We start from the raw sequence: 144,179 nt of genomic DNA on the forward strand, positions 1-144,179 counted from the left end.
AGGAGATGTGAGGATATACAGAGTATCGACCAATGCTAATATTGCAGATCCCTTGACCAAGGCTTTGGCATAGAGGAAGCATGATGGTCATACTAGGTCATTGGGTATTAGATATTTCAGTGATTGACACTAGTGCTAGTGGGAGATTGTTAGTATTAGTTCTAGTACCAATTATGAGATAATTATAAAGGGCTCATTTTGTATCATATTTTATTATTAATAAAATATGATACAAAAGGAACCCTTTACAATCATCTCATAATTGATACTAGGGCTAATACTAACAGTTAGGTCATTCAACACCACTATCAAGTCAAACCTCCCACAGAATCATCTTGATGATCCCCAACCAAGTGTCCTTGTCCTACAGAGTTGCGAGGTTAGTCCATAGACTTGAAAGCAGTGAAGGTGACTTGTTGATCTCGAGAACCACCTCTGGGAGGTTAGGACACTCGATGGACTCCCAAGGAAAACCACCATTATGAGGGTCTATCAATATAATCTCAGGAGGAGACATAGAGGAGACTCTGACCAGGCAAGAAAAGCTCACAATCAATAATTGGAAAGCTATGGAGTTGGAACTAGATGTGAGCAGGTGGAGGACCCAACTATCAGTTTTGGACCTAGAGACTTGAGGGGAGTGGTCATCTCTCATGATGATGCATTGGTGATCCAAGCCACCATAGCTAATTATGATACACTAGGATGATCAAAGTTGGAAAAAGGTTACTGTGCTCGCCCCCTTATTGAGGAGAAGTGTTGTCTTAGGGCCAACACGGAAGGGGTAAATCATAGGTGGATACTAGCTCTTGGAATAGTAACTACACCAGGATGGTCAAAGTCGTTGGAGTAGATCAAGCTGCCACCTTCTTTAGTAGAGGAGCCCCTATGGAGAATTCAGACTATAATTTTCATGGTGGTTGAGGCCTCCTCTTCTAATAATGTCATTCTTGAGAGACTACAATGAGCTCATTCGAGGAGGTAGCATCTACATACCATCAAAATGTTAGTTTTCTAGTAGGATGTCAGATATGCAAAGTCCATGGGAATCAGAACTCCATGAGAAAAATATTATGTTGAGATGGTATGAATTGACTTAAAGAGATCTTGATTGGAGAGCATGTTGTACAAAGCCGCAAGTGCACCACTACATTGTCAAGTAATAAAAATATCAATCTCATAGGGAATGTTGATTAAACACTAGTTGATTTTGCACGGTGAATTATCTAGATGTTTAAAAGTTAGTAGAGAGCTTGTAAGCTAGAGATTGAGAGAGAGAGAGCTAGAGAGAGGAAAGAGAGCAAGAGAGAGAGAGAGGAAAGAGAGGAGCTGGTTTGGGGGAAGTGATTCTAGAAGTTCGATTTCTTTATGATGCTAGTTAATGTCCCTATGTATTGTCATTTTCTTACCTCTATGCCTACACTTTATACGATTTCTAACTAAAGTTTGGCCCAATCTTATGAAGATTTCACCAGAGGGTTGACCTAAGTTCTAACGTCATTAAATAAAGAAGTAACTCTAGAAAATCTGGTTAAAAGATTATCCTAAGGCTCCCTGGGTATATAATTCTAGAGTTATCCAATTTACTTCCTAATGATAGATTAATGCAACTATATAGAAGAGGTAACCTAGAAAGTCTGGTTCAAGGGTTACCCTCTAGATTATACAAATCACTTCCTAATATTAATTTGGGAAAAATCCTCTAAACTCTAAGTAGATATTCCTTTGTAGAGAATTAGTCTTCTAGCAAGAGGATCGTTCTAGAAAGTCCGCTTAAAGGTACCCCCTATCACATGACTTCGTGGTCATACAATCTAGAACTTCTCCTCTACAAGGTGATCAATCCACCACAATCCATATGCATACAATATATACACATTTCGTCAAATATGTACAAGGCAAAACACACATAGAACATAGCATAAACACTTCTTTGAAAATGACATATGCATAATTCATACATCAACATCACATCATAAATATTCCATAAATCTTCAGAATCGGAGAATATATTCTATTTCAAAGGATTTACAAATCAAAGACATGAAATAAATGTTGGATCGCGACGGTCGGCTAGAAGGGGGGTTGAATAGCCTGCAAAAATAAAAACACAACCCTTCTCGAATTTTCTTAAACTAACACCTGCAATATATATTAACTAAACAGAATAGAAAGAAGAGGCAAGAAGATTTTTACTTATTTACAATCGAGGAGGTTGTTAATAGCGGTGCCTCACAAGACATCTATTATTCCTCTCCTCTCTTACTTGGTGTGGCCGGCCCTCTTCCATTGCTCTTCCTCTTCTCTTCTTCTTTGGTAGTCGGCGGCATCTAGTCTCTAGGAGATTTTTGGTGGCCAGATTTTGCTTGGAGAAGAAGAAGAGATAGGAGGCATTGTTTCTTAGCATCCCTTGGAGCTTGGTTGGTGGCCGAAGTTCTTCATCTCAAGGAGATTGTTGGTGGCCGAAACTTGCAAGGAGAAGGAGGCTTGGGTGGATTCTCATCTCGGTAGATCGTCGCCCACACGACGTCCGAGATAAGAAGAGGAATACGATAGAAGATCGTGAGGTCTATAAGCTACAAAGAAAGGTATAACTAGTTGTCTTGTTCCGCATCATACTAGTTTTCTTTGTATGGATTTTGAAATACCAAACACAAGAGGCTAACGATTCTAGGTTTCGAATTTATGATTCGTTTTTGTGTTTCTTTTGTTTTTCGATCTTATGATTCTATTGGTATTAATGGTTAAACCTAGGGTTACTATAAGGAGATTAAATATTGAATTTCGTTGAAAGGCTTTGTCTAGGAAGTGGTGGATGATCTCATACCCAAGAAGGTCTAGTGCCTCGTCATGTTTTACCTGGAAGCCGATCTCTTAAATAAATATTTAATCGAATTTGTAACATGGGTGGATCTGGATTAATAATATTAAGCATCGTTTGCGATCCAAGTCTAAACCTCTAAGAACAGATAAGTTGAATTTGGAATCAATAATGTTAAGTTCTGTTTGCGATTCCAAATTTAATTTCTAAAGAACACAATAGTTTGTTAGGAATGGTTCAGGACTTGTATAAAATTTTTGTACAGGGGAACCAGTATGATATTCCGAGTAGCAACCAACAAAGGATAACTACCCTAAACTGAAGAATGAGAAAGACAAGGGTAAAAGACCAACAAGAACAAAGTACAAGAACTTGAAGGCAACATGGGACGAATCATTGTCATCAGAATCAGAACTAAAAGAATATGTCAGACTAGCCCTAATGACAGACCACCAGAGGGACATTAAAAGTTCCTTAGAGATGAGCATTGATGAAGGGGAAGGATCTTCAGAGGAAAACAACTATAAAGGGGGAGGAACAAATCACAAGTTAAGTGAGGTACGCACACTATCTCCTAAAAAGTCTTTCGAATTCATTAAGATGCTTTCTAAAAATATGCTAAAATTAGAAAATGAAAATGCTAAACATAAATTAAACTTAACAAATTCATGCCCCTTAGTTATGTATGATAATTTGAAAATAGAAAATAAAAACCTAAAAACAAAAATAAAGAAAATGAAAAATGGCCATGCATGTTCAAACAATTTTCAAAAATCAAGATTTAGAAATTAAGGTAAAATAAACTAGTATATTAGAAATCACCAAGGATAGATCAGGAAAATCTTTAGGAATTATGTACCACCGAAATATTTAGTGAATGTAGTAGGAATGAACCTATAATCGATTCTAAAATCCTATTTAGATTAAATTTCTCAATTTTAATTTATTAGGATAGAAATTATTTTAAATTGACAAATAATTTTTGAGAAATTTTCTAGTACTCTTTTCCCAAAACTTGTATAATAATAAAACATTATACTTTTGGTTAAAATAAAAAAAAATTCTGATTATATTTATTTGCTCAAAATTTTATCTGTACAAAATGGAAGTATTATCTACTAACAAAAAAATTTTCAAAAAAAATTTCGTTAAGTTATTTTCTATGATTTTTTTTAATGAAAGTCATATTTTGAAAACTAAAAATATTTTGCAGACTTAATTTTAAAAACTTTTATTTTTCCATGATAAAACATGATGTTCTCTATCATAATGAAAATTTTGATATTTTTTTAATATTATCTGAATTATTACGAATTCTTTTCTAAAAAGTTAATTTTTAACATTAAAAATAAAAAAAAAATAGAAATTTGGAAACTCTTTTTTTAGCATTAAAAAATATATTTTACATATTCAGAAAAATTAGAAGAATTTTTAGAGTTGAAAACATATTTTTCAAGATTTATTTTCAAAAATTAGATTATTCTACTGAAGTAAATCAGTTCTATTCTATTAAATAATGTTTTACTACGAAAATTTTTCTAATGATATAGATTATTCTGGTTAAGTTTGACAAAACTTTTCAACATTTTTTTAAATCAAAAAGTAATTTTTTTAATTATTTTTGTCAAAATAGAAGATTAATTAGTAAAAATAAAATTTTTTTAAAATTATTTCTGAAAAATATTAGCCTACTAGTAACTCTTGTTATATAGCCCTAGAAAAATATTTTAAATTTTTTAGCTATTTATTTTATTTTTTAATTTTTTTGATTTGATCAAAGAGGGAGAAAAAGGTATAAGCTAAGGGGGAGTTGGGATAATTGACAATTTATTTTTCTATTTACTAAATAAATAGTGTTGATTGCATAATTAGTGTTTATTTACAATTCTCATCCACTTAATTATAATATTGCATTTTGTTTTATCCTTAACTTTAACTCAGGTTGTGCACATCAAAAAGAAGGAGACTATAAGTACCCGAGGTAGTTTTGATGGGGTCAACTGAGTTAAGTTAGGTCTTGTTTGTGTTTGATTCCTTGTGTCTAAATATGCAAGAACTTAGGAGCACAAGAAGTTGAGCGAAAGACACAGTGAACGAGAAGGATGGCATGAAAAAAGAGTCGATGGACTCGGTGTATCCGAGGGACGAGAAGCTGTGGAAGAGTACACTAGCAGACGAGAAGGATGCACATGGCACTTTCGAGGGACAAGAAGTCAGAGTGGAAGTCTGCTCAAGGAAAAAGTCGAAAGATGGGTTTAGGTGAGTCTAATTTCGGATGGCCGAAATCACCCACATGAAACTGCTGGAGTCTGCCAATAACTAATTGAGGAAGGTGCCTTCAATGGCTTAGAAGACGTCTTTGAATCTTCAAGCATGTTGATGTTGGTTGCTATGCGGAATATCATACCGGTTCCCCTGTACAAAAATTTTGTACAAGTCCTGAACCTTTACTAACAACCTATTGTGTTCTTTAGAAATTAAATTAGGAATCGCAAACGGAACTTAACATTATTGATTCCAAATTTAACTTGTCTGTTCTTAGAGGTTTAGACTTGGATTGTAAACGATACTTAACATTATTGATCCAAATCCACCCATGTTACAAATTTAATTAAATATTAATTTCAGAAATCAGCTTCCAGGTTAAACATGGCGAGGCACTAGGTTTTCTTGGGTATGGGAACATCCACCACTTCCTAGACAAAGCCTTTCAATGAAATCTAATATTTAATTTCCTTATAGTAACCCTAGGTTTAACTAAAAGGAACAATCGAATCACAAATTCGAAAAACAAAAAAAAATATAAACTCGAATCACAAATTCGAAACCTAGAATCATATGCCTCTTGTGTTTGGTATTTCAAAATCCATACAAAGAAAACTAGTATGATGCGGAATAGAATTACTAGTTATACCTTTATTTGTAAGCAACAACCTCTTGATCTTCTACCGTATTCCTCTTCTTATCTCAGACGTTGTGTGGGCAACGATCTACCGAGATGAGAATCCACCAAGCCTCCTTCCTTCTTCCAAGTTTCGGCCAAGCAACCTTGTCCAAGAGACAGCAAGTCTCGGCCACCAACCAAGCTCCCAGGAAAACTAGGAAACAAAGCCTTCTTTCTCTCCTTCTTCACCAAGCAAATTCGGCCACCAAAACAAGCTCCAAGAGGATGATAGGTTCGGCCACTAGAAGAAGAGAGGAAGAGATTATAGGGCCGGCCACCACCAAGGAAGAAAAGAGAGAGGAATCATAGAAGAGATGTTGTAAGGTGAGGCAACTCTACCCTCTCTTTTATATTCCTTGGTCTTGGCAAATAAGGAAAGTTTTATAAATAAAAACTTCCTTATATTCCTTGTCATTGCTTAAGAAGGAAAAATTAATTAAAATCTCCTTATTAAACCTCTAATGGTCGGCCCCTTCAATTGCTCCAAATAAGGCAAGTTTTAAACACAAAATTAAAACTTTATTATTTGTTTCCGGAAATTTTAAAAATAAAATCTCTCTATTAATTTTTTCCTTCATGGTTGGTTATAAAATGAAATTTTATAAATTAAAATCTCTCTATTAAAGTATGTGTATGATTTCCAAAAAGGAAAGTTATCTTTAAAATTAAAATCTTCCTCTCAATCTACAAATAAGGAAAGATATCAAATCTTTTCTTAATCTTTTGTAAAACTATAATAGGAAAGATTTAACTTTAAAACTCTCTTTTAAATCATTAAGATTGTTACAAAAAAAGAAAGTTTTATCAAAAATTAAAATCTTCCTTTTAACTACAAATAAGGAAAATTATCAAACCTTTCACTTAATCTTTTGTAAAAAGGTATAAAAGGAAAGATTTAAATTTTAAACTCTCTTTTAAAACCATGGTATCCACATAAGAAAAGATTTTAAAAATAAAATCCTTTTATTTAATTATGGCCGGACACACCAAGCTTGGGCTCCAAGCTATGACAGGCCACTCTACTTGGCTTAAGCCTTTGGCTTGGCCTGCCCAAGCTTGGGTTCCAAGCTTGCTTAGCCGGCCACCAAAGGGTGGGTAGGAAGTGGGTATTTGGTGGATATAATTCTCTATATATAAGAGGCTATGATAGGGACCGAGAGGAGGAATTGGTTTTGGTCTCTCGATGAAATTAAGCTTCCCGTGTTCGCCCTGAACACCCAACTTAATTTCATCAATAATAATTCATACCACTAAAGAATTATTATTGAACTACCACATCAATCTCAAATTACATTTTAGGCTCCTTCTTATTATGAGTGTGTTAGTTTCCCTGTGTTTAAGATATAGAATGTCCACTAATTAAATCAGTTACTGACAACTCACTTAATTAATATTTAGTTCCAAGAGTAATACCACTCAACTTCATCATAAGTCCACCTGCAGGGTTTACATGACAATCCTTATGAGCTCCTCTTGGGGACATTATCAACCTAGATTACTAGGGCACAGTTTCCTTCTATAATCAACAACACACACTATAAATAATATCATTTCCTAACTTATCGGGCCTCTTGATTTATCGAACTAAATCTCACCCATTGATAAATCAAAGAAATAAATACTAGATATATGTGTTTGTTATTATATCAGGATTAAGAGCACACACTTCCATAATAACAAAGGTCTTGTTCTTTTATTCAGTCAGTATAAAAAGAACTTACCTTAAATGGTCCTGCTCAATACACTCAGAGTATACTAGTGTAATTTTATAGTTAAGATAAACTAATACCAAATTATACTACAACTATTCCAATGGTTTGTTCCTTTCCATCTTAGTCGTGAGCTACTATTTATAATTTATAAGGAACTAATAACATGATCTTCTATGTGTGACACCACACACCATGTTATCTACAATATAAATTAATTGAACAACTACACTTAGCATATAAATGTAGACATTTGACCAATGTGATTCTTTATTTCTAAATAAAATGTTTACAAAAAGCTAGGCTTTTAGTATACACTCTAACAATCTCCCACTTATACTAAAAGACTATGTTGCCATAAACCCTGCCATACATCTGATTCCCAACACTTCAACATGCCCATCAAAAGCTCTTGCCTTAAGGGCCTTAGTGAAAGGATCTCCTAGGTTATCACCTGATGCAATCTAGGCGGCAACAACTTCTCCTCGTTATACGATCTCTCGTGTTGGGTGGTACTTACGCTCTATTGTGTTTACTTACCTTATGGACTTATGGTTTCTTCGAGTTTGCTACTGCACCACTATTATTACAATAAATTATAATAATTTTTGGGCAAACTAGAAATCATGTCTAAGTCCATCATGAAGTTTTTGAGTCATATAACTTCTATGGCTGCCTCAGAGGTTATCATCTGATGCAATCTAGGTGACAATAACTTCTCCTCATTATACGATGTCTTGTATTGGGTGGTACTTGCGCTCTATGTGTTTACTTTCCTTATGAGCTCGTGGTTCCTTCGAGTTTGCTACTGCACCACTTATTGTCACAATACATTGTAACAATTTTGGGCAAACCAGAAATCACATCTAAGTCCATCATGAAGTTTCTGAGCCATACAACTTTTATGGCTGCCTCAGAGGCTGCCACATACTCAACTTCTAAGGTGGAGTCCGAAAAGCATCTATGCTTAACATTCCTTCATTATTATAATTGTTTCTCCTAAAGTAAGCACAAAACCCCGAGGTCGACTTACTATTGTCCCTATCTGATTGGAAGTAAAAATCCGTGTATCCTATAGGGAGCAAACTATCTGCCTTGTAAACTAGCATATAATCTCTAGTTCCTCTAAGGTACTTTAATATATGTTTTACGGCAGTCCAGTGTCCCGGTCCTGGGCTACTTTGATATCTGCTAACCATGCTCACGAAAAAATAGATATCCGGTCTCGTGCACAACATAGCATACATTAGGCTTTCGATAGTCGAAGCATAAGGAACTGTCTGTTGGGTTTTTCGGACCGCCAAAACCGCTTTTCGCATCGCGAAAATCCCGAATCACCCATGCCACTGGATCTCGTGCGAAGGATAGATTTCAAAAATATGAGTACAAGTTTCAAACTATGATCTACAGTAGATCTACAAAGGAAAAACATTTTATACCTTTGAAGCGTGCCCTCGCAAATCCCGCTCGTCCAACGGTACGCTGGATCTCGAAGTTGTCAACGTAGACAACTCTCTAGTGATATCCACACGAACAAGAAGTGTTCTCTAACACTCAAGGATGGAGAAGAGAGCACCACAAGTGTGCTAGCACTCTCTAGGGCTCTCAGGTAGGATTGGAAGAAGAAGAAAGGAAAAGAAGAGAACACACTCCTCTAAAATCTCTATGTGACTTTCACTAACCTTTCTTCTTGGATTAGATTCACTCTCCTTTCTTCTCCCTTGCTTGAAACCCACGACCAAGAGAAGAGAAGGAGCAAGAAGAGAGCTTAGGAGGAGGAAGATCACTTGAATGAGAGTTACACTTGCAAAATAAAACTCTTTTCATCTAATTAAGTGGTTTGTAACCTCCATGGGATACCAAGAGTCACAACTCTTGGTAACTCCCATGAGGTGGCACTTCACTTAAGTAACCATGATGATGTGGAGCATCATCATTGGTCCACTTAATGCCAACTCACCAATGAGGTGGCATAAAGTCAAGTAAAACTTGACTCTTCATCTTCCTCTCAAGTCAAGTCAAACTTGACTTAATCTCTCTCATGGTTGATCTAATCCAACCATTTAATTCAAGCCAATTTAATATAATGAATCTAATTCATTTAATTAAATTGATTCAATGAGTCATAATCTAAATTAGACTCATTGAACACATGAATCAACTTGAGTCCAACTCAATTAGCCCAATTAGGATTACTCTTAATCCAATTTGATTCATCAAATGAATCTAATCCTCTTGGTTCATCATATGAACCTAATCTCCATCCACTTGTTCTTTGTGTGTGACCCAATAGGTTCTTGTAACGTTGGCAATGCCCCTAAACTCATTTAGAAACATAAGTAATGAGCGGTATCTAGCAATACATCATTACTACCCAAGTTACAAGAATGTTGAGATCCAACATCACCTTGTGACTACTAATTGTGACTCCTCACAAAATATGACAAGTGTCCTTCTATCCTAGACATCTAGATTGATCAATATGAGGCATAGACCGTGTCATCCTCTAATCAATCTAAATCTTGAAATCCAAGTAGACACACTAAATCAAATGAGCTCAATATCCTATATTGACTTATTTGGGCATGGTCATGCACTTCGTGGTCTCACTCTATCAAGAATACCGATGTCACTCCCGTCATATAGGAGGGATAGATCCCATCTACATCACTCACATCCCTCCGCATAATTTGTTACATACCCAGTAATCGCCTTTATAGTCCACCCAGTTACGGGTGACGTTTGACGAAACTAAAGTACATAACTCCTTATGTAGGGAACCATGGTGACTTCAGGTCTAAGGACTAGTAGTCATACTAATAGCCACATGAGAAAGTATATGACACTCATATAACTATCCATGATACTTTCTCATGGCGGGTCATTCAATATACATTCTCTAATGCATACCCATGTGTCAACTTGATATCTCTATATCCATGACTTGTGAGATCAAGTCATCGAGTTGACCTACATGCTAGTCTTATTGCATTAACATTGTCCCTGAATGTTAATACTCAACTAGAAATGATTTAGAGTAGTGTTCCCTATATCATCTCACTATCGATTCAACCAATCGATTGATGTAGGTAAGAACCTTCTACTCAAGGACGTTATTATACTTAGTTTATTTGGCACCAATACAAGTAAGTATAATAACCAAAAACTAAATGCCTTTATTTATATAGAATATGATACAACAAGTCCAAAATACAATCATCAAATGATTGGCTCTAGGGCTCTAGCTAACAATCTCCTACTAGCACTAGTGCCAATCAGTGTAGGCTCTAAGCCCCAATGACCTAGTGTGACCATCATGCTTCCTCTGTGCCAAAGCCTTGGTCAAGGGATCTGCGATGTTAGACTCTGTAGGTACTCTGCAAATATTCACATCTCCTCTCTCGATGATATCTCGAATGAGATGGAAGCGCCGTAGTATGTGTTTGGTCCGCTGGTGTGAGCGAGGTTCCTTCGCCTGTGCTATAGCTCCATGTTGTCACAATAGAGCTCAATGGGGTCAGCAATGCTAGGAACCACCCCAAGTTCAGTGATGAACTTGCGGATCCAAACTGCCTCCTTTGCTGCCTCTGATGCAGCAATGTACTCGGCTTCTGTTGTAGAATCAGTTATTGTGTCCTGCTTCGAACTCTTCCAGCTCACAGCACCACCATTAATGCAAAACACGAACCCCGACTGCGATCTATAGTCATCCTGGTCGGTCTGGAAGCTAGCATCACTGTAACCCTTTACAGCTAGCTCATCATTGCCTCCATATTTCAAGAAATATTCTTTAGTCCTTCTTAAGTACTTAAGAATATTCTTGACCGCTATCCAGTGACTTTCACCTGGATCTGACTGGTATCTGCTCGTCATGCTCAAAGCATACGAGCACCTGGATCTGACTGGTATCTGCTCGTCATGCTCAAAGCATACGAGACATCAGGTCGAGTACATAGCATCTCTCCTCTAGAAGAGGGACCTTGAGTCTTCGAAAGACTCACGCCATGTGACATCGGCAGAAATCCCTTTTTGGAGTTTTGCATGGCAAACCGTAGGAGTACCTTGTCAATGTATGTACTCTGACTTAGGCCAAGTAATCTCTTAGATCTATCTCTATAGATCTGTATACCTAGAATGCGGGATGCCTCACCTAAGTCTTTCATTGAGAAGCAACTCCCTAGCCAGGTCTTGACAGACTGAAGCATAGGGATGTCCTTCCCAATGAGTAGTATGTCATCCACATACAATATGAGGAAGACAACTATATCCCCTACAACCTTCTTGTAGACACAAGGCTCATCTTCATTCTTGATTAAACCAAACTGTTTGATTGCATCATCGAATCGAAGATTCCAGCTTCGAGAAGCTTGCTTTAGTCCATAAATGGACCTATGCAGCTTGCATACTCTGCTAGTATGCTGTGGATCTACAAAACCCTCAGGTTGTGTCATGTACACATCCTCGAGCAGGTTTCCATTCAGAAACACGGTTTTGACATCCATCTTCCATATCTCATAGTCATGGTAGGCTGCAATAGCAAGCATGATCCGAATGGACTTAAACATCGCTACTGGAGAAAAGGTTTCATCATAGTCAATACCATGAATCTGCTTGAAACCTTTAGCTACCAAGCGACCCTTATAGATAAGTCCATCCATGTCAGTCTTTCTCTTAAAGACCCACTTACACCCAATGGGTTTTACCCCTTCAGGTGGATCAACCAAAGTCCATACTTGGTTGGTGTACATGGATTCCATTTCGGATCTCATGGCTTTTAGCCATTTCTCAGAATCTGGTCTCATCACAGCTTCCTGATAGGTGGTAGGCTCATCCTCTATGAGCATAACGTCATCATGGTCAGACAAGTGAAATGAGTATCTCTCAAGCTGACGACGTACCCTATCAGATCTGCGAAGAGGTATGTCTACTTGAACTGGTTGTTGTTCCTCAACTCCTTGTGGAACAACATCATCCACAACACTTTGTGGTTCCAGTTCAATTTCCATCGAGGCATCAGTGATATTGTTCGCATCTTGAACTTCTTCAAGATCGAACGCGCTCCCACTAGTCTTTCTAGAAACAAAGTCCCTTTTTAGAAAAACCCCAGTCTTTGCCACAACTATCTTGTGCTGACTGGGAATGTAGAAGTAATATCCCTTAGTTTCCTTGGGATATCCAATAAAGTAGCACTTGTCAGATTTGGGTCCTAATTTGTCTGAGACTTGACGTCTAACATAAGCCTCACAACCCCAAATCCTCATGAAAGACACCTGGGCATCTCTCCCAGTCCATATCCTATATGGTGTCTTTATCACGGCCTTGGATGGAACTCGGTTGAGTATAAAAGCTGTCGTGTCTAGAGCATAGCCCCAAAGGTATGTCAGAAGATCTGTGTGACTCATCATAGATTGTACCATATCTAATAAGGTATGATTCCTCCTTTCGGATACACCATTCCACTGTGGTGTTCCAGGAGGAGTGAGTTGGGATAAAATCCCACACTCAGCTAGGTAGTCACGAAACTTATGGCTAAGGTATTCTCCACCTCGATCTGATCGAAGTATCTTAATACTCTTGCCAAGCTGGTTCTATACTTCATGCTTGAATTCTTTGAACTTTTTAAAGGATTCAGACTTATGTGTCATCAAGTACACATAACCATATCTACTGAAGTCATCAGTAAATGTGATGAAGTACCTATAACTGCCTCTAGCAGCGACATTGAAAGGGCCACATACATCACTATGTATGAGTCCTAACAAATCAGTCGCTCTTTCACTGTGCCCACTAAAGGGAGTCTTGGTCATCTTGCCTCGTAGGCATGACTCGCATATCTCATATGATTCAAAATCAAATGAGTCCAACAAACCATCCTTATGGAGCTGGGATAAGCGCTTGTCATTTATATGACCTAAGCGACAGTGCCAGAGGTAGGTTTGGTTCATGTCATTTGACTTGAACCTCTTGGTATTTATGTTATAGATAGGGCTCTCAAGGTCTAGAATATAGAGTCCGTTTATCAGAGGTGCACTACAATAGAACATATCGTTTAAAAAGACGGAACAACATTTGTTCTTTATTATAAATGAAAATCCTTTCTTGTCCAAACAAGAAACTGAAATTATGTTCTTAGTCAAGGCAGGCACATAACAACAATCATCTAATTCTAGTACAAGCCCAGAAGGCAGAGATAGATAGTAAGTTCCTACAGCAATAGCAGCAACCCGTGCTCCATTGCCTACTCGTAGGTCTACCTCACCCTTTGTCAATGCCCTGCTATTTCTCAGCGCTTGTACATTAGTACAATTGTGCGAAGCATATCCAGTATCTAATACTCACGATGAAGAAATAGAGAGGTTGACTTCTATAACATGTATACCTGAAGTAGAAATCTTATTTCTCTTCTTCGTAAGATCTTCCAGGTATTCTTTGGAGTTCCTCTTCCAGTGCCTAGCTTGTCCTTGATATAGGTGACAAAGATGTTCAACCATATCGTAAGCGCCCATCAACTCATGTTGCTTCTGAAGCTCAGAGTTCATGGTCACGAGCATAAGACAGGACACATCTAATGCGTCATCTTGATGCTTCTTGTAAGCATCTCGGTCTACTCGCGTGGCAGTGGCAAGAGGAGCCTCCGGAATGGGCTGCTCCAGAACGTACAGTTTACGTTCTTGGGTGAGAACTATTCTCAGGTTCCTGTACCAGTCCAGGAAATTTGCTCCGTTGAGCTTGTCCTTCTTAAGGACAGAACGCAGAGAGAAGTTGTTCGTGTTCGACGTCATGGTAATCTACAACAGAAATAAATGCAGAAATAAGTATCATATTCTTAATCATTTAATTAGGCCTTTAACTAAATGATGCTCCCACTGAATTCTATAATTCATGTGGGACAAGATCCACATCATACTAACCCTTGAGTTAGCTTTGGCTAATACGCCCAAGACTTAGTATGATCGATAGGTAATAATTACCAATTACATCTCTATGCAACTCTTGTTTATAGGATCAAAATCCGCATTTATATTAAAACTCGAGTTAGCTTTGGCTAATACGCCCAAGAGTTAATATAAACGTGATTTTGACCTATCTACCAACCATTGGATAATGCCTATACTTAAACTCGATCCAATTGAGTTAACTAGTTACTCAATCTAATTGAGTTGTACTCACCCATGCGTTGATAGGCGGGACCAAGATTGTCCCTCCGTACCCTACCAAGATAGTATGTGTTGCTCTACTTTGGCAGATTCAACAACAACATGCGATCGAGGTAGTGGTAGGTATCACAGCATGGTAGGCATTACGAGTTGACACGTTTTAGATCTAATCTAAACGATGATGCGTATCATATACTCGATAGATCTAATCTAATCAAAGGGTGCATCATGTGAACGACTTAGATCTAATCTAATCGTTAGGCACTAATTAATTACTTAATTAACTAGCATGCATCACATACACACAAAAGCAATTAATTAAATAATTTTGTGATTATGTCATAGTCCTACTACGATCTTCTCAAGCCAATGAGAAGATCAGATGGTCAACCTAAGGTCAACAGCTTCTCAAGCTCCTTCCTTTGACCACCTCGTGTTGCTCGCGCCCTCCTCGTAACTCCGTCTCGAGTGGACCTTCCACAGCTCCAATTTTGTACATTACAATTTTGAAACTCGAGTTACATTCGAGTCTAAATCTAATTTACAACCAGAATATAAAAGAAAGGCACGACGCGCAGGTCGCGAATAAAATAAAATAAAATAAAATATAACACGCACATCACATCACGGCACGCAGGCCGTATTATGAATTACAACACAAATTATCCAATCAAATTGGGTCTTTGGGCCATGACTATCACAAAAATAATATATAATTCAAAATTATATATTTCTATAATTTTCTGTAATTTTTTTTTATAATTTTTACGAGTACAATTTCCCGGCGGTTCCGTTTAGCGGTTTTCGGGCGCAATCGCGGAACGAATCCCCTTGCGGGGCCAGGGGCAGCGCCCCTACCCGCGATCTAACCATCGTGAGGGTTCCATTGCGATCTAACAGTGCCTTAGCCCGCTGTCCCAAAAGGTTTTGGGGTGAAACTTGGCCGTTTTGGAAAAATCTTCCCGGTAGCGGAAGCCTACAAGCGCCGAAACAGTTGTGTTTCGCTTTTACGAGAAAATTACCCTTAAAAACTATAAAAACATGAATTTACAGAAAGTTTACAGATCTATATTTTTCATAAAAATATGAATCTAAACTCGTACTCGCTTCGCACGTGGCTCTGATACCACTGTTGGGTTTTTCGGGCCGCGAAAACCGCTTTTCGCGTCGCGGAAACCCCGAATCACCCATGCCACTGGATCTCGTGCGAAGGATAGATTTCAAAAATACGAGTACGAGTTTCAAACTATGATCTACAGTAGATCTACAAAGGAAAAACATTTTATACCTTTGAAGCGTGCCCTCGCAAATCCCGCTCGTCCAACGGTACGCCGGATCTCGAAGTTGTCAACGTAGACAACTCTCTAGTGATATCCACACAAACAAGAAGTGTTCTCTAACACTCAAGGATGGAGAAGAGAGCACCACAAGTGTGCTAGCACTCTCTAGGGCTCTCGGGTAGGATTGGAAGAAGAAGAAAGGAAAAGAAGAGAACACACTCCTCTAAAATCTCTATGTGACTTTCACTAACCTTTCTTCTTGGATTAGATTCACTCTCCTTTCTTCTCCCTTGCTTGAAACCCACGACCAAGAGAAGAGAAGGAGCAAGAAGAGAGCTTAGGAGGAGGAAGATCACTTGAATGAGAGTTACACTTGCAAAATAAAACTCTTTTCATCTAATTAAGTGGTTTGTAACCTCCATGGGATACCAAGAGTCACAACTCTTGGTAACTCCCATGAGGTGACACTTCACTTAAGTAACCATGATGATGTGGAGCATCATCATTGGTCCACTTAATGCCAACTCACCAATGAGGTGGCATAAAGTCAAGTAAAACTTGACTCTTCATCTTCCTCTCAAGTCAAGTCAAACTTGACTTAATCTCTCTCATGGTTGATCTAATCCAACCATTTAATTCAAGCCAATTTAATATAATGAATATAATTCATTTAATTAAATTGATTCAATGAGTCATAATCTAAATTAGACTCATTGAACACATGAATCAACTTGAGTCTAACTCAATTAGCCCAATTAGGATTACTCTTAATCCAATTTGATTCATCAAATGAATCTAATTCTCTTGGTTCATCATATGAACCTAATCTCCATCCACTTGTTCTTTGTGTGTGACCCAATAGGTTCTTGTAACGTTGGCAATGCCCCTAAACTCATTTAGAAACATAAGTAATGAGCGGTATCTAGCAATACATCATTACTACCCAAGTTACAAGAATGTTGAGATCCAACATCATCTTGTGACTACTAATTGTGACTCCTCACAAAATATGACAAGTGTCCTTCTATCCTAGACATCTAGATTGATCAATATGAGGCATAGACCGTGTCATCCTCTAATCAATCTAAATCTTGAACTCCAAGTAGACACACTAAATCAAATGAGCTCAATATCCTATATTGACTCATTTGGGCATGGCCATGCACTTCGTGGTCTCACTCTATCAAGAATACCGATGTCACTCCCGTCATATAGGAGGGATAGATCCCATCTACATCACTCACATCCCTCCGCATAATTTATTACATACCCAGTAATCGCCTTTATAGTCCACCCAGTTACGGGTGACGTTTGACGAAACTAAAGTACATAACTCCTTATGTAGGGAACCATGGTGACTTCAGGTCTAAGGACTAGTAGTCATACTAATAGCCACATGAGAAAGTATATGACACTCATATAACGATCCATGATACTTTCTCATGGCGGGTCATTCAGTATACATTCTCTAATGCATACCCATGTGTCAACTTGATATCTCTATATCCATGACTTGTGAGATCAAGTCATCGAGTTGACCTACATGCTAGTCTTATTCCATTAACATTGTCCCTGAATGTTAATACTCAACTAGGAATGATTTAGAGTAGTGTTCCCTATATCATCTCACTATCGATTCAACCAATCGATTGATATAGGTAAGAACCTTCTACTCAAGGACGTTATTATACTTAGTTTATTTGGCACCAATACAAGTAAGTATAATAACCAAAAACCAAATGCCTTTATTTATATAGAATATGATACAACAAGTCCAAAATATAATCATCAAATGATTGGCTCTAGGGCTCTAGCTAACACTGTCTTTATCTCCTCTATCTCCTTTGATGTCTTTAGAGACATCTCTTTAGATAAAGCTACTCCATGCCTAAAAGGTAGTAAACCTTTCTTGGAGTCTTGCATGCTAAAACGAGCAAGGATTGTATCGATATATGAAGCTTGGGACAAGCACAGCATCTTTTTCTTGCGATCCCTTATTACTTTGATCCCAAGAATATGTACGCATTCTCCTAAGTCCTTCATATCAAATTGTTTGGACAACCATACCCTTACCTCTGACAACACTTTGATATTATTTCCAACTATCAAAAATGACATCTATGTATAGTACAAGAAATATCACCACGTTTCCATCATACTTCTTGTATACACAAGATTTATCCGGTCATTGAATAAATCCATAAAACTGGATTACAACCGGATGTTCCAAGACCTTGAAGCTTTGCTTCAGTCCATAAATAAATCGATTGAGCTTACATATTAGATGCTCTTTGCCCTTTGCAATGAACCCCTCTGGTTACTTTATATGGATGCTTTCTTCAAGACTTCCATTAAGGAAAGCTGTCTTGACATCCACTTACCAAATCTCATAATCCATATGAGCAGCAATAGATAAGAGTATCCGGATAGACTTAAGCATGGCCACTGGCGAAAAAGTTTCCTCATAATCGATTCCCTCTTTCTGAGTGTACCCTTTCACAACAAGCCTTGCTTTGAAGGTTTCTACCTTCCCATCTGTCCCTCTTTTCCTTTTGTAAATCCACTTACATCCAACGTCTTTTACATCATTTGGTGGTTCTACAAGCTCCCAGACCTTATTAGAATACATAGATTCTATTTCTGAATTCATTGCTCTTTGCCAAGATTCTGCATCTATATCTTGGAGTGCTTCGTCATATGTTCGGGGATCAGGTTCATGTTTATCTGGGACCAAGTCCGACGACTCTCCCAAAAACATGAATCTCTCAGGTTGCCTCACAACCCTCCCACTACGACGAGGCACTGTGTGTGATTGTGTATCATTTATGATACGTGTTGTAGTTTCTTGTGATATTTCATCTTGTACTGTTGGTACTAAAGTAGGCGTCACTACAAGAAAAACCCTCATAAACATCGGTGGAACAACAGCGATTTAAAGCAAAAAATCGATGTCTTTGAGTATTTTACACCGGTTTTTCCAAAAACCAGTGTCTATAAGCGCAGATTTTCGCTCATAGACATCGGTTTTTTAAGCCGATGTCTATGAGCACCTTTTTTCGTTAATAGACACCAATTTTAACAACGATTTTTAAAATCCGGTGTCTATGATAAAATAAAATAATTTATTTTTCCCACCAATACTTAGCCGAAATTTGCAACACTTCACTCTTCCCTCCAAACCAAAACCTATATCGCGTCGTCCACCATATATCGTCGCGACGCCACCACCACTTTCCTCCTCGCCGCAGGCCGTCCAACCATCTCTCTCAGCTTCATCTTCCTCTTCCCCTTCTTAGATCGACGCCTCTTCCTCTCCCGATCAGGATTGACTCACGACGCATCTCCTCCACCTCCTTCCTTTGGGTAAGAAGAGGAACCCTTCTTTGCATTTCGAGAAAGGAGAGGTGACGAGTTACTCTTGTTTTCTAGGGTTTCAGAGTAGTAGTGGCGGAGGGAGGCAAGATGAAGACGACTAGGGGGAAAGGTGATACTAAATTCCACCGATCCGATGAAGATGATCAAATAGTGCCTTTTATTTCTAAATTCTAAGTTTGCAGGAACCTCACCGCTGCCCTCTTTCCTCTCTCCCTCCCCATCAAATTCCAAGTTTTAGATCTTCTTTTTTTCGAGGATCTCGACATCTCGTCACGGAGGAGACCAGAAAAGTAGAGCCCAACGCTGGCAGCGGTGGCGGCGGCGGAGGCAGCAGCCGACGAGGAAGAAGGAGAGCAGATTGTGTTATTCGCTGATGTCGGTGAATAGGGTTTGATTTCTTTATTTGCTCGCTCGCCCGCTCATTATGAGGGTGGGGCATTCGACTTCGTGCCGACCACATTTGGGTCTGGATTTCGACTTCTCGGTTTCCAAGGTGGTGACTTTGTTACCTGATCTCTCATTTTCGTGCCGACCACAAGTTCCCACCTCTCGATCTGTTTCTTCTCTTCTGGAGGTGTCCAGTGTAAGCTCAGGGTTTTTTGTTGTTCAAGATGATGCTTTCTCTAGATTTCAACTGTATTTGTGTGGCTAATCACAGTGATTTTGCAGAGTGAAACAAATCTCGTGTTATAATTCTCTCTTGTGGTTACCAGAAGATTCCTCCTTTCAGCAACAATCATTTATATGAATCCTTCTGGGACTTCATCTAAAGACTTCTTTTTTCTAGTCGATAGGATTTATGTAGCATGAAGTTTGTTGTTCTTTAGAATCATCTCCGCTTCTGTTGGAAGGCAGAAAATTAGTGAGCTGAATCAATGGCAGGTGGTGCACAAGGAGGAAAGGTTGTTGATATCCGCGGAAATGGCTATTGATAATCCCTCTGCAACAATACAAGTTACTAGACCAAGCCAATCGTCCTTTAGCTCTAGTAGTGAAAATATGGCACCTTTGCATGTCTCTGCTGCCAGCGTAAATGGGGATGGTTATGATAGTGATGGATCCTATTTTGCTCCTCCGTGAGTTGATACTTTCCCTTATTTTTTCATACAACACGAGAATCAGAACAAAAACTTAATTCTCTCAATTTTTTTATAGTTTTTTCTTAATAATTTCAGCTCGGACTCCTTGTGTCATCATACCAGCAGCAAAGAAAACTTAACTTAACAACCTTCATGATTCACTTATTGTTTGAAGTTCTGAATGTTTGTTTACAAATTATGGGTGGGAGTGGGCTATACCAATCTATAAGTTTCCTCACCACATTGATACAAAGATTTTTTTTTTCTCCATCTTCTATGAAGAATAATTTGTCCAAGATGAAACAAGTGGTCCAATTAATTTTTTTTAGCTCTTTTCTCATTTAGATTGACTATTTTTGTTGGTCGTAGTATTCTATTGTTGTTATGTGTTTGGTGCTTTATGATTTGTTTGTTTATGATTGTGAACTTGTTTTAATTGATTAAGGGTACAATTGTTATATATAATTATTGATATTAGTAATTCTTAATTTAATATTCTCCTCTATTGTAATATTATTTTAATGGTGATTGTCTGAGCCTTTGGCTAGGTGTTGGGCTGTTGGTCAACCGACTGCTATCTGGAACCATCTTTTAGTACCTTATGTTTCGACATATTGTTTCTATTAGGCATAATGTTAGTACCAAATAAATATTTATGTTATGCTTGTTTATACAAGACGTGCATGCGAGTTCAGCTTTCTTTATGCTTTAAGCTTGATAGCCTATTAGAAAAACTTTTTCTATTATGCTGTTACTTATAAGCAATTCATGTTTACAAAGGTTGCATGATGAAGATTACTTAAATAATTATTTGTATTATATGCAGTACTGGATAAACTTGAATTGGTTTGGACCTTTTGATGTGATTAACAATTCAATTTTAATTATTGTTCCTATTTTCTTGTGTTTGTAAGAATTCTATTATAATGCTTATTCCTATTTTTCTGCATTTGGATCCTCTGTATGAGTATGTTTTCCTTCGTAAATCAATAGTCTTAACTCTTATCAGTTCACTTTTATTAATCTCTTGTTAATTCTTTGGTACTCTTTCATATTATTCCATTTTTTGAGAAGACAATAACAGTTTTGGTTTGTAGAAGAATAGGGCACATTGTTAGCAGATTGTTCTAATACAAGTTGCATAACACCTAGTTTTCTGTAAGTTTTATGCATGTCTCGTCTCAACCTCTTTGCTAACAAGAAATTACTAATAGAATTTTTGTAAGTTTTAGATAGATTACAGAGAGAACTTGAAATACCATACTTGATTACCTTACAAATTTCACTGACATTTTCTCTATATTTTGGTCATTCTCTCAGTATTCCTAATCTAAATCAGGCTGTATTTATATACTTTGCTATTACACTTTACTATCTGTATCAGGATCTTGGTCAATTATCCCGTCAATTTAATGGTTATTAATATTAAGGTAAAGTGTGGTAAAGGATTCTACTTAGGTGAGGAATTGATATGTCTTATCTGTATAAACGGTGGTTTTCTTTTTCAATTTTATTTGTGCAATTATGTGACATTTGTTTTTATTTGACAATTTGTCATAGTATTTGTTCTTAAGTATGTGAAGATCAAATGTTATTTGTTACTTCTTCCATTAATATTCTGATTTTCTTTTGATGCCTTGGAGTTGGATAAATATTATTCCTTTTGCTTTGATGTTTAATTTTTACCAATATTGTAGTTATATCTAAGAGGTCAAGGAATATGCAAGCCAAGGTTCTAGGTGCTCTCTAGCCCTCATTTGCACCTCCTTTGAGTTGGAGCATTAGTTTTTCTGGAAGAATTCATGTTCCTTTTCAATCTCATGTTTAATGAACCTTTCAATAAATTAGTGTTAATGTATTCAGATCACAGAATGTGAATCCACATCTATTGATTATGTGGGAGTTTAATTATTATGCCTCCTCCATGCTGCTTAGATTTATGAGGTTTAAGAATGAAGGAAGAATCTTTCATTTTGTTCTTTTGAAAATTTAGTATGTCAATATAAGTAGAATCTTTTTGAGTTTCTGAGGTTATCTTTTTAAATAAAAATCTTCTCTTCCTATTTCATTTTGTTCTTTTGAAAATTTATTATGTCAATATAAGTAGAATCTTTTTGAGTTTATGAGGTTATCTGTTTAAATAAAAATCTTCTCTTCCTATTAGCTAATTCTGTTGCTTGCTAGTGATTATGCTTATCTACTATTGCTTTACTCTCACATGTGAGAGTCAGTTCTTTTCTTACATGTTTGTTTATATCAGATATTTAAGTTTATTTTATTTATAACAACTACTCTCTTTTTTCCTGTGTTTAGGAAAGTGAAAGTGTGGATGATGGTCTTGATATGGGTGATGATGATGATGTTGAGGAACCTGAAAATGAACCAGAGGCTGTTAGGAAAGAACCAACCATTAAGAAACCTGCTCCTGTTTCAACACCACCCAAAGATGCTAAAAGGCAACTGTCAAAAAGGAGCTTAAGAAAAAGGAAATGGCAAAGCTGGATGCACTTCTACATGAAATGGGCATTGCAAATTTTAATTAGTTTATTTTTGATAGATAGTAAATTTTAATTCACTTGAGTTGCTTCATACATATGAAGCGACTGTTTAATGTGTGTTGAATTTGTTTATCCTTGTTATGCAGATAAGAAGCAATTGGAGCAAAGTAGTGAAGGGGAGAAGAAAGAAAGTGCTGGTGCTCCTTCAGAGAACAGAATCTTAAAGAAGAAGAAATCCAAGAAAGAAAAATCATCAAAGGAACAGGAGGAGCATGATCAGAATCAGGAGAAAGGAGACATTGAAGCTGAAGTGGCAGATGCATCTGCAGTTGACGTAAAGGAAAGGATAAAGAAGGTGGCCTCCATGAGGAAGAAGAAATCAAGCAAAGAGATGGATGCCGAACCGTTGAATAAAAGGGCTTCTTACTTAAGCAGTAGGCTAATTGGTACCTCAACTGGCCAATTGGTGGATACGGACTTGATGTGTATAATATTTATGTGTTGGTTACATGGATATTGACTTGTCTGTATAATATCGGTTTTTCACTGTTTCAGAAATCGAATCTGTGTCATTAAACAATACTGATATTGTTGGGATCTGGCGCGCTAAACACGCGAAAGCGCAGCGGAAACATACTAGATCCTCTTATCCAGCGGATCCATGCGAAGGGAAGAAAATAATTTTCATGACAAATAATCTATGTTAAGCTATATGATAAGATTGTACCTTTGTTGCGTGCCCTTCGTAATCCCGACAGCAAACTTTTCTTTGGATCCAGATCTCAGCGCGTTCAAGTGTCCGCGCCTCTATGGTATCCACACGAACATATCCTTCGTTCGTCCCATGAACGAAGCCTTCGAAGAAGAACCATCTCCTCTCATATCTTCTTGTGCTAGCAAGAAGTATGATTCGGCCATGGAAGAAAATTCGGCCATGGAAGAAGGAGGAGGAAGATCAAGAGACACCCATCTCCTCTCATGAAAAATCTCACCAAAAACCTATTTATATTCATCCAATGAATATGAAGGGTTTTTTTGTCTCTTTGTATTCCTCTTAATGGGTTGGATTATTATATTGGATTAACCATTAATTCAATAACCCAATAAGTATAACCCATTGAGTGTAACCCATCAATCCAATTTATCTAATTCGGATTGAACTCAATCCAATGAGTGGGTTCATTTGAGTCTAACTCAATTAGTAACCAAAAGGCCTAATCATCTCATGATTGGCTCTTAGGGCTAATTACTAATAGATATTACATCGGTTTCCCACCGCTGCTAAAATCAGTGTCAATAACTAATATTACATCGGTTGTATACCGCTGCCAAAACTAGTGTTATTAACATATATTACATCGATTTTACACCGTTGCTGAAACAGTGTCATTAAGTGATACTACACCGGTTATAACCCGGTGTCTAAAATGGCAGACCCTTAACATCGCCTTTATAGACATCGGTCGATTTTCTAATAGACAGCGGTGGAAAATCGATGTCTATGAGGGTTTTTCTTGTAGTGTGTGTTCTCTCGCATTTCTTCTAGAACAATTTCACTCATGAGCTTATGGTTCATTACATAATCTTCCTCTAAAAATCGAGCATTGGTGGTAACAATAATCTTCTGATTTTTAGGATTTTAAAACAAACCACCTTTCGTTCCCTTAGGATATCCTACAAACAGACAAACTTCTGTACGTGATTTCAACTTGTCAATATCTCCCTTCAGTACATGTGCTGGACTACCCCATATCCGAATATGACTCAGACTAGGCTTACGTCCATTCCATAATTCTATGGGAGTAAAGGGTACTGACTTAGAAGGTACCATATTCAGAATGTACACTGCTGTTTTCAGAGCATATCCCCAAAATGAATTTGATAATTCTGAATAACTCATCATTTATCTAACTATTTTCATAAGAGTCTTATACCTTCATTCTGCCACACCATTCTGTTGGGGTGTATAAGGTGCAGTCAGTTGGGATTGAATCCCGACTTCTGATAAGTGACTCCTAAACTCTCCTAAGAGGTACTCGCCACTACGATCTCACCGTAGAGTCTTGATACTTTTACCTTGATGTTTCTCCACTTCAGTCTTGTACTCTTTGAACTTATCAAAGCACTTAGACTTGTGGCGCGTCAAGTAAATGTACCCATATCTCGAATAGTCATCTATAAAAGAGACAAAATATTCGAAACCACCTCTTGCCTGGATAGACATAGGACCACATAAATCAGAATGAACCAGTTCCAACATATCTTTGGCTTGATACCCCTTCGACTTAAAAGACTTCTTGGTTATTTTCCCTTCCAAGTAAGACTCGTAGGTTGGAAAGTTTTCCACTACCAATGAATCCAAAAGTTCATCAGTCATTATCCTTTGAATCCTACTCGAGTTAATATAACCTAGCCTTAGATGTCAAAGATATGATTGGTTCATTTTCTAAGGTTGCTTTCTCTTAATAGAGTTAGAAGATGTGTTATTAATTTCCATTTGTTGCATCGTGGGAGTTATTGGATTATAAATTGTAAACCAATGTACCAGAACAGATAACTTCCCTATTTATCTTGATAACACATTTGCTATCATAAATAGACAGAATATCCATCCTTGTATTATTTAGAAACTGAAATCAAGTTCTTTCTAAAACTTTGTACGTAAAGACAATTTCTTAAAACCAATCTTTTATTCCTATAAACATCTCCCACTGCAACAGTTGCTACTCCTATAGCATTGCCCATGTAAATAATGATTTCTCCTTCATGTAGTTGTCAGGTTTCCTGGAACCCTTGCAAAGATTTGCAGACATGATCAGTGGTTCTCATATCTACATGCCAGGTACCGGTAGATAACACCACTAAACATGTTCCAACTACAAGAGAAAAAGATATACCTATATTGTTCTCTTCCTACGAGGACAGTCCGCCTACAAATGTCCAGACTTCTTGCAAATGAAGCACTTGCCTTTCAGCTTCTTCATTCCTGCTTTTAGTTCAGTACCTAGAGATCATACAGTCTTGCTTGTCATCTCGATTCTAGTGTCCGAAGAGTTCCTTGAGATTGTACATCATGTCATGGTCAGTAGGCATGGTCTGATGCTGATGTTGCAGCACATTTGATATAAAAGCCAAATGTAACTCTGCACCATCTCATCTGCCTTGACCCATTTCTTATAATACTCAATCTCCTCTTCACTAGAATCATTATTAGGCACACTAGGGCAGACCTCTAATAGTACAAACTTATAGCCTTCAGCAGTTAGGACAATGCCCAAGTTTCTTTTCCAATCTATATAGTTTGGACCAATAAGTTTGTTCTCTTTCAGTATAATGGCCAGCGAGTTGAAAGTCATCCTAAGAATCACAAAATAAACTTTGGTCAAGACTCTAAATTTAGAATAATATTGATTTCTCAAACAATATTATTTAAATTTATCAACACCTCAAACACCGTGAATTTTACATGCTACAATAGTGTGGACGTATACAAAATTAAACATTTGTAAGAGGAAGTTTTACCCATTAATTTTATTCTTGTCAACCTAACTTTATGACAAATAAAATTAATAGTTGGTTTTCCTTCGGTCGCACAAATAATAGCAGTGACTCCGATGAGGAGGATACTATTAAATGTGCCTAAGTGTATACCCTTACTTGATACTTAGTCCATTAAGTAGGATTATGCCCTCCAAATGGAGAAGATCACATGCTCCTAAATAATTTCCTATAATCATCCATAAAGGAAGTTTGATCTAGTGATCTGTAAACAAACTCATCCAATGGGGAGGGAGGCACTCAGAGCCAACACGCAAGTATGTCGCATCACCTACAAACCAGTAATGGAGACCGTGGAATTTATTTACTAATCTCTCTCCCACTTAGTTATTTAAAGTGAGGAATTTTAACTATGCAAGCACACATCACAGTAAATAAAAGCAATAAATATGGAAATTAATTTTCCAACTATTATGGCTTTTTCCATCACTGCCCTCCATGCGCTGCCAACCCTAGCTGCTGCCATCTTTAGCCACCGCAATCGGGTCCAGCCGTCGTATCTATCTTGCTTCTTTTTCCGCTACGCCTCTGGTCCACAAATAGTATCATGCCTCGCAAGGATATAATCCGCGACAAAAATAGAATTTTACATATATCGATCCTATATTTCACAAAGGAATGTACATATATTCTAGATCGAAACAGAAATGTAAAATACTAAAACTAATACAGCTCCTGCTGTATTTAATACATACAATCATGCACACACAAAAATGCCCTTGACATGTCCAAGGGTCCAATCACACACAATATATATAAGCCATAATAGTTGGAGCCTGCAACCACAGAAGAATAATAGAAGAGATGTTATAAGGTGAGGCACCTCTTCCCTCTCTTTTATATTCCTTGGTCTTGGCAAATAAGGAAAGTTTTATAAATAAAAACTTCCTTATATTCATTACCATTGTTTAAGAAGGAAAAATTAATTAAAATCTCCTTATTAAACCTCTAATAGTCGGCCCCTTCAATTGCTCCAAATAAGGCAAGTTTTAAACAAAAAATTAAAACTTCCTTATTTGTTTCTAGAAATTTTAAAAATAAAATTTCTCTATTAATTTTTCCCATCATGGTTGTCTTAAAAGGAAATTTTATAAATTAAAATCTCTCTATTAAAACATGTGGATAATTTCCAAAAAGGAAAGTTATATTTAAAATTAAAATCTTCCTCTCAATCTACAAATAAGAAAAGATATCAAATCTTTTCTTAATCTTTTGTAGAAACTATAATAGGACAAATTTAATTTTAAAACTCTCTTTTAAATCATTAAGATGGTTACAAAAAAGGAAAGTTTTATCAAAAATTAAAATCTTCCTTTTAACTACAAATAAGGAAAGTTATCAAACCTTTCACTTAATCTTTTGTAGAAAGGTATAAAAGGAAAGATTTAAATTTTAAACTCTCTTTTAAAATCATGGTATCCATATAAGAAAAGATTTTAAAAATAAAATCATTTTATTTTAATATGGCCGACCACACCAAGCTTGGGCTCCAAGCTATGGTCGGCCACTCTACTTGGCTTAAGCCTTTGGCTTGGCCGGCCACCTAAGGGTGGGTAGGAAGTGGGTATTTGGTGGATATAATTCTCTATATATAAGAGGCTACGATAGGGACCGAGAGGAGGAATTGGTTTTGGTCTCCCGATGAAATTAAGCTTCCCGTGTTCGCCCCGAACACCCAACTTAATTTCATCAATAATAATTCATACCACTAAAGAATTATTATTGAACTACCGCACCAATCCCAAATTACATTTTGGGCTCCTTCTTATTTTGAGTGTGTTAGTCTCCCTGTGTTTAAGATATAGAATGACCACTAATTAAATGAGTTATTGACAACTTACTTAATTAATATCTAGCTCCAAGAGTAGTACCACTCAACTTCATCATCATGTCGGACTAAGTCCACCTACAGGGTTTACATGACAATCCTTATGAGCTCCTCTTGGGGACATTATCAACCTAGATTACTAGGACATAGTTTCCTTCTATAATCAACAACACACACTATAAATAATATCATTTCCCAACTTATCGGGCCTCTTGATTTATCAAACTAAATCTCACCCATTGATAAATCAAAGAAATAAATACTAGATATATGTGTTTGTTATTATATCAGGATTAAGAGCACACACTTCCATAATAACAAAGGTCTTGTTCTTTTATTCAGTCAGTATAAAAAGAACTTACCTTAAATGGTCCTGCTCAATACACTCAGAGTGTACTAGTGTAATTTTATAGTTAAGATAAACTAATACCAAATTACACTACAACTATGCCAATGGTTTGTTCCTTTCCATCTTAGTCGTGAGGTACTGTTTATAATTTATAAGAAACTGATAACATGATCTTCTGTGTGTGACACCACACACCATGTTATCTACAATATAAATTAATTGGACAACTACACTTAGCATATAAATGTAGACATTTGACCAATGTGATTCTTTATTTCTAAATAAAATATTTACAAAAAGCTAGGCTTTTAGTATATACTCTAACAGTTGAAGGAGCCTTCAAATGACCGTTAGCTGAAGAAAAAGTTTTATCTTCGGCGATAAAACTTGTCTCGTTGAAGGTGCCTTGGACCACCTTAAAGGTGCTTTCAAGCTATGGATAACATTTTCCAAGAGCTATAAAATGTTCCCTAGACCTAGAAATTTAATAACAACTGAACTACAACATTGTATTTAATTTCCTAGTGATTTTTGAGCTTAGTAAGTGTGTGAGAGGCTTCTCCGCCTTCAGTAAAAGAGTAACTTCTAGTGAAATATTTTTTAACGCATTGGATTAACAACCACCTAGGTTATAACCAAGTAAACAGTCATCTTACTTTCTTTTGTTATTCAGTTTATTTATGCTTTATTTTAATTGTGTTATTTAACTAAGTTGAAAGAATGAGAAAGGGGTTATTTAAATTTTACAAACAATTCACCCCTTCTTGCCACCTACACGGGACCAACACTCGAGAGGTCATTCATGTTCTTGAAGGCAATGAAGACGTGTTCTAGTTGGAACAACCTTAAGCATTGATCTAACTGAAGAAATTAATGGAGATTTCTAAGTCGAGATCTGACAGTCTTTACTGTCTATACTGATTCATGTATATTCATATATCTCTAACTTTATTTTACAAGACTATTATTGTTATTCTTATTGTGATAACTTTATTTTGTTAAAAAAATAAAGTTTGGGTTACGAACCGCAAGTGTACGGTTACATCATCAATAATAATAAAAGATATCATATCCATAGGGGATGTTGATTAAGCACTAGTCAACTTCACACAATGAATTATCTAGACAAACCTAAGATTGGTGAGAAAGGAGAGTAAGAGAAAGAGAAGAGAAAAGAGAGAGAATGGATCTTAAGAGGGATTGAGCTTAGAGGATGGTGGATGATGGATTCTAGGATTTCAGTTTCTTTGTAATGCTAGGTGATGTTACATAGATTGCTTAGTTCCTATTCTCTATGTTCATGCTCTTGTAGGAAGTTAAATTCATTACCAACTCTCCCCTACAGTGGATAAGCCGGCATGATCTCTTACTCCATGTCCTATGCTATTAAATGGGAATGATTCCTATGTTGTCCTTACATGGGCATGTCTATCACGTGCGTCCCTTGGATAATCAACATAGAAACACACTAACACATGATAACAAAGAAATAGAAATAGTGATTATGTCTGATCCCTTACTTCCTTGTGGAGATTTACTTCTCCTTTCAAGGTGATACCCTAAATCGTCCTTACACGGGCATGTCTGTCACGTACGTCCCTCGGATAATCGATCTAGGGTATCCCCCCTACAGGATTAACAATTCTACACAGCCATTTGATAAAACTTGCAAAAGATATAAACAAAATTCACACACACATTACATCAAACATGAACAAGGCATCAACAAGTCATTGGATAGAAAACATGACAAATCTACATAGTTTTACATCACCATCACATCACAAATACTTCCTATATCCTAGATCTAGAGATCTACTCCACTGATAAGGAAGAACAGGCCCAAAACATAAAGAAAAGCATACTTACAACCCTAGATTTGAGAAGAAGGGGAAGAAGAGATGCTTGCCAATGATTTCAATGTCTTGGGGATGCCTCCTTGCTCCGAAGATGGATGGATCACCAAGTGATGGAGGAGAATGAAGTTCTAGGGTTTCTCCCTAAGGGGAGAACCCTTCCCCAAGGAGAGGGACGAAGTCCCAAATCCAAGATGAGTCAAAGAATGAGGATCTTGACCCTTTTATACCTCCTTCAAACTGCCCAGGAAAACTAGGAAAATAGGGGTCCGGTAAACTGGGTTTATCACCCACTAAACCAGATTTTCTAGTGATTCGCCCTGAACCAAAGTTGTATATCTTGAAATTATCTTCAATCTGATACTTTGATCGAGTCCTGGCTCCAACCGAGCCGAAAGTTATGGCGGTTCAAAGTTTGGTCTGCAGTCTGGGCAGAGGTCCAGTTGAATCCGCGGTTAGGAGGCACGGTCGTGCCATTTACCATGGGCAAATAAGTTTCTTTCTCTATTGGACCTGAAGAAAAGTTATAGATCTTGAAGTCTGCTATGTTTCGGTATAAAGAACAGCCCGAAACTCTAATGAAGTACAAAGTTATGTTCGTTTTACGAACGGTCTGCAATATACCAGAATTCAGCACAGTTCTATTTTTGGCGTGGCACGGCCCGTGTTCTTCATCACACGGTCGTGTGGAATCCACACAGCCTCACACGGCTCCCTCCCGGGTTGAGTCACATGGCCGTGTAGATCACACGGCCATGACCTTCTTCGTCTCTGCCAAGGTCACACTCACACGGCCGTGTGATTTCACACGGCCGTGGCCTTCCTCTGCTTGGAAACTTGGCATGACCATGCCATTTGGCACGACCATGTGCTGCCTAGCCACAGGGAGCTTGGCACGGCCGTGTGAGTCACACGGTCGTGGCCTTCTTCACATCTGATGCTAGCACGGCTGTGCCATTTGTCACGGCCAAAACATACCAATGGCCACACAGCCGTGTGGCATACACTGCCCAGGCTGGATTTCTTCCGGAGTTGCTCCCGTGTGCATTTTTGCTTCATTTTCACTCCAAATAGCATCCTGTCAATCAAAGCAAGCAAAGAGTAGATCTCCGAACAAAATATAATGGAAGTATGACATTACAATGAAATAGGGTGCAATAAACATAGATTATGCTAATGAAATACAAGTAGATGTGCATCAAGACATGCATAAAAGTGTATATAATCTACGCACATCACTCCCCTAGACTTAAACTTTTGCCAACACCCGCAATCTAGATTCATGTGGTTAAAAAGTGCATCATAATCTCTAGCAAGTCAATTTAATCCTATCAAATGATTTCATTAATGAGCACGATACAAAAGTAGTTTGAGTATGACCTAAATAGTAGTCCTCCGTGCTCAGTGCGAAAGTGGCCTAAATTTATCAAGTTTCAATCCCTAAGTCTAGTCAAGTCATCATAAAATTGTGTTCCTTATGCTTCCGGTGATAGCCACTTACCTGCCATACGCAAGATTCGTTCCCCTCAAAAATGCTATGCATCGTCTACACAAGGTCTCAAAGGAATACTCAGTATCAAGAGAAACATAGTATTCATTTCCCCAGTAACCTAACTCGGTCTCAAAGGGGTGAATTACTAGTTTCCACTCACGATAACTATTTTTTATACCTTTTTTCCCTTTGAATGTTTTCAAAGTATCAAACTTAAACAAACTTTCATCATTTTTTCTTGGGATTAATTTTTCCAAATGATCTTACATGATCTGAGTTTATCCAGTAACCAAAATGTAGTTGAGAGGTCACCATAGAAGCACAAGTACTAGTCCAATTCTATGAATCATGACTATTTTAGAGTTATCAACCATCAAAAATAGGCATAGTGTATAGAGATCCTAAAACAAGGTCAATACTTAAACTCTTATAGTAAAAACATTGCTCACTTCATGCTATCATAGATAGAAAAAGATAGATCACTAAACATAATAGCACCATAAGTAACCAATAAACCACATGGAATCTAGAATAAACGTGCTAGTATTTTGCAATAAGGACAAACAAACATGATGTGATGAATGATGCAACTACCAAAAATAAAAAATTTATTATACAAAAACTAAACTAAACCAAATGGATCTAATGCATCCCCCATACTTCAACTTTTCATTGTCCCAATGAAAACTAGAAATGATATATGGAGGAGGTTTTATGGAGTTTAGAGAAGTTACCAAGTGATGAGCTCCAAACGGTTTACATTCATGTTCTTGAAAATACTCCTCTATCCAATGCTCACATTCCTCCACAATTTTGAAATCTACAAAACAATAATAGACAAGAAAAATTAAGTAGAGGGTATGAGTTATTATGAAGAAAGAAATGAAAACAAAAAAGAACTAAAGACATGAATGAAAATAAGGAAAATGAACTTGGGTTGCCTCCCAAGAAGCACTTGTTTAAGGTCATTAGCTCGACCCTTAGTAGGCTCATCGAAATCGTGATCTTGCCGGAGTGAGAAACTTTCGGACTTTTCTTCCAATGGCCCAATTTATTATGAAGAGAGTTGTCATTATAAGAATAATGTAGTGCATCACCGCTCTCTTCATCTTAGTCTCCTTAAAAGTCCATTCCGGCGGTTGGAGACGGTTCAGTGTGAGCATCCAATTATTGGCCTCTTGAAAACCTGCACACCCAAAAGAAAGGCCGACCTCCCACAAGCATGTAATAAAAGAAAGAATTAGAATCATATTAGTATGAATTAAGTATTTATAAAAAATTGAATCACATCCAATAAAATCAATTATAGGTACCTCTATGAAATTTTCTAAAAGATCACTAGAAATACTAACCTTGCATTATTGAGATGTACCTGAAAGTTCTAAATAAGTGGATGTGACTTCTTCATAATTATGTAGTGGCTCTAGCTCTGACTCAAGTGGTGGTGCTTCTGAAAGTAGTGATTCTTGGGACTTTGCTTCCATTGCATAAGTCCCTACACATTTGTCATCAACCAATTCCATTCTTTCAACTTCCATAGTGTCAATTGGTTGTCCGATCAAAGGAGGTGATCCTTAGGACATTTCCTCCATAGTACATGTCCCTACACTTTTATCCACCACATCATCATCATAAATAGTGAAGAATCCACTAACATCAATATCATCAAAAGAAGGATCAACAGCTTTATTAGAAACTTGTAGTAGTAGTCGTAAAGCTAGGATCCCCCGTTGTACCATTATCTCTTCAGAATCTTGTGTTGTGGTCTTCATCTGACTAGGAGTAGGAGTATTTGAGTCTTGGGAGTCCTCCCAGTTAGTCTGCTCATCTGGTAGTGAATGATGTGGCCCATCTAATGACGAATCATCTTGACACTCTGATTGACTCTGATTTACTTGAGAAATATGCTCAACATTTTGTATGCAATTGTAGTCCAAATTCTGATGGTCCATCCTAAATTGATTGTAATGTTGAGGTGGGTCAGAGATCTACTATTGGAATAATGACTGCTCACTCTGCTCTGGAATTAGCTGGGGTAGAAGGTTTTGAATTTGATAATCTTCCCAGTCATAACCATAAGTATCAGGAACTTGCTCATATGTATCTTGATGTTGAGGTTAAACCAAACACTGAAGTTCCAGAGTTATAGCAGTCTTTTGGAAAAAATGGCAAATCGCAGCTCGATGAGATGTGTTACCACACGCTCCACAAAGAAACTCAAATTGATCATCTTCTGAATCATAATATTCATCAATGGAAGATTTTGCGCTCATGGGTATGAAAAATTCTCTTGAAGCCCTGCTTGATATGTTAGTGCTCAAGATATCTAAAAAAAATTATAAGAAAAACTAAAAATGTAGAATTAAAGACAAGAAATAAAATGCATAATGAAAAGCAAGAAGGAAAATAAAAAAAGAAAAAGAAAAATGTCTAGAGTAACTCATATGTTAATCAACTAATGTTAATCGAAAACAGTCTCCGGCAACGGCGCCAAAAACTTGTTACGAACCGCAAATGTACGGTTACGTTGTTAGTAATAATAAAAGATATCGTATCCACAGGGACTATTGATTAAGAACTAGTCAACTTCGCACAACGAATTATCTAGACAAACCTAAGATTGGTGAGAAAAGAGAGTAAGAGAAAGAGAAGAGAAAAGAGAGAGAATGGATCTTAAGAGGGATTGAGCTTAGAGGATGGTGGATGATGAATTCTAGGATTTCAGTTTCTTTGTAATGCTAGGTGATGTTACATAGATTACTTAGTTCCTATCCTCTATGTTCATGCTCTTGTAGGAAGTTAGATTCATTACCGACTCTCCCCTGCAGTGGATAAGCCGGCATGATCTCTTACTCCATGTCCTATGCTATTAAATGGGAATGATTCCTATGTTGTCCTTACATGGGCATGTCTATCACGTGCATCTCTTGGATAATCAACATAGAAACACACTAACACATAATAACAAAGAAATAGAAATAGTGATTATGTCTGATCCCTTACTTCCTTGTGGAGATTTGCTTCTCCTTTCAAGGTGATACCCTAAATCGTCCTTACACGGGCATGTCTGTCACGTACGTCCCTCGGATAATCGATCTAGGGTATCCCCCCCTACGGGATTAACAATTCTACACAGCCATTTGATAAAACTTGCAAAAGATATAAACAAGATTCACACACACATTACATCAAACATGAACAAGGCATTAACAAGTCATTGAATAGAAAAAATGGTAAATCTACATAGTTTTACATCACCATCATCACAAATACTTTCTATATCCTAGATCTAGAGATCTACTCCATTGATAAGGAAGAACATGCCCAAAACATAAAGAAAAGCATACTTACAACCCTAGATTTGAGAAGAAGGGGAAGAAAAGATGCTTGCCAATGATTTCGATGTCTTGGGGATGCCTCCTTGCTCCGAAGATGGATGGATCGCCAAGGGATGGAGGAGAATGAAGCTCTAGGGTTTCCCCCTAAGGAGAGAACCCTTCCCCAAGGAGATGGACGAAGTCCAAAATCCAAGATGAGTCAAAGAATGAGGATCTTGACCCTTTTATACCTCCTCCAAACTGTCCAGGAAAATTAGGAAAATAGGGGTCTGGTAAATCAGGGTTTTCACCCACTAAACCAGATTTGCTAGTGATTCACCCTGAACCAAAGTTGTATCTCTTGAAATTATCTTCAATTTGATACTTGGATCGAGTCCTGGCTCCAACCGAGTCGAAAGTTATGGCGGTTCAAAGTTTGGTCTGCAGTCTAAGCGGAGGTCCAATTGAATCCGCAGTTAGGAGGCACGGCCGTGCCATTTACCACGGGAAAATAAGTTTCTCTCTCTGTTGGACCTGAAGAAAAGTTGTAGATCTTGAAGTCTTCTATGTTTTGGTATAAAGAACAGCCCGAAACTCCAACGGAGCACAAAGTTATGGTCGTTTTACGAACGGTCTGTAATCTACCAGAATTCAGCACAGCTCTGTTTTTAGCGTGGCACGACCCGTGTTCTTCATCACACGACCGTGTGGAATCCACACGGCCTCACATGGCTCCCTCCTGGGTTGAGTCACATGGCCGTGTGGATCACACGTCCATGACCTTCTTCGTCGCCATGGCCTTCCTCTGCTCTGGAAACTTAGCACGGACGTGACATTTGGCACGACCGTGTGCTGCCTGGCCACAGGGAGCTTGGCACGGCCGTGTGAGTCACACGGCCGTGGCCTTCTTCACATCTGATGCTAGCACGGCTGTGCCATTTGGCACGACCAAAACATACCAATCGCCACACGACCGTGTGGCATACACATCCCAGGCTAGATTTCTTCAGGAGTTGCTCCCGTGTGCATTTTTGCTCCATTTTCGCTCTAAATAGTGTCCTGTCAATCAAAACAAGCAAAGAGTATATCTCCGAATAAAATATAATGGAAGTATGACATTACAATGAAATAGGGTACAATAAACATAGATTATACTAATGAAATACAAGTAGATGTGCGTCAAGACATGCATAAAAGTGTATATAATCTACGCACATCACACGACGAGATTGCAATTAAGTCTAAATGGAAACAAAGGTTCAATTGATTGATCAAGAGAATCAGTCTATCGAACAAATATGGAAAGCGTAGATTGGATATGATTAGATCAAATAGTAAAGATAATTTTGGGGTCTTTTTGGCTACATAGTCATTCAATTAATTGAAAAAGTGGATTTAATGGGATTGATCAGAATGGATCAGAGCAAGTAAGGAAAGAGGAGGGACTAGTCACCTGATAAGAGGTTCAGTTGACTAGGAGGTTAAATCGATTGGTAGATTTTCAGTCGATTGGATGTAGCCTATAAAAGAAGCCTCAGGATTTGTGGCTCAGTATCCAATTCTCTTAATGATCTCTCCTTCTCTGTTATTTTTCTTGTGCATGTATTGATACTACTATGCCGAGAGGCTCTCCGACAACCTACGACGAAGCTCTATCTTTAAGTTGTTGGTATACTTTACTTACTTGCATTCACATTAAAAGGGATAATAGCTTGTTATTATCTTTTTCATCTTTTGTACGATTTTCTCCTTCTCCAGAAGCTTTTCGAAGAGGAGAATATTAATGAATTGTCCATTCAAAAATGGTTCAAGGAATCGTGGACTTTAGAATAGCAATCATTGGACTGTGAACCAAATAATCACCCAAGTCTTTATGTCATTTTAGTTTTCCACTGCATATCTTTGTTTGGTTTTCAAAAGAAAAGAAAGATATTCAAAGGAGCGATATTCACCCCCCCCCTACCCCTCTTCTATCGCGCAATCCGATCCTACAACTACTAGATATGATTAGATGAATTTGCTAGGGATTATAATGTATCATTCACACACATGAATTTTGCTTATGGACAAGCAAATATTTAAATCTGGAAGTATTTGATGTGTATAATTCATACATATATTTTTGGTCTTATTTAGCATGCATTTACTACATTACATGAGCATTATTGTGGTAATTTCTAGTATTTTCATCCATTTCATTCATTTTATCATTTTATTATGGATGATTGTAGTTTGTTCTTTACATTGATAGGAAGTGGAAAATTTGACAATTGGAGTAAATTTGGAGATGAAAAACCAAAGGAATACACATTGTAGTAGGATCCACAACTAAATCGTGCTATTGGACATTACCATGGATTATTCGAGAAGAAGAGGTAGCCGAAAAACATCAAATTGGAGCTTCCAGAATGGAAAACGGTCAGGCCGTGGTGGCCAACATGGTCGTGTTCCTTGCTGCCCCTTGATGAAAAGTGATCACAACAAGCTACATGGCTAGGTCGTGCTTCCCCAAATAGCTATGGACCGTGCAGCTAAAATCTCCTATTTTTAGGAAATTTTGTTAGCCCCTATTTATTAGGAAAATATTTTAAACCACCCTACTTTTTAAAGAAAGTATGTTAGGGTTATTCTACTTATAAAACTCTATCAAGGCATGAAAACTATAAAAAGAGGCAAGGAGTGGCAACTATAAGGCATCAAGGGTTCTTAAAAGATATCCAAGTAGAGGGGTCGTGACAGGGGCTACCCTAAGAGGGGAACACATCCACAATGTCAAAGGAGGTACAACACCAACGACTTGTTTCTCTAAGGTGATGGTTTGATTTTTATAATTCTATGATTAGGGAGTAATTCAACATTGATTTGACAATTATAGCATGTTATTATTCTATTCTATTGCATTATGTGTTAATACATGATGTAGTTGTTAGTGTACATAACGTGCTAATATGGCTTAATAGACATTAGCATATATTCTCATATGTTTGCATGATTAGAGTTTTAGAGTGTTTTCTCTAGAAATGACCGGGGGTGAACCTTGATTTTGTATTTTGTATCTAAGCATATGTTGAATCATAGGGTGAGGAGGAAGGACCTAACGATGAATTTCGATCTCAGACATATAATAACTAGACTTGAGGCTTTATTTATAAAAGTAGTCTAAACTCTCTCGAGGGGCATCATTGACTATCATAGAGTGTAAAAGGTCTACCCTGATTTGACCTCACGAAGTAACTATAATGGTATAGGAGATCACGGGGCATCGTAACAAGAGCTTCTATGAGAAAGTGATTGTTCTAAGTATGACTTCTACGAAAGTAAGGGTCATATTTGGGTAGGTACACTGGTGTATTCTCAAAAGGGAGCATCAGATATCTTAGGATAGACCACCTTTATACATGATCAACATTGAGATAAAAGAAGGAATTTCAACTACATTGTCAATGACTATTGCTATGAAACCGAAGTCCTATAATTATTTCAACGAACTAGTTTTCTCCCCATCTTTCAATCGCTTAGATTTCACAGCAACTCTCTCATTTTGATTGTTCTAGAAAACCTCCTTTACTCATAGAATGGTCTCAACTCCATGGTCCCAAAGTATGATATTTTATTATTTGATGACAATCATGCACTTGTGATATTTGCACATCATGGCTTGATGTGGTTGCCTCAGTCTCCTAGAAAAGTGCATCATGCTAACTCTAACGTTAGGAGTCCCAAAGTTGCAAATGTAACAATCACCTAGTAAGTCAGAATACTTCCACTTTGACTAGACTTGGAGGTGAGACTTGTGATGTGACCGAAATGTCAGAGACACATGGCAGATCCAAGACTCGGTCAACACGTAGCCTGGTCAGTTCGGCTTAAGGTAATGCTCGAGTCAAGTCAGCCTAACTCATGATGAGCTCAAGTCAAACCAATCAACTCTTTAGAGTTCAACTCAAGTCAACATGTTATACAACCAAGCTCAAGTCCAACCACACTCCCAAGTTTGGATGCAACACTATGGTTATGATGGCGTGAAGGGTGTTCCCTTTGGCGAAGAGAAAAAAAGTAAATCATTTGAAAATCCTGACCACTCTTCACTCCCTATATGAGGTAATGGTGTCATCATCGAGTGGTGCACTATGAAGTGCTATTTTACTTCTATACTACTTTTTCTAAATTCTTCTTCAGAATTTGACTTGAGCGTCAGAGAGGACTTGGCAAGGTCCACCTTGCCTCTCTTCTAATCTTTTTTCAGTCCCTTAGGTATTCTTTACCAATTCACCATCGTTGGAAATCTTCACCAGAGCCAAACAAATTCTCATTCGGTGCCCCGGAGTCCTTGTGTTGTCGGCCCGATAACCACCAACTCGACAAAAGTCGACTTGACACACATCCGACCTGCTAAACAAACTCAGTTGTGGATATATCGAGGAGTCGGCCCATTCCTTGATTTCAATTGGATCAACTTTCTAAGTTGAACCTATAACTACTCTATGTTTTTACAATTAGCAGCTATTTATGTTCCAATTGTTATGTGAAAATCAAGTTCATTGAGGTGGGCTATCAATTTTCCCCAAAGTAATCATGAAGAGAATAATCTCTGTCGGTTAAATTATTTAATTAACTAGGACACATCTGTTGATCTTATCGCGACAACTTTCTGTCATATTTTATAAACAAGTTGGGGGTTAGGAGATATAATGTCCTTGAAGCCAAGAGAAAACCTAAAGGTTTTATCTCATAAGCACCCACCTCTTCTATTTTCTTGTAACACTTATGAGTCCTCGGAGCTATGGTGTCATGGTGGGATATCCAGATTGTCACCCAAACACCTACGGTTCTATCTCCAACTATGACGTATTTATAAGAATTTTTCCTTCAAATGGGGTGTGCAACTAAAGGATGTTGGGCTCTTGGACTGCCCGCCGCGTGCGCTTTCCGATGTACCCTGATGACCTATGGGATACTTCCGTGGGATTGATCAATCACCTTTAGGAATAGTCAATAAAGCTAACTATGTTTATCAATTGTAACACTTATGATAATCATATTTTCTAAATGTTGGTAACTTTATTATTATAAATCTTGTTTGTGATCTCATTTGTTATAATATACTATTGGTGATGGTTGGAAATATAAATGAAAATAGATGAAAGTTTTTATAAGTTCAAGAGATCTATGTATCTATGATTTGTCAAGTTCAAGAGATCTATGTATTCTTGTATAAGATGCATTCCATGGAAATGGTGTTGAATGAGTATTTTCAAGTTGACACTATTATTGGAAAATTTTGCCATCGGCTTGGAAGTTGCTCAAAAATTGATTGAAGCACAAGAAAGAAGATGAATGTTGATGGAGTCATTTTTAGAATTTACATTGAGAAATACAACAAGAGTTTAGATAAGAGATTATTCTCTCTATCTGTTTCTAAAACTAATGTTGTCGAACACAATCAAAGCTTCAAAAGGAAGAGCATCAAGTACTCCAACAAAGAAGAAAAATTGGGACCCAAAGGAGGTGCCCTTAAAAAAAAATCTCTACAAAATGCTATAATTATGATCAAATGAGTTACAAATCCTCATAATGCAAAAAGCTAAGGAGAAATTGAAAGGATAATCTAGTAGATGAAATATTGAACAAGTTGTCTGATATACACCTATATGTTTTGGTTTTAGAAGTGAATATGATGGATTCAAACTCAAGATGGTGGATTGATATTAGTATCCTAGACATGTGTGCTCCAATGTGAAGTCACGCATAACTTTTAAGAATATAAAAATGGAAAAATGTTGTTCTTGTGAAACTTCAGACATCAAGAGCTAGAGTAAATTAATCCTAAAGATGATCTCGTTCGATAATGTGTTGTATATTATCATGATAATATTAAGAAATTAATGTCTAGTAGTGATTTTTTTTTAAAAAAAAATCTAGGTTTATTAAGTTGAAGAAGGTTTTTCTTAGGACCATGGTAGGGTGGTATTTGACACTTGATAAAGAAAGGTTAATTCTCCGGTGATTATATTTTTATATTAAGTATTTGGATCTTACAATCTGATAATTTTTTGGCAATTAATTGTAATAAAAGGTGATAACTCTCACTCCGGGAACTTCTTCAATACCATCTCATACGATTTAGAAGGAAAGTAAATCACGAGGAACTTCACCTAGCCATTTGCATGGGTCCTACGTAGACTCGGCTTAAGGCATAGGCCTTTAAGGCTTATGCCTAGGGCTCTAATAAAATTGAGGTCCATTAGTATTAAAAAAATTAAATATACTTAATAATTAAAATTTTATTATGCACACATGACAAAACCGTTACATTTCAAATGTGCCTCTTCGATTTCCACGCGTTAACTCAGTTATCAATTCCAATGGAATCATTTATCAATTCCAATAAAACTTTAATTAATGATATATTAATTATAATTATTATATTCATATGCATATCTATCTAAAGCTATTAGTCTTGCACATCCGAATTTCATTTTCTTTTCTTCCCATTCTTCTTCTCATATTTTCACTGATTCTCTCAAATTTCATTCTTTGTATTTTTTTCTCCCTTGTCACCTCGTCGATGATTCTCTCAATCTCAGAAGATGTTCTTTGCCTTCCTCGATCATCCGGTAATATTTTTTCTAATCTTTTCTTCTTTATCAAAATATTCTTTATTGTCTTATATAAATAATAAATTATAGATGGAATGAATCCAAATATCATTGGAAAATAAATCATTAGCAAAAGCAATTGTATGAAATTTTTTTCTCCATATTTTATTTTTCAATGCAAGGAAATTACTAACATTACAAACTTGATTTATGCAATTAAAAAATCATAAAATATGATTCATAAATTTTTAATACTTTTTAACTGTAAAGTTTGATTTATTATATACTTGTTAAATGCAGTTTAGTATATACTATTTAAATTGATCAATGCAAATTAAATTTAATATTTTTTATTTTCTTATTATATTTGTGTCGAAGTTTGAAATATTATCAAATTAAAACTACATTGCATAAATAAGGTTTTATTGTTAACTTAAATCTAAGTAGTTTTATTTTGATAAAATAGTAGGGACTTATATTTTCTTTGTTATTTTTATTTTAATATAAATATGTCTGTAAAAAAAATATGATTATGGATATATGAAACATATGAAAAAAAAAAGAAAAATAAAAGAATTTATCCCGTCTAAAAAATATGCACTTGATAGATTTATTATTAATAATCAAAATCAAAACTCAGAAAATAATACAATTGAAAATTTAAATGAAAATTTCATTAAATTTTCGCCGGAAGATAATACTTGGACAAAAAGAAATCTATCAAGAACTTTCTAATGATCACAAATCAAATTCATCAAATATTAATATTAACAAAGAAAATAATTATAATTCAGAAGAAAAAAAAGATGACTTAATAGATTATGAAGATAATTTTTTAAATGATATTGATGAAATTATTATTCAAAATATATATATATATATGATCCAGCACAATGGAAAAAATATAAATACCAATTTAATAGATTTATTAGTTGAAAAAGATCCAATTAGAAAAATCAATATTTCTTTTTCAAATGATGAAAATTCTATACATTTTTTTTATAATTCATTACATTCGAAAATTTTCAAATGGAGAAAAACACGATAGAAAATGGTTAATATATTCAAAATAATTAGATAAATTATTTTACTTTTGTTGTAAATTATTTAGTCAAAAAACAATTACAATTCAATTAGCAAATGTAGGATGTCGAGATTGGAAAAATCTTAGTGCCAAACTTAAAAGTCACGAAACAAGCAGTAAACATATTATAAATATGAATATTTGGTTTGATATTGAAATGAGATTGGTTACAAATAAAATCATTGATCAAAATTTATTAAGAAAAAATAAATAAGGAAAAAGAACATTGGAATAATGTATGAATAAGAATTATTGCTATAGTTAAAAATATTGCAAAAAATAATTTGATATTACAAATGAGAAAATTTATCAAGATAACAATGGAAATTTTTTAGGTTTAATTGAAATAATTACAAAATTTGATCCTATAATGCAAGAACACCTTATCATTATCTTGGTCATAATACACCAAATGAGTTAATAAATATATTAGGAAAAGAAGTAAACAATATTATAATTAAAAAAAATAAAAGAAGCAAAATACTTTTCATTTATACTTGATTGTACTGCTGATATAAGTCATGAAGAACAAATCTCTCTTATATTAAGATGTGTAGATATTTTAACAAGTCCAATCAAAATAGAAGAATATTTTATAAAATTTTTAAAAGTAGATGATAGAAAAGGTCTTTTTGATACGCTTATTAATAATAAAGAAAATTGAACTAGATGTAAATGACATAAGAGGACAAGGATATGATAATGATGCTAATATGAAAGGTAAACAATAAGACGTACAAAAGAGATTGTTAGATATAAATTTTAGAGCTTTTTATACACCATGTGATTATCATAGTTTTAATTTAGTACTATGTGATATGGCTAATTCTTGTCCTAGTGCTATAACATTTTTTGGTATGATACAACGTATTTACTTATTATTTTTTCTTCTACAAAAAGATGGAAAATTTTACAAGATCATGTTTCTAATTTAACTCTTAAACCATTATCACAAACACGTTGGGATAGCCATCTTGAAAGTGTTAAAGCAATAAAATATCAAGCTCCACAGATAAGAGAAGCTTTATATAAATTTGCAGAAACTAGTGATGATCCTAAAACAAAAAGTGAAGTAAATTCTTTAGCAACATATGAGTTTGAAAATTTTAAATTTTTATTAGATATGGTTATTTGATATGATATATTATTTGCAATTAATACTATTAGTAAATCTTTACAATATAAAGATATGAACATTGCTATTGCATTAGATAAGTTAAAAGGTCTTATTTTTTAAAATAATTATAGAGAAAATATATTTATATCTACTGTGGTTTCTGCTAAAGAGATTGCAAATGAAATGAATATAGAACCAAAATTTCGTGAAAAACTGTAATTAGAAGAAATAAACGATTTTATGAGAATAAAATTAATGGGGTGAAGCTTTCACATGAAGAATCTTTTAAAATTAATTACTTTAATTATATTATCGATTATGTTATTTCTTAACTTCAAAATAGATTTGAACAATTTAAAATATATAAAGATAATTTTAATTTTTTATACTTGATGATAATTTTTTAAAAATAAAATGTTTAAATCTTGAAAAATTTTTAACACATGACATGTTATTTGATATTGAAGGTTTAGATTTATTTTTAGAATTAAAAGTTTTAAAAGAAATAATAAATCCAGAATTAAAAATCGCACTTGAGGTATTGAACCTTATAAAAAAATTAAATTCTTTTCCTAATGCATGGATAAATTATAGAATATTATTAATTATACCTGTTAGTGTAGCTTCAGCTGAAAGAAGTTTTTCAAAATTAAAATTTATAAAATCTTATTTACGATCAGCAATGTAGAAAGATTAAATAATCTAGCAATTTTATCAATTGAAAAAAATTTATTATCAAAACTTGAATATAAAAATTTAATTAATAATTTTACATCTCAAAAATTAGAAAACTAGATTTTATATAAAAATTTATTTTAAAAAAAAAAATTAAAGTCTTAAGTCCGAATGAAAAAGGATGAAAAAAAATTTTATATTTAAAAAAAGATTACTAAGGACTTAAATTTTTTAGCATAAGGTCTCATAGAATCTTGAGACGATCTTGACTCTATAAACTATTACCGTAACATCATTGTAAATATCAACTGTGCTAATTTATAGGATAATTCTTGGATGATTGATGAAGGCTATATGATTGTGGAGGAGAGAGAGATGGAGAAGTATAGAGTAATCTTTAAATTAGAAAATTAGAAAATTTCTACAATTTTATGCATTTAGGAATTCGCAAAAGACAGCAGCAACGACAATCTCCACCGTCTGATTCATTTTCACGTCTCACGAGGTCGTCTGGCGCCGTTCAAAACGCGGAGTATGGGCATAATAAAAGAAAGGCAAAGGCACAAAGCAAAAGAGCAGAGCATGGGAAGATTTGCCGTGCCCAAGGAAAAGTGAACACACCCGCTCGCATCGCAGGCTGTTTCCAGGAAGCAATCCTGAGATGCGGAGGTGGGCGGTGGTGATGGCGGCCGCGGTGGCCGTGACCGGGATACTGATGATCAGCAGCAGCTCGAGTAGGAGTGGGGTTGCAAGCGCAGCAGCTACATGGTGCATAGCTCGGAGCGGGGCGGGGGCGAAGGCACTGCAAACGGCACTGGATTACGCGTGCGGGTCCGGGGTGGCGGACTGCGCGCCGGTGCAGCCCAGCGGGTTGTGTTACCTCCCTAACTCCCTGGCGGCCCATGCCTCCTACGCCTTCAACAGCTATTACCAGCGCTCCAATGCCGCTCCCGGTGCCTGCGACTTTGCCGACACCGCCACAGTGACAGTCACCGACCCCAGTAAGATACTTCTCTCCTCTTCTCTTCTTGTTGTGTCTTGTCGGTGACGCTTCTTGTCGGTTTCCAGTTATTGCTTTTTGTGCTTTTGATTTTTTGGGTTTGTGCCGTTGGATTAAACGGTCGGTCCAAAAATATTGACGAGTGGAATTGCCTTGAGATTGCGTCGCAGCTGGAAAGTCACGCCGACTTTGTTGCTTCCCGTAGTCGGCTGCTGCGACGCACAATGGCTGTGCGTGCGGGGCCGATCTAGAGATAATTTCTGCATAATTTTTTTGCAACATAATAAATATATTTAATAACAAAAAAGCTCAATTGGACAGCATAAAAATGATAAAAATACTAAATTAATAAATTATAAAATTACTATTAGACTATTATTTATTGAAATATTGATTAACACTTGGTACATATTTGGCTCCAGCCTACCGGTTGCAAAGTTAATAAGATGACTTTTGTTTTTTTTTTAATTTTATAAGGAGTTAGTGGATCGATCCACTAACTCCTTTGTGTGTTCTATATATATATATATATATATATATATATATATATATATATATATATATATATATATATATATATATATATATATATATATAAAAGAACAAAGAAAAGGAAGGAAAACTTCTTCTTCATTTTTTGTACACTGGTCGTGGCTTCGTTCACGCCATCGCTGGACTGAGAACAACTGTAACTCCTCTCTCCTCTTTCTGACAGATCTTGGTGAGGACTTCAGCCCACTCCAGCCCTCACCTAGATCTGCCCTTGTGTGCCATATGATAGTTGTCCGTCTAATCTAAGAGTCCCTAATTCACCTACTTGATAAATTCTGATAACTTATGCACACTCAAAATTGGCTTCTAAGATATTCATCCCATTTGAGATTCGAATCTAGGTCCACTTATTGTTCCTGATGCGGTGGAGATGACATGGGTCATGTGGCAAGAGTTGGTCAACATGCCATGTGGCATGCTTCAGGACTTGGTCAACGCAAATATTCTCAGTCTCCAACTAGCCGAACCGATCCGATCCGACCTGTTGATCTGATCTGACCTCTTGACCTCCTGACCTCCTGGCATGTGAAGGGGTACAACGGTTACCAATATGTCGGGTGGATCTGACCTACCGATCCGATCTAACCTGTTGATCCGATCCGACTGTTGATCCGATCTGACCTGTTGATCCGATCTGACCTGCCTATTTGATCTGACCTACCGATCTGATCCAACCTCCTGACCTCCTAGCATGTGAAGGGACATAGCGGTTACCAATATGAAGGGACATAGTAGTTAAAGGGCACCCTTTAAAGAGGTGTGTCCCTTGGGCTTCTCTCCATAAGGTGCGTCTCTTGGACTTTTCTCCCTATATAAGGTAAGCAGTTTCTCCCTATATAAGGTAAGGGGAGGGGATGCTCTAGGGGGTCTACAATCTCATATGCTTCATTATTTTGTCAACTAGCTCTTCTACTTTACTCTGCTTTCTATCTCCTTTCTATTATACTATTTTGGGGATATGACTTAGGCATCGAAGGAACCTAGGTAACTGCTAGTGAGCCCTTTGACATGTGTTATTCTTCGCAGATCGATTACGACATGTCATGAGAAGAAAGCGAGGAAAAGATTTCGACATCATCCTTTGATGTTGGATGAATTTCTGCTACTGACCAGATCATTTCCTAGCTTTACCACTGCACCACACTTGTGGGGACAAATGGCAAAATATAATTGATTAATGTATATGGTGAACGTTGTGTAGGATCAATCTAATGCTAGAAGGAGGTGACTATTTTGTTGTTCTTTTTCTAGAGAGTTAGCTCCGCAACGGAATAATAAAAACAAGAAAAAAACTAAGAACACACATGGGAGAAATTGAATGATAATCTGGTGGATGAAATCTTGAACAAGTTGTCTGATATACACCTATGTGTTGTCGTATTAGAAGTGAATCTGATGGTTTCAAACTCAAGACGGTGGTGGATCGATACTAGTATCCTAGACATGTATGCTCCAATATGGAGTTACTGCATAACTATTAAGAATATAAAAATGGGAAAAAGTTGTTCTTATGAAACTCAACCATTTCAGACATCAAGAGCTAGTGTAAAGTGATCCTAAAGATGACCTCTGAGCTCAATGATGTGTTGTATATTATAATGAGAATATTAAGAAACTGATATCTAGTAGCGAAGTTTTTTTTTTTAATCCAGGTATACAAAGTTGAATAAGGTTTTTCTTACCACTATGGTGGGGTGATATTTGACACTTAAGAGAGAAAGGTAAATTCTTTGGTGATTAATTTTTTTTATATTAGGTATTTGGATCTTACAATATAATAATTCTTTGGTGGTTGATTGCAGCAAAATGTGATAACTCTCATTCCGGAGCTCCTTCAAGACTATCCCATACGATTTTGAAAGAAGATAAATCACGGGACTTTACCCAACACAGTGGCCCTTTACATGGTTCTTGTGATGCATTTCACATACGTTGGGAATCAACTCCATGATTTATTACAATAACATCACTTGCAAGTACCAACTGTGCCAAATAAAAAAGTTTAGGAAGAAGAATTGCACTATGTGGAAGAGAAAAAAACTAGGAAACGTGAACCTCAAAAATTCAATATTTCTCATTCCTAAACAACTAGCATATTTATTTGCTAATAACATAAACCACTAACTCTACTATTTTATTCCCACTAACTCTATTAATGCAAATACATTGAATATATACCACCACTAGTACCATTACTCGTCACATCATGAGTCCACTAACTCAATACGCTACGCTATTCCAATATCACAAAATCAATTTTAATTTTCAACACTCCCTCTTAAACTTGATTTTGCAACTTCAAGCAAACTTTGCATCTTAATAATTTTTTTTTAATTTGAGTGGCTTGGTGAAGATATCAACAACTTGATCTCGAGACTTTGTGTATTCCACTCATACCTCTTTTCTTATGATGTACTCTCTAATAAAGTGATAGCGCGTATCGATGTGTTTGCTTCTATTATGAAAGACTGAATTTTTTGCTAGTGCTATCGCAGACTTGTTATCAAATCGAATCTTGGTTGCCTTTTTCTTGTGCTATTTCAACAAATTTCTGAGCCAAATAGCATGTTAAACACACGAAGTCGCAACCATATACTCCTCTTCACAAGTAGAAAATATGACAACAGGTTGTTTCTTCGACATCCAACTAAAAGTTATATCTCCTATAAAGAACACAAATCCGTACATTTTCAATTATCCGTATCTCCACTCCAATCACTATCGTTATATCCTTCAAGTTTGAAATTGTTAGATGATGAATAAAACAACCCAAAATCTATTATGCTTTTAATATAGTGCAAAATTCTCTTAGCAACTTTAAAATGGTTGGTAGTTGGAGCTTCCATGTAGTGCCTAACAAGTTCAACACCATAAAGAATATCAGGCCTTGTGCATGTCAAGTATCGTAAGCTTCCAACGAAACTCTTGAAAAATGTTGGGTCAACACTTTCTCTTCATCATGCTTTGATAGCTTGATTCCACATTCTATTGGGGTATTTATGGGCTTGCTGTTATCCATCTTGAATTTCTTTAATATCGCTTTCGCATAACCCTCTTGTGGGATGAAGATTCCATCTCCCCTTTGGTTCACTTTGATGCCCAGATAGTAAGTATGCCATGAGCCCATATCAGTCATCGCAACCTCATTCCTCATCGTTTCTTTGAATTCTCCAAACATACTTGGATTGCTTTTGGTGAAGATCAAGTCATCAACCTATAGGCAGACGATTAAAATCTCTCTATTCTTATTCTGAATGTATAATGCATGTTCATAAGGACATTTGATGAAACATTTCTTTTGTAAGTACCTGTCTATTCAGCTAATCCATACCCCTGGTGCTTGCTTTAGCCCGTAGAGAGCCTTTTTCAATTTTATAACTTTGTCTTCTTGACCTTTAAATTCATAACCTAATGGTTACTGAATATAAACTTCTTATTCGAGAATTCCATTTGTTATGCGATAGTCAGAGTGCTATATATTTGGTGAAGAATCAGGTGTATTATGCCAAAACTAAGCACATTGATTTGAGGTTTCACAAGATCAGAGAGTTGATTGCTTCCGGAGAAATTCAACTTGAGAAGATTCACACTGCAGAAAATTCAACTTGAATACTTGAATTTAATCCATATCTCTAGATGTTAGAGGAAGAAAGCTCAGACCCAGAAATCCAGATGGAGCTTTATTCAGATAGTTGTGTTCTTCGAAGGGTGAATATTTTATAAGATGGAGATTGTTGACGGGTGACTCATATTTGGATAAAAGGCCAATGCGATGGATGCTATGGAAGAAAAATCTGTTAAGATTTTTCGTCATAAAATTCTGTTACGATTTTATATAACAGAATTCTGTTACGATTTTTCATAACAGAATTTTGTTGCGAATTTTCATAACAAAATTATGTTACGATTTTATCGGCTCTGGGATTTATGCACTATTTATAAGGATCATTGTAAACCTATTATATAACAACAATCACAAGAATCATTGAATATGATTCTCTTGTGTAGAGAGAATTCTAATAAAGCTTCGGCCGTTTTTGTGGAGTAGGTATATTGCCGAACCACGGTAACTCTTCTTCTTCCTCTTCTTCTTCTTCTTCTTCTTCCTCTTCTTCTTCCTCGTATTTGTTCTCCTTTTGTATGTCTTTGCCTTGTTGCTCCGTGCGATCTCTTTCTCTCTTCCTCTTCTTCTACATTAGAGGTTGAGAGGTGTTGCCCCCCTTCTTTGTACAACACCATCTCTAACCTGCTCCTTTGGCTATTATCGAGTGAAGAGCCTCCTACTTTGATACCGATTTGTAGGATCAATTTGACACTCGAGAGTTACGCAACGTCTGACTTTTTCATCGTTCTTTTTCTATAGAGTTAGTTACGCAATGGAATAATTAAAAAAAAAGTAAGAACACACATCGGATTTAACGTGGTTCAGCAACCTCGGGTCCCTACTCCACCTATATCTCAAATGTGAGCACTAGGCTTTTCTCCTTTCCAGAAATCTTTCGACGATGGAGAAAACTCTTACAAAGATTCAATCAAGAACAATCACAAAGATAATTAAAAGTAAAAGCACATAATAAAGAATACAAACAAAATGACGATCCGGGTTGGAAGCCTTGAATGTCGCAGCACTCTTCCTAGTGCTTCCCAGATCGTATGAGTAGAGCTTTATGGACTTTTTAGAGGAGAGAGCAAGAGTGGATTGATTGCTTTGATGATAGTTGATGTCTAAAGCAAGTGCCTCAACTCCTCTTTTATAGAGCTCGATCGACACTTGTTCGATCAGGAAGTTCTTTTGGGCGTCTAAACCTCCACTAAATCGGTTGCAAACTCGATCCTCTTCAACTGTGGATTAGGATGACTTTTGTGATTTCCGATCGCCTGGAACTTGGTCTGATCGATTGGACAGGGTCTAATCTCCCGAACCGATCTGGGTTGCCTAAATGCGGTCCGATCTTCAAACAAGCTCTGGTCATCCTAGTCTTTGTCTAGTCCAGCTTCCTGCAAGACAATTCATGCAAACACCATGCAAAACATGCCTGGTACTTAATCTACTTGACTTACTATGCTCATTTGCTTGTAGTTCATTTCTCCAAGACTTCTCATCACCTAAGGTTCACTCCCTTGGAGTTTTCTTGTTGCTCAGAGTTCACTCCTGACTTCTTTCTTACTTGGAGTTTACTCCTCCAAGACTTTACCTTTGGCAAGTGTTCAACTCCTTGCTGGCCATGAGCTAAAGTAATCAGTCAGATTAGTCGATTGATAGGTGTCATGTCAATAAAATCGTGTCAACAAATAATTCGTGAAAGAGGCCTTAAAATAGGGTTCAAAGGATATGAGCACAATAACAATAAACAAACAACAATTTGACTTGTTGAGCCTCATTGTCAGAACCCTAACCTTTATTGCTAACCTCATGTACCTATTATGACAATCTTAAATGAAGTTTTTTCCACCTTTGGCACTTTATCGAAAGGAGAAAATATAGAGGATTTTAGGTTTGATACACCTAATGGATTATAGGCTGTGGGGATTGTGGAACCATGTAAATTTCCTAGGACTCTATAGTATTGCATGTGTGTGTTTTATTATTTTTCCATCTTGTTGATTTTTTTTTAGCTTGCTGGGATCGTAGAGAAGAGAATGTTTATTATTTGTAGGCACAATTTCTATTCACTACCTCCCTTTCTATGATCTAATCACATTAACAAGTGGTATTAGAGCACATCACTTGAAATGATTAACCATTGATTGAGCAAGGAGGTGAAGGAGTCTAGAACATCAAAAGGATGGTTGGAGCAAGCATTCATCCACCAAGATTTGAAAGAGAATTTTTTTATGGAAATGTTGGATGGAGATATTTTTTCGTATCAATTTTGATCTTATGCTAATAAGGAAATATGACTTTGAGATGTCCATCGATGTAGACGAAGATTATCTAGAAGATCACAAATGGACTGAGAAATAATGAGAAGAGTACATGGCCAACATTAAAACCAAGTTCCACATCTTGAGTGTCCTACCTGTAGACGTGATTGATCGGATTAGAGCCTACCCAATCCGCCAAAGTTTTGTGGGATAAGTTGGTGGAGCTACACAAAAGTACCTTGGAGGCAAAACTAGCTAAAAAGAGATCTTTTGAGTAGCCAAACCAATAACTTGAAGTTGGAAAAAGGAGAATTAGTTGAAAAGTTGAATGTCACATCGTAGATTCCTATTATATGTTAAAGGACTTTGAGGTAACTACTTTAGATCTCTCTTTTTTTTGCTACTATGGAATTACGCTAGTCTAAACTTCTAGGTTTAGCAACAGAGATGATATTTACGCATAATTTAACCCTGATAAAACATCCATGGTCTCTATCAAAATCTTCTTCCATGGATAACAATGAAGAGACCTTTCTAGTAAAGAAAATGAAAAAGGTGTTTAAATTTTTTAACTTTGATAGCAAAAGGTCAAGAAGTTAAGGAAGAAAAAGGTAAGATGCTTTAATTGTGATAAAGATCTTATGAAGGACAAATGCCCAAAATTGATTAAAAAAAAGGTAAAGAAAAGGTCAAAGTTGAGCAAAAACTCAAGGTGCACAATCTGAAAGCTACCTGGGATGACACTACGTCCGCATCAAAAGCATCAGATGAAGAGATGCATCACAGGCTAGTATTGCCTTTATGGCAATAGACGGCAAATAAATTGACAACGTCAGTTCCTCATTAGATAAAGAAAGTCATGGGAGCCTTAGTGAAGGGGGAACTATTCCCAATGAGTAAGTGAGGTCATGAATCAATCCTCTAAAAAATTATATGATGCAATTACTTTTAACCATATTATTTAGATCATTAAAGTTAGAAATAAATATCTAGATATGAAAGAATTGGGAGCCTCATTAGAAGCTAAGTTATTCATGTCCTAAGGATGATGTTAAGAAAAACAGAGGCTAAGAATGTAAGACTAAGGGATCGGGTAGAAACACGTAAGGTTGTCTCAGAAAAGTTTTTGGTTGCTTCAAACAACTTAAACATGTTAGTAGGTAATCAAAAGGCAAGTTGTAGCAAGGAAGATTTAGAGTATAGCAGACTAATCATAATTTTATTTTTCAAGCTTCTAAGGGATAAAGTACAATTAAGAAGGTTTGGAAGAACTTGATACCTAAGAAATACCTAATCAACTCAATTTAATTTATTTTGGCTGCCAAAATTTGTTCTTAACCTTCAGAAATCCCTAGGATGATTAGCCATTATAAATTGGATTCAAATTTCTATATTGGTTGACCATTGTTGCGTGGCCACATGCCAAATTTTAAAAAATTAATATGATTTTTTGAGTTAATCTCCCATGTAATAAATCTATTCTTAGAATTTTAGACTTTTTTAAATTTTATAAAATTTAAGATAAATTTTTAAGCATTAAGACAAATTATTAATTTCCTTTCATATATACCGACACTGGGCAATAGTCGACTATTGATTGATAGAAGCATCAAATACTATGTTAAACCTAGTTTATTTTGGAACGCCCATTTTTGATGTTGTTAAAGAGGGAACTAAGTTAAGTTAGGTACCTAATTTTCTAAAGAGGGAGATGGATGCAGGTCATAATGTCACGCCCCGGAGGAGTCCCTGTCCGAGAAAAATTTCGGCAGCATCTCCCTGTACGGCGGACAATCTGAAACTTTTCTACATCCTCATATACCTCAGCCACATGCGGCTGGAATAATAACATGTAAATAAACCATCACCACGCAGTTTATATAAATATAAGCAAACTAAGGCAGTAATACCATGACTCAAAATCAACCCTACTCAACTACACTCGTAAAGCTCAAATCCGATGAACTCACCTCTTCTGCCGTTCAGGCAGACATGTAGTAGAATAAATCCAAATCATACCAAAAATCCATCAAACGATAAGAATCCATACAATATCCATAAGTAAAACAATACAAGAACAAAGTCTGATAGAGAAACTAAGATAAAATAACAACTCAAGACCAGCAGAGGACTAGCACTACGTGCAGATGGGGACTAGCGACTGGAACTGCTCCGGACAGCCTCAACCTGAAAATATAACAACAATGGAGGCGGGGTGAGTCCAACACTCAGCAGGTACAACTGATATACAAAGTAAGGAATTAACACCTAGCACTAATCATGCGTACAGTCTCCTGATATAAGAAAGATAAAAATGCATCTGAAGTAAACAGGAGAGAACTGTACTAACCAGGACCTGGGTATAAGGACAAACAGTCCGAGTGATAGGGAAATCCTGTATGCATGTCAAACATAGGTATCCAAATAATATGCAGCATATAAATGCAGCAAACACAAACACAAGCAATAAATGCATTATGCATATGATGCCAATGATGCATCCTGGTCACCCCTGACGCCAGTCGATCATTTCACACAATAGTGAGGCCGAGTGGGTAGGGCTGGGACAACCGTGCACTCTGTCGTCAGTACTCCTGATGAGTGACCGATTGGACGGGATGCTGTCGGAGTACACCTATCCTCCTATCCCAAATCATAAATGGGGGACCCAATGCTCTCAACTCCCGGTACACGATGACGGGGAGGAATCCCTGCCGGATAACACGTTGTGTCACATTACCCATGAGCGGACCAACCGTGCCTAACAGAGTCCCTGCTGCAACACATTCTGCCTGAATTGACCACTAACCCATGAGTGGTGGTGTGTGCAGATCCATGTAACTGGCGATGTGCTCAACAATAATGGAGCGGACTATCGCACAGCATGCAATCATGCAAATGGTGCATGACACTAACCATAAAATATCCTGACCTAATCCATGTGTATATAAAAGTGCACCATAGGTCAACGAATCAAATCAAATCAAAGGTACACAGAAGGTATAAAACCTAGGTCCTGAACATGGTAAAGTATGGTATATCACTACCCCTATAAACATGTATAAGCAGGTAAAGTATACATGAGATGCAAATCAAGCAATCAATCAATCATATAACAGGTATTGGGTAGTGACTAACCGAAACAAATAAGGAACATAATTAATGCAACTTGTTAAATTCACTACTATGTATATCAAATGACATAAGTCAAAAGTACCCGCCTCCGATAAAATGGTCCAAATCTGACTCCGAGATACTCGTCTCGCGTCAAAGTCCTGTGCCACCAATGTAATATATTTTATTTAGCTACAATTCACATAAATAGCTAAATAAAAATCTCTAACCCTAAATTAGGGAAAAACCCAAATCATATGACCATCATCCTGTCTAAACAAATTTGACGATCAATTAGGGTTAGTTACCTAATCCTCAATCCACCCTTTGATTAAAAAATCCAAAACCTAAGTCCAATTACCCATTCATCTAAAACATGATGAATCATATATTCCATTTTAAATTTAATTCAAACATAACCCTAATTCAAATCTACACATGATCATCCTTTATAAAAATGAAATAGCATCTAGACTCACCCAAATCCGGATGGTCTGCCGGTGATCCACAGCAGTAGCCCTGACTGGAGCGAGGTCGGAGCTGTGGATTTCCAAAACAATATACCCTAAAGAACATCGATACATCAACAGCTAAACATTAGATCCAGTTACTAATGCATAACCATTATTCCAACCACTTACCCCCAATCGACCCTTTTCTTCCGGCTGGAACAGAGGAAGAACTCGGCACTACCTGCTCCTATCTGAAACCAAACCCAAACACTCATTTGTAGCCTCACAGCCCATGAAATTGCTGAAAATAAAACTCAGGTGAAGTCACTAACCTGAGTAGCCGGAGATGGGCAGATCGGTTCTAGGGCACAGACGAACTCGACCGCCGGCGCTAGGGCACAGGCGACAACAGTGCTGGTTCAAGTCGAGAGACGGCAGTGGCGCCGAATACAAACTAGGGCAGATGACACGGAGGGAAAAGAGTACTCGGCAATGTGGCTCGGGCTCGAGGAGGAGTCGGCCGGAGAACTAGGGCTGAGGACAACACTGCTCCGGTCCAGATAGGCAGCGGCGTCGGCAGGCTCGGCTAGGGCACGCGGCGGCAAATCGGAAGAAGGACCGAGATCTGGTGTGCGACGGTGGCGAATCGGCCAAGAAGAACACGGCGTCGACACTGTCGTGCGGCGCCGGGTGGCTAGGGCAGAGGTGTCGGTGTGGAGAAGGGCAGCGTCGCTAGAGATGAGGGAAGAAGGAAATCGCCGTGTGTGCAGTTAGGGCACGGCGTCGGGCGGGGGAAGAAGTGCGGCTCGGGTGCGCGAGGGAGAGGGAAAAAGGAACGGCGAAAAACAAGAAAAAGAAAAAGGAAAAAGGAAAAAGGGAAAAGAAATTAAAACTTTTCCTCATTAAACAGGGTAGCCTAAACAGGCTTTTCCGGACCCTGTTTTTATCCCCGTAAACTCGTCCATACGAGCTCCGAAAAATTCCCGAAATTTTTTCAAAAATTCCGGAAAATTCCCTTATTAATATTCGCCTTTTTCCGGTATTTTACATTCTCCTCCACTAATAAAAATTTGGTCCCCAAATTTCGTTATCTACCATCAGCAAGTACTAACAACAGATATAGAGTATAAATGCTGAACGGTAAATTAAATCACATACCTCAAGTGAAAAGATGGGGATATCGAGCTCGGATAGTATCCTCGAGCTCCCAAGTAGCCTTCTCGTCCGAATGATGCTGCCATCCGACTTTAACAAGCTGGATAGTCTTGTTCCGCAACTGACGCTCTTTCCGGTTGAGAATCCGTACCGGAACCTCCTCATATGTAATGTCAGGCTGAACTGGAACTGGAATATCTGCCAGCACATGCGTCGGATCGGGCACGTATCTCCTCAGCATCGATACGTGGAATACATCGTGAACACCTGACAGGGACGGTGGTAGTGCCAGTCGGTAAGCTACCGCTCCGATCCTCTCCAAGATCTCGAAAGGCCAATGTACCGCGGAGCTAGCTTACCTCTGAGGCCAAATCTCTTCACTCCTTTCGTGGGTGAAACTCGCAGAAATACATGGTCGCCAACAGAGAACTCTAGTGGTCTGCGTTTCCGATCAGCATAACTCTTCTGGCGATCCTGCGCCTCTGATATCCTCCGTCTGATAGTACGGACTAACTCTGCATCCTGCTGAACTCTATGAGGTCCCAACAACTGGGCCTCTCCAACCTCATCCCAGAGGACGGGTGTCCGACAAGGTCTACCATACAACGCCTCAAACGGTGCCATCTGGATAGCCGAATGAAAGCTGTTGTTGTAAGCAAACTCTACCAACGACAGATGGTCCTCCCAACTGCCTCCGAAATCCATACGACCTCAGCAGTCCTCTAAAGTCTGAAGGGTCCGCTCGACCGCCCATCTGCTCGCGGATGGAAAGTCAGATCAAACGGAGCTGTGCCCAAGTCGCCGCAAACTCGCGCCAAACGAGACATGAACCGTGGATCTCTATCCGAAATGATACTCAACAGAATACCATGTAGTCTGATAATCTCCCGACAATACAGATCTGTCAATCGATCCAGGGGATCAGTCCTCCGAATTGCTAAAAAGTGCGCGGATTTGGTTAATCGATCAACGATTACCCAAATCGCGTTGTGACCTCGTCGTGTCCTCGGCAACCCTACCACAAAGTCCATAGTAATGTGATCCCACTTTCACTCAGGAATAGGAATCCGCTGAAGTAATCCTGCAGAACTCTGGTGCTCAGCCTTCACCTGCTGACAAACAAGACATCTAGCTACGAAATCCGCGATGTCTTTCTTCATGCCGTTCCACCAATAGGAACGCCTCAAGTCTCGATATATACGGGTCCCGCCTGGATGGATCGCAAATCGAGAACGGTGTGCCTCCTGAAGTAGCTCCTGTAAGACCGGATGAGACTGAGGTACGCATAATCTGCCTCGGAAGTATATAACACCCTCCTCGTCTCGTGTAAACTCGGTCTGCTCGGAAGCTATCTGACTACTAATGAACTGCAAATGCTGATCACCAGCCTGTGCCTCTCGGATCCTCGTCCTGATCGATGACTGAGCAACCATAGTAATAAGAATACCCTGCTCTGTCGGTCCCTGCTCCTCAAGTTCTAACTCAGAGAAACCCTGAATCAAATCCGTGTCTGAAGTCCGGTGGCAAGCCAAAGTCCCTCTGGACTTCCTGCTGAGTGCATCGGCAATCACATTAGCTTTCCCCGGGTGGTAGCTAATGGTACAATCGTAGTCCTTCAGGAACTCCATCCATCTCCTCTGTCGGAGATTAAGCTCCTTCTGGGTAAAAATGTATTTGAGACTCTTATGATCTGTGAGAATCTCAAATGTAATACCATATAAATGATGTCGCCAAAGCTTCAGAGTAAAGATGATGGCAGCTAACTCCAAATCATGAACTGGGTAGTTCTTCTCATGCTCCTTCAACTGTCGAGAAGCATAAGAGACTACTCTGCCGTGCTACATCAGAACAGCACCCAAACCCTGTAGAGAAGCGTCGGTGTAGAGTACAAATCCGTCCTCTCCAGAAGGTAAAACCAAAACTGAAGCCGACACTAATCTCCGCTTCAGCTCCTGAAAGCTGGTCTAAACTTCACGCCTTTCCTGGTAAGGCGTGTCAGCGGCATAGCAATACGTGAGAAACCCTCGACAAAACGTCGGTAATATCCGGCCAATCCCAAAAAACTGCGGATCTCTTGAACTGACTTCGGCTGCTCCCAACTGGTGACAGCCTCGATCTTCCGAAGATCAACTGAAATACCTCTGTTAGAAACCACGTGTCCCAGAAAACTGACCGAGGATAACCAGAATGCACACTTGCTGAACTTCACGTACAGCTGATGCCGTCTAAGAGTCTCCAAGACTATACGAAGATGCTGTGCATGCTCCTCCTTGGAATGCGAGTAGACCAATATGCCATCAATGAAAACGATAACAAACTTATCCAGATACTCCAGAAAAATGCGGTTCATCAAGTCCATAAACACCGCTGGAGCATTGGTAAGCCCAAATGGCATTACCAAAAACTCATAATGACCGTATCTCGTACGGAAAGCTGTCTTCTGGATATCTGAGTCTCTGACCTTCAACTGATGATATCCGGATCGTAGATCAATCTTAGAATACACTGATGTACCTCTGAGCTGATCAAACAAATCTTCGATCCGTGGTAAAGGATATTTATTTCTGACGATAACTGCATTAAACTGTCTATAGTCAATACATAACCTCATAGTGCCGTCCTTTTTCTTGACAAATAATACCGGTGAACCCCATGGGGAAACACTAGGACGAATGAATCCCCTGTCTAAAAGCTCCTAGAGTTGAACCTTCAGCTCGTTCAACTCTTTTGGTGTCATACGATAAGGAGCTTTCAATGCCGGTGCGATCCCCGGAATCAGCTCAATAGCGAACTCCATTTGCCTTCTGGGAGGCAAACCTGGTAGCTCCTCTGGAAATACATCTGTGTACTCCCGGATTATAGGAACGTCGGAGAGCTGCGTACTACTGCTGTCCTCAGTACTAAACAAAGATAACAGAAAACCCTAACAACCATGTGACAGCAGCTTCTAAGCCTGAAGCGCCGAAATAGTCGATATGTCATCATGCCTGATGACAGTGAAATCCCATGAGAGTTGGTTCGGAAGTCAGAATGTGACCACCCTCATCTGGCAATCACCCGTGGCATGATATGCAGATAGCCTATCTATGCTAAGGATAAGATCGAACTTAGCAAACATCACTATCTCTCTAAGATAACACTTTATGATGCTTTATTCTTTTAGTTTTTCTAAAATATCCATTTAGAGTTTATGCAATATGAGTTGCCTGATTCCCTGGTATCAGATTCATAGAATGCATTCCTCCTAAATGACTCAAGTATTCTTATCAGTTTATCATCCATTTGGTGTGATCAAATTTTTATCTTAGGAAGCTTGATACAGCATATTATTCTCCAAGTTTGTTGTAGGCCCATTTTCTATCAATATTACTAAATACTACTAGGAAATTAATTACTCTCTCTTATTTGATAAGTTATTCAGTAGCAATCCTAAGATAGAAATTGCAAGTACATCAGGTTTCAAAATATAAAAATGCTAGATATGGAATCTATAGTTCAATAAGAGTTTCTTTTGATGAAGATGCTATTTATGGAGTAAATCTGGATAGCTATTAATTTGAATGTTTATTATTGTGTGGTTGTAGAGTAGAACTCAAAGACAAACGTCCTGAATTATGTTAAGCTCGAGATTATAATTCTATTTAGTACAAACAAATGAATGGATTACTTTAATATGATGTATAATAACTCCCTTGTAGTTGAAATTATTTTATTGATTTTTTTTTCTTAATACTTCGTACTACTAATTGCAACAAATTCCTTTCACCATAGAATTTTAGTTGCATGTCCAGCTAGGAATTGCCACTAAGAATCTGCTAGTGCGGTCTCTGCAATGACTTCATATCAAGCAGAAGACAACTTGGAGGAAGGCCTCAACCTCCAAGTAAGTAAGCAATTGTGGCCACATCAGACAACATTTCAAATATTTACCAAAGGCTTCATATAGTTTGGTGCCGCATCCAAGTTCAGTGCCTAAACCTTACCCCAAAACTTACTGGGAAAATTCAATTCCCAGTTTACGGCAACACGATCAGTTCAGGAAAGGTTACTCATCCTTGCTTCTAAACCTTTATACTAGTTTTTAAGTGGTGAAATGGCTAGAAAATATGTAGATCAATGTAACGCTGGGACCATTTCTACGATAGTACAATACAAATATTTAATCAGCGGTTTGATCTTAAATCATAGGAGCATAGGAGTTCCTAAGTACCCTTATCCTGGAAATATTTAATCAGACATGCACTGAGCAACAGTGTACATGTCTCAATTTCTTATGAACTACATTACTAAATGGACCTACCTTCACAAGCCAAATGTATCCCAAATTCATCTGAGTTGCATCTATTGTTCAAATGACACAACTAGAACCTTTTAAGATCGTATACCTGTACCTGACTCAAAATATTACTACAAGTGTCAAACTATGAAATTAAACATCATACCTATATGCCGTCTGGAGATGTACCGTCGTTGTCCAGTCCCCAACTTTTGACCTCAAAATTCCGAACGAGAAAACGTCGGAAATCCATATAAATCTGAAACGGAAATCCGAAACACAACTATAACGAAAATCCGAAAATGCCCAGTTTGACTCGTAAACTTGGCTCTGATACCAAATAAATTGTCACGCCCCGGAGGAGTCCCTGTCTGAGAAAATTTCGGCAGCATCTCCCCTGTACGGCGAACAATCTGAAACTTTTCTACATCCTCATATACCTCAGCCACATGCGGCTGGAATAATAACATGTAAATAAACCATCACCACGCAGTTTATATAAATATAAGCAAACCAAGGCAGTAATACCATGACTCAAAATCAACCCTACTCAACTACACTCGTAAAACTCAAATCCTATGAACTCACCTCTTCTGCCGTTCAGGCAGGCATGTAGTAGAATAAATCCAAATCATACCAAAAATCCATCAAACGATAAGAATCCATACAATATCCATAAGTAAAACAATATAAGACTAAAAACAAAGTCTGATAGAGAAACTAAGATAAAATAACAACTCAAGACCAGCAGAGGACTAGCACTACGTGCAGATGGGGACTAGCGACTGGAACTGCTCCGGACAGCCTCAACCTGAAAATATAACAACAATGGAGGCGGGGTGAGTCCAACACTCAGCAGGTACAACTGATATACAAAGTAAGGAATTAACACCTAGCACTAATCATGCGTACAGTCTCCTGATATAAGAAAGATAAAAATGCATCTGAAGTAAACAGGAGAGAACTGTACTAACCAGGACCAGGTGGACAAACCGAGAGTGATGGAAATCCCGTATGATGTCAAACATAGGTATCCAAACAATACGCAACATATAAATGCAAAGAACACAAACATAGCAATAAATGCATCACGATATGATGCCAACGATGATCCCGTCACCCCCGACGCTACCGATCATTTCACACAATAGTGAGGCCGAGTGGGTAGGGCTGTGACAATCGTGCACTCTGAAGTCACTGCTCCTGATGAATGGCTGTCGGAGTACACCTATCCTCCTATCCCAAATCATAAATGGGGGAGCGCAATGCTCTCAACTCCCGGTACACGATGACGGGGAGGAATCCCTGCCGGATAACACGTTGTGTCACATTACCCATGAGCGGACCAACCGTGCCTAACAGAGTCCCTGCTGCAACACACTCTGCCTGAATCGACCACTAACCCATGAGTGGTGGTGTGTGCAGATCCATGTAACTGGCGATGTGCTCAACAATAATGGAGCGGACTATCGCACAGCATGCAATCATACAAATGGTGCATGGCACTAACCATAAAATATCCTGACCTAATCCATGTGTATATAAAAGTGCACCATAGGTCAACGAATCAAATCAAATCAAAGGTACACAGAAGGTATAAAACCTAGGTCCTGAACATGGTAAAGTATGGTATATCACTACCCCTATAAACATGTATAAGCAGGTAAAGTATACATGAGATGCAAATCAAGCAATCAATCAATCATATAACAGGTATTGGGTAGTGACTAACCGAAACAAATAAGGAACATAATTAATGCAACTTGTTAAATTCACTACTATGTATATCAAATGACATAAGTCAAAAGTACCCGCCTCCGATAAAATGGTCCAAATCTGACTCCGAGATACTCGTCTCGCGTCAAAGTCCTGTGCCACCAATGTAATATATTTTATTTAGCTACAATTCACATAAATAGCTAAATAAAAATCTCTAACCCTAAATTAGGGAAAAACCCAAATCATATGACCATCATCCTGTCTAAACAAATTTGACGATCAATTAGGGTTAGTTATCTAATCCTCAATCCACCCTTTGATTAAAAAATCCAAAACCTAAGTCCAATTACCCATTCATCTAAAACATGATGAATCATATATTCCATTTTAAATTTAATTCAAACATAACCCTAATTAAAATCTACACTTGATCATCCTTTATAAAAATGAAATAGCATCTAGACTCACCCAAATCCGGATGGTCTGCCGGTGATCCACAGCAGTAGCCCTGACTGGAGCGAGGTCGGAGCTGTGGATTTCCAAAACAATATACCCTAAAGAACATCGATACATCAACAGCTAAACATTAGATCCAGTTACTAATGCATAACCATTATTCCAACCACTTACCCCCAATCGACCCTTTTCTTCCGGCTGGAATAGAGGAAGAACTCAGCACTACCTGCTCCTATCTGAAACCAAACCCAAACACTCATTTGTAGCCTCACAGCCCATGAAATTGCTGAAAATAAAACTCAGGTGAAGTCACTAACCTGAGTAGCCGGAGATGGGCAGATCGGTTCTAGGGCACAGACGAACTCGACCGCGCGGCGCTACAGTGGCGCCGAATACAAACTAGGGCAGATGACACGGAGGGAAAAGAGTACTCGGCAATGTGGCTCGGGCTCGAGGAGGAGTCGGCCGGAGAACTAGGGCTAAGGACAACACTGCTCCGGTCTAGATAGGCAGCGGCGTCGGCAGGCTCGGCTAGGGCACGCGGCGGCAAATCGGAAGAAGGACCGAGATCTGGTGGCCGACGGTGGCGAATCGGCCAAGAAGAACACGGCGTCGACACTGTCGTGCGGCGCCGGGTGGCTAGGGCAGAGGTGTCGGTGTGGAGAAGGGCAGCGTCGCTAGAGATGAGGGAAGAAGGAAACCGCCGTGTGTGCAGTTAGGGCACGGCGTCGGGCGGGGGAAGAAGTGCGGCTCGGGTGCGCGAGGGAGAGGGAAAAAGGAACGGCGAAAAACAAGAAAAAGAAAAAGGAAAAAGGGAAAAGAAATTAAAACTTTTCCTCATTAAACAGGGTAGCCTAAACAGGCTTTTCCGGATCCTGTTTTTATCCCCGTAAACTCGTCCATAAGAGCTCCGAAAAATTCCCGAAATTTTTTCAAAAATTCCGGAAAATTCCCTTATTAATATTCGCTTTTTTCCGATATTTTACACATAAACTTGTATTTAACTCAATAAGGAGCTTATTTGAAGCGAGAGCCTAGGATTAGGTTCTATTTGCATTTACTACATGTTAGCATTTTTTATATATGCTAATTTTTCCTAACTTGAACAAATTACCAAACATCAAAAACAGAGATTGTCGAAACTTTCATCTCTCAAGTGGTCTAATGCAACCATAGGTTTTAATGATTGGGCAAAGGATTTAAATTAGGCCTTGAGTTTGTGTTTGATTTATGTGTAACTTAGGTATATGCACATGAAGACAACTTAACACGGTCAAGGTCGTTAGTCAACTGGTCACTATAGCCAGTTGTCTGGTGAACCCTAGATGAAGTGGTCACGACCATTAAATGGATCGTAGTCAACATATTGGTTAGCTGAAAGAGTTTTGGGTAGTTAACTCGGAAACTTAGTGGATTCTTGTTTCTAGTCGACCAATCGATTGATTAACTATGATTAATTGATTGATGCAAGTTGGATGAATTAGCATAAAGGAAACAATCACAAGCTGTTGAATCTAGTCAAGTCAATGGTGGTTATGGGCAGTGTGGCTATGGCCAGTCGATTGGTGAACCCTAGATGAAGTAATCACCAAGGGAAACACAATATACGGTTGCGAGCCGTAGGAATTGGTGAGACTAGTTAACTGATGCTATTAATCTAGTCTGATGGGTATCACGTTAGCAAACGTGTCAATGAAGAAATTCATGAAAGACATTTTAAAATGGGGTCTAAAGGCCATGAACACAACAATAGACAAACAACAAAATGAGAAAAAGCTTTGTTTATTGTTTTCCTTGTCAAAATCTCTGTTGTTAGCCTCTTGTGTCTATTATAGCGATGTTGTAAGAGATTTCTCCAACTTTGGCACTTGACCGAAGAAGAGAAAATATCGGGGACTCTAGGAGTGATCTGTCTAAAAGATTATTGATCGTGGACTAGGAGTCTGAGACTACCAAACCATGTAAATCGTTTGTCCTTATCTCTGTAGTGTGGTACATGCTTGTTTTTTATTTATTTTTCCACTACTAATTTTATTTTGTGATCTTGTTGAGATTGCAGCAAGAGAAAAGAATTTTTAGTGTCAAACAAACAAAATTAAAGATCTAGTTGTAGGACCATTTCTATGTTAGAGGGGGGGGGGGGGGGGAATAGTGTATAATAATTTTATGAGTTGATAGTTCAAATTGTAAACCAATAAACAAAGTATGCAACGGAATAAAATAAATACTTTGAATTAAAGACTAACTTGATTAATCATAACTAATTAACCAAACCAAGATTAGCATGCAAGATCTAATAGAACATTTAACAAGATTAGTACACAAGATCTAATAGAAGACTTAACAAGTTTAGCATGCAAGATCTAAGTTAAATAAAAATATGATTCTTAGTAAATATCTCCTTTCCAAAAAACCTCTGGAGGAAACCTTTTAACAAGAATCTCGATGATTAAGCACAAATATATAATAAAAGACATTACAACTAAAGAGTAAGAAAAGTTACAAGCCCTAGGTTGTAATTGAACTTTGAGCACAAACGCAGAGCGTTAGCACAAGAAGAATAGAAACACTTAGAAGAGAGAACGACAGAATACGTTGACTAGACACTCTTTTGGAACCCTTTCGGTCGCCTAGAGCATATTGACTTGGCTACAAATTTGATCCGTGTCGATAATGATTCAGCGGACTACGGTCTCATGGACTCCTTCCAGGTGCGTGCCTGAAGCATGATCAAACTCTTATCTTGACTGTCTCCTCTGGATCACTGGTGCATGCCTACGACGGTGAAGCTGCTCTGGTCACCCATACCATCAAGGTTGCTCACACCTCATTCTGGTCGCTTGAAAATTCCTGACTTCGTCAATCATATTTATCCCCAGCCAGTCGACCAGATCCCATCTAGTCGCTTGGAACTATCAAGTAGCTTCCTGCAATAAAAAGTTAGCACAACATAGTAGTAATGCAAATACTAAGTTCTGAACTGTTGGTTGCTACTCGGAAAACCTAATGGTTCATGCAAAAATTTTGTACAAAGGTCTGAACCTTTTCCTAGCTACCATGTGTTCTTTTAAATTAAACTTGGATCGCCTGCGGAACTTAACACGTTTGATCCAAAGTTTAATTTATTTGTTCTTTTAGGTTTAGACTTGGATCTCCTGCGGAACTTAACACGTTCGATCCAAATCACCTAGGTTATTAATTCCATTAAATATTAATTTCCAAAATTGGCTTCCAGGACTGCATGGCGAGGCACATGGTCTTCTTAGATATGGGAACAACCACCACCGCTTAGACAAAGCCTTTTAAGGAAAGCTAATATTTAATTTTCTTAAATAATTTTAGGTCAACCAAAAAGAACAATCAAATCACAAGGAAAAGAAAAATAAAAGAACACAACATCGAAAATTAATTCGAAATACTAGAATCGCATGCCTCTTGTATTTGGTATTTTTACAAAGAAATAAAACTAGTATGATGCGGAAATTAAATACTAGTATACCTTTTTTTTTGAAAGCAAAAACCTCTAGGTCTTCTACCATATTCCTCTTCTAACTTCGGACGTTGTGTGAGCAACGATCTTCCGAGATGAGAAACCACCAAAGCACCTTCTTCTCCTCCTTGCAAGGTTCGGCCACAATAAGAGCACCTCCAAGGATGAAGAGATTCAACCACCACCAATGCTCCAAGGGATGCTAGAAAAGAGGCTTCTTTTCTCTCCTTCTCCTTCTTTGATCCGGCCACCAAAGCTATCTCCACCAAGAAGGTTTCGGCCACACAAAGGAGAGGAGAGGAAAAAGAAGGGGCCGGCCACACCCAAGGAGAAAAGAGAGGAAAAATAGAATAGAGATATTCACCATGAAGGCATCTCTACCCCCTCTTTTATAATCCTTGGTCTTGGCAAATAAGGAAATTTAAATAAAAATCTCCTTAATTCCTTTGCCATGAAAAAGAAAAATTATTTTAATTAAAACAATTTTCTTTTTTCAATTACAATGGCCGGCCACCTCAAGCCCCAAATCAAGGAAAGTTTTAATTAAAACAAGAATTAAAATTTCCTAATTTGTTTCCGGAAATTTATAAAAATTTCTCCAATAATTTTAGTCCCTTTATGATTGGTTAATAAAAAGGAAATTTTATAAATTAAAATCTTTCTTTTAAACATGTGGATAAAAAGAAAGTTATCTCTAAAAATTAAAATCTCTTTTAATCTACAAATAAGGAAAGATATCAAATCTTTTCTTAATCTCTTGTAGAAACTTATAAAAGAGAATATTTAATTTTTAAACTCTCTTTTAAATCATGAACATGGTTAAAAAGAAAAGTTTTCTTAAAATTTAAAATTCACCTTTTAATCAACAAATAAGGAAAGATTTCAAATTTTAAACTCTCTTTTAAACATGTAGATGATTTACAAATAAGGAAAGTTTTTACAAAAAATTAAAACCATCCTTTTAATCTACAAATAAGGAAAGAGATTAATCTCTTCTCTTAATCTTTTGTAGAAAGCTATAAAAGGAAATTTTTAATTTTTAAACTCTCTTTTAAAACCATGATATCCACATAAGAAATAATTTTAATAAAAATTCTTTTTAATATTCTAGTGGCAGGCCACCTAAGCTTGGGACCCAAGCTTTGGCCGGCCACCAACTTGGCTCATCCACTTGGTCTTGGCCGGCCCTAGCTTGGGTTCCAAGCTAGCTTGGCCGGCCCCATTGGATGGGTAAGAAGGTGGGTATGTGGTGGGTATAAATCTTTATATACAAGAGGCTATGATAGGGACCAAGAGGAGGAATTGGTTTTGGTCTCCCGATGAAATTAAGCTTCCCGTGTTCGCCCCGAACACACAACTTAATTTCATCAATAATAATTCATTCCACTAAAGAACTATTATTGAACTACCGCACCAATCCCAAATTACATTTTGGGATCCTTCTTATTATGAGTGTGTTAGTCTCCCTGTGTTTAAGATGTGTCCACTAATTAAATGAGTTACTCAACTCACTTAATTAATATCTTAGTCCAAGAGTAGTACCACTCAACCTTATCGTCATGTCGGAGTAAGTCCACCTGCAGGGTTTAACATGACAATCCTTATGAGCTCCTCTTGGGGACATTCTCAACCTAGATTACTAGGACACAGTTTCCTTCTATAATCAACAACACACACTATAAGTGATATCATTTCCCAACTTATCGGGCTTATTGATTTATCGAACTAAATCTCACCCATTGATAAATTAAAGAAATAAATATCAAATATATGTGCTTGTTATTATATTAGGATTAAGAGCACACACTTCCATAATAACTGAGGTCTTTGTTCCTTTATAAAGTCAGTATAAAAGGAACGACCTCTAATGATCCTACTCAATATACTCTAAGTGTACTAGTGTAATTATATTAGTTAAGATAAACTAATACCTAATTACACTACGACCTTCCAATGGTTTGTTCCTTTCCATCTTGGTCGTGAGCTACTGTTTATAATTTATAAGATACTGATAACATGATCCTCTGTGTGTGACACCACACACCATGTTATCTACAATATAAATTAATTGAACAACTACATTTATCATAAATATAGACATTTGACTGATTCTTATTTTTAGATAAATGTTTATACCAAAAGCTAGGCTTTTAGTATACATCCTAACATGAATAACACCCGTTCTTGAAGCTTAATTTTCCTTTGCTTGGGTAACTTCAGGACTTTGCCAAATGTTCAGCTCTCAGCTAAGCCACATGGACTTTTACGGCCAAAACCTAAGCTCCCAGTTGACCCTCCGCTTGATTCCCAACTAGGTCTTACTGCTGCCCAGACTTGTCATTGCCTAGTCCCACTAGAATTTCAATTGTCTAGTCCCACTAGGATTTTTCCATTGCCTGGTTCCCAACCCAGTCTTTGCATCCTGTCAAGTTACTTGTACCTACAAACTTGACAATTTTGTTAGATCACAAACAAATCTAACTTTAAACATAACCATACATCAAAACATAGATTCCTTGAGAGCAGCAACGACTCAAAATGATATGGTGTTGATTGCTTTAGCATTGAGGGAGCAACTAGAAGAATGCTGGAAATAGGTTGGTAGTGCTGGAAGTGTGGTTGGAAGAGGGTGATAGTAGAAGACCATGGAGGGGTTGCTTGTGGTTGAAGTGCAATGAAGGTTGAAGTTGTGGCCAGTCAAGAGAAAGAGGTTTGGGAGGAGGCCAAGGAGAGTTGTATCATGATCAATTGTTCTAATAGCATATCAGAAAATAAAGTAGGAACAAGAAGAGAGTTTGAAAACTGATATTCTTGATTGTTTCTAATGCCCAAATTAGCCTTATATACAGGATCATGGCATGAATATATGGTATATAATTTTCTTATTATCGTACCTACAAATATAGTAGCAAATATGATACATATGGTAGGCTATTATATGGTAGATTTAATTGATTGGCTTGTCCATGATAGAATATTATCTAAAATCATTCATACTTTACTAAAAATAAACATGACCTTAGTGTTTCAATAACAAGAAAGGTTTTATTTTTTATTGGTATTTATTAAAGACATTATTTCCAGTTGATGAAAAAACTTATTCATGTGAATTACTTGTTTTTCTCCTCATATTGCTTTGTTTTTTTTACTATGCATTTGATGAATAATTTTTACAAAGAGGATACAAAATTGTGGATTGCTCATTAACTTGTGTCTGTTTCTTTGTTTCAGGTTACGGATCTTGTACATACCCTTCATCTGCAAGGTATGCCATGCTTGATATTTATTTTTAAGCTACTCATTTCATAGAGTGTTCATTGTCTTTAAAGCTTAATCCTTGTGTACAATTTGGTTGGTGCCATATTTTTTAAAAGCTAAAACAATGTGACTATTATTGGAGATAATGAAGAATTCAGAAGCTAAATCAAATTCATTTTTTCATGGGAAGAAAAAAGAATTTGTTTTGCTTCTAAACCTGGGATTTTAAACTTAGATTTATCTGTTATGAAAATTGCACTTTAGAGGTTCTCTAGCTTGTGATCTGTGACATAATTACTGACTAATCCTATGGATATGGCTGTTTTTTTTCACTACTGTTCATATTTGACCATATTAACCTATAGGTTGTATACTATATCATTTCTAGGATTACTCAAGTCTAATATCTTGCTTTAGATACCCTGTCCATTGTGTTTGTGCACTATACCAACCTTCATTTTAGAATTGTTTGATTCCTCCCTGTTTTAATGTTGTTGTAAGACAAAATTTAATAGTGTATTAGGTCCAGCATTAGTAAAAGATCCTCTATCTTGTTGCAGGTCCTTTATCTTTTGAGTTTGTTTTGACCAAGATTTTCAAAACATATGACCCAGTTGATTCCCCACTTAATAGAATAAGGCTTGGTTGTTGTTGATGACAGTTGATTAATTGCATAGAGCATATGGGGTATGTTATGTGGTTGCTATTAATATATTAAAAAATATTTATATCTAAGTTATTATTTACAAAATAAATGTTTAATAATTTACAAATTACAAGCTACCAAATAGCTTAGAGTTTTATTCAATTTGATTTAGTTTAAATTGGTTTAATAGTACCATTTAAGATGTTTTAACATACATCCGTATGGTACATGTGGTCCCTTCGACATCCACATATGCGACTCAATTATGGGCTTTTGAAAACATAGTTTTTGACCACTGGTACTACCTTATCTAGTGACATCAATAGAGCCCTTGGAACAACAAAAGCATATGAATTGCCTCCAAACTGCATAATCATCTTCTAAGAATTGGGCTTTGATTTCCTATTAATTACCAGCCAATTTTCTTTGAATTTCTGGCACTACATCATAGTAGCTAAAGGCTCTATTCAACGGTTCAAAGTGATTGAAAGGATATTTTGCCCAGATTTTAAGGTTGCTTTTCCCAAGGGGCTATACCATCTCATTTTACATTAGGTTGAAAACTATGGAATTTTGACCTTCCAATAAAGATGGAAGAGAAAATTCTTCTCTGTTTCACACTGGTCGTGGTTGTTTTCCATCGAATGGGATGACTATGACTCAATATTTTCAGGCTTAGTATGGAAAAACAACTCAGTTCTAGCTATTTGTTCAAGAACAACACTTCTTTCTTTCTCAAGAATCTATGTAAAGAGAAATAATTAGGTTCTGTAAGGTTGGAACTTGTAACGCACTGCCACTTTGACTCTCTAACCTCCTTTTTCTTGTATAACTTGTGACATCAACTCTGTTGACTACTTCAGGGAAAGCTCTCTCTAAGACTCCCCTAAAGAGACTCTTTTAGTAGAACTTATGAGGTAGGTTCCTTACACACTTCAACTCCACTTCCAAAATTTTCAGGGTCAAAACCACTTGCTTCGATGCTTGAGATTGAGCGTTCTACTTTTGCAGTTGTTGTTGAGATCATAACCGCTCCTTCTAGTGCAGAGTCAGTTGTAGTTGAAATTCTAATTACCTTGAAGAGATTTGCATCCTTTGGAGGTAGCGAGATGCATGCTGCTACAGAACCATCTAAGAATGTCAAGGTCTGCTTTGGAGTTTTTGAGGAATATATTGAGGAGTCCTTCGAAGTTGAATCTGACTAACCAAGCTGATCCATCATCGAGTCGTGCGGAGTTATACTTCAATGATAGGAAATCTCCAAAATGGTGTTTGGGAACTCAAGAATAATATGTTGTGAACTTGATGGGAGACTAAAGACTGGTGATCCTTAGACTTAAGCTCTAAGCAGGCTAGAAATTAATTCCATGGCATGGCGCGGCAATCTTTTATTAAGTTTCATGAGTGATCTCTTGCTTTTCCAAAGACTCTGTCCTCAGCTTTCCTAAGAACCTCACCTTATAGAACTGGGCCAAAGATAACAGATTGCAATCAACTTGTTGCTTGAGAAGGTTGAAAGCTCAGGCAGAAAAAACTCAATTTTGTAAGAGACAATCTGATATGGCCGAAGTGTAGAAACTCAAGAAACAAGTCAAAGAGTTATTAGTTCAGCTTGCCCAGTCCGAAAGGAGAGAAGAACAATTGGTTGAAAAGTATGGTTGTTAGCTTACTCTGTCACATGCCTAGTTTTTTCCTTCTTAATGAGACTAGCAGCAACTCTTAAGACCCAAGAGAAAAACACTTCCAATTTTGAGGCCACGTAAGTTCCACTTTGCATCATATGGCAAGATAGCAGAAGTCTTAATAGAAGCCCATCATTAAAAACTCAATCAACTTGAAATTTCATGTGCAAGATCTTGATAAAGCTATCAAGGCTTACAATAATTCCAATCATTATAGTAGGCAAGGTTTAAAATCTCGACCCGTGCCAAGGTTTCGGTCCCAGACCGGAACGATACGGTTTCGGTATCGTATCGTGCCGTGCCGATACTGTTTCGGCATTTTTTTATTTATATATAGTAATTATTAGATAAATATGTTTATTGTGTATAATTTAAAAATAAGTTGTATATTAATTTTATATAAATTCTTAATTATTGAACAACTTAATATGGTTAGAAAAATAATTAAATATAGTTTTCTTTAAAAAAAGTTGATCTAGAAATAATTTGAATTAAAATTGATACATCATAATATGTTACCTTATTAATACCAAAAGGAGTGGCGTGAATCAGATGGAAGCATTGGTTCTTGCGACATTCTGCTTAGGTCAACTCCATAATTCTCCAATGACCAGATTAAATAAGCATCCCATGACGTGTAATATTGATATTGATTTCTCCACATGTTCATCAGCGTGTCTCGATTCATCACTGGATGTTGGATTTGAACTAGCACCACTGAAATCGGAACGGGTACAGGCACAGGATAAGGATAAGGATAAGCATACGCCCCCGAGCTCTGGTATGACGGATCACCATATGATGCATCAGAGTTATAATAAGAAGGTTGCGAGTATGATGAACTTCGACTAGAATCAATCTCAGCTAAACTCTCCTGTATATCTTGATAATTATGAGCTTTCTTTTGTTTGTCACCCTTATATCGACGTTGATATTGAATAGTACTACCTCTAGCTCCATGATCATCATCTTGAGTTGCATGTGTGTAATCTATCTCACATGTCCATGGCTCTGGTGCTAGAGTAGGGGGGACATAATTTTTACCACTAGATGCATCACCACTGTCATCACTTCCATGAGTACTTGCACTGCTATCAACATCACTATCCTCATTTCGAACTTCTCGTCGGACTACAGTGTCAGAAGGTGATGATGTTTCATCACTGTCATCATGTTCTTGCTCATCAATTGCATCGAGTGGATTTTCTCTAATTCTAAATGGACCACTTCCCATAAAAGTAGGAGGTTTACCTTTTTCTTTCTTTTTTGTAAAAATTGCAGGAGCTTTGCCTTTGCCTTTATCTATGGACTTTGGTTGGGTTTGTGATGTTTGAGAACACCTAGACCGAGATCCAGAAAATCGAAATTCTTGATCAAAAGCTTCATTATCTTCTTCCTCGCAGATATCTCCTCTAGCTTGTATTTTTTCAATCTGTTGAGTAAGAAATTGAGATGGTCGTGGTGGGTCTCTTGCTTCATCAAGTAATGGATTCTTAGCCTCAACAGCGCTCCACCAATCCATCATTGGATCATTCTTAGTTTGGACAAATCCAATATCAAATGGGTCTACATCACCATACTCCTGTTCTTCATTCTCTTTTGTTATTGCTCTTAGTTGAAGACGCATATTATAATGAACGTAGACCATCTTCTCCAAGCGACGATAAGAAAGACGATTTCGTACTTTTGTATGAATGAGGGAGAAAGTTGACCAATTTTTTTCACAACCGCTTGAAGACGTTGTCTGTAAGAGAATTCGTACTGCAATCTTTTTTAAATTTGGAGTTGATCCTCCATATTGTAACCACCACTCAGCTGTAAGATAAATAAGAACAAAATTAAAATAATTATTTATATTTGTTGACAATAATTAGTAATAATTTTTACTATATTTACCTGCATCCATTTTATACCTGCATGAAACTGCAATAGGATCGCTAAAAGAACCATATGTCTCTCGAAATAATCGACTTTCATTAATAGTCTCAGCAATTGATTCTGTGTTTGTATGCAGTCTTAATATTACATGTCTGAGGGTCACTAATAAATCATCATTTGTGCCAAGATTATAACGATATTGATATGCCGGATTGAGATAATTACCTACAATAATTAAACATATATAATTATTAATAACAATATTAAAAATTCTTTATCATTAAAAAATACGTACCGTCCAAATGCATATATTTTCTCATTTGATCGCCCCATCTTGTAGTGATTATATCAATGTAATGTTGATGCTTGGTTGGTGATTGTAGATGCTTCTTAATTTTCTCTTTTTCTTCAAGAATTAGACGGTAAACGTTGATTTGTGACTTCTTGTCCATATCGACTTGACGTAGAACAACATACAATGGTTCTACTGCTATAAGAATATCTGATATATAGTCCCAAAATCTGACAGATATAATAATTTTTTGCATCTCCTTACCTTCGACCGTGTTAGAATATCGAGAGGCTTCCTAATCTTCAGAAGAGAACATGGCCTTCAATTCGACTTTTTTCTGATTCAACGGTTTTAACAGGAGAAAGTGAGTGGCAAATCTAGTCGCTCCTGATCGTAGAATCTCCTCATCAATAAATTTCCTCATTAATCCATGAACCCAATGATGATTATAAAGGAATTTTGTTAAAAATTGACCTTTTTCACTACCTTCTTCACTATATCGAGCTTACCGATATCTGCCATCATCAAATCGATACAGTGTGCTGCGCATGGTGTCCAAAATAATTTTTGATACCTTTGCTCCAACATCTCTCCCGCCCTTTTAAAGTTGGCACCATTATCTGTAATCACCTGTACTATATGTTCTGCACCTATCTCGTGAACTACACTATCCATCAAACGAAATATGTAGGGTGCATCATGATAGTCTGTAGTTGCATCAATAGATTTATGAAATATCACCTTTCTATTGCAGTATAGTAGAAAGTTGATGATGCTCATCCGTGTAGGTCCTGTCCAGCTATCACACATCAACGTAACCCCATATAAGCTCCATTGTTTCTTGCATGATAGGATCCAAGTCTTGATCTCCTCCACTTGCTCATCTAAATATGGACCGGCAATTTCATATGCAGTCGGAGGTTGAATATCAGGACCAGATTTTTGGATGTTGGACACCATGCTACGGTAGTATGTGTTGTTTGCTGCATTAGGGGGAATATGATTAAAATGGAAAAATTTAGCAATACTTTTACAGATTGATTTCTTCTTCTCTTTTGAATATGCATCATCAATCCTAATCTGTTTGCTAGCTTGGTCTGGAAATGCTAGTGGATCAATATCAGCAATATCAACTGCACGTCTTCGTCCCATAGAAGAAAAAAAACTACCAATACCACCTTGTGTTGAAGTAATACGAACACTTGCACTCCTTCCTAATGTTGATGCAGTAGTTGAGCCACTTCCACTAGCACCAGAGCCACTTCTATGTTGCATATTTTGCTCATAGTCATATTGAGTTCGAGAGGCACTGAGAGCTGCTAAAAAGTCTTCGTCATTTGGAACTTCACCACGACCTTCCATTTCATCATAGATTGGTTCTTTAGAGCTTCGACTATCAACAAGTTCACGTTCTCGTTGTTGTTTATACTTTAATGCTTTTCTGCCATCAAGTTCCTCTTTCATTGCACGACGAACTTCTTGAGAAACTTTTGGACAATTAGAAACATCCGGATATCCACCAGCAAGATGTTGTTTTAAGCGTGTGACCCCGCCGCCGCGTCCAATCATATCGCGATGTAAACATTGCCAATGGAATTGATTTTCTAATCGACGTGCGTGTCTCCAAGCTGGATCATGAGATTGTTGTTTTGGTGCCATTACCTATGCATTATACAAAAAGTAAGGATAATATACATTTCTAGGTAATGATCATCATTTTATAATGTCAAAAATGTATTTATCATTGTAAATTTACAAATTAAGTATATAAACTATAAACATCAACTTCTGAAATTTGAAACAATCTCCTAAAAATGTTAATTCATCTTTCTCAATTTAGATTGATCAGAATTGCACAAGATTAATAGTGTTTTATTAGGAATCATAAACATAACAACATACCTTTATCAAAATTTTTAAAATAAAAGGCTTGTAATATTTCTAAACATATTACAAAAGTACAAAAGTTAATATTCATGGATCCAAATTTTAAATTAATTCTAAGATAAAAAATATTATCTATAATAAATATATAAATTAACATAAAGATGTTATTTTATATATAATAATTATACAAATTAATTAATTAATTAATTATTATTTTAAAAATATAAAATAATAAAAATATCAAAATATAAATTTAATTTATTAGTTTTTTAGAATTTTTATTTTTTATAATATTAGAATATAAATCTGAATTTTTATTATTTTTTTTAAAAATAAATTAAATTTAAAATAAAAAAATATTATAACATATATCTGAATTTTTATAATTTTTTAAAATTTTAAACAGATTTATTATAATTTTTTTTAAAATTTTAAATACAATTTAAAACATTAAAAATTAATTTTTCAGAATATTAATTAAATTTTAATTTTTAAATATATTTTTTATATATTTTAATTTTTATTAAGAAAATTTAATTAGGATTTATAAAAGCCTGTTTGGAATATCATGCCAACCTTAGGAATTGTTATAAATCTAAATTACAATTTATTTTCCAAATTGAAATAAAATCATTTCTCGGGCACGCACGAGGCGCACCCGAACTCGCCGAACTCGCCGCTGGGAGCGATCTCGCCGCTCAGCAGTGGCGGATCGCAGGGTCTGGCGGCGCCGAAGGCGTCGTCGGACGCCTCCGGCGCCGCCGGAGGCATCCGGCGACGCCGCCAGCGATGCATACGAGATGGATGAAACGAATAGGGAATACCTCTACCGCTGCTCGCCTTACTGGTGCTCGCCTCGTCTCGCCGCTGCTCGCCTCGCCGCTGCTCGCCTCGCCGCTGCTCGCCTCGCTATGCCAAGCCTCGCCTCACTGCCTCGCTGCTGCTGCTAATCGGTACGTTTTATAGGGTTTTTTCGCGCGACAGAAGGAATCGAATCGATTCCTTCCGTCGCGCGATCGATTACAGAAGGAATCAATTCCTTCTGTTGCGAGTGTAGCTTGTGCTGGCGCGCATCAACGCGCGTATCACGTGCCGAAAGCACAGCCCACACCCGCGCAATACACGCGCAGAAATCGCGGCGTGTCGTGTGCCGGTTTCGGCCGGGCGACGAAACGGTAAAAATCGTTCGTGCCGCCCGGCACGAAACGACACCGCAATCCTTGATAGTAGGATCTCCCAAGTTTGCTAAGAGCTCTTTTAATGTTTTGTATTAGCTTTGCAGATGTCAAGGAGTTTGGGTTGCTCCTATTTTAGCGGTACCTTGTAAGTGTTTGAGCAAACCCTGCATGTGTATTTGATGTGTCTTAAGTTATGAAAGAATTTGGCAGGACATAAATGGAGCTCGCTAAGCTCATGACTCAACGAGGTTGAGGATGGATAATGATTTGGCGCAAGATTAGTAACACACTTAATGGATTAAAAGTTCAATAGAGTTCGAGGCATGTTGCACGAGACATATGAGGGATTATAGGATGAGAAGCATTTAGGACGTGTTAGAGTAGCTCATGGGGCTTCACTTAGACCCACTAACTTAGTTGACTTGGTGGTTTGAGGTCAGTTAGAGATTGATGATTTGAGACACCAAGGTATGCAAAATGAGGAGCATCAATATGTTGGTGGCGGAAGCATTAGCTAATCGAACCTATATTTTGATATTGACAAAGGTTCAAAGTTAAGGGTTATTGTGATCTAACAAGGTTACCTGAGTGTGTAGGAAAGCCCTAATTGAGGTTAGGAAGTCTTGATCAAGTGAATTGGGCCCGAAGTCGTGGTCGAGTGGACTAGGTAGAAGTCTTGGCAGATCGAGAACATTGGGCAGAAGCCCTGGGGTTCGTGGACATCAGGCAGATGTCTAGATAGGTCGACGATTGGACGTCTAACAGGAAGTCTCGGAGGTCAAAAGATCGGATGTTGAGCAAAAGTCTAAACAGGTCTGGAAGACTGGATGTTTGACAAAAAGGTAAACTCTCCTAAGAGGAGTAGGTGAGGACGCATTCCCGGTTGAGGGAATAGTAGACGCCGGTTCGACCTAGATATCAGGGACATCCAAAGTCAGAATCGGACAATCTAAATCATTATATTATGCTTGTTTTTTAACTCTGTGATACAGGAAATCGAAGCTGGAAGTTGGTCGGAAAAGTGACTTCTAGGCGCCCGGGAAGGGTCTAGGCGCCCGGAGTCCAGGCACCCGGAAAGGGTCCAAGCGCTCAGAGTCCAGGCACCTTGAAGAGGGTCCAAGGGCATGGATGAGTCAACATCTAGCTATGCGAGCGATGAGTTGGCACACCCCTGTTGGCTGGCACATGCCAAAGTCCGGGTGGTCGAGAGTGGTCTAGGCGTCTGGATCAAGATAAACTTTGGCAGATAGAGTTTCCTCGAAGGGATGCCATGTCAGCTTGATGAGGGCGCCCGGGGATCAATCCAGGCGTCTGGATGAACCTATAAAAAGAACTTCGATCAGCAGCTTCAGAACATAATTCTCTACGACTTCTATACTTGCATGCAGCTCTAATTACTGCTCTACGACATCGAAACATTGTCCCAACGATGACTACGTTCGAGCTTCTATTCCAAAGTCATCGGTATAATTGTTCTTATTTACTTGTACTTTATTTCAAATCACTTGTATAAGCATTTGAAGTTCTAGTGGATTGCTCAACGAAAACACTCAACGAATGTGGGTCTTGGAGTAGTAGTTGCTGGACTACAAACCAAATAAAATGAAAAATTGTTAGCATTGTTTGCTTTTCCTTCTTTTACTTTATCTTCCGCCGTGTTTTCTCGATTGTTTTATTAAAAAGTGAAAAAACGACTCGATGGAACTTCCAATTTTGTGATATGGAATTGCCAGCTCGATGGTTAGAAAAATATTAATCTTTAACCTTATCCTATTAAGGTGGAATAGTATTGTACAACCCACAAGTGCACAGTTGTAATCAAGTAATAAAATATCGATCCCACAAGGACTGTTGATTAAACACTAGTTAACTTCGCACAATGAATTATCTAGACAATCGAGAGTTGGTTCACAAATGCTAGGAAGAGAGAGATTGAGAGTTTGGGTGGTGGATGATTGATTCTAGGAGTTCGGTTTCACTATGATGCTAGTTAATGTTCCTATGCATTGTTCATTTCCTTATCTCCATGGCTACATTTTGTAGGATTTTTAACTAAAGTTCGGCTCTACCTGCAAAGATTGCATTGGAGAGTTTACTCAAATTCTAATGTCATTAAGTAAAGAAGCAACTCTAGAAAATCCGATTAAAGGGTTACCCTAAGACCCCTGGTTATACAATCACTAGAGTTATCCGATTTACTTACTAACGGTAGATTAATAATATTAAGTAGAAGAGATAACCTAAGATGTACGGTTAAAGGATTATCCTTTGTCACCTAGGGCTCCCCGGGTTTATATAATATATCTATTAACATTAATTTAAGAGAAACTTTCTAAACTCTAATTAGCTTTTCTTATAAGAAATTGCCTCCCGTATCAAGGGTGATACTTTAGAAAGTAAGGGATACCCTCTGTCAAGGATTCCTGGTTAAACAAACTAAAGTATCTCCTTGAACAGAACTCTACATCTACATGTATTGAGCTTGCACACATTTCATCAAATACATACAAGACACAACACACATAAAACATAGCATAAATATTTCATTAAATAAGGAAATGACATATACATAGTTTATACATTAACATCTCATTACAAATACTCCCTACATCCTAAGAATTAGAGGATCTACTCCATTACAAGGGAATACAACCAAAGGATTAAGAAAACAACAAACTACAACTCAATATATGAAAATATAGAGAAGAGAATGCTTATCTTTGAAGCCCGACGTCGTTGGAGGCGTTCCCTAGCTCTGAAAGTGGACGGATGATGCAGATCGGCGAAGATGGAAGCTCTAGGGTTGCCCAAAGGGGGGGGAGAACCCTTCTCCAAGGAAAGAGGCAGTGCCCCAAGCTAAAGATTAGTGAAAAGGGGAGAAAATCTCCCTTTATAGGTAGGGGTCGTGCCCCCCTCGTGTTCTCCACCACACGGGAATGCCTGGAGGCATGGCGTTGGCGTGAATGCCCTCGAGTGGAGAGGCACGGTTATGCTATTTGGCACGGCCATCCTTTGAAGCAACTCTGGAAATATGGCACAGCCATGCCATGTGACACGACTAAAACACAGTTCGGCTATGGAAGGGGGACACGACTGTGTTTTCACAAGGTCGCCCCTTGTTGGCTGCTGGTGGAAGGAACGGGCGGAGGCTACTTTGTCTTTGGTGCTGGGGCACGACCATGCCTGTGGGGCACCGCCTGTCCTTGGGCTGGCACACGACCGTGCCTCTAGGGCACAACTATGTTGCTGATTTTTTCCAGAGTTGCTCCTATGTGCGTCTTTACTCTATTTTCGCTCCAAATAGCGTCTTGTCAATCAAAACATGTAAAGAGCCGATCTCCGAATAAACTAGGATGGAAATAGGGTGCAATAAATATAGATTATATTCCTGAAATATAAATAGATGCGCGTTAAATAATACCTAAAAGCATATATAATTTATGCACATTACACCCTCGACTAAAACCTGTAGGACCGTAAATACGCTACAGGAGGGTGGTTAGAGTTTTTCGAAAACTTGCGAATTAAAGCGAAGTACGCAGCGAAAAAATAAAAGAAAGAAACTAGAAGAAGAAAAGACAATCACACGCTAACACAAGTAATTTTATTTGGTTCGGAGCCTTCGACGACTCCTACTCTAAGGCCCACACTCGTCGAGTGCTTTCGTTGGACAATCCACTAATAGTTCGAATGATTACAAAATTATGTATAAGAACTACAAGAAAATGTTATCGGCAACATAGAAAATAAACAAATTTTGATCCTTGGTTGTCGGAAGAGATTTACAGTGTCGTAGGAGCTTTTCCGGAGCACCGTGCAAGAATGAAACTCATAGCAGATGATGTTCTGAAATTGCTGGTCGAAGACCCTTATATAGGCCCATTTTGGGCGCCTAGAACCCCTTCGGGCGCTTGGACCATGCTGACGTGGCTCGACCAGTCGACGCGCTCCAACTCAGTTTCAGGATAAGTTTTCTGGTCCAGGCGCCTGGACCAACTCCGAGTGCCTGGACCGCTCGGGTGCTTAAGGCACCCACCCGGGCAAGCTGCTTCGGGCTCCCGGATCCCTTTCAGACGCCTAGACTCCCCTTTTCTTCAGCAACTTCTTTCCTGTAAAAAAAGGGTTAATCTAGACAATAGAAAATATATTTACCTAAACAGAGTTAGCACAACACAATAAAATAATAGTAATTAGATCCTGTCTCCCCGAGACTAGGATCTAGTCAAGGTCTCAGCTTAGGTTTCTCAAATGGACCTAAGTTCGATTGACGCCTACAGTTCCCTCAACGGGGAACGCGTCCTCACTAGATCTCTCCTCCAGTTACTTAGCTCCACTTACCAATTGCAATCGCTTGACTTGCCTTTGACCCACTAGGTCTTCTCGCCAGTTGTTAGGTCTACAAATCCAACTAGACTTCGGCCGATTGTCAGATCTCGCGGACCCAACCAGATTTCTTACCAGATATCGGGCCCTGCAGACCTATCTGAACTTCCCACCAACTATTGGTCCTACGGACCTAGCTAGATTTCAGCTTGGTGTCAGATCCTTTAGACCAGTCAACTCCTGCACACTTGGTAGAAAGGTTAGACAAACAACACATTTAACTTTAATCTATTTGTCATACATCAAAACCAGATTATTAGTGCAACCTGCACCAACAATCTCCCTATTTTTGATGTAATGACAACTTGGGTTAAAGATAGGGAAAAAAAAAGCAATTGAGCAAGCATTAAAAATTAAATAAGGTGACTTAACATGATTTGATGATTTTTCTAACCTAACCCACTATCCTCTCCTTTTGACATACATAAAAAATAATGCATGAAGCATAATTAAATAAAGGTTTAGCAAAAACGACTTTGCAAACTTAGTTTTTCAAGCAAGTTTTCAAACAATTATGGCAAGTACTTCAAAGAATTTTAAAAACAAGGTTTTGAAAACCAACTACTTCAAATAGACAGTGCTATCTTTTGTAAGTGAGGTTTTCAAATAGAAACGCTACAAAGGTAAAAACTCAGGGTCATGTTGGGGAGGAATAAATATTTTCAAAAAAGTTTTACAAGGCTTTCAAATAATTTGGTAAAATAATTTATACAATAGTATTCAAGCGATTTTATATAATGATTTTGTTAAAATATTGTGAAAGAAATTATCAGGGAAAATTTGAAAAGAGTTTCAAAATTTTGCAAATATTTTTCAAATGTTTAAATTTTTAAAAAATATTTTGCAAACAATTTAAAAAAACTAAGTTTTAAAATGTTTTGCATCAGTTAAAAAAAATTGTTTAAAAAGATGATACTTTTAAAAATAATTTTCAAATGTTGAGAGATAATATTAAAAATGCAAATGGTATTGAATACAAACAAACTGAAGTAAATGATAACAATAAAAATATAATCAAGTCACATAAACTAGCTGAAGTAACAGAAAACATCTAGTAACCAAAGTATAGATCAAATAATATCAAGTTAAGAAAATGTAGTAGAAAAATAAACTACTGAGACGACGAAGAAGAGGGATCGGGATCCATGATCGTAACATGTCTATCAACTCAGTATGACGAATCTGCTCCTCGTCGCGTAGACTGGAGATGTCCTGTCAAGGCTGGAGACCTCTCGTTGAAGACTCGTCATGGATGCCTCGAGCCTAGTAACTCTGTTGTCTAAAGTACGAGGGATTGGAGTCTTGGGCGGCCTAAAAAGATCAGCCATGAACTCACGTATCTCTGCTTCCTCTCTTGGAGCTGGGTCAGGGTGAGCTCGGGCCGCAGGGTCAGGCTAGGGCTGGTCTACCGGGTCAGGTGGTGGTTGGGCTGTTGGGTCAGGCTGGTGCTGGGCCTCTCTTCTCCAGGACAGGATGACATAATGCATAAAGTAGAAATGACGGTTGGGTTGTTGGGTCAGGCTGGTGCTGGGCCTCTCTTCTCCAGGACAGGATGACATAATGCATAAAGTAGAAATGAGTGGAATGGACGCATCATGGCTACGTTGCGAGTAGTTAGAGGCAAAATCATATGACTAAGACCCTATAGAGGGCATAGTCTAGATCCTAAGAGTGACTAATTTAAATAGGGTCACAGTCGGTATATGTTGACCCCTAAAAAAAATACGAATAAATCGTATCAAGCATAATATGCGAGTAGGGATCACTAAATGGTGGATCCTGAGAGGGTAACACTGGAAAGGGCATGCAGATGGTCGTAATTCTAAAATGTTGTGAATGATAGTAGGGGATAACGTAACATTCGTACCGGTGACCCTAGTGGTGTAAGTAAGATCATTAACTCTAACTAAATTGTTATACAGTTCAACACACATACCTATGTTGACTAAACTAGAATAATAAACTAAACGCTGCAAGTTATAATAATTAATAACCTCTACAGCGAGAATGCATGATCGTATGAAGAAATGCCTATCTAGATATCTAGAAAGTAAAGGAACATATAGTGAAGGAAAATATAATCCTAAGTTCATCGGTAGGAAACATAGGATCCGTATTGGCAGTCAAGGGATCAACATCAGGATTTGGTCGTTTCCTAATTAACAAACAACATCCTAAAGATTTCAAATGAAACAACAACAAAAAAAAAGTTTAAGATTAAAATATTACCTACGCATCGTGAATATTTGAAAGAGAACTGACGACCTTGGTTGTTTCGCAACGACGCGACTTGAGAACGGAAGGAGAAAAGTTTAAGAAATTGGAAAAAAAAAGTTATTTTTCCTTTTCTTGCTTTTGCTCATAAAGCCCGGTGAGGACCCTTTGCAAAAGAGAAAAAGAAAAGGAGTAAGGAGAGGGGGCGCCCGCTGACCCCCTTAAATAGGTTGGTCCGGGCACTCTGAGTTGTGTCGGGCGCTTGGACCAGGCGACAGGGCGGGGCGCCCGGATCCTCACACCAATGGCACCCACCCCTGATTTGGCCCCTGGTTTGTGCGGTGATTTTTTTTTTTATTTTAGTTAATTTAAGTAAAACATTAATTAAGTTAAAAAATTAATTTAAGGTGATTTTTTATTTTGATTTAGCCCCTTCTAGCATTGACAGCAATCCAAGAAGCATCAAGCTCAGGGGGCGCCTTGCCCCTGATTTGTTTGTTATTATTGTGCAGGCAATTAACTCCCTCTTTCCAGCCGCACCGATCCTGAAAGTGGTATCAGCGCCAGGTTCCGCTTCAGAAGGACTAACTGCCATTCGAAGCAAAAGAAATGGCCGCATCCAACATCTACTCGCCGAAATTTGAAGGAGACTTCACAACTTGGAAGAAGCGCATGGAGGTATTTTTCAAAACCGACTTCAAAATTCTCTTAAGTATAAAATACGATTTTGTAGCATTTACGGATTAGCACGGAGCTGAGAAAGAAGAATATAGACGAAGGAACAAGTCGATTTTATGGCTAATGGAAAGGCAAAGTTCCATCTACTCAACGTTCTTCCGCCCTAGGAGGTCAGCCGGATCGGAAGCTACAACTCCGCCAAAGATCTCTGAGAGAAATTCCTGGAGCTTCACGAAGGTACTTCGGAATCCAAACTGGCTAAGCGGGACATCCTCCGAAGCCAACTGACGAACCTTCGGATGAACAAGGGAGAGAAGGTAGCCCAACTCCACGTAAGAATCAAAGACCTAATCACCCAACTCAACAACCTCGGAGAAAAAGTAACAAATCGTGACTCCTTAAGGTACGCACTTAACTCCTTTCCGAGAACTAAAAAATGGTCAACCTTAGTAGATGCTTACTACATTTCTAAGGACCTTGAGGTATGTACTCTTGAAAGCTTATTTTCAACTTTTGAACTTCACGAGTCTCGCTGTATAGATTCTTAGGAAATAGAGAAATCAAATAACATTGCTCTAAAAGCCAAGAAGGATGAATCAGACGCCGACAACTCCTTCGATGACAATGAAACAACATACATGGTAAGGAAATTCAAGAAATTTTTTAAAACTAATAAGTTTAATCAAGTGCAGGCAAAGAAAAGAAGAGCAAGGAAGGTAAGATGCTATAATTGCAATGAAGGACACATTAAGGATGGCTGCCCAAAGTTGAAAAAGGAAAATAATAAGGGACCAACTACAACAAAGCATAAAACCCTGAAAGCGACGTGGGACGAGTCGTCATCAAAATCAGATCTGGAGGAGTACGCTATACTTGCACTGATGGCAAGCCACCAGGAGGAGAGCATAGATGAAGGGGGAGACTCCTCAGAGGAAAATAACAGCGAGGAGGAAAAACAAACTTCAGAACAGATCTGGTAAGTGAGGTATGTTTACTACCCCTAACCAGTTATATTCAGGTATTAAATCCATGACCAGATCCCTATTTAAATTAAAAAAAAATATTAATTTGAAAAAGGAAGTTTTGGAATTAAGAACAATCCTAGCAAAAAAACATGCCCTCTAGAAATGTATGATAAATTAAAAGATGAAAATAAAAAATTGAAGGACCAAATTGAAAAATCGAGAAACTTTGCATATGATAATCAAAATACCTGAAAAAATTATAGAAACCTAAATTGGTATCTTAAATACCATAAGAGCCAAATTAGAAAAATATCACAGAAGTATGTTCATAGAAAGTTTTTGATAAATCCGGTAGGAAGGAATCTGTTTTGGGTTCCAAAATTATGCTTAAATTAAAATTATCTTTTGATGCATGACATGTTAGATCTAGGGCTTTCAGAAAGAAAATTAAATATTTAAATTCTTTAAGAGGTTTTGTCTAGAAGTGGTTGATGCTCCAATAACCAAGAAGCCTAGTATCTTGCCATAGCATATAAGACAATTACTGAATTGAATTTTAATTGACTTTGAATCATTTAACTAATGCTTTAAATTACTTATCTCAATTTCTATTAGAAAATTTTCTATGAATTAGTTATCAAAATACAACTTTTTATTGTGTGAAATTTTTTCCTAAACTTCAAATATTTACCTTTGTTAAAATTTTTTAAACATTTAAAGTTTTTTTATAAAAACTTGTTAGTAAAACCAGAATTTTTGAAGCTTAACCTTTTAGTTTTTCCTTAGACTCTATTTTTACCTTTCCAAAGTCATTTCTTTTAAAAAAAAGTACTCGATTTTTTTAAATGTGATCAAAAGAGGGAGTAGTGAAGATTAAGTCTAGGGGGATGGTATTTAGTACATATTTTAAAGATTTTTTTACTTGCAAATTTTTTTGTTCAAAAATTATAATTGTTATTTTTGAGGTTTATCCTAACTTAACTTGGATTTGCTCACATCAAAAAAGGGAGATTGTTAGTACCGTAAGTTAGTTTTGATGTGATCAACCAAGTCAGGTTAGGTCCTGTTGGTATATAACCCCCGTGTCTAAGTGTGCAGGAACTTAGGAGCACAGGAAGTCGAGCAAAAGACGCAGCTAGCGAGAAGGACGACACAGAAGAGAGCTGAGGGGCTCGGTGCGTCTGAGGGACGAGGTGCTGTGGAAAAGTACGTGGGCGGACGAGAAGGAGGCACACGACATTTCTGAGGGATGAGAAGCCAGAGTGGAAGATTATTTAAACGTTGGAAGTTGGGTTTGGGTGAGTCCTATTCTAGATGACCGAGATCACCCAAGCGAGCGGAGTCGGAGCGGAAGATCCGAACCAAGGCGAGCGGAATTGGAACAGAAGATTGGGACCGAAAGTCAGCAGGATGTTGACTTTCTTGGTCCAGGCGCCCGGACTCGTCGGCCTCCGGGCGCCTGAAACCCTTTTGGGCGCCCAGACTAGGATTTTTATCCAAACTCGACGTGGCACGAGCCGTTACGACGGGGGATAAAATTTTATCCTCCTTCAGACACCTCGAACCCTTCCAGGTGCCCCCAACAGGATTATAAATATAACCCTAATATCAGTAGTCTATAATAACTTGTATACGATTTTCTTTAAGTGTTCTATGACTGTGTATGCTTCCAACGCTTGTAAGAGGCTTCTCCGCCTACGACGAAAGAAGAAATTGAGTAGTGCTTCAGAGTCTTGGATTAACAACCTTCTCGGTTGTAACCAAGTAAAAAATCGGTAGCCTCTTTCTTTTTGCATTTATCAATTCTTTTTTATACAAGTATCTTATTATTTTAAAAGATCGAGAAAGGTTTGTTTGTTATTATTGTGCAGGCAATTAACCTCCTCTTGTCGGCCGCACCGATCCTAACAGATCTCACGTATTACATTAGTCCGCGTACCACTGAGTAGCTGAATATCTGGGCCTAGGGAGGTGTCGGGTCAGAGTGGAGGTGAACCAGAGCGTCTGAACGGCAAGGTTGATCTGGTGTGAACTAGATATCCGACCGAGGAGCTGGAGAAGGCACATGCCAAGAGGCGACGGTAGTGGCTCGAAGGCTGGAACATGACAGCGGCTTAAAGGCAGGATAACTCGAATTTCGGAAGACAGTAGTGGCTCGAAGGCCAGAACACAGCAGTGGTTTGAAGGCTTGACGGCTCGAAGGCCAGAACTGTAACGCCCTGCCCTTCTAGCATTACCTTACAGGGCAGACGTTACTCTTTACATATCTAAATTTGACATTCTTACATATTATATAATGCTCAGTCAAGATATCTACTCTAAACTTGTTTCGAGTGATAGGACGTGATTTGGAACTAAGCAGGGTTGGAAGGGAGTCTAGAGCTTCTAGCGGGTCTGGGCCGTGTGGCCCTGATCGACCGTGTAGCCTTACTCGAGAAGGAGCAATACCTGGCTGTGTAGCGATGCCCGGTCGTGTCACCTTGGCAGTGCACGGCCGTGTGAGGGTCATATGACTGTGCCACCTTGGCCGAGAGGAAGAGGTGCACGGCCGTGTGAATCCATACGGCCGTGTCACCTTGGCCGAGAGGGAGAGATGCATGGTCGTGTGAATCCACACGGCCGTGTCACCTTGGCCGAGAGGGAGAGATGCATGGTCGTGTGAATCCACGGTCCGAGGCCGTGTGAATCCACACGGCCGTGTCACGGGCCGTGTGGGGGTCACACCCTGCTCTACAAAAAGGGGTTGTTCTCTCCTTTGCACTTGTCTTTGCCATTCTAATTACTGTCAAACTGATAAATTCATCCTAAGCAACTAGTGATAGTATTTCATGTAGAGCGGAGAGAAGAAAATACTTTAGCATCAAGTTCTAACATATTCCATATAATAACAAGTTCCCAGATCTCCTTCTACTGTTCCGTCACGCACACATAAAACACCGCTCCTGTTGTCTCCTCCTACTCAAGCTTTCCTTTACCTTTATCTGCAGTATAAGGAAATGCAAATTTATAAGCGAATGCTTAGTAAGTGCCATCTACTCACAAAACAAGCATTAACGGAAGGAACATGCTTTCAAAACCGCTTGGGGAAAAGACAAAACTCGCATTTGACAGTAATTCACGTTAAAACGCATAATTCGGAAATCTGTACATGACATTCATTTTTAAATAGGTTTATCATGCAAAACATCAATTTAAAACCATGCTAGCAATATAAACATGCAATAGAAACATAAATCTTGCCATATTATAGAGTTCATCCATGCTACACTTCATAATTCAAGTTCTCAAACTTAAGAAGGCTTCTACTAAGACAAACAACGAAGTTTGAAAACTTTATATTACATAACTAGTGAAAATAATAATAAACTTGCTTGGGCCCGGCAGTGTACCACTTTGCGCGCATCTTTAATAAGATACGAGGTAGCTAATCCCCAACCTATTAAGGTATTACTAGGCGATTTAGGGGCCTAGGGGCTATCTAGGAGCCCATCCATCGACCTCGTGTCCCGTACATGTCACTTTAAAGTAAAATACTTTCTTTTAAGTATTGCTTTCTTATACTTGCACTTACTTGTCATTTAAACAAGCACCTTATGTGCGCTTAATCCCCCATGCTTATAGGGAAGCACTTTAGGGCACTTGGATATGCTTCTTAGTCCCAAAACTAAATGGAAAGCAATTCAAGATACTTTAAACATGCTCTTAATTCCAAAACTTTAGAAGACATCTTACATATCATAACATGTATCTTCTTTAACATGCATAAAACATAACACAACATGTATTTTCTTTAACATACATAAAACATAACACAACATGTATCATCGAAACAACTTATACTGCAGGTGAGTAGTACTTACCTCCTTTCATTAGATCTTACTATTATACGGTGTAGGAAAGATAATCCTCTCTTGTATGCCTTAATCTCCAAGTCATCCTACATGCGCGTACTAATCTTTGTGAAAACTCTCCTCTTAGATTCTCCTCGAAGAACTTAGAAACTTGGAACCCTAGGGTTCTTGGCCGAAAACTAACAAGAGAGGAGGAATTTCGGCTAGGAAGGAGAAGAGGAAATGATAAATTAGGTTTTTGGTCTCTTCCTTTCCCTTTTATACTAAGTGGAAGTTGAAGCATCTCCTCACACATAACCTACATATATTGCATAGTTTCCTATTTTCAATGTGATGCTTTACCACCACCTAATGACTAGTTAAACCACTCTTAAATCAAGGGTCTAGGGTTCAAATCCCAGCCCGGGTCATTTATATATATATTTTTATTTTTTTCTTTTTTTCTATTTCATTTTGCTCTTTTTGAAGAGAGGAAATTTACGGGTGTTACAATCCCCTATACCTTATATAAAGTTCGTCCTGAGACTTAGAACAATTGCGGATACTTCTGTTTCATATCTTCCTCGCGTTCCCATATTACCTCTTCATACTGTTGACTTTGCCACAACACTTTTACTAACGGTATCTCTTTGTTCCTCAGCTTCTTAACTTCTCGATCTATTATCTGAATAGGTCGACTTTCATAACTGAGATCCTCCTGAACCTGTACCGTCTGTGACTCAATCACTTGGTTTACATCGGGAACATGCTTCTTCAGCATTGAGACATGGAATACATTATGGATGACTGGCATTTCCTAAGGTAGTTCCACCTCATAAGCTACCTTGCCAACCCTTCTAGTGATCAGGTATGACCCCACATAACGTGGACTCAACTTTCCTTTCTTTCCAAACCGCATCACTCCTTTCATAGGAGCTACTTTGAGGAACACTGAGTCCCCAACTTCAAATTTCAGTGGTCTACGACGCACATCCGCATAGCTCTTCTGCCGGTTCTGAGCAGTTTCTATTCTCTGGCGGATGCTTTGAATGACTTTGGTGGTGTCCTCGATAAGATCTGTCTGGAGTCTCATTTCTTTCTTTTCACCACCTTCATACCAACAGAAAGGAGATCTACATCTCCTCCCATATAGAGCCTCGTAGGGTGTCATTCCGATAGTAGCTTGATTTCTATTATTATATGCGAATTCTGCTAAGCATAGGTATCGACACCAGCTCCCTTTGAAATCTAAGGCACAAGCCCGTAGCATATCCTCCAGAACTTGATTTACTCGTTCTGTTTGCCCATCAGTTTGAGGATGAAATGCTGTGCTAAACCGCAGCTTAGTGCCAAGAGCTCTCTGAACACACTCCCAGAAGTGTGAAGTAAAGCGACCATCTCTATTAGAAATTATGGTTTTGGGAACTCCATGCAATCTAATAACCTCTTTAACATACATTTGCGCTAGCTGTTCGATAGAGTAGGATATTTTGATAGCTAGAAAATGAGCATACTTGGTCAATCTGTCCACTATTACCCGGATAGCATCGTAGCCATTCGTGGTTCTGGGTAGCCCTACTATGAAATCCATAGATATATCCTCCCACTTCCACTCTGGATCTGGATAGGCTGCAGAACTCCGCTCATTCTCTGATATTCTGCTTTAACCCATTGACATGTCAAGCAGGTACTGACATATCTTGCAATGTCTCTTTTCATTCCAGACCACCAGAAGCGTTCCTTTACATCTTGGTACATCTTGGTGGAACCAGGATGCATAGTGTAGGGTGTTTCATGGGCTTCATCTAAAATTTTGTGTCGCAATTCTTCTTAATTAGGGACACAAAGGCGATCACCACAATATAGTATCCCACAGTCTATACCCGGAACTCTTCATTTTCTCCTTCCTGTATTCCCTGCTTGATTTTCTGAATATTAGGATTTTCATCCTGTCCTTTCTGTATATCTTCAAGCAGGGTTGACACTAATGTCAAAGTGGAGAGCTACCCAGTAATAATTTCAAGCCCAAAATTTACTATTTCTTTTCGTAGGGGATGAGACATAACAGATAAAGACAATAAAGCTACGCAAGATTTCCTACTTAGTGCATCTGTCACTTTGTTCGCCTTCCCTGGATGGTAGAGGATTTCACAGTCATAGTCTTTGACCAGTTCAAGCCATCTCCGCTGTCTCATGTTCATGTCTTTTTGAGTGAAGAAATATCTAAGACTCTGGTGATCTGTGTAAATCTTGCACTGAGCTCCGTATAAGTAATGTCTCCAAATTTTGAGAGCGAAGACTACCGCTGCTAACTCAAGGTCATGAGTAGGATAGTTCTTCTCATAATCCTTGAGTTGTCTCGAGGCATAGGTAATGACTTTGTCATTCTGCATCAGTTCAACCCCGAGTCCCAATTTAGAAGCATCACTGTAAATATCGAAGCTTTCGCTATTCTCTGGAAGAGTCAGGATTGGAGCACTGGTCAGTCTCCTTTTCAGTTCAGTGAAACTCTTTTCACAATCTGCCCACTCAAATTTTCTGTTCTTTCTGGTAAGTATTGTCAATGGGGAGGCGATCCTTGAGAAGTTCTCTACAAATTTCCTGTAGTAGCCTGCTAACCCAAGGAAACTCCTGATTTCACTGGCATTCTTGGGTCTATTCCAGTTACTCACAGCTTCTATTTTCATCCTGTCCACCATAACCCCATCCTTGGAAATAATGTGACCTAGGAAGGACATTTGATCGAGCCAGAACTCGCACTTGGAGAATTTTACGTACAACTGGCTCTGTTGAAGAATCTGTAATACTGTCCTCAGATGTTCAGCATGCTCTTCCTAAGTTCTGGAGTATATAAGGATATCGTCTATCAAGACGATTACAAACTTGTTCAAATATGCTTTGAATACTCTGTTCATCAGATCCATAAACGTAATAGGAGCGTTCGTCACTCCAAAAGGCATAACTACAAACTCGTAGTGCCCATACCTCGTTCGGAATGTCGTCTTCGGTACATCATCCACTTTCACTTTCACTTGATGATATCCGGACCGTAAGTCTATCTTGGAAAAGACTGTGGCTCCCTTTAACTGATCAAATAGATCATCAATTCTCGGCAGTGAATACCTATTCTTGATTGTTACTTTGTTCAGCGCTCAGTAGTCTACATACATTCGCATGGACCCGTCCTTCTTCTTTACGAACAACACCGGAGCTCTCCATGGTGATTGACTAGGACGAATAAAACCCTTGTCTAGTAGCTCCTGTAGCTGTCCATGAAGTTCCTTCAATTCTGCCGGAGCCATGCGGTAGGGTGCCTTTGAGATTGGATGGGTACCAGGGATGAGTTCAATCTCAAATTCAATTTCCCTATCCGGAACTAAGCCTGACAACTCATCCGGAAACACTTCTGGGTAGTCACATACGACTCTTACCTCCTCTAGCCTTTGGTCTCTTTCTTGCTGGGTATTAATCACATGAGCTAGAAACCCAGCACATCCATCGGCTAACATTTTCTGAGCTTTCATGGCCGATAAAAATTTTTGGGTTCTCTTCTTTGATTCTCCGATAAACTCAAACTTAGACTCTGCCTCGGGTTGGAATAGGACTCTTCGCTTACAACACTCGATGGAAGCACCATACTTGCTCAGAAAGTCCATCCCAAAAATGACATCGTAATCAAACATGTTCAGCATTATCAGATCACTATACAGTTCTCTTTCTGAAATTTTGACTGGCGTAGATGTCATTATCTCTCCCGAGGGTAGTGTCGTCAAGAATTGTCCGCGTAGGACCTACAGGGGTATACCTATTATTTCAGCAAATGCTATGGAGACAAATGAATGGGTTGTCCCAGTATCAAATAGCACAGTTGCATATTGACTAAAAATGCGTATCTGACCTGTGACAACAGTGGAGGCGTTTGCTACATCCTCTCTGGTAACGGAGAAAATTCGAGCATTTGTAGAACTTGGTGGAGCTTCCAGTCTGCTTTGGCTAATATGAGGACCCTCCAACGCGGCCTGCATCTGGTGTAGTTGTGCCTGCTTGCCTCTATACTGAACATGTGGTGATGGAGGTAGGTTGCTCTTGGTCGGGCAATACTTGGCCATATGCCCCTTTTGACCACATGTATAACAGGCACTAGTGCCCTTGCGACAGATTCCAGGATACATCTTTCCACACGTGGGACACGTAGCATACTTAGGCTGATTGCTTACAGATCCTCCCTTTTTATTACTCCACTGCTTTCTCTTGGAGCTCCCCTTCCAAGTTGAATCTTGGCTCTGGGGTTTCTGAGTGCCAGAACTCCCTTGACTTTTATTCTCAATCAGTACTAGCTTCTGCTGCAGTTCAGGTAATGCTCCGTGATCAGAGCACTACTAATCAGCTCTTCTGCAGTTTGCGGTCTATTTATTCCGCCAGTTACATTCAGAGCTATCTGTAACGACCCTAGTTTTTTTTTACACATATATAATACATAACCTGCGGACGTCACTTACTCATACTTCCATAATGGTTCCTTACTTCGAATAAAATTACATAAACGATTCGAAAGAAAACATAACTACATACGGAATTAATCTAGAAGGCCATCGGGTTGTACTGCCCTTGTTCTGAGCTGGCTCACTAGTTAATGCCTCCTATCCCATTCATTTCATTGTCTGAAAAAAAAATATAAACTATGAGTTGAGAGACTCAACATGTTCAAAATAATGTTATGCATTAGTTAGCGTCTATAATCTAGTGTACTAAGGGAAATCACATCAAAGGTAACTTAGGTTTTATCTACTGGCACATCATGGACATGAGCATAGATGTCTACGTAGGCATACAAGCATAAACATAAGCCTAAGCATGTACGTAAGCTAAGTATAAAATAGACACAACTAGGAGCATGTATATAAATATAGGCATAAGCATACTAGCTAGCACAAACGCACATACTATGGATGAACAGAAGCATAAGCATAAGTATAAGCATGTAATTAAACTAAGCATGAAATAGATATAATCATGAGTATGTATATAAATATAGGCATAAGCATACTAGCTGGCATAAACGTACATACTATGGATGAACAGAAGCATAAGCATGTAAATAAGATAAACATGGAAAAGATCATAATCACATAGAGTTAGTGAGCTCCCGGGCTAAGGACACCGATCACACTCAACTACATAGTTTGGTGAGCTCTCAGGCTAAGGACACCGGTCACACTCTACCATGTAAGATTGGTGAGCTCCCGGGCTAAGGACACCGGTCACACTCGGCCACGTAAGATTGACGAGCTCCTGGGCTAAGGACACCAGTCACACTCAACCGCATAATTACATAAACATGGACATAAGCTTAATCATGTACTTAACATAAATTTGATCACTACTTAAACATGAGCATGATCGTAAATCTTAACATAAGTATACAAATTCATAACATAAGCTTAAGCATAGACTTATGCATCAGCATAGCATGAGCATGCATAGCAACTTAAACATGACATAATCATAAACCTCAAAAAAAATAAGTGAACATGGTAGTTATTCCCCTAATATTTTAGAGTATGACATGGATAATTCTGCACATATGTCAGTGGGCACAACCAAAAGTGAAATCAAATACCCATTTACTATAAAACCACAACATACGAATTTAAATGAACATGGTGGTTATTCTCCTAATACCTTAAACTATGACATGGATCGAATTATATACAGGTTAAATGTTACAACCAAAAGAGAAGGGAAATCGAGACCTAAAATCAATGTGTTATTGGTAATTAAATCTACCTCATACCTACATGCATGCAACGTTTTCCCTCTCATTCCTACATGCATGCAACATTTTCCATAAAATTCCATAGCACACATGATTATTACCACAAGGTTGTCCGTAGAAGTTTTACAATTAAGCTGCTAGTGGTATACATTGGGTTATTATCCTGACCGTACCTGGAAATTTTTATTAAAAACATATCTTGGAAAAGATAAAAGAAAACATGGAAAAACTGTAGTAGCAACTATAACGAAACTTGCATTAAATTGATGATATTCTTAAGAATGTATTGTCCTTGTTTAGGCTTCCTATGTGGTTTCCCTATATCTTCCTATACCTCCAGATAAAAGACAACGATCCAGAACATATAAATTAATAATTAATCAAATTCCTAACTCCATCCATTTTGTTGGTCGTGCACTATTCAACCCAAGCATTAACAAAACATATTTTAAAGTATTAACATATCTAACAGTAGCAACACTTATCCGAACTAATCCATTACATGCATTAATAAGAGTGGATCAAACATGTGTCATAGTATTTTAAAGCATTAACATTCATTGCATGCATAATAAGGGTGGATCAAACATGTGTCAGGGTATCAAACAGTAGCGGACCGAAGAAATTAGCAATTTACCTAGCACGTTTCCACAACTAAATCTCCATTTCTAAACTAGCTAAAGCATAAATTAGGTAGGGAACATGCAATACCTTCCTAAAGCGAGAATATGATAGGCAACCATTACAATTTAGTGAAGGAACTACCCTCCTTAAGAGATCTGAAATAGTCCATCTACGCAAACCTTTAAAACTTAAGAAAAGAACTTAAACTAGAGCATCATACCTCAACCTATGGTACTCGAAGTTCACCAACCATAGAAACTAATTAAAGCATTACAAGTTAGGGAACATGCCTTTAATTTCCTTAGCTATCGACTCTTCCACCTTTGTCTTCCCTTGGAGCTCTAGTACCGGTGGAGAAACAAAGGGTGGGGGAAATCTTCTTAGGGACGGCGGCCATGAATATCACACGTTGGATTCTAGGTGAGGGTTTTTATATCACGTTGAATATCACACGAGTACCTCAATCTAGTAGAGGCGTTAATTTTGTCTAAATTCTATCAATTATACCTTATAAATCTTATTATATGTATACCAAGCCGTAAATTTGATATTGGATAAAATTTCCTATATATATCCATATCTATATCATATATACATAGTAATATTTAATTCACATATTAAAATTTATTATACATACGCTTATATAATTTATATTACATATTACATATACATATTTATAAAATATATTTATGATACTATAGTTTACACGTTTCCAACTATATAATTCCTATTATGTATTTTATATCATATAAAATATTTTATTTCCATATTAATTAGATATCCATCTATCATACATATATATATATAGTAATATTTAATTCACATATTAGGCATATAAATAAATTCATATACTTTTATTACTTACTAGTTATATTTCCTAAATGATAAGTCCTATATATTATTCTTGATACTAAATGTAAATAGAAACATATATCATGATTATATAATTCCATTTAATAATTCTATATTTATATAAATCCATATATATATTAGCTATACATGGTAATATTTTTAATTCATATTAGAGTTTTTTTAATACTAAGTCATTAATTTGACATTGAATCAAATTATATATTTCCATATATATATAATCATATATACATAATAATTAACATATTATAGTTTTCTATAAAATACACGTCCATTACATTTACTTTATATATATAATATATCATTTATATTAGTCATTAATTTAATATTGAATCAAATCTCTTATATCTATCTATATATATCATATACATAATTTCACATTGAAGACATATCCATATCTTCAATTAAAATCTCCTATATATATATATATATATATATTTCTTATTTCCATTATTTATGCTATATACTTTATATTTCCTATATTATTTATATGGATCAAATTTTCCTATATATATATATATATATCCATATATACACATAGTAATATAATTCTCATATTAAATATTTTAGTTATTATCTACCCGTTTCTTTTATACATATTATATTACATACTCCATTAAATGTTTATAATTCCTATATCATAATTTCTTATATACCCATTTTATATCATATACTTTATATTATATATAATATATTATTTATATTTTATTTTTACTACACGTTACATAATATATTAATTATATATATATTCCTTATTCCTATTATATATAATTGATTAATCCATAATTATAGGTTAACTTAATTAATTTAAATCTATCTATATTTAAGAAATTCTTAATTCAATTGAACAAACCCTCATAATTAACCACTGGTTTGCGGATATTATACTATCTCTGGCCTCAACATCTTGAGCATTAGCCTTCCCTTTCTCGTTCTGTGTTGATCAGTTCGGGGCATAGGCGAGCTAGCCTATTGAATTTCTTCACGGTTTCGTCAACTGATAAACTTCCTTATCGGAATTCCGTGAACTCGTCGTAATGTTTGTTCGTGACTCGCATATGAAAGAACTCTTCGAAAAACTCAGTCTTGAAGTCAGACCAGGTCATTTAATTCACTATTCTTTTTGCCTTGATCTGTTCCCACCACATTCTTGCATCACTAGTGAGGCAGAAGGAAGCGCACTTTATCTTTTCTACCTCCGGCCAGTCCAGTAGCTCCATTATACTCTCCAGGGTTTTGAACCATGCCTGAGCATTCCACGGTTCGTTAGTGCAGAAGTTCTTTGGTTTCAATTTCTGCCACTGGATAAAGTATGCTTCCTGCCACACTACCCTTTCAAGGGCTGCAGGTGTAATTGCTGGAACCCCGGCCACAATTGGTGCCACCACATTGGCTTCCGGTGGGACTACAGGAGAAGCTTGCTGGTTAGCAGTTAGGGTGGCTATAACCTGCTGCTGTTCTGCCAATTGTCTCTACAACTGAGTTACTACTTCAAAAAGGTTGGGCGGTGGTGCAGACTCATTTGTCTCTGGTTGAGGTTCATTAACTCTCGGCTGTCTAGTCGACTGTCCTCTGGCCATCTACATACTCATAAACCAACCAATGAGACATACATCAGCCAATCATCATTTTTACTTGCTGCCCTTAATACTTTCATGTATAAGCATGCTTAGTCAGTTCTTACTAATCATAACAGAAATAATATGCATAAAAGTTGTGAGAAGGTACTTTCTTACTTGGAAGCTGCAGGATCAATGCTTGATATGTGTGTGGCGGAAGGGTGGAGCTTGCTTTGGAAGCTGCAGGATCAATGCTTGATATGTGTGTGGCGGAAGGGTGGAGCTTGCTCTGATACCAAACTGTAACGCCCCGCCCTTCTAGCCTTACCTTATAGGGCAAACGTTACTCTTTACATATCTAAATTTGACATTCTTACATATTAGATACTGCTCAGTCCAGAGATCTACTCTAAACTTGTTTCGAGTGATAGGACGTGATTTGGAACCAAGAAGGGTTGGAAGGGAGTCTAGAGCTTCTAGAGGGTCTGGGCCTTGTGGCCCTGACCGACCGTGTAGCCTTACCCGAGAAGGAGCAATACTTGGCCGTGTGGCGATGATCGGCCGTTTCACCTTAGCAGTGCACAGCCGTGTGAGGGTCACATGGTCGTGCCACCTTGGCCGAGAGGAAGAGGTGCACGGCCGTGTGAATCCACACGGCCGTGTCACCTTGGCCAAGAGGAAGAGGTGGACGACCGTGTGAATCCATACGGTCGTGTCACCTTGGCCGAGAGGGAGAGATGCACGACCGTGTGAATCCACACGGCCGTGTCACCTTGGCCGAGAGAAAGAGGTCCGAGGCCATGTGAATCCACACGGCCGTGTCACGGACCGTGTGGGGGTCACACCCTGATCTATAAAAAGGGGTTGTTCTCCCCGTTGCACTTATCTTTGCCATTGTAATTACTGTTAAACTGATAAATTCATCCTAAGCAATTAGTGATAGTATTTCATGTAGGGCGGAAAGAAGAAAATACTTTAGCATCAAGTTCTAACATATTCCATACAATAACAAGTTCCCAGATCTCCTTCCACTGTTCCGTCATGCACACACAAAACACCGCTCCAGTTGCCTCCTCCTACTCGAGCTTTCCTTTACCTTTATCTGTAGTATAAGGAAATGCAAATCTATAAACGAATGCTTAATAAATACCATCTACTAACAAAACAAGCATTAACAGAAGGAACATGCTTTCAAAACCGCTTGGAGAAAAGACAAAACTCGCACTTGATAGTAATTCACGCTAAAGCGCATAATTCAGAAATCTGTACATGACATGCATTTTTAAATAGGTTTATCATGCAAAACATCAACTTAAAACCATGCTAGCAATGTAAACATACAATGGAAACATAAATCTTGCCATATTAGAGTTCATCTATGCTACACTTCATAACTCAAGTTCTCAAACTTAAGAAGGCTTCTACTAAGACAAACAACGAAATTTGAAAACTTTATATTACATAACTAGTAAAAATAATAATAAATTTGCTTAGGCCCGGCATTGTACCACTTTGCGCACATCTTTAATAAGATACGAGGTAGCTAATCTCGAACCTATTAAGGTACTACTAGGCGATCTAGGAGCCTAGGGGTGATTTGGGAGCCAACCCATGGACGTTGTGCCCAGTACATGCCACTTTAAAGTAAAATATTTCTTTTAAGTATTGCTTTCTTATACTTGCACTTACTTGTCATTTAAACAAGCACCTTATGTGCGCTTAATCCCCCATGCTTATAGGGAAGCACTTTAGGGCACTTGGATATGCTTCTTAGTCCCAAAACTAAATGGGAAGCAATTCAAGATACTCTAAACATGCTCTTAATCCCAAAACTTTAGAAGGCATCTTACATATCATAAATGTATCTTCTTTAACATGCATAAAACATAACACAACATGTATCTTCTTTAACATGCATAAAACATAACACAACATGTATCATCGAAACAACTTATACTGCAGGTGAGTAGTACTTACCTCCTTTCGTTAGATCTTACTATTATACGGTGTAGGAAAGACAATCCTCTCTTGTATGCCTTAATCTCCAAGTCACCCTACGCGCGCGTACTAATCCTTGTGAAAACTCTCCTCTTGAAGAACTTAGAAACTTGGAACCCTAGGGTTCTTGGCCGAAAACTAACAAGAGAGAAGAGGAATTTCGACTAGAAGGAGAAGAGGAAATGACAAATTAGGTTTTTGGTCTCTTCCTTTCCCTTTTATACTAAGTGGAAGTTGAAGCATCTCCTCACAAATAACCTACATATATTGAATAGTTTCCTATTTCCAATGTGATGCTTTACCACCACCTAATGGCTAGTTAAACCACTCTTAAATTAAGGGTCTAGGGTTCAAATCCCAGCCCGGGTCATTTATATATAATTTACGGGTGTTACAAGAACACAACAGCGACTCGGAGAACAGAACACAACAGGAGGGTGGGTACACAGCAGCGGCAACCTAAAGGCCGGATCGACACCGAAATCGTACGACAGTGCGTATCGGAGGCCGGATCAGTGTCGGAAGTGCATGACGACACATATCTCGAATGCAGGATCGACGTCAGAAGTGTACAACAGCGAGGGATCTGCGCTAGATCGGTGTTGAATCTGAGGGCAAGGGTGACCATCATGCCAGATGGTCGGGTGGTGGTGTTGTTTGCAATGCCAGAAGGCGGAGACAGGGTACAAATGCCATGGCGGTGTAGCCAACGAGGTTCACGGAGCGAGGAGGTCGAGGTCGTCGGAAGCGTTATCGGTGTACGCTTGTGGTGTGAGAAGGACTACCGGCGATGAGGGAGAAGGAAGGCGAAGACACTACTCGGTAATGGAGGCAAAAAGGGGGATCGTCGCCTGAGGTGGCATGGCTAGCTAAAGAGGAGGCTGTGGCTTCGTGAGGAAGAAAAGGGAAGGGGAGGGGAGGGGGGGGGGGGGGGGCAAGGCCCCGATTGAGGGTTTTTCGCCGCGAGCCCTAGAGAAGGGGAAGGCCACATGCGTGAGAAAGAAAAGAAGGTGGAAATCTCCAAAATACCCTCCTGCCCATGTGTTCCCTTTTATATTCACCACACCACTTCCCAACTAGTCATTGATTATGTTATAGGGATCTTTTACGAAAAACAATAAATATCCGCAGCGGAAAACTCGATCCCTCTAGAGATCCATGCGAATGTAGACTACCTTTGTTGCATGAACGGTATAATCCAGAAAGCAACTTTGCTTCGGTAGATCTCAACACGATCAGAGTGGCCACGCCTCTTCGGTATCCACACAAACATGTCCTTCGTTCGTATCATGAACTCATCCTTCGGAGAAGAACAACCTTCATCGTGTTAGCAATTATACAACGTTGTTTCGGCCAAGAGAAGAAGAGGAAGAAGAGCAAAAACGAAAATGACGACAATGACTAAAATGGTTACTTTGGTTTTGGTATTCATCCATGAAATACCAAAGAGAAGCCTTTTGGTCTTCTTCCATCAATGCTCATTAATCTCTATTAATCTCCATTAACCCACTAATCTTAAGGTCCATAGTATTTTAGTCAAACTAAAATAAACCTATCTCCAAATCAACATGTTCTTTATGTGTGTGACCCAATAGGTTCTCGTAACTGTTGGTGTAATCGACCTCCAAGGTTTTAATGTCTGACAAATATGTTTAAGAGCTTGACCATGGAAAGTCTTAGTTGTAGGCTAGGCAAGGGAAAATTCGGTAGATCATGGAAGCCAGGTGGATTCGATAGGTCTGGAGGACCTGATCCTTGGGTAGTCGAATATTGAGTCTTGGTTATGTATGGAAAGTCCTAGTTGTAGGCTAGGCAAGGGAAATCTCGGTAGATCGTGGAAGCTGGGTGGATTCGATAGGTCTGGAGGACCTGATCCTGGGTAGCCGAATACTGAGTCTTGGTGAGTGAAGATGATAACCTTAAGTTCTGGCGAGTGAAGCCAGATGGTGAAAATCCTAGGGGGAGATAACCTTAAGTAACGAGAAGTCTTGGAGGAGTAAACTCCAAGCAAGTTGATCGGATAACGGTCGACCAGACCAGCGGATCTTGGTGATTCTAAGTTTAGTTGTATCATATCATTTTGTATTACTATTGCTGCTGGCTAATGTAGTATTGCAAGAAAAGTCTTAGTGGATTAGGTGATTAGGCACTGAGCAGAGAAAGTCCAAACAAGTCTGGAGGACCATGTTTGGCAGGTAGATTGAGGTAAGCAATTGGAGGAGTGACAGTGAGGTCGTGTTCCTGAAATGAACAACCTAAGGTCGCTAATCCAACTGAAGAAACCGGAAAAGTTTTCAGGTTGAGATCAGGACAGTTTTACTGACTAATATTACTCATGCATTATGTATATTACTGTGCTAATCTTTGTGTTGCAGGAATATTCTGTTTAACTCTGTGTTGCAGGTTCGGCCTGATCGGTCGACCGAGCATAGGGATCGGTCGATTGAACCAGCTTGACTCAGACCAGAGACCAGATCAGAACTGAACAAGAACACAGCTTCTGATCTAAGCTTGATCGGTCGATCGAACCCTGATGACTCGACACATATCAGATTGAGCCGAAGCAAAGAAGGAAGACTGCCTGATCGGTCGACCGAACCAGAGGATCGGTCGATCGAACAACAAAGACATTAATGGCGCATTAATGAAGAATCTCGATGAAACGGGAAAGCTCACCGTTCGGTCGACCAAACAATGGGATCGGTGACCGAACCATTAAACATCATTAATGCCCGAGGATCGGATCTCGGCAAAGAAGACAGGGAGTCGGTCGACCGAACCTAAGGATTGGTCGACCGAACGTTGACAGTTCTTATAAAAGTGGAGCTCGAGGTCCGAGGCTGAACAACGAATCTGTTTGAAGTTGATCTCTGTGCAAGCTGTTGTTCGTACTACAACTACTCTTCTTCATAAGCAAGCTATTGCTCCAAGAAGTGCCGACAAGATGCATCTCTAATTTTCTGTCGGTATATTTTTATTAGCTTGCATTGTACTTATTTACTTGTAAATTCTAAAACCATTTTAGATACATAGACAATGAGTGACGTCTAACAATGCATTATTGCTATCCAAAGGACGAGAATGTCGAGATCCGACGTAATCTTTCTATGTCTACTATCTTGTATAACTCTCGGTCCTTCTATCCTTAATATCTAGATTGATCCATGAGGCACAGACCGTGTCATCCTATTATCAATTTTTATATTTCTCGATTTCTAAGTCGACTCACTCAATTAAATATAATCAATATTTTATATTGCCTTATTTATGCATGGTCATATATTTTTGTGTCCTACTTAATTAAGGACCCACAGATATCACTTCTGTCATATGGAAGGGATAGATTCTATCTACATTACTCACATCCCTCCGTATAACTTATTGCATATCCAGTGATCGACTTTATAATCCACCTTGTTACAAGTGACGTTTACCGATACCAAAGTACACAACTCCTTATGTATGAACTATAGTGACTTCAGGTCTAAGGACTATTCATACTAATAATCACTATGAGAATGTTTATAACACTCATATAACGATCCATGAAATATTCTTATGGCGAGTCAATTCAGTACATATTCTCTAATATATATCCATGTGTTAAATTGATATTTTATATCCATGATTTGTGCGAGTAAGGTATCAATTGACCCATGCTAGTCTCAATGCATTAATTGCCTTTGTATATTAATGCTTGACTAGGAATAGTTAAGAGTAGTCTTCTATATATATATCTACAGTCTTCCTCTGTCAATTCGACCAATTGATATGTTATAGACTAGAACCTACTACCCTAAGATATTATTATACTTATTCATCTGACATAAATCTAAAGTAAATATAATAACCATAAACTTTGTCTTTTATTAATGAATATGATATAAAAAGTTTCCTTCTCAATTATCTTATAATTAGCTCCAAGGGCTAATACTAACATGTGTAATGATTATTGTGCATGATCAAACAACTGAAGCTTGTTTCGGTCGATTGGAGATGTTGAAAACTAGTCATTAGAGTTTGTTCTATATAAGCTTCGGGGGTTGTTTGACTTTATAAGTGCATGAATTCTCTTATAGTTTTGTTGTGACCTTGTGTTCAAGGTAAACAACATCGAAGGGCTTGAAATCTAAGGGAAGGCTAATTCTAAAAACTTTTGGTAAATCTTCTCTCCCTTTCTTTCATTTGTAATTGTGATTCAGAGAAGAATTACATGTACGAAGTTTCAACCTCTAGTATATGAGAGTTTTTATTGGTGGATTTAAGGAGTGATTCACTCAGTGAATCATAGGCCGTGGAGCAAGAGCGGAACTAGAAACCATATAATCATATTGTTATCATTATTTTTATTTCATATTATTTATATTATATTTTCACTATGATTTAACTTGGTACAACTAATCAAATACATACACGAGTGCTCTTCAAGTACTAACATTTGTATTTTGCAAAGAATTATTTGTTTATGTTAATGCTCCACAGCTGTCCTACACTAATCACTAAATCAGCATCAATTTTAAGCATTGTGGCAATTTATCAACTCCCTAGATAACAAACTCTATTTAGAAGCCATGTCAAATTTTTCTTCCAAATAGGACGCTCAACCAAAGGATGTTGGGCTTCTTGGTCGTTCGTCATGAGCGCTTCCCGATTTATCCTGGTGGCTGGTGGGAAAATTCTGTGGGGCTAAGCCGGTCATCCTAGGGCTAGGGTTTATCATTTTTTTTCCTATTCTACCATAAACAAATCTAAGATCATAACATCAATCAATACAATACAATACAAGAGTCCCAAGTCTTCGATGGCCATTTTCATGTTCTAAGCACTAATTAGCTCCACACTTGACCCATCAAGTCCATTGACCAATCTTGACACAAATTTCCTGATTTATATAATATTATGCATGCGTCATAAAATATACACCTAATTTAAGTTGTAATGTCAAACCATCAAAACACTCACTTTTTCAATGCTTGACAAATTTTATGTTAGAGATGATAAAGTATATAAGTATATAAAGGCAATAAAAACTTAAAGCTCTCTTTTAGATCTTAATGCTCCTCAATCTATGCATCTTGTGGAACCCACACCCTTGAATAGGCTATCTGAGAACTTTGTTTTCTAATGGGGAGACTCTAACTTAAACCACAAATAATTTCTCCCCTCTTTGTAATACATTGAAGAGCTAAACAAGTAATAAATTGATAAAAATATATAAGCATGATTACAATTATATTTATAAGATGATAAACAAGTAGCTATAAATTTTATCTTTACATTGACTAATTAATGTCTTCTCTTCCTAAACATACACATTTACACACTTTTCTTTTTAAATAAAATATAATTATGAAAATCATAGAATTTGCAACTAAATTATGAAAAAACATTAATACTAGTTGAACATGCTATTGTGAAATAATGAAATCAAGTTTGAATTTAAAATAGCCCCTAAATAGATTATAATTCAAAATGCATTAAAATTTTAAGAAAGATAAAATTCAAAGGAAGTATTTTGATATCATTTTCTTAGGAAAATATCAAACTAAAAAAAGATGGACTTTAATACAAAGTTCAAAATGTTGAAATTCTCAATATATCAATTATCTAATTATCTTGCATCCATTCAAAATTCAATTCTCATCTAAAAGTAATTCAAACTAATATAAAACTTCCAAGTCATATGATCGACTTATAACTTTTATCTACACTTAAAATTTTAAGATTGTATCACTATGTGCCAAATTTAATGGTGTTTTGCATTCATAAGATATTTCTATGATATCAAGGTATATTATTATGATATTCTATATATAAAGGAACATAAAATATAAAATTCATAGATTTTGAAATTCTTAATATATCAATTATCTAATTATCTTGCATCCATTCAAAATGCAATTCTCATCTAAAAGTAATTCTTAGAAAAATATCAAACTACAAAAAGATGGACTTTAATACAGAGTTCAAAGATGTTGAAATTCTCAATATATCAATTATCTAATTATCTTGCATTCATTCAAAATACAATTTTCATCTAAAAGTAATTCAAACTAATATATATTTCTATGATATCAAGGTATATTATTATGATACTATATATATAAAAAGGAACATAAAAAACATATACATCATGCATATAGGATGTGTGCGAAGATTGATTCATATTTGTGCCAATGTGTTAAGTTTATACTAAATGCTTAATATAAAATTTCTGCAACTTAGCCTCTAAATGATTCAAATAAGATTCATGACTTACAAGCATGGTTTACAATTTTGATCCGTATCGATGTTTCGATTTATAACCGAAACAATACTTTTTAGTACTATATTGTGTTGATATGGTTTCGATATTTTTTTAAATATAAAATATAACAATTAAAATTTAAAAAATTAACCTAAATATTTTAAAAATTAAAATAAAAAATAAATAAAATGTTTTTTATAAAAAAAGTTGGATCACAGCCCTTCGCAGGGTTGCGGAGGCTATCGCGATCCTATGGTGACCTCCGTGGGGGTCACGAAGGCTTGCCACAATTCTACGGCGACTTTTGCAAGATAATGGTGCCCCCGTGATCTCGCAAAGGTTGCTACGGGTTGTAGGGGCATCGCGATCTTGCAGAAATTGCCGCGATCCTGAAGCGGCTTGCAGTGCCTAACAGTGGGTGGATCCGTAAATTCTGCATGTTTCGCCCGACACAATTCAAAATTTTAAATCATGCTTACAAGTATATCAAAACAAGTATGATTCATAAATTATCAAGACTACTAGGCTGCATGTGGAGGGCCTATCAATTACACCAATTCATAAGGAAGAAACCAACAATATTAGTGTACCCTAGCCCAAGCTAAATTAACTGAGAAGTAGATTTAATAACAAAAATAATTTGTGTCCTAATTTTATTCACCAGTCCAACCCTTAATTAAATTGTTGCCTTGATACCCTTGGTGGCATCCCTAAGCATGAAGGGTCTATATTTCCTTAGGTTTAGGTTAACCCCAACTAATCAAAAAGGTATATACCTTTTTCTTAGATTTTAATATATACGCTAATCTTACCTTTCTATAGTTTACCCTTTTGCTCGCTATGATCATATTTTGAGACACTAATGAACTTTCTAGGGTAAGTTTCGTTTCATTGAATTTTGCTTCAATGTTTTTTTCTCTCTTTCTCTAGTTGCTTAGCTTTAGAGTCATCATTCTTGCTAACAATAGAAAAAGACCTTTGGCCTTAAGTGATTTTAAACTTTTCCTATATAACTTGATCTTATTCTTGTTTAGATAACTAATTTGTCAAATTAGCTTTGATTCCAGATATTTTACCAATTGAGGGAGAATTTATCTCATTATTGCCATTCCCCCTTCACTTGAGCTTTTCATAAGATGCACAATTATCGTTAATGGTTATGAAGTAAATCCTTGGGGTTTGCCCTTTATCTGAAGTATGATCCTATGTGGTGATCCAAGCAATCCTCTTCTACTTTTTCCCCCTTCTTGTCTTTGAGACCCTCCTTGTAGTGTCCACTTCTCAGTTCTTCCTTTGATTCTTGAATTTTTAGAGCTTAACTCTTTCACTTCATATGTGATGTCTATGAGTGCATGATGATCAAAAGTCTAATTCTTCATTATCCCAGGAATAAGATGAGGCTGGTGTATCATTTTCATTTGCATCCTTTGATACATTCTCCATGATTAGATGTTGACATTTATCAATTCTTTTGTAGGTGAGGATCTGTTCTATAAGCGTACTCCATAGATCTCTTGCATCCCTATGATCTTTAATCTTGTTCAGTTTCTCTCAAAGCAGGCCACAATGAAGAATGATGACGGCTTTTGTATTCACTTGAAACTTCTTTGTTAGAGCTCTATTCAATTTTTGTCCCTCATGTTGATTGTTCCTCTTGAAGTGCTATATCTCATTGGATCAAATATTGTCAGCTAGAGGAGGATAAATAGATAACAGACCTTACTTTTCAATTTCCTGTAAAATCACCACTAAATTCTTTTGTTAGATAACTAGTAAGCATTCAATTAAAGTATCAAATTGCAATGGAAAATAAATGAATAAGAGTACAATATTCCAACGATATAACATGGTTCAAACACTTTGCTTCCACTTTACGTGCTATGATGCATCCAATGAATCACTCCTAACTATCCACTAATTCACTCTTTTAAATGAGACAATAAGTTAGGCCTCTATAAGTATGATACACTGCTAGAACTCACAATGATGAACTTCGAGATACCTCAACTAGATACCCTTTATCTGAGCAAATCCTTAATTTAGATTTGCTACTAAATAAAAAAAAAAAGATTTGGATAAATACCCTCTTCCCAAAAACATCACCAATATCGCGTTCACTTTCTACGACTTACCAAAGATGTCCAGGGCTAACTCTTGCCGTTTGTAGAGACATTCTATCCAATGATTACAATTCAATCAAAAAGCAAGTGCTTCTAGATACTATCTAGAAGCATACAAGCTCACAAAACTTAAACTCACCTTAAAATAAAGATATAAAGATTTAACCCTAAAGTGAGAAAAGTGGTACCCAAGAAAGCTTCATAAATTCTTGCTCTTTCTTTCAAAGTCTATTTGTGTTCCCTTTGACACTTGAGAATGATTCCTTGCTTTTCCTTTCAAAGCCTCTTGGTGTTCCCTTTAGCACTTGAGAATTATTGAGAGTAAATAGTGATGCTTTTGTGCATGTTCTTATGTCAAAAGATCCACTAACCAAACCTTATAAATTATGGCCAATGTTCACTTACACAATGCTGATAAGGTGCTCCAGTCAACTTCTAAACATGGTTTACTCAGACGAACACAAAATATGAAAGTTTGATTCAATAGTACCATTTCTAGTCAACTAAATAAGTTTTCAATCATATCATCATCATTCCAGTAGGTTACTCAAACCACAGTCAACTAGAGCTTAAATAGAAGCATTTTGTCCCCAAAACTCCTGTTCAAGTCGACTGGAACAAAGATCCTACCAGCTGGACCAACCTAGGTGAACCAAACTTCCTTTTGTTGGCCTAAGCAATAGGTCAGCTGCTCCATGGGTGATTTAAGGTCTATGTTGGTTTGTTTGACGCTCTAACCACTAAGGATCAATTTCAAATCTCAAGACAACCTATCAAATGCCTATCTTTTAGGGACTTAGATAACTATAAGCTAAATTGTATCAATAGAAACAATTATACTCATAAACAAACCTAAGATTACAACATCAATCAAATATAATAGATGGGTCACAAGTCTATGGTTTCTTCATCAAGCTTGGCAACCATCTTCGAGTTCTATGCATTAACCACCTTCATACTCAATCCATCAAATCTATTGACCAAGCTTGACACAAAGATTACAATTCACATCATGTCTTGCAAACCTCATGCATACCATCAAATACACACCTAACTCCTAACTTAAATCATCTTGTCAAACTATCAACATACTGTGGTAAACCTAACTATAAAGGAGGAACTATTAACTCACCAATATCCTATATGCATATATTGAACAACTTGTATGTTAGATGGTAAAGGCTTCCAAGGCTTCAGTTGTAAGTGATGGTAGGGATCTTCATCGCCTAAATACCTTCATATGCAAAAGTCATTACATTAGCACTTAAATGCGATGTAAAATAGGCAAGGATCCCCATGTTGTTGTGTTAACGTGGGTAAGGAGACTAGTTCGTGATTATATAATTAAATTAGCAACATGCTATATAGGAACATCTTTTTAGAAAAAATTAGAATGGATCGATGCAACAATTAGAGGAAAAAGTGCATAATATAGGATGCAAAATTTGAGATAGTTGAAAAATTAAAAATTAGGATGAGTTGGTAGTGTTAGATAAAGAATACAAGGATAATGCTATTGATGTTAAAAAAATTGAGAACTTTTGTGTAAAAGATGGAGTTAGGAAATAACACATTGAATGTTGCAAATGGTAATGCCAATAAACAGGATTGAGTGGTCAAATCAAAAAGAATTTTAAGAGAATTTTAAATGAAATTATCATGACATACCTATGGTTGAAACACGAAAGTTCAAATTGTGCAGGTTCCTTTTTCCAAATAAATTTCTATAGTTAACTTTGGCCTAAAGGAAGATTCAAATAAAGGAGCTTGAACCTTTGTTCATCAGATGCATCTCTAGTCTATTTCGTGTTCAAGTATCACTTATGCCATGATAACTAAATTGTGTGAACCAATTTAAGCTCAAATTGGTTGTATCTTAATACAATTGCTTTTGTAATTGCAGAACAGCAGGAGGCTCAACAAATGCACCAAGCACCAACACTGCCCCTGGTACGCCAGCCACAACCTTAGCACCGCCAACTCTAGGTGGTACCGATGGTGAAGTTGATGGGCTGGGTCCTCCAGGATTTGACTCGACGGTGCCAAATGTGGATATGTCTTTTGTTTATCCTTTTCTCCCGATTCTGATAACGATTTTAAGCATCTCAATTTTTTCTACTCTAATGTATTAGTTAGGCTTCTGCAGTTTTGTTCAGAGTATTGGTAGCACTTCACTGCAGCTTTGAGGTGAACTGTGGTGTAGATTGTGAGACAATCTTTCTTTTTCTTTGCGACACTTAGTTGTGTAATATGTGATTTTATGGATTTTTGTAGCAGTCACAAATCTAAGCATTACTTGTAGATTGTTATGTGGTTTTCCAAGCTGCCTGCTGTTCTAATTCGACTTGTTTCTCTTGCAAGGTCCTCTATCTTAAGGAGATCCCCAGCATCAGGACTGCATTGTAACTCTTTGTTGCCACAGCTCTCTTCTTGAAACCCTTCTTATTCAAGGGAGGTGGCCACTGAACTTGGATTAAAATTTGAGAACATCTTATCGAAATCCACGGTGGTTAGATAGGATGTTGGCTTTGGATCACCATGAAGAAGGATGAAATATTTAATAAAATTTTATTATATTTTTAGAAAATCTAAAAAATATAATAGCATAAGTTTTTTTATTAATTTTTGGAAGAGTCAATTTTGTTGGGGTTGCAAGGTTGCAAACATAGTCCCATATTGAAAACACATGGAAAAGATCATGGGTTTATAAGAAAAAGATATCTCCATTGGCATGAGGCCTTTTGGAGAGAGCCCAAGAGCAAAGTCATGAGGGCCCAGGCCCAAAGTAGATAATATCATGTCATTGTGGAGATATCTAAATTCTTTTCGATCCTACAATTGGTATCAGAGCTCGGACTACCAGAAGGTTTAACCGCCGATTGTGCACAAGAGCTATGGTCTGATTGAACCATGTGAGTACAATATTGACCTCGAACAAAGAAAGTGGGGGCTCCTATGTTCGGATCAAGAGGACTAGACACCAGGCAGAAAGTCCAAGTAGGTCGGGTGGACCGAGGGGCAGGAAGTCCTAGTAGGTCGGGTAGACCGAGGGGCAGGAAGACCTGGTGGGTCGAGGATCGGACGTGGGAAGCCCATGGTCCTTTGTTTGAGGGGGGGTTGTTAAGGTTGCAAGGTTGCAAACATAGTCCTATATTGAAAACACATGGAAAAGATCATGGGTTTATAAGAAAAAGATATCTCCATTGGCATGAGGCCTTTTGGAGAGAGCCCAAGAGCAAAGTCCCAAGAGCAAAGTCACGAGGGCCCAGGCCTAAAGTGGATAATATCATGTCATTGTGGAGATATCTAAATTCTTTTCGATCCTATAAATTTAATTATTAGATAAATTTATTTAATTTGTTAAAAAAATTATTAGAAAGAACAAATTGTGTCCTTAATGTATAAAGGATTTGAACCTATATATATATATATATATATATATATATATATATATATATATATTAACATTTTTGAATTATATTATTTATTCATTCATCCCTATTCTTGTTTTATATTAAATAAATAAATTTGTAATTTTATTCTTACTCATTAATTGTGTTCAAATAATTGAATGTTGGCATGTGTTGGGGGTCTTATAACATCTATCCACATTGATTGTAACAGCGTTTGGATGTTATAATATCCATATATTAACATCATTTGGGTGTTATAATATCCATACATTAACACCAATGTGGGTACTTTAAGAGGAATTAGTATGTTATGTATTAGTTTCTACACAATTTTAGATTTTTTTTTGTTTAATTTCTAATATATTATCAGAGTCAAATTCTTTCTAAACTTTTTTCCCCTTAAACCCTAAATCTTGATCATCATTACCTCCACAAAAAATAAAAACAAAAACATCTACTACCTTTCAAAGTTATTTGTCCACTGCATGATTAAATCTCTTGGATCATCTCATATCCAGCACCAAACATCTATTACTATTTTTAGCAATAACAAAAGGAAAATTGCACGAATAAGGCTAAGTTTTCAACCACTTCCTAACTCTATATTTACTCTTTTAGCATGATAGTAAACAAATTGAATCTTCATAGATAAAATTTGTTTCAATTTTTGTTCAGTTTGACGGTGCCCTTAGCGTAGGCACTCTACTTGTTGAAATAAACTATGATGTATGGTGCCAATTGATGAAATGAATATTGCTGAATAATAAAATCTCTCCTATATCATACGAAAAGCCATTGAAAAAAAAAATGATACGTTGGAAAACGCTAGCTTTTGATGTCCATATCTAAGTTTTGGATAGAATATCAATTTCGTTGAATTAATAGATATTTTTTGTTAATAAATGGTTGACTTAAAAATATTAGACTGATAGCTATCTATTACGAGTTTTTTTTTATTTACTTTGATAGACGGTGAAAATCTTTCGTGGGCCGGACTAGTTATTCAAGAATTAATCAACGTAACCTAAATACTTGGTACTAATTAAAAAAATCATCAAAAATTATATGTTGAAAATTAAAAGTAAAACGCTAAGTTTCGATGTTCATGCCTCACTTCCTAAGGCATCTAAGCATTGAATCCCAATTTTGGCGAATTAACAGATGAATTTTTCTTAATGAACGGTTGATATAAGAATGTTGGGCCACCCACTACAAGCGCTTCTCGATTTACCCTAGTGATCTGTGAAAAAATTTCATCGGGCTAGACCGATCGCCCTAAAATTAGTTGGTATAGGTTGAATACCTGGTGCCAATTTTAAAAGTAAAAAAATAATAAAAAATGATATGTTGAAAATCAAAATGTAAAATGCTAGCTTTTGATGTCCATGTCTCCTAATATCATGAAATGTTCATCTTTGGCCCCCACAGGTGTAGCGTAGTTGACACTCGAGTGATAAATGTGTTGAATTGGGCATGAGTCAATTCTCAAGGATTTATCACCTTGAGTTATGGCCTCCCACCTAGGAGGCCACTGTGTACCGTGATATACTTGTATGTATCTTGTTGAGGGGTTGAGCAGCTTGTGTTGGATCGAGATTCATGTGAGAGGGGGGGGGGGGGGGGGGGAGGGAATCACGTGGTTTAAAAAAATTTTCTTTTCTTTTGAAATCAAAAGTATGCAGCAAAATTAAACACAAAAATAGAAAACAAAAACACAAGTACGTGAACTCGCAAGGTTTACTTAATTCGGAGCCTTCGGCGACTCCTATGTTGGATGCTATTTGGAATTCTGTTATGTTTCCCTTGTTCAAAAAATTGTACAAGAAAAGAACTTTTCCTAGCAACCTATGTGCTCTACAGAAGTTAAACTTGGATTGCAAACGAAACTTAACATTATTAATCCAAGTTGTTCTTCAGAAGTTGAATTTGGATTGGAAATGGAACTTAACATTTTTACTCCAAGTTCAACCCATGTGTTCTTCAGAAGTTAAACCATATTACAGAAGTTGATTAAATATATATTTCAAAGATCGGCTTCCAGGTTAAACATGGCGAGGTACTAGACCTTCTTGGGTATAGGATCATCCACCACTTCCTAAACAAAGACTTTCAAAGAAATTGAATATTTAAACTTCTTACAGTAACCTTAGGTTTAACTATAGAGACCAAAATCGAAACACAAAATCGAAACACGAAATTGCTAGCCTCTTGTGTTGGTATTTCAAGATCCATACAAAGAACTCAAACTAATTATGCAGTTGAAACAAATAATTAGTTATACCTTTCTTTGTATCTTAAAGACCTCTTGATCTTCTGCTGTATTCCTCTCCTCCTCTTGGATGTCGTGTGGGCGACGATCTACAAAGATGAAATCTACCCGAGCATTTCTTCTTTGCCTACAAGTTTCAGCCACCCAAGGAATACCAAAATAGGAAACTTCTCTTCTTCTTCCCCTCCAAGCAAACCGGCTACAAGAAGATGGAGCTTGATGTGTCGCCGACCTCAAGAGAAGAAAACCAAGGGAGAAGAGAAAGAGAAGGGCCGACCACCAAGGAAAAGAGAAGAGGGAACTTTAGGTTATGTTGTTCCATAAGGCACCATCTACCTCTCTTTTATAATCCTTGGTGAATACAGAAAAGGAAAGTTTTAAACATAATTAAAACTTTCTTTTAATTCCAATCATGGTAAAAAAGGAAATTTTAATAATAATTAAAATCTCTCTCTTTTAAATTTCCTATTGTGATGGCTACAAAAGGAAAGTTTAAAATTAAACTTCTCTTTTAAATCATGGTTACAAAAAAAGAAAGTTTTATCAAAATTAAAATCTCTTTTTTTAAACCAATATAGATGGCAACAAAAAAAGAAAGATTTTAAAATTAAAAAATCTCTTTTAAAACCATGTGGATAGCTTCAAAAAAGGAAAGATTTTAAAATTAAAATATCTCTTTTATTACTTTAGTGGCCGACCCCTTGCTTGGTCACCAAGCAAGGGTTGGCCGACCACATCTTGGACACCAAGATGGGCTTGGCAGGCCCCTTTCTTGGGCACCAAGCAAGGATGTGGCCGGCCCCTAGCTTGGGTAAGAAACTGGGCTTTGGGTGGATAAAAAGGCTTTTAATAAGAGGCTATAACAGGGACCTACAGGAGGAATTGGTTTTGACCTCCTGATGGACTTGAGCTTCCTGTGTTTGAACCGAACACTCAACTCAAGTTCATCAATAATAACTCATACTACTAAAGAGTCATTATTGAACTACCGCACCAATCCCATATTACATTATGGGCTCCTTTTTATCATGAGGGCATTAGGCTCCCTGTGTTTAAGATATCGAATGTCCATTAATTAAATGAGTTACTGACAACTCGCTTAATTAATATCTAACTCCAATCGTAGTACCACTCAACTTCATTATCATGTCGGAACTAAGTCCACCTGTAGGGTTTACATGACAATCCTTATAAGCTCCTCAAGGGGACATATAATATTATTTCTTAACTTATCGGGCCTATTGATTTAACGAATAAATCTCACCCATCGATAAATTAAAGAAATAAATACTAAGTATATGTGCTTGTTATTATATCAGGATTAAGAGTACGCATATCCATAATAACAGAGGTTATATTCTTTTATGCAGTCAGTACAAAAGGAACAACCTCAAATGGTCCTGCTCAATACACACATAGTGTACTAGTGTAATTTTATAGTCAAGATAAACTAGTACCAAATTACACTACAACCATTCCAATGGTTTGTCCAATCCATCTTGGTTGTGAGCTGCTATTTATAATTTATAAGGAACTGATAACATGATCTTTTGTGTGACACCACACACCATGTTATCTATAATATAAATTAAATGGACAACTATATTTTACTAAATGCAGACATTTGACCAATGTGATTCTTATTACAAAATAAATGTTCATACAAAAAGCTAGGCTTTTAATATACATCCTAACAATCTCCCACTTATACTAAAAGACTATACTGCCATATATGTTGCCATACATCTGATTCCCATCCCCTCAACATGCCTATCAAAAGCTCTTGCCGGAAGAGCCTTAGTGAAAGGATCTGCCAGGTTATCTTCTGATGCAATCTTGGCGACAACAACTTCTCCTTGCTTTACGATGTCTCGTATCAGGTGGTACTTGTGCTCAATGTGTTTGCTAGCCTTATAGGCTCGTGGTTCCTTCGAGTTTGCTACTGCACCACTATTATCACAATAAATTGTGATAATTTTGGGCAAACTAGGAATCACATCTAAGTCCATCAAAAAGTTTCTGAGCCATACAGCTTCTTTGGCCATCTCAGAGGCTGCCACATACTCAGCTTCCATGGTGAACAGGGAGTAAATCATCTGTCTGGTAAACCAGCATATAATCTCTAGTCCTTCTCAGGTACTTTAATATATGCTTTACGACAGTCCAATGTCCCTGTCCTGGATTACTTTGATATCTGCTAACCATGCCCATGGCAAAATAGATATCCGGTCTCGTACATAGCATTGCATACATTAGGCTTCCTACAGTCGAAGCATAAGGAACTGCTTTCATGTCCTCTATCTCCTTTGATGTTTTAGGACACATCTCTTTACATAAAGGTACTCTATGCCGAAAAGGTAGAAAACCTTTCTTGGAGTTATGCATGCTAAAACGAGCTAGGATAGTATCGATGTATGAAGTTTGGGATAAGCACAACATTCTTTTCTTGCGATCTCTTATTACTTTGATCCCAAGAATATGTCCACATTTTCCCAAGTCCTTTATATCAAACTGTTTGGACAACCATACCCTTACATCTGACAATACTTTGACATTGTTGCCAATGAGCAAAATGTCATCTACGTATAGTACAAAAAATACCACCACGTTTCCACCACTCTTCTTGTATACACAAGACTCATCCAGACACTGAATGAATCCATAACATTGGATCACTTCATTAAACTGGATGTTCCAAGATCTCGAAGCTTGCTTTAGTCCATAAATAGACCGATTGAGCTTACATACAAGATGCTCTTTACCCTTCGCAATGAATCCCTCTGGTTGCTTCATATGGATGTTTTCTTCAAGACTTCCATTAAGGAAAGCTATCTTGATATTCATTTGCCAAATCTCATAATCCATATGAGCAGCAATAGATAAAAGAATCCGGATAGACTTAAGCATGACTACCGACGAAAAGGTTTCCTCATAATCGATTCCCTCTTTCTGAGTATACCCTTTTGCAACAAGCCTTGCTTTGAAAGTTTCCACCTTCCCGTCTGCCCCTCTTTTTCTTTTATAGACCCATTTACATCCAATGTTTTTTACATCATTTGGTGGTTCTACACGCTCCTAGACTTGATTGAAATACATAGATTCTATTTTAGAGTTCATTGCACTTTGCCAAGATGCTGCATCTTTATCTTGGAGTGCTTCATCATATGTACAGGGATCAGGTTCATGTTTACCAGGGATCAAGTCCGAAGACTCTCCCTAAAACATGAATCTATCCGGTTACCGAACAACCCTCCCACTATGACGTGGCACTGCTTGTAATTGTGTATCATTTGTGACACGTGTTGCAGTTTCTCGTGATATCTCATCTTATACCGTTGGTACTAAAGTAGACGTATCTTCTCTTATTTCTTCAAGAACAATTTTACTCATGGGCTTGTGGTTTATTACATAGTCTCTTCTAAAAATCGAGCATTGGTGCTAACAATGACCTTCTGATCTTTAGGACTATAAAATAAACCACCTTTCGTTCATTTAGGATAACCCACAAACAAGCGAACTTCTGTACGTGATTCCAACTTATCAGTGTTTCCCTTCAGCACATGTGTTGGACTACCCCAAATCCAAATATGCTTCAGATTAGGCTTACGCCCATTCCATAATTCTATGGGAGTAGAGGGTACTGACTTAGAAGGTATCAAGTTTAGAATGTACACTGTCGTTTCCAGAGCATATCTCCAAAATGAATTTGGTAATTCTGAATAACTCATCATTGATCTAACTGTAACAATCCAAATTTCCTCATTTCGAGTCCCAAAAGTAATTTAAAAATATTTATAAATGCTATAGAAATATTCTAGAGATTTTTAGAAATTTTTAGAGTATTTTTATGTAATTTTTGGAGGTCGTTTGGTATTTTTACTAAACGAAAGAAGTTTCGACAAAAAAATGTCCAAGCTGAGATTCAAACCCTGTACCTCCGGCCGAACCCAACTTAAATCAAAACGCAGCTAACCAACTGTTCTGCAAGCGTTTTGTGAACGAATATGGAGCGAGATATATATATGTTATAATTGGAACCGAAGATACCGAATAGTTTAAAAAGGGTTTAATTTCTTTCCCGAACCCTAATTCCTTTTCTTCCTCCTCACGCGTGTGTCGGTGCTTCTGGTCTCGGGTGGAAACGCAGCAAGAACCTAGGCGACTCCGGCGGCCGGCGAGTACCCTTCTCCGCGGGTTCTTCACAGATCCGAGCTCCTCTCGGCAAGGTGAATGCGCGGACACAAGAAGAGGCCGAGAGTTGCAAGTCTCTGAACCCTAGAGCCTTCCTTTCTTCTCGGTTTGAATCCAAGAACACGCTGTAAGTAGCTTCTCACCTGCGGTAGGAGTGGTTTTCGGATTTTGTTTGGATGTTTCCTTGTTTTCCTTGAATTCGAAGCATGTTGTAAGATTTTTGGTTTTGACAATTCTGCCGTGGATCTTAAGGGAAGAAAGTAACTAGATTAAGCATGTAGGTTTATGGTTTGGAGGATTACTACAGAATAGTTATGATTGAGCTTGGTTTTTCCTTGCCGTGACATTGGGTATGCAGAATGATCGGGTTTTGGGTTTTCTTTTGTTGCCGTGGCACATAACATGTAGAACAAGTATGGTTTTGATGTTACAGTAGCAATTTTCATTAGATTTGTTGGTTGTGACTTGATGAGCATGTTCGGGTTGAAGGGAAGCTAGCAATCTTGTGTTTTCTTTTGTTGCCGTGGCACATAGCAGGAGGAATAGTTACTACAGTGCAATTTTGATTTGTTATCAATTCATTGGTATGTTGTTAGCCCTTTTTATCACTTATTCCCTAACTGCAGCTTTAGTTTTCTTTTAAGTTGTGTAGATTAGCAATGAAAAGATTGTGTTCAGTGCTGGCTTTGTAGTTTCAGTGCAATGTGGATTAGATTACTGTTAGACCCCTTTCGTCCATGCTCAGTACTGGTTTGGTTGGTGTGAATGGCTTTAAGGAATAAGTATAGTATGTAGATTAATTGTTAGCATTGTAGTTTAGCATTGTAGATTTTTACCTTTTGTAGTAGTGCAGATTTTTGCATTTTGTAGCATTACAGTTTATCTCCTTTAGCAGTGTAGATTCTTTGTTTCTTATTTTGAAACATGCTTAAAGAATTTAGATTTTGCTTCCCTTTGTTTTAATTCTGACATAGCATGCTTAAGGAATTCAGATGTGGTTTCCTTTATTTAATTTTGTTGTAGCATACTTAAAGAAGTCAGATTCAGTTTTCCTTTGATTTATATCTGCTGTAGCATGCTTAAAGAAGTTAGGTTTGCTTTCCTTTGATTTATTTTGTTGATATATGCTTAAAGAATCCTGTTGCTCTATAAAAACTCTAGGATCTGCATGTAAGTGGAAAAAAATAAGAGTTCTATTAAATCCTTAGAGGTTTATAAGTAGTTATAAGAAAGAGAGACCAAGGTCTTAATAGGATCCAGTTTAAGAATTGGGATCAGTAGCACACCAAGTGCTCAAAGAAATGCCAAGGTATTTTATTATAAGAATATTAAGATAACAAGTATAAGAAAGATAAAGAAAAGAAAGAAAAAGGCAAAGGCCTTAAGTAGATCCCAAAGTCAAGACTTTAGAGATTTTGGCACACAAGGTGCTTGTTAAAATGTCAAGACATTTAAAGAAGAAGTAAATAAGTATTTTATTTTTTTTAAGAGGCTAGTACCCGACTTCAGAGGTTGTCGTTAAATAAATCCAGGTGACCAATTCCGAGGTCTTGGCCCTGGTAAGACCAAGGTCTTTACCCTCGTAGAACTGGTGGCTCGCTACCCCAGTCTCTATTAGGGAGCGTGCTTTGGTACTACGCCTGGGCCCAAGAGAAGTTGATTACTATTTTGAAGTATTATAAGTATAATCTCTCCTTCATGTAGTCGCCGAGTTTCCTGGAACCCCTGCAATGAATTGCAGACATGATCAGTGACTCCCATATCTACACACTAGGTATCGGTAGATAACACCACTAAACATGTTTCAACTACTAGAGAATAAGATATACCTTTATTGTTCTCTTTTCTATGAGGGCAACCCACCTTCCAATGTCCAGATTGCTTACATATGAAGCACTTGCCCTTTGGCTTCTTCACACCTACTTTCAGTCCAGTCCCTAGAGATCGATTCACTTTCTTTGCTGAACCAACTTGTTTTTTTTTCTTTCTACCTTTCGATTTAGAAGTAGAAACATTTTCAGCAATGTGAATTTGAGAGCTTTGATGAAATAACTCTTCTGCTGCTTGAAGTTCTGTCAGAAGTTCTGCCAATAAATAAACCCTTTTGTTCATGTTGTAGTTCAAGCAGAACTGCTCAAAACTTTTAGACAGTGTTTGGAGAATGATATCAACCTGAGTTTCCCCATCGATTTTAGCCCCATAGATTTCTATCTCATTTAAATGAGCCATCATTTTGAGGATATGATCCCTTATGGGTGTCCCCTCAGTCATGGTGGTCGTCATCAAGTTTCTCATAGCCTCTTGCCTAGCAGCCTGATTCTGATGTCCAAAGAGTTTCTTGAGATTGCGCATCATGTCATAAGCAGTAGGTATGACCTAATGTTGATGTTGTAGTACATTTGACATAGAAGCCAAAATGTAACACTACGCTATCTCATCTGCCCTGACCCATTTCTAATAAAACTCAATCTCCTCTTCACTAGAATCACTATTAGGCAAGCTTGGACATGTCTCAAAAAGTATGAACTTGTAGCCTTCAGCAGTTAAGACAATGCCCAAGTTTCTCTTCCAATCAATATAATTGGGTCCAGTAAGTTTGTTCTCTTTCAATATAACAACAAGAGGATTGAAAGTCATTTGAAATCCTAAGAATCATAAAATATTTGGTCAAAACTTAAGAATTTAAAATAATATTGATTCCTTAAACAATATCATTTAAATTCACCAACATCTCAAAACACCATGAATTTTGTATGCCACGATAGTGTGGATGTATACAAATTCAAACATTTGTAAGAGGGAGTTTTACCCATTAATTTTATTATCTTGTCAACCTAACTTTATAACAAATAAAATTAATAGTTGGTTTATCTTCGGTCACACAAATAATAACAGTGACTTCGATGGGGAGGATACTATTAAATGCGCCTAAGTGTATACCATTACTTGATACTTAGTCCATTAAATAAGATTATGCCCCTTCAGATAGAGAAGATCACACAAACCTAAATAATTTCCTATAATCATCCATAAAGGAAGTTTGATCTAGTGATCCGCAAATAAACTCATCCGATGTGGAGGAAGGCACTTAGAGCCAACGCGCAAGTTTGAATGCATCACTTACAAACCAGTAATGGAGACCATGGAATTTAAATAATTCCTCTCCCACTTAGTTATTTAAAATGAGGAATTTTAGCATGCACACACACGCAACACATATAGACATCATAAAAGGCAATAAATATGAAAAATAATTTTTCGTGTGCCATAGCTGTCTTCCGTGTGCCACCAACCCTAGCCGCCGCCAACGGGTCATGTCGTCGTTTCTATCTTGGTTCCTTTTCCGCTGCGCCTCTGGTCCTCAAATAGCACCATGCCTCGCAAGGATACGATCTGCGGTAAAAATAAAATTTTTACATTTATCGATCCTATATTCCACAAGGGAATGTACATGTAATCTAGATCGAACAAAATGTAAAATCCTAAAACTAATACAGCTCCTGCTGTATTTGATAATTACAATCATGCACACACATAAAATGCCCTCGACATGCCCGAGGGTCTAATCACACACAAACACAATAGGGTCATAATAGTTGGAACTAGGATGCTTGCAACCACAGAGTTAATCTATTTATACATCCTACTATTATCCTGCTTTAATTTATACATGAAAAGTGCTCAATTTAACTGAAAACCAGACACACAGAGGCAGAAAACTAGCTTTGATACCAATTGTTTGATGCTACTTGGAATTCTATTCTATTTCCCTTGTTCAAAAAATTATACAAGAAAAGAACTTTTCCTAGCAACCTATGTGCTCTACAGAAGTTAAACTTGGATTGCAAACGAAACTTAACATTATTAATCCAATTTTTTCTTCAGAAGTTAAATTTGGATTGGAAACGGAACTTAAAATTTTTACTCCATGTTTAACCCATGTGTTCTTCAGAAGTTAAACCATATTACAGAAGTTGATTAAATATTTATTTCAAAGATTGGCTTCCAGGTTAAACATGACGAGACACTCGACCTTCTTGGGTATGGGATCATCCACCACTTCCTAGACAAAGCCTTTCAAAGAAATTGAATATTTAAACTTCTTACAGTAACCTTAGGTTTAACTATAGAGACCACAAAATCGCTAGCCTCTTGTGTTGGTATTTCAGGATCCATACAAAGAACACAAACTAATTATGCAACGGAAATAAATAATTAGTTATACCTTTCTTTGTATCTTAAAGGCCTCTTGATCTTCTGCTGTATTCCTCTCCTCCTCTTAGACGTCATGTGGGCGACGATATACCAAGATAAAATCCATCCGAGGCTTTCTTCTTTGCCTACAAGTTTCGGTCACCCAAGGAATGCCAAAATAGGAAACTTCCTTCTCTTCTTCTTCCCCTCCCAGTAAACCGGCCACAAGAAGATGGAGCTTGATGTGCCACCAGCCTCAAGAGAAGAAAACCAAGGGAGAAGAGAAAGAGAAGGGCCAACCACCAAGGAAAAGAGTAGAGGGAACTTTAGGTTGTGTTGTTCCATAAGGCACCATCTACCTCTCTTTTATAATCCTTGGTGAATGCAAAAAAGAAAAGTTTTAAACATAATTAAAACTTCCTTTTAATTCCAATCATGGCAAAAAAGGAAATTTTAATAATAATTAAAATCTCTCTCTCTCTTTTAAATTTCCTATTGTGATGACTATAAAAGGAAAGTTTAAAATTAAACTTCTCTTTTAAATCATGGTTACAAAAAGGAATGTTTTATCAAAATTTAAATGTCTCTTTTTAAACCAATATAGATGACAACAAAAAAGGAAAGATTTTAAAATTTAAAACTCTCTTTTAAAACCATGTGGATGGCTTTAAAAAAGGAAATATTTTAAAATTAAAATCTCTCTTTTAATCCTTTGTAGATTTCTATAAAAGGAAAGATTTTTACAAAAATTAAAATCTCACTTTTATTACTTTAGTGACCGGTCCCTTGCTTGGTCACCAAGCAAGGCTTGGCCGGCCACATCTTGGACACCAAGATGGGCTTGGCCGGCCCCTTGCTTGGGCACCAAGCAAGGATGTGGCCGGCCCTTTGCTTGGGTAAAAAGCTGGGCTTTGGGTGGATAAAAAGGCTTTTAATAAGAGGCTACAACAGGGACCTAGAGGAGGAATTGATTTTAGCCTCCTGATGGACTTGAACTTCTTGTGTTCGACCCGAACACCCAATTCAAGTTCATCAATAATAACTCATATCACTAAAGAGTCATTATTGAACTACCGCACCAATCTCATATTACATTATGAGCTCATTCTTATCATGAGTGCATTAGTCTCCCTGTGTTTAAGATATCAAATATCCATTAATTAAATGAGTTACTGATAACTCGCTTAATTAATATCTAGCTCTAAGAGTGGTACCACTCAACTTCATTGTCATGTCGGAACTAAGTTCACCTGCAGGGTTTACATGACAATCCTTATAAGCTCCTCAAGGGGACATCATCAACCTAGATAACTAGGACACAATTTCCTTCTATAATCAATAACACACCATATAAATAATACTATTTCTCAACTTATCAGACCTATTGATTTAACGAATAAATCTCACCCATTGATAAATTAAAGAAATAAATACTAAGTATATATGCTTGTTATTATATCGGGATTAAGAGTACGTACATCCGTAATAATAGAGGTTATGTGCTTTTATACAGTCAGTACAAAAGGAACAACCTCAAATGGTCCTGCTTAATACACACATAGTGTACTAGTGTAATTCTATAGTCAAGATAAACTAGTACCAAATTACACTACAACCATTCCAATGGTTTATCCAATCCATCTTAGTTGTAAGCTACTATTTATAATTTATAAGGAACTGATAACATGATCTTCTGTGTGACACCACACACCATGTTATCTACAATATTAATTAAATGGACAACTGCATTTTACTAAATGCAGACATTTGACCAATGTGATTCTTATTATAAAATAAATGTTCATACAAAAAGCTAGGCTTTTAGTATACATCCTAACATCCTACTCTAAGATCTAGATCCCACAGACCTATCGATGGGTAATCCACTAAAATCCTCTTCTAGAACCACTAAAAGAGGGAAACGAGTACAATCGAAAAGTCAGGACAAGTGTAACACGCTATACTTTCCTTTATGAAAAAATTAAGTACAAAATGAAAATTCCATTACGGAACACTTTCGAAGATGATCGGATCAGACTCAGTGTTGCATGACTCCTCTACAATAGTCAAGAGCAGCAGTGTCGTAGCAGAGTACTAACACGAAGTTAGAGCAATCAGAATGTTGAATGGATGTGTAGAAGCTTGTAGAAGAGTTGTACTTGAGTTGTGTCTTGGAGACTGACCGAAACACTCTTTTATATTAAAGGCGTCTTCCATAGCACCAAAGACACCTTCCATTCGCTAAGTTTTATCTCGAACAACTCACCTCTTATTGATGACAAAGTCTAATTTTATTCGACCGAAGGCACCTTCCAAGCTTTCAAAGGCGCTTTCCATCACCCAGCTCAAGGCACCTTCCTTCGCATGGAAGGCGTCTCGGGTACTGTTCACCCAAAGCATTTTGTACTCCTTTTGCCCTGCAAAATGTGTTAGTCTAACACAAAATATCTAACATGTAAAATAGAGTTAGCACAATAAAAATAAGCAGTTTAGTATTAATTAGATCCTGTCCTCCAGACTTGGATCTAGTCATGGTCTCAATTTAGGTTTCCGAAATGAGCCTAAATTGGACTGACTCTTACTGTCCTCTCAAACGGGACACATCCACACCGAATCACTCTCCTCTAGTGACTTACCTCCATTTACCAAATGTCAAGTTACCTCCTTGACATCTAATATGACCCACCAGGTCTTCTAGCAGGAATCACACATCCGAACTTCGTCAATCAAGAATCGAACATTCCGACCTCCTTCCAAAATTACACATTCTGGCTGGACTTCCTGCTTGGTGTCTGGTGTTCTTGACTCGTCAAGCTAGTCAACCCTGCGCACTCGATAACAAGGTTAGATCAACAATATATCTAACTTTAATCCACTTATCATTCATCAAAACTGATTTTAAGAGAAATCTAAAATCAAACAGTTAAGTTTTATTCTTTTGATCATTTTTAGGGTTAAGTTTTTTAGATTTTCTTTATTTTTTCTTACTTAAACCCCAACCCCACGTGACATGCATAAAAAATATGCAGATAAGTGTACCAAATTATGAAAATGTAAATACACAAGTAAAATACCAAGTAATAAAGTTTTCAAAATAAGCATAAAAACTTACAGGTTTATTGTAGAGAAAAGTTAAGAAAAATTTTCAAAGTATTTTGAAAGGAATTTTCAAAATTTTGAAAATTGAATTTACAAAAACAAACTATTTTGCAAGAATTTTACAAACTATTTTTCAAGATAGATTTCAAAACACTTTTCAAAAAATAATTTATTGTAAAGTAATTTTTAAAGTTTCAATTATTCAAGGCAACTTTTGAAAAGTTTTTCAAATTATCTTTCCAAAATATTTTTAAAGTGATTTTCAAATAGAATAACTTTTCACAATATTTTAAAAGTGATTTTCAAAGTAAAGCAATTTTCAAAGTGATAAAATAATTTCCAAAGTATTTTTTCCAAAACTTTTTTAAAAAACATTTCAAATAAACCATCAAAGAAGCTTTTAAAGTAATTTTCAAAACACTTTCATTTAATTTGTCAAAATAGTCATTTGAAAAAGTATAAGAGTATTTTTCAAACCAAATTTTGAAAGTATTTTACAAAATATTTCTCATAAAAATTAAGTAAAGTAATTTGAATGCATTTTTCAAATATTTTTAAAATGATTTTGAACGTATTTTCAAATATATTTTACAAATTTTTTTCAAGTATTTTTCAAGTATAAATTTTGGCAAGAATTTTGAAAAGTAATTTCTAAAATATTTACAAAATATTTTTTAAAGGGAATTAGATCAAAATAATTTCAGAAACCTTAAAAAAAATTTAAAAGTAATTAAAAGTAATTTCAAAGTATTTATTACTTTTAAAAATATTTTTTAAACATAAAAAATTTAAGTAAGTTTAAAAATATTTTAGTATACTTTTTAAAAAGTATTGTAAAATAATTTTTAAAATATCTTTTACAGTAATTTTTAAATTATTATTTAAAATAATTTTAAAGAAATTTCTCCCCCTTAACTTGACACTTCTCCTTGAGTTAACATTCTTGTTTAATTAATAACTAGGTTAATGTTTACTTTTTGGTTAAATTTTAAATTAAGGTTTTATTCTAGTTAAGTTAAATATTTAGTCAAATTAAAGTTTTAATTAAGTTAAATTAAAGTTTAAAGGTTAAGTTTTTATTAACTTTTAATGTAAAGTCAAGTTTAATTTAAGGTGAGTTGGAGTAAATTTGAAGTTTTAATTAGGTAAAATTAGCTTAAATTGAGGTATTATTAAATTAAGTTTTCAATTAAGGTTATCCTAAACTATCAATTAAGGTTAGGTTTATGTTAAATTTTTATTTAATTGTGTTGAATTTAGTTTAAAATTTAATTCAATTAAGTTTTAATTGTTTACTTCTTAATTATTTAATTAAATTTTAAGAGATTTAATTAAGATTTTAGTTTTTAGCTAAGTGTTGAAATTTTAACAAAGTTTTTATGATAATATATATATTAAAATATTTTTTTTAAAACAATATTTTTTTATTTTTTATTAAAGATTTTAAAACCCTAAATTTTAAAAAGCTTTTAAAATAATTTTAATGGATTTTAAAATAATTTTTAAAAGATTTAAAATAAGTTTTAAAAGATTTTTAAAATATTTTAAAAATATTTTTAAAAAAATTTTGAAATATTTTAAAAGATAATTTAAATAATTTTTAAAAGAAATTTTAAAGGATTTTTTTAAAAAGAATTTTTAAAATAATTTTTAAGACATTTAAAATAATTTTAAAAATAATTTAAAAGAATTTTTAAAATAATACATTAATTAAATTTATTTAATTTTAAGTGTTAATTGGATTAACATTTAAGGTTTGATTAAATTAAGATTGAATTAAATTAATATTCAAAGTGTAATTGAATTAATGTTTAATTAATTTTTATAATTAAATTTGGGTCCTTAATCATCTTACCCGATTTAATTTATCAACTAAGGCATTTCTATAGTTTCGGGAGATGAGTTGAATTTTATTTGAAGATAGTTTGACTTTGTGTTAGATTCAGATTTAACCATCTGTTTATTAAATGCACATTTTAAAGATTAGTTTCCAAGATGTGGCAAGGCACAGAGGCCTTCTTGGGTATCGGATCAATGACCACTTCTACACAAAGTATTTTAAGAAATTAGACATTTAATTTTCCTATTGGTCTAACTAGTCTAGGATTTAGCGAGGTAGCTTCTGTAAAGGATTAGTGGCCGGCTTGAAGGGGGGTTGGATAGCTAGGCCACCACTAATTTCTTTCTTCTCTATAAAACGTTAGTGCATAGCAGAAATATGAAAACTAAAACAATAAATATAAACAAGAATACAAACGCTAACACGATTCCTTTACGTGGTTTGGAGATTGCTTGCTCCTACTCCACGGCGTGTCCTTTGTTAGGATCAATGATCGCGGCTAGAGAGGGGGGGTGTGAATAGCCGACCCCAAATTCTTTCGTTTCTTCCTACGATTAGGGTTAGCGCAGCGGAAATAACTAAATAGAAACGAAAGCGGAGAATAACAAACCTCAAACTCGTCGATGTAACGAGGTTCGGAGATGAAACTCCTACTCCTCGGCGTGTCCGTGAGGTGGACGAAGCCTATCAATCCGTCGGTGGATGAGTCCCCGGAAAATCGGCTAATGTAACACTCCTTATGGGTGGAGAAACCTCGCCACAATGTTTTGCAAAAGCAATACAGGAGATACAAAGAAGAGCAAGAACAAAATACACAATGAATGTACAAATACTCGCTTGCCTTCTCGTCGACTGAAGTCCCGGATGAAGCACCAACTTCACAGACGAATGCCAACAAGCAACTCAGTCAAAGAAGCTCCCCCGAAGCTTCGGAGCTCAGCAAAGCTCAAGCACAACTTTCAGAAGAACAGCAGCTCAAGGAGGAAGAAGAAGAGCCGTCGTCAGTAGCCCTCGATCTCTTCTTATAACCTCTGATATCCTGAGCCAACCTGCGAACCTGCAAGCAAAAAGACCAGAACACAGAAGCCCGAAATAACCTAGCCGTTGAGTCACAACGGCTAGTGCTGGACCGATCAGGCTCCAACCTGATCGGTCCACGCTGTCCATGATCGGTCTTGGGGACCGATCAGGCTGAGCCTGGACTGATCAGGCTATGTCCTGATCGGTCCAGGAGGAGTCTGATCGGTCCCTTGGACCGATCAACCTTTCTCCTTCTTCTCTTCTGTTTGCTTCCTGATCGGTCTTCAGACCGATCAGATAATCCACAGAAGCATTCTGTTTGATTACTGATCGGTCACCAGACCGATCAGCCGTATCACTGGATCGGTCCCCAGATCGATCCAGAGCTTGGTTTTTGCCCAAACCAAGTCCCAAACCTTCCAAACCAACATCTGGTCAACCTTGACCTGTTGGTACATCATGCTTAGCATCCGGTCACTCCCTTAACCTGCTAAGACTCCCCACCAAGTGTCCGGTCAATCCCTTTGACCCACTTGGACTTTTCTCTTCGTGTCAAGTATCCGGTCACTCCCTTGACCTACTTGACCTTCTCAACACCCGATGTCCGATCACCCTTGATCCATCTGGATTTTCCCTTGCCCGGCTTCACTCACCAGGACTTTTACCTGGCTTCACTCACCAGGGTTTTCACCTGGCTTCACTCACCAGGATTTCCAATCTGCCCGGCTTCACTCACCAGGACTTTCCAACTGCCTGGCTTCACTCACCAGGACTTTCACCTAGCTTCACTCACTAGGGTTTTCACAACTGCCTGGCTTCACTCACCAGGACTTTCCACATCCGGTCCAGAGAACGAGCTACTGAGCCCTCTCTGACCACAGTTCGGAGAACGAGCTACCGAGCCCTCTCCGACTTCCATCCGGTCCAGAGAACGAGCTCCCGAGCCCTCTCTGACCACAGTCCAGAGAACGAGCTACCGAGCCCTCTCCGACTTCCATCCGGTCCAGAGAACGAGCTCCCGAGCCCTCTCTGACCACAGTCCGGAGAACGAGCTACCGAGCCCTCTCCGACTTCCCATGTGCCAAGCTTCCATACTTGGACTTCTCCGTGCCAAGTCTCCATACTTGGACTTTTCCCGTGCCAAGCTCCCTGCTTGGACTTTTCCGAGTCAGGTCAACTCACCTCGGGTCAACCAGGTCAACCTTGACCACGGGTTGCACCCACAATCTCCCAAGCTTGTATCCTTGTAAAACATCAAGGTACAAACATTGTCAAACATAACTTGTCAAACATCAAAACACAACTCGAGTCAAGTCAACTCGAGTCTGGTCAACCAGGTCAACCTTGACCTAAGGTTGCACCAACAATCTCCCCCTTTTTGATGTTTGACAAAACCCATAATCAAACCCATAATCAAGTTAGGTTAACCCGATAACCTAACTTAGGTTTTCCAATGTTTTTCCTTGAACATTCTCCATTCTCCTCAAACCTACACTCTCCCCCTTTTTGACACACATCAAAAAGAGTGAATCAAGGTCAAGAGTTTCTTCCTAATGAAAGTCCCATACCTTTCATTGAAACCCTTAATTTCCCCCTTGACACTAGAGTCAACAATTAACTTAGTGATAATCACATATCACTTAAGTCTTTAGGAGTAAAAACTCCCCCTAAAAGTCAACTCCCCTTGACTAATAGGTAAAACTCCCTCTAAAGATCAACTCCCCCTTGACCATTGCACCAACAATGTCTTGGAGAGTTCCAAACCTTTAGAAACTGAAAACACCACTTCCCGAGCTGAAATTTCAGACAACCAGTCGAATTTCAGCAACTTGGCACGCCCTGATCGATCACCAGACCGATCAGGATCCCTCTGGATCGGTCACAGTGACCAATCCAGCCTTACCTGGATCGGTCCAGGGACCGATCCAGGTACTGATAGGTTCTGATTTCTGATTTTCCTTCAGCGAAATTCAGAAACCTCTAATAAATTACAGAAAATTCCAAAAATTATGAAATTTTGAGGATACATTCCTCATAACATATACTATCATGGAAAAATAGTTTTCTATGAAAATAACTTCCATTTTTAAATCTTGATACAAAGTTCGAAAGACTTTGAAATAGTTCAAGTTTAACTCAACTTTGTATCAATTTGTTCAATGATGAATGCTATCACTAGAAAAGCTTCATCCAGGTTTTTCAAATCAGTTTTGAAATGATTTTAAACCATTTAATTTAGGACCACAATCTTAGGGCTAAATGTACATGACTTGTACATAAGCTTTCCCTATGATCCCCAATTTTGAATTAGGCTCATCTAGGTACAAGAACCATGCACCTTGATCCTAACTCATTATCCTAATATCTCACACACATCTAAGGTGTATCAAACACATTCAAGTCAATTTTGATGTGAGATATGGGTTTAGGTTATCTTAAGCTAAGGTCTCATGCATTTTCTAAACAACAATTTGATCTCCATATCAAATTGTGTTTTTAACCTTAAATCAATTTCATTGATTATAAATGCAAGAAATGATGACATGGCATAAAATGATATCATATATAATAACATGTGCCAATGTCATGATGTCATGGCATAAAGTATGAGACTTAAATAAAGCATGACATATAAATAACCTAAGCATTATCATGACATTTCAAATGATCATAAAATAAATATGATGTCATGACATGGCATATGGCAAACAATATATGGCAAATAACATTTAAAGGTATAGAAAATACCTAATTCTAGCCTTAGTTGCCATTTTTGATAATTTTGATCATTTTGCCATAAATTCTATATTCCTAAGTGTATTAGACCTAAAATCAAATCCCAAGACTTTTAGATCACTATGTGCCAATTAGATTGACTCTAGAAAACTCCTCAAATTTGATTGGCACATTCTAATCACCTTAGGAATAATTCTTAATTTCATTTTCAAGGCTTGATTATACCTTGAAAAATCCTAAAGTGCCACCTTTTGCCATGATTAGGTTAACTACCTATTCAAGTAAGGTTGGCACACCCTAACTCATCTAGCGTGATGAAATCACGCTCCTAGGAACCCAATACCTATTTGAGTTCATTGGGTTCACTAAATATTCACTAGGGATGACTTCCCTAGCAACCCTCCTAATGACCCTCTTAGGCTTTAAAGCCTTGGCCATTTGGGACTCATCAAGATCAACTCTAGGGGTGACTCCCCTTGTGACCTTGGTGATGGTCTTCCTAGCCCTAGATTTTGTTCCATAATCGAATGGAACATTGTGATAAGTGGGCTTGACCATTTGGGACTTAGGTTTGTGACCCAAACCTCTCTTGTCCTTTGTCTTTGGTTTTTGACCCTTAAACCCTAGAGATAACTTCTCCAAGTTCTTAAGAGCCTTTTCCAAAGTATCAAGTCTTGACCTCAAGACTTGATTCTCCTTCTCTAATACCTCAATTTTTAATTTTTCATTGTTCTTTGAGGTACTCCTAGGCATATGTCTAGTAGTTTTGGGATTCCTATCTAGGTTTCCCTTAACCTTAGATGGGTTAATTCTAGGGTTGGCTTTCCTAGTGTTATCCTTATCTAGGCTCACATGTTTGGCACCTAAGCATGTGTATCGATTTCTAATGTTATCATGCTCACCATTATTAACAATAGCAATAAGGCTACTAGCATGTGTCTTATTATTATTGCAATAATGTGCCTTAGAGATTACCTTAGGGTTTGCCTTAGCTCCCCCTATCGATGTGCTCGTCTTCTTGTCCTTGTGAGGTTGCCTCCCCCTCGGACATTGGCTCCGATAATGTCCCCTTCGCTTGCATTGGAAGCACACCACGTGCTCCTTGCCCTTGCGTGTTGGGACTCCGGCTTCCTTGACCTTTGGCGCCGGTGGAGTCTTTCTAACCCTCTTTGGACATTTACTCTTGTAATGTCCAAATTCCCTACACTCAAAGCACATTATGTGTAATTTGCTAGAAACTAAATGGCTTGAGTTACCTAGAGTTGAGGATGGATGAACGCTCTCTCCTTCATCCCTTCCGGAGGTAGATACTTCTTCTTCTTGCTCCGAACTTGAAGAAGAACTCTCCTCCTCTTCTTCTTTAGATGTTGAGTGGCCCTCAACTTCTAAATCCATTCCTCCATGAAGTGAGTTACTTGGCTCACTTGACTCCTCTTCATGGCTTGAAATGGAGCTTCCCTCATGGAGCTTGGCCAAGTTGTTCCACAACTCCTTGGCATTGTTATATCCACCTATCCTACACAAAACATCATTAGGTAAAGAAAATTCAAAAATTTTCAATACCTCATCGTTGACTAGGGATTGGTGGACTTGTTCCTTGGTCCACTCCTTCTTCTCTAGGGTTTCTCCTTTCTTGTCCATCGGAGGCTTGAAACCTAATTGAACACAACTCCAATTTTCAAGGTTAGTCATAAGAAAGTACTTCATTCTTACCTTCCAATACGCAAAGTCGTCGCGATCGTAGAAGGGTGGAATGGTGATGTCTTCTCTGAGTTGATCCATCTCTAGCTTGTGCTCCCTCGGGTGTTAATCCGGCGAAGAGCGACCTCGCTCTGATACCACTTGTTAGGATCGATGATCGCGGCTAGAGAGGGGGGGTGTGAATAGCCGACCCCAAATTCTTTCGTTTCTTCCTACGATTAGGGTTAGCGCAGCGGAAATAACTAAATAGAAACAAAAGCGGAGAATAGCAAACCTCAAACTCGTCGATGTAACGAGGTTCGGAGATGAAACCCCTACTCCTCGGCGTGTCCGTGAGGTGGATGAAGCCTATCAATCCGTCGGTGGATGAGTCCCCGGAAAACCGGCTAATGTAACACTCCTTATGGGTGGAGAAACCTCGCCACAATGTTTTGCAAAAGCAATACAGGAGATACAAAGAAGAGCAAGAACAAAATACACAATGAATGTACAAATACTCGCTTGCCTTCTCGTCGACTGAAGTCCCGGATGAAGCACCAACTTCACGGACGAATGCCAACAAGCAACTTAGTCAAAGAAGCTCCCCCGAAGCTTCGGAGCTCAGCAAAGCTCAAGCACAGCTTTCAGAAGAACAGCAGCTCAAGGAGGAAGAAGAAGAGCCGTCGTCAGTAGCCCTCGATCTCTTCTTATAACCTCTGATATCCTGAGCCAACCGGCGAACCTGCAAGCAAAAAGACCAGAACACAGAAGCCTGAAATAACCTAGCCGTTGAGTCACAACGGCTAGTGCTGGACCGATCAGGCTCCAACCTGATCGGTCCACGCTGTCCATGATCGGTCTTGGGGACCGATCAGGCTAAGCCTGGACTGATCAGGCTATGTCCTGATCGGTCCAGGAGGAGTCTGATCGGTCCCTTGGACCGATCAACCTTTCTCCTTCTTCTCTTCTATTTGCTTCCTGATCGGTCTTCAGACCGATCAGATAATCCACAGAAGCATTCTGTTTGATTACTGATCCGTCTTCAGACAGATCAGATAATCCACAGAAGCATTTTGTTTGATTACTGATCGGTCACCAGACCGATCAGTCGTATCACTGGATCGGTCCCCAGATCGATCCAGAGCTTGGTTTTTGTCCAAACCAAGTCCCAAATCCAAACCAACATCTGGTCAACCTTGACCTGTTGGCACATCATGCTTAGCATCCGGTCACTTCCTTAACCTGCTAACACTCCCCACCAAGTGTCCGGTCAATCCCTTTGACCCACTTGGACTTTTCTCTTCGTGTCAAGTATCTGGTCATTCCCTTGACCTACTTGACCTTCTCAACATCCGATGTCCGATCACCCTTGATCCATCTGGATTTTCCCTTGCCCGGCTTCACTCACCAGGACTTTTACCTGGCTTCACTCACAAGGGTTTTCACCTGGCTTCACTCACCAGGATTTCCAATCTGCCCGGCTTCACTCACCAGGACTTTCCAACTGCCTGGCTTCACTCACTGGGACTTTCACCTAGCTTCACTCACTAGGATTTTTCCACTGCTCGGCTTCACTCACCGGGACTTTCCCACTGCCTGGCTTCACTCATCGGGACTTTTCACCTCTCAGCTTCACTCACCAGGACTTTCACCTAACTTCACTCACTAGGATTTTTTCACTGCCCGACTTCACTCATCGGGACTTCTACCTACATGTCTCCACTCACCAAGACTTCACTGAGCTCACTCACAGGACTTCCACCTGGTTCACTCACCAGAACGAGCTCCCGAGCCCTCTCGGACCACAGTCCGGAGAACGAGCTACCGAGCCCTCTCCGACTTCCCATGTGCCAAGCTTCCATACTTGGACTTCTCCGTGCCAAGTCTTCATACTTGGACTTTTCCCGTGCCAAGCTCCCTGCTTGGACTTTTCACCATGCCAAACTCCCTGCTTGGACTCTTCCCGTGCCAAGCTCCCTGCTTGGACTTTTTCGAGTCAGGTCAACTCACCTCGAGTCAACCAGGTCAACCTTGATCACGGGTTGCACCCACAATCTCCCAAGCTTGTATCCTTGTAAAACATCAAGGTACAAACATTGTCAAACATAACTCGTCAAACATCAAAACACAACTCGAGTCAAGTCAACTCGAGTCTGGTCAACCAGGTCAACCTTGACCTAAGGTTGCACCAACATCCTTGAGGGGGACGAACCCTTGACCCTTCGGTGGATCAATCCCCGGCAATCTCCGTCTAGCTCTTACTCTTTCTCGGTGGAGTACAACCTCTCACAAAGCTCTCTTCCTCTTACAAGATGAAGACTTAGATTAGGAGGAAGAGAATGGCTTGGAAGCTTTGGACAATTGCTAAGGAGTTATTCAACAAGGCTGGGTAACATCCTTCAAGGCCCAAAGTTTTCTATAAATAAGAGCAGAGAGTTGATCATTATATCAACTCATCTCGGCACCAGTCGACTGGCAAAGCCATCAGTCGACTGGTGCTACCATTGGAGGTAGCCAACGGCTACTTCGTAGCACTAACGGTTGGCCAACGGTCATTTACCAGTCGACTGCTAGTTTTAGCAGTCGACTGGTCGCTGCCGACTGCCAAAACATGCAGTCGACTGCTAAAACATGCAGTCGACTGGTGCAGTTGACTGCTAAAAATTACAACCGACTGGCCTGCACCTTGTTACACACTCACACTCATCCTCTCCGGAGTCGCCCTTGAAGTCCTCTTCCTCGGCCTTAGTCCCTCAGATGCACCTGAGCTCGCAGCTCCTCTCCATGCCATCCTTCACGTTACCATGAAGTCCGCTTCCCTCGGCTCCACTCCGTTGCTCCTCGTCCGGCGGTCCCTTGGATGTCTTCCACACCATCCTTCACCGACTCAAGGATCTGAGCCCTAGGATGAGCTTCCCAAGCTTAGCTGCACCAAGCTTCTCATGTGTGTTTCACCAAGTCCTGCAAGACCCAAACACACATATCAAACACATATGAAAACCTAACTTAAACTCTTTGACACACACATCAAAACGATGATCATACCGATCAAGCATAGGTCGATTGCACCAACAGTTTCAGTTAGTTTCACTTAGCTAAGTAGACCAAGTAGGGTACGCCTTACCTTACTTGACTTCTTAGACTAAGCTTTCCAAATGTACTATCATCTTGCCCTACCCTGGTACTAGGTTGGACAAAAGTCATCTTTTTGATCTAGTCCAAATTATTCGGATGGGTAAATTATTATTTTAGAGGTGTCAACTAATTTAGAGTCTCCCTTGAATAATATAATTTGTATTTTGTTTAATTAATATTAATCAATTTTTAGCTAAGGTTTAATTAATATTTAATTAATTATAATTTAAGTTCAAGTTCTAGTTTTGAATTAATTAAGTTGGTTAAATTGTCCATCTTTTAGGAAGTGTACATAAGATTTAAGTTTTCTTTTAATTTTAAATTTATTAAATTATTCAAATTATCTTTGTTTAAAATATTATATTTTATATTTATGTTTTTATTAATTCTTAATTTTGAATTGGTTAAATTGTTTGAATTATCTTTCTTTAAAGGTTATCTTTAATATTTAATTTTGAGTTTGTTGGATTTGGTTTGATTTTATTAAAGTGTTTGATTTTATCTTTATATTTTATTTGTCTTTTAAGTTTATATAATTATATTTAAGATTTAAATTTTTATTAATTAAATTATCTTTGTTTTGGATAGAAACTTTTAGATTGACATTATCTAGATTATCAAATATTTTATTAAGGTATTTATTAATTTTATCTAGATCTATTTCATCATTTTTAAGTTTTAAATCTGAATTTATCAAAATATTTGAATTAATTAATTTACTTAAATTGATTTGGTCATTGTTCTGTTTGACGAAGTCTAGGTTAATGCCAATTTGATCAAAGTCTTGATTGACTTGATCAAAATCTAGATTATTTTGTAGTTCTAAATTTTTAATTAAATTTGAATCATGCAAATCTAGATTATCATGCACCATACTTGGGATAATTTCATATTTATCTAAATTATCATGAAGATATTTAAACTACTACTGTCTGAGGTATTTTGGTAAATTATATCAATCTTAAACGCACCCCTAATTCAATAGTAGACTTTTCCATTAAATTTGACTCAAGTCTGGATTCACTTTTGACTTGATCTTCTAGCTTCAAAGGCTCCTCATGAAGCTTGGTCAAGCGGGTCCAAAACTCATGGGTATTTTTGACCTTTCTTATCCTGATATAACTTTGTTAGGTAATAAATCTAAAATTAACTTTATTACCTTTTGGTTTGCTTTCGAATTCTGAGAGGATCACTTTAGTGCCATGACACCATCGAAGTCATTCATCAGGACGAAGCTTTCCATTTGCATCCTCTATAGATTGAATATGTCCTTCTTGTATATCTCGTATGTGTTGGTTAGTCCTAGGAAAACAACCGGTTCCATTGTATAAAAATTTTGTACAAGTGTCGAACATTTCCTTAAATAACCTATTGTGTTCTTTAGAAGTTAAATTAGGAATCGCAGACGGAACTTAACATCATTGATTCCAAATTTAACTTATTTGTTCTTAATGGTTTAGATTTGGATCGCAAGTGGAACTTAACACTATTGATCCAAATCCACCTATGTTATTAATTTCATTAAATATTAATTTCCAAAATTAGCTTCCAGGACTGCATGGCGAGGCACATGACCTTCTTGGATATGGGAGCAACCACCACCGCCTAGACAAAGCCTTTTAAGGAAAGCTAATATTTAATTTCCTTAAATAACTCTAGGTTAACCAAAAAGAACAATCAAATCACAAATTTGAAAAAAAAACACAAACTCAAAAAATAAATTCAAAAAACTAGATCTAATGCCTCTTGTGTTTGGAATTCTTACAAAAAGAAATAACTAGCATGATGTAGAAAACAATTGATAATTATACCTTCTCTTTGTATGCTAATGACCTCGAGATCTTCTGCCGTATTCCTCGCCTCGCCTTGGATGTCGTGTGGGCGACGATCTTCCAAGATGAACACCACCCAAAAGCTTTCTTCCTCTTCCTCTAAAATCCGGCCACCACCACCACCAAGGAGAAGAGAGCAAAAGGGAAAAGAAGAGGGAAGAGGGAGGGCCGGCCACACCAAAATCTCCAAGCAAGAGAATAAGAATTGATGTCTTATGAGGCCTTCTCACCCATTCTTTTATATTACTTACCCAAGGCAAATAAGGAAAGACTTTTTACAAAAAATAAAATCTTCCTCATGGTTTTCCTTTTCCCTTTTAATTTTTCCTTTTCTTTCCTCTTGATTGAATCAATCACCAAATCAATTGGATGATGATTTATTATTCTAATTTGGTCAGCCACCTTGCTTGGGCACCAAGCAAGGGTGTCCGACCCCCTTAAAAAGGAAGAAAATACTTTTTATAAAATTTTATAATCCCATATAAAATTTTACAAGCTCTCTTCTAATTTCCTAAAGTAGGAGTTAAAAAAGGAAAATTGTCACGCCCCGGAGGAGTCCCTGTCCGAGAAAATTTCGGCAACATCTCCCCTGTACGGCGGACAATCTGAAACTTTTCTACATCCTCATATACCTCAGCCACATGCGGTTGGAATAATAACATGTAAATAAACCATCACCACGCAGTTTATATAAATATAAGCAAACCAAAGCAGTAATACCATGACTCAAAATCAACCCTACTCAACTACACTCGTAAAGCTCAAATCCGATGAACTCACCTCTTCTACCGTCCAGGCAGGCATGTAGTAGAATAAATCCAAATCATACCAAAAATCCATCGATCATAAGAATCCATACAATATCCAAATCTTCAAATAGAATAAGTCTAACACAGTCTAAATAAGAACCAAAAGATAAATACAGCTTGTGGTCTGCAGGGGACTAGCAACTGGAACTCTCTCCTGACAGCATCAACCTGAAAAATAACAACAATGGAGGCGGGGTGAGTCCAACACTCAGTAGATACAATTGATATACAAAGTAAGGAAATAACACCTAGCACTAAACATGCGTACAGTCTCCTGATATAAGAAGGATAAAAATGCATCTGAAGTAAACAGGGAGAAACTGTACTAACCAGGACCTGGGTATAAGGACAAACAGTCCGAGTGATATGGAAATCCTGTATGCATGTCAAACATAGGTATCCAAACAATATGCAGCATATAAATGCATCAAATACAAACACAAACAATAAATGCATCATGCATATGATGCCAATGATGCATCCTAGTCACCCCTGACGCCAGTCAACCATCTCACACAAAAGTAAGGCCGAGTGGGTAGGGCTGTGACAACCGTGCACTTTGTCATCACTACTCCTGATGAGTGACCGAGTGGACGGGATGCTGTCGGAGTACACCTATCCTCCCACCCCAAATCATAAATGGGGGAGCGCAATGCTCTCAACTCCCGGTACACGATGACGGGGAGGAATCCCTGCCGGATAACACGTTGTGTCACACTACCCATGAGCGGACCAACGGTGCCTAACAGAGTCCCTGCTGCAACACACTCTGCCTGAATTGACCACTAACCCATGAGTGGTGGTGTGTGCAGATCCATGTAACTGGCGATGTGCTCAACAATAATGGAGCGGACTATCACACAGCATGCAATCATGCAAATGGTGCATGGCACTAACCATAAAATATCCTGACCTAATCCTTGTGTATATAAAAGTGCACCATAGGTCAACGAATCAAATCAAATCAAAGGTACACAGAAGGTATAAAACCTAGGTCCTGAACATGGTAAAGTATGGTATATCACTACCCCTATAAACATGTATAAGCAGGTAAAGTATACATGAGATGCAAATCAAGAAATCAATCAATCATATAACAGGTATTGGGTAGTGACTAACCGAAACAAATAAGGAACATAATTAATGCAACTTGTTAAATTCACTACTATGTATATCAAATGGCATAAGTCAAAAGTACCCGCCACCAATCGAAAATGTCCAATCTGATAATCGAGATACTCGTCTCGTGTCAAATTCCTGTAGTAAATCGTACAGTTTAGCTAAGTTAATTATAAACAAATAGCTAAACAAATTTCTAATCCACCGACCATCTAGGGTTAGCTTCATTAACCCTTATTAACACATAAACAACTAATCACCCATTAAGCAAGCTATACAGATTAGCAACCTCAATATCCAGAAATGAACCAATCCTTTTCTCACCATTAACACTTCACACTTAAACACTGGAATCTATCTCATATAGCTAACATAACAATGGATATAATTTGGCATAAATTTACTGTTATACAAACCTTACCCTAGTCCAAACCGTAGCAAGCTGATTGAGGTGGCAACACCGACTGGAGCAACACTAGTCACTGCCTTCCAAACGACAATCCAGATTTAACACTACAAATGAATCAACTGCCCAACTCAAATACCATATTTAAATCACTTACCTTAATCTTGTGACCACAACCTCCTGTCTGCCGGAACAGGGTGATCAGAGTCGTGGCTCGCCTATGAACGATGCTGGCCTCACGAAAATGACAGTGGCACCAACCGATCAGGACTGTGGGACCTTCCTAATGAAATCACTGATGCTTGCTCACCTCTCTGCTGTCTTGTTTGGATCCGGTAGTATGAAGTAACCTAGGGCACGCCATGAAGAAGGAGAGTCGGCCGACTGTGAATCCAAAATAGGGCACGGAATGTAACCACAGTGAGGGAGAAGGGAGAGAGAACCTCAGCATTGGTTGCTCGCGTGGAAAATCAGAGACGCCGACTGTTAGCACTCGGGCGGACCAAGGGTTCGGCTGGCGACTCCGAGAAAGAGAGGAAGAAGATCAACTGAGGGCTAGGTCTAGCCTCGTCCTCTGTCGCGATCACACCCGATGCTGGTGGCTGGGCTATGGCACAGTGCGGCGCTGGAGTTCCTGTGGCCGGTGATCGGCGTCGGCGCGCAGATCCAAAGAGGACTTAGGGCACGGCGGTCGGGGGTGGCCGGCGCTACTCGAGTGGCTGGCGATGGAAGATCAGCGCGGCAGAGAGTGAAGTCGGCTAGGGCACAGCGACGATCGGTAGAGGAGAAGAAGAGAGGGGAAGAGAAGAAGAAACCGCCTCCGAGCGGTTTTGGGCAAAAATGGTGGCTCGGTGCGAGGAGGGAGGCTTGGGCACGCGGGGAGAACTCGGGCGCGAGATTTCAACGAGGAAAAGAAGAAATAAAAACTAAAGAAAAGGAAATAGAAAAATAATTAAGAATATAAGCATTTTCTCGCTTAAATGGGTAGCCTAAACAGGATTTTCCGGGCCCCATTTTTGTCCCCGTTAACTCGTCCATACGAGCTCCGAAAAATTCCCGAAAAATTTCTAAAAAATTTCAAAAAATTCCCTTATTAATATTCACCTATTTTAGGTATTTTACAAAAGTTTTAAAAATTAAAACCATGTTTTAAAATTTAAAACTTCTCTTATAAAATTTCCTTTTTTAACATGGTGATAGAAAAATTTAAATTTTAAAACTTCTCTTCTTTTTTTCCTAAACCATGAGGATGGTTAAAAAAGGAAAGTTTTAAAACTTTTAAACTTTCTTTTAAAACATGTGGCCTAATTCAAATAAGGAAAGTTTTTAAATTTAAAATTTCTCTTTTAAAGCTTGTAGTTTTCTACAAAGAGAAGATTTTAAAAATTTAAAACACCCCTCCTTGTTTGAATTATTGTGGCCGACCCTTACATGCTTGGGCACCAAGCAAAGGGCCGGCCCTTTAAGAGGAGATGTGGCCGACCATTGCTTGGTCACCAAGCAATGGTCCGACCCCCTATCTTGGACACCAAGATGAGTCTTTCTTTGGATGGACTTGAGGCTTTAATGAGGCTATGACAGGGACCTAGAGGAGAAATTGGTTTTGGCCTTTCGATGAGCTTGAGTATCCCGTGTTCGCCCCGAACACACAACTCAAGTTCATCGATAATAACTCATTCCACTAGAGAGTTATTATCGCACTATTGCACCAATCCCAAATTACATTATGGGCTCCTTCTTATCATGAGTGTGTTAGTCTCCCTGTGTTTAAGATAATGAATGTCCACTAATTAAGTATGTTACTGACAACTCACTTAATTAATATCTAGCTCCAAGAGTAGTACCACTTAACTTCATTGTCATGTCAGACTAAATCCACCTGCAGGTTTAACATGGAAATCCTTATGAGCTCCTCTTGGGGACATTCTCAACCTAGATAACTAGGATACAGATTCCTTCAATAATCAACAACACACACTATAAGTAATATCATTTCCCAACTTATCAGGCATATTGATTTATCGAGCTAAACCTCACCCTTTGATAAGTCAAAGAAATAAATATTAAATATATGTGCTTATTATTATATTAGGATTAAGAGCACACACTTCCATAATAACTAAGGTCTAGTTCTTTTATTAAGTAAGTACAAAAAGAACTTACCTAAATTGGTCCTACTCAATACACTTAGAGTGTACCAGTGTAATTTATTAATTAAGATAAACTAATACTTAATTACACTACGTGTAATATATGCGAAACTATTTTTAGGGTTATTGTGGAATAACCTTAGGAAATTTTTTAAGAATTTCTAGAAATTTTTCTGGAGTTAAACGGAGTCCATATGACTCGTTTTGAGGGGTATATCGATAAGGTTAGATGGAGACAGGTTTGGAATACCCAAATTAAGTGGGAATTGATTAAGGTTAAACTTAGGTTTTGATTAAGCTAACCTAAGGTTCGGATTAATCTAGCTATAAAGCCCCGAAGCCTTCCTATTCTCCTTCGACTTCTCTGTTCCTCCTCTGCTCCTCGCGATCTCAGACATCACGCGACCGAGACCGGCGACTTCTTCTTCTCTCGGTGGCGCCGGCGAGGAGGGGACCTCGGAGCTTCATGAAGAAGAGAGGTTAGTGACAGCCGAACCCTCCTTCTCCCCGATTCCTTCCTCTTCTCTGATCTCGGTGAACAACGGCGACAGATCTCAATCGGTGGTTTTTGCCGACAGTCGAGAGAGAATCGAGGGTGTCGGCGTTGGATCTGGGCAGCGTCGACCGAGTAGAAGAGGTAACAACCACTGTCCCTTCCCGATCTCTTCTCTGTTCGTTAGCAAGAACAAGACCGATCGTGCCCTAGCCGTGATCTTGAGGTAAGAGGTTTGGTTTTGCTTGTTGATCATAAAGTTTGAAACCCTAATCCGTCCTTTGGGAATCGATGCTGGTCATCTTTCTGGGCAGCAGAAGGTTGTGTGGTGATCCCGGCCACCACAGCTTGATTGGGTCGTTTCCTCCACCGGATCTGTGATCATCTCCGGCAATTGAAGAAGTAGAGGTAAGGGAATCAATCGGTTATTGTTGTTCATAGAATTTTTAGTGGTTTCCTATTGTTCTGTTCCTGATCCGATCAGTGAAGATGCTAGGTGTAGTTTACTGCTCGTAGGAAATTCATGCAATGTTAACTACTGCTCTATTCTCTTGATTGGGATTTTGGCTAAGGTATTTGGGACTCAAATTAGGTGAGTAAGGTTCTGTGTGATAAGCATTTTTGCAAATTCATTATTCTACATGTAGCTTCTGTGTAGAATTTGCAAGGAAGAAGGTTAAGGAGTTGGCAGCTGTCGGCAGCATTTGAGAGGGCTGGGGGTTTGATCCACTACTACTTTGCAAGGTAAATGTAGTCCCGTGAAGGTAGCTTTGTGGATTTCTCTTGTACGTGGTTAAATTAGGTTAGTTTAATGGGGGGTAGAATTTTATTCTCACTTAGCTTAACAGTAGAGAATGGTTGTGATTTTAAATCCATGTTGACAATAGGTTA

The 144,179-nt window shown here is 37.7% G+C and overlaps 1 protein-coding gene across 1 annotated transcript; it reads left to right on the forward strand.

Moving 5' to 3' along the window:
• Positions 1-45,295: 45,295 nt before the first annotated feature.
• On the forward strand, positions 45,296-111,192 carry LOC122045580 (PLASMODESMATA CALLOSE-BINDING PROTEIN 3-like). The gene is made up of 3 exons (XM_042605860.1): positions 45,296-45,739; positions 70,049-70,082; positions 110,806-111,192. Exons 1-3 carry the CDS (start codon positions 45,400-45,402, stop codon positions 111,032-111,034), a joined length of 603 nt encoding a protein of 200 aa, XP_042461794.1. The 5' UTR covers positions 45,296-45,399; the 3' UTR covers positions 111,035-111,192.
• The last annotated feature ends 32,987 nt before the right edge of the window (positions 111,193-144,179 follow it).

The sequence above is a fragment of the Zingiber officinale genome, chromosome 2B, assembly GCF_018446385.1.
Source record: "Zingiber officinale cultivar Zhangliang chromosome 2B, Zo_v1.1, whole genome shotgun sequence".
Lineage (NCBI taxonomy): Eukaryota > Viridiplantae > Streptophyta > Magnoliopsida > Zingiberales > Zingiberaceae > Zingiber > Zingiber officinale.

Excerpts from the sequence above, each read along its gene's own strand:
- LOC122045580 (XM_042605860.1), top strand. The coding sequence starts at position 45,400 with ATGCGGAGGTGGGCGGTGGTGATGGCGGCCGCGGTGGCCGTGACCGGG. Across the intron at positions 45,740-70,048 it reads AGTGACAGTCACCGACCCCA|GTTACGGATCTTGTACATAC; the intron begins GTAAGATACTTC and ends TCTTTGTTTCAG. Across the intron at positions 70,083-110,805 it reads ACATACCCTTCATCTGCAAG|AACAGCAGGAGGCTCAACAA; the intron begins GTATGCCATGCT and ends TTGTAATTGCAG.